Source organism: Camelus dromedarius, chromosome 9, assembly GCF_036321535.1.
Source record: "Camelus dromedarius isolate mCamDro1 chromosome 9, mCamDro1.pat, whole genome shotgun sequence".
Taxonomy (NCBI): domain Eukaryota; kingdom Metazoa; phylum Chordata; class Mammalia; order Artiodactyla; family Camelidae; genus Camelus; species Camelus dromedarius.
The window spans coordinates 43,776,483-43,916,711 of NC_087444.1; the positions used below are offsets into that span (position 1 = coordinate 43,776,483).

Below are 140,229 nucleotides of genomic sequence, written 5' to 3' on the forward strand. Positions count from 1 at the left end.
AGAGGAGTGGCTTGTTAGTGATAAGAGAACAGACCAAAAAGCAAAGAGGGAGAAGGAAGGAGAGACGATGCAGCTTCTATAGGTTGCCAAAGACAAGGCCCTCACATTAACCCCTTCTCCTCGAGGGTGGGCAGGGGGGCCCCTGCAGTTTCTGCTCCACAGTTAGGAATGGGTACTAATAAGAGGGCCTCAGTGGGGCCCCAGGGACCAGCATGGAAGTGTGGAGTCTGGAACACAAGAAGCCTGGGGCTGCAGCTCGCCAGCCAGACCTGAAGGTCAAAAGCAAAATTCGAGCTTTTTTGCTCTCCTGCTCAGCTGCCAGGTACGGGCAAGGAAGATATGCAGGAGACTGTTCAGAGAAGATGGGTGTGCCCATGTTTTAGTGGCAGTGGGACCACACCTGTGAACTCTTTAAGCCTGAGTCACCTCCATGGGGTGAAGGCAAGCCAGCTAAGGACCCAGAGGTGTGTCTGGGGAGGAGGAAGAAGGGAAAGTGTGGAGAGACCAAAGCTTCTCCGGGTGAAAACCAAAGGCACTTAAGTGGGCTAGGAGGTGCTGTGGCCAGAATGAGCAGGACAGAGATCTGAAGGGGAGACTGGACTCAGGTTGGGGAGGCCAGGAGCTACAGCTGGTACCTGTCAGGCAGGGCTACGCAGGCAGAATGGCTGGAGACTGGGAGCTGACAGCCAAGGGAGGGAGTGCGACAGGGCAGAGTAGCTCAGCGGTGGCTTCCCCAAGGAAGACAGCCTTCTCCAGGCTGGGGCCTGGCAGGTTGCAGGTGTCTGCTGGCTCCTAGCACATGCCAGACTCCCTGATTCCTTAGTCTGATGAAACCACTCTGGTTTCTGCCCTGTGAGGGGGAGAGAGGGAGAGGGTCTGGCCTTGGCTCAATTGCCAAGCTTCTCAGAAGGTCCCAGTCATGACCTGACCTGAGGTCTGAAGCTGTGGTCAAGGACCAAAGCCCTGCTCCAAGGGATGAGGGCTCTGGACACAGGGTGAAGCCAGGCCCAGGAGTATCTGAAGCTGGTCCTTAGATAGTGTAGATCTGGGAACAATTTTCCCACAGCCTTGGGGCAAATAGGCTGGCTGCTGAAGCCATTCAACTCTTTGGGCTCTAATCTGGCCAGACTTAATGCAACTCCAGGGAACAGCCTGCACCCCGAAGCCAACTCTAGGATCTGGGATAGCCCATCTGTCTCTAGCCCTCCATCTACGCTGGCTTCCAACATTCAAGGGTCTCCTGTACCTTCCAGAGTTTCTTCTAGCAACAGCCCAAATCAACTTTTCTCCCGAGGAGAGGGGCTGCAGGTCAGTCAGAATCTTTAGCCAGTGTCACCACAGGTGTAGGGCCATGACCTGTGGCCCCAATACAGGCCCTGGGCTATGGGTACTCACTCAGCTGGGAGAAGAGGTGGGTGATGGAGTAACAGAAGCAAAAGAAAGAGAGAATGAAGGCCCTCAGAGCACAGGTCCCAGTGCCCCAGCTCCTGGCCATCTAAGATGTGAATTCACAATGCCTGACCACCAAATTCCTGTTTGGTTCAGAATAGCTTTCTGTGCAGAGATGCCATTCCTAAATAGATTATAAACTCCTCAGGGGTGGGTCTGTGACTTGCAGTTCTTTGGTATTCACCTCCAGAGAGTGGCAGGTGGGCCCTGACAGCACTCTCTACCCAGTACCTGAATGGCAGGCTGAAGGACAATCCCCACCAGCAGGAGCCTCCTATAAGCCCCTGTCTTTGTGAATGGGGGAAGGGAGTGGAAGAGCTGGACTGGGCTGGAGCTGGGCTCCAACTCTGCCTCCTGCCAGGGCCTGGCTCCCTGTAGCTTTCCCTGGCCAGGCCAGAGAGGGAGGGCAGAGCAGGTGGGGAACTGGCTGGGAGGTGTAACTTGAGCTGGGAGGAATTCCCTGCCCTTCCTCCGTGCTTTTATTAAAGTAGGGCGGGGAAGGGCAGGCTTCCATCGGAAAAATCTCCCAGGCAGCCGGGGAGGTGGGGAAGCTGCCGGGGGCTGGGAGGGAGCACCCGCCTGGCTGCAAATAGAAACGGGACTCAAGCCTGCAGCAGTACAGGCGGCAGGAGGCCCCGGGCGGGCTCAAGGGCACCCAGGCCCGAGCCTACTGGAGCCCGCGCAGAGGCGGGTGTCTCCCCGCCACGAACCCAATTCTCTCTTCTCTGGGGCGGGGAACAGGGTCTTGGAAGTAGGAAAAGAACTCGCTTTTGCCCTGGGTCAGTGGAACTGGTGCCCTTACTGTTCCTGCTCGGGAGGACGGCGCTCGGCGACCCCAGCGAGCCAGGGGCGCTGGCTGGACCCAGTTCTGCGCCAGGAGGCCGCGCCTGATTACCCGCGGGACAGATCCAGAGATGGGCATCCGTAGGGGTGTCAGGCGGACTCCTGGAGAAAAGATAGATGTTCGGAGTCCGCCCTCTTGGACCCGGGCCTTGGTGTAGGGGTGCTAGTGGGAGAAAGCGCCGGGGGTGACAGGATCTCCGTCTTAGATCCCACCTGGCCGTGGCGCGGCTTGCGCGCAAGAGCCCAAGAAAGTCTCCAAAGCGCCCCCTCAATCCTGCTGCCTCGGAGGTTCGCACCCCTCCCCCTATCCCGGCCTGCATGCGCGGCTTTGTGCCACCCAAACTAGAGGCTACCTAGGTGGGAGCGCTGCCTGCTTTGTCCAAGCCCCCCCCCAACAGTCCCCTCCCCACTCGCAAAGAACGTCACTGCGCGTCCGCAGGGCTCTCGAGGAATCAGACGTCCGGGAGGGAGGGAAGGAGGGGAGCAATGGCTGGGCCGGCAAAAGCGGTTCCTGGGACGCGGGCTGGGAAGGATCAGCGCCTAGGGCAGGGCAGTAGGGGTAGAGAGTGGGCGCAAGCCCTACGCCCTCCAGGGTTTGGGAGAGGCGCACCGCCAAGGGCCAGCTGGGGAGGGGCAGCTTGCCCGGTCCCCTTTCTCCCCATCTCCGGGACAGGGTCTCACCTCCGCGCCCTTCCCCATCCCTCCACGCTTCAGGCTGCGGGCGTGGCTCTCTCCCAACCTCCAAGTCCCCCAACCCGCCTCAAAGGGGCTGGACGGGGGACCTTACCTCGGCATTGACTTCTGCGTCCTCCGCCGCTGCGCCGCGGCCCAAGCAGCCCAGAAGCACCAGCAGCAGAGGCAGCAATCGCGGCCGCGCCGCCGCTTCCCGGCCTCCAAGGAGACAGCCCGCCCAGCCCAGCCGTCTGGGCGCGCTCCGGTCGCTGCCCATGCTCTCGGAGCCCAGCCGGGCCCGGAGCGCTGCAAGCGGGGATCGCCCGCTCACCGGCGCCGGGTCCTCGCACTCGGGTCGGAAACTTGCGACGCTCCCTGGCTCCTCGCCCGGCGGGCGCGCGGCAGACCTCCCGGTCGCAGTCGTCGCCGGAGCCACTTAGGTCTCCTCGACAAATTCCCACGCCCGAGGAGAAGCGGGCCGGGCAGGTCCCGCCGCGCAGAGCCGGCCCACGGGGGAGAGGGAGGGCCGGAGCCGCCTGCCGCGGGGTCCAGCAGCCTCGGCTCCCGGGGCCGGGCTCCCGAGAGCAAGCGCAACTCCTGAGCCTTTGTCTGGCTCAGCGCTCCGGCCGCCCTGTCCCGCGGCGCCCCCTGCGCGCCCAGCTCCTTCTGTCCATGCCCGGGGCCGGGCGCTGCCCAGAGCGCGCGCCTCTCGCCCGTGGACTCTGCTCGCCCCGCGCCCGACCGGGCCCGGGTCGCCGCACAGTCCAGGGATGAGGCGCAGGGAGCCGGTCGGAGCGAGTGAGCTAGCCAGGGAGCCAGCGCCTGACGTTCACAGCGAATTCCGCGCAGCTCCAGGCGATCCCGGCCCTCCTCCCTGCTCTCCACCGCCGCCGCTCTTAAAGGGCCAGTGCTCTCTCAGCGCGCGGACCCGGGCGTGGACCGGGGGCGGTACCTCAGCCAGAGGCTTCTTGGTAGCAGGTGCCGGCGGTGGAGCTGGACAGGCGACCCTTTTACTCTTCCCAGACCTGGGGTCCTCCCCAGCCCGCCCCTGTCACTCCCATCCTTGATTTGGAGGAGCCGGGTAGAACCCCCCCAAAGCGGCCCGCCTCACAGAAGGAGGGGCAAGAAGAAATGAAGACTTCTGTTTATCCCGCCTAGTGGGTGGGTGGGGATACTGAGGCAGCAGTGGGCAGTAAGAAGGGCGGGGGAGGAGGGACCCAAGTGTCTGTTCTTAGGCTAAAAATAAATAAATAAATGAATAATAAAAAATCTAGAGATTAGTTGGCCTGAAACCTCTTTTCAAAAGCCTGAGGGTGTCTTTGGCACTTCAGGACTTGTCTCCGTTGCCGTCAGGCGTACGGTGCCTTGGATACGGAGTGCCGAGCGACAGAGGCGCGGTTGCAGTCCTGGGTTGTCACAGACCTGAGGCATGGAGATGGGCAAGTTACTTAACTTTTCCGAGCCTCCAAATTCTTATCTGGAACGCCGGGCAAAGGGCTGGGGTGAGGGGTTAGGTATGCTTCTAGTGGCTCACCTAGCACACATTAGGGGTCCAAGCAAAGAACACTATTTTGTGCAAATGAAATGTAACAATGCAGCACCACAGGTGCTGGGCGGGCGGGCAAAAAACCCTGCGGAGCGGAGCTTTAAGTGCTAATTATATTCCAAGAGGAGCTTTAAATCCGGTCGGTTTGGATGCTGAAGGCTTGAGGTGGGAAGCCTGGATCTAAGGTCCACAGAGACTGCATATCCAGACCTAGGGAAGTACGGGGCCCAACAGACTGGCGGCCGGTTCAGGAGGTGAAGGCGCCGCTGAGAGGGCAGGAAGGCGGAAAACTTCCCTCTTGGCCTCCACCTCCCAGCCTCGGAAATGAGAGCTTTCCTTACCTGAGGGCGGGTTTCTCTAGAGTAAGTCCTCAGATCACCCAGCAGGCCTCAAGTTTTAGGAATCTGCCAAGTCTGGCAGAGCTTCAGAAATGGCCAGTTTACCGACATGCCAGGTGAAAAAGAGCACTGTTAAGGGAACAGGCAGGAGTTAAGGTGGTGAAGATAGATTTTACTTTAAAAAATTACAATAGAGACTCTAATATAGAACTGGGCCTGATTCAAAATACAGCCAGAGCAAGTGGAGGGCGGGGCTGCATTGGTGGATGGAAAATTACTAAGAGGAGATGTCAAGTCTGGTGGGGATTCTGGCTGAAGGCAGGTAAGGGTGATCAGATATCCCCTGGGGGGCAGTGGGGATGCTGAGTTTGATCAGATATCATGGGTGGGGAATTCTGCTAAACTGACTTAGCAAGATTCTGGCTAAAACTGGATTCTAGAAGGAAGTACAGGGATGGGCCTTGTTGGGGAGAAGGTTCAAGGGAACTGACCAAAGTTTGGACAAGCAAAGAATCTTTGTCAGATCCCCTTTTTGTTCAAGGGAAGAAGAGGTATTCTTTTCTCTAATCAATATACGTCCATTTCTCTTTGGTTGTTTTCTATTCATTTAGAACCAGCTGAATCATCTGTTGAGACTTGATGATGGTTGACAATAGCTGTACTGTATGACACACCGACATTTGATGAGAGGGATACCTTGAAGATAAATGCGAAGATGAGGACTAGAGGCTGAACTGGTCCTTGTGCCTAACTTCGCAGACCTTCTACCAGAACTCCCAGAATCTGTTGTCCTTCTTCAGTGGGTAGTGTGAGTGCAATGGCAGTGATGCGCACACTTCTTTGTTCACCTCTTGAACCTTCCTGGTTATGGCGGCGATGTCAGGTAGGTTGCTGGGGACAAAGGTGCAACAGTTGCTTCCGACCATTGTGCATGAGCCCCTCTTTTGGGTCATATACAGGGTGATGCATTTATGGAGAACAGCACTCTGGGTTTCTCGTTGTTGGTGAGTCACCAATTTGAGGCCAGTGGATGTTATTCGAGGACAAAGTGAATTGCTTCGGCAATGAGTAGATGATTCTGTTGTTGAGTCTAACTTCTTGAGCCAGGCGATAAGATTCTTGTGGATGGTACCCAAAAGGTGGCAAACCTTTGCCAGAAAAGTACTGAGGTCATGCATGGAATGAAGGCCCAGTTCTGTAGCTGTTTTTTCTGAATTGTCTCCCCAGGAACCAAGATCATTCACAAGGGGATCTGTGATGTCCCGGATCCCTTTTGTTCCTATAATGAGTGTGAGATGAACCTGAGGGAGGGGGTGGTTGTTTTAGAGATTATTTAAGACAGGAAGAAGATTGTGGGGCCTAGAGTGAGATGAAGGGATTGGTAAATTGGCAAAGTGGCAAGATCTGGCCCAGTTGGCAGGTAACAGCCAATAAACTTGAGTTCCACAGACTAAAGAAGAATCACCTGAAGTTAGCCAGGGGGCATAGAGATAGGTATTTGATGATGGAGGGTAAACCAAAGGATGCTAAATTTGAGGGTGGAGACAAGATTTGTCTGAAGGAGGTCCCTGCGTGGTTAGGTTGGATCCCAGAAATTAGACTGAGAGGGGCAGTGGGATTATTTCCACTTATATGAGGGATATCCAGTGGCATGGGGGTTTTACGTTGGATTCAGTGACAGCTAGGTAAATATAATGATGAATGCTCATTCTCAGAAAGGGGCCCATGGTAAAATGACGTGGCAACAGACATGACCCATGTGACAACAGACTAGAATAGGTGCAGGGTTTTTCTCACAGTTGGGGATTGTACACTTTAAAATGGTGGAGGGAAAGAGAGGATGGGTTACAGCAAAACAGGTATTCTGATTGATCAAAGGGATCTGGGCAATACCATTTGTGCACACAGGAAAGGGAGGACCATACCAGCAGTCTGTGGCAATGAGTTCCTCCCAAGCTTAAAGGTTCTGTGGGCAAATAGTCTTGCTGAGAGGCAGGGGAAAACAGGGCGTGGGAGAGGAGCAGGAACTCATAACTTTAGGGATGGAGAGATAAAAATAAAGACTCATCTCAGGTGAGGACAAGTCATGGTGAACTCAGAGTTATTGTGGGAAGAGCAGGAAGGGTCTCCAGACAAATGGTAAGGACAAGAAGCAGAGGAGAAAGGGGGGGGAGCACCCAGGTGGGTCTTGTTCCGTGGTCTTGAGTGGCAGCTGACCACCTCCTGACATCGTCTACTTGTTCCAAGTATCATGGAGGATCTGCTTCTGGCCGTCATCTGCTTGGTGTGGGGGGTTGCAGGGAGCTCTCTATTGAGCCTCAGTTTGAGGTCCCTGCTTGAAATCCTTCTGCAACCTGAAAAGCTCTTGTATTTCTTTCGTTGTAAAACATGAGTCCAAGGTTGAATACCCTGTGATTTGACAGCAGTGTGAGCAATGAGTAAAACGGTATAAGGTCCCTTTGGGGCTCAAGATTGGTTTTCCGATGGTGGCATTTCTAGAATACTCCATCGCCTACTTGTGAGTCATTTGAGGGATGATCAGGAAGTTGTAAAGGGAAGTCAGTCAAGGGAAGGCTTGACTTGTTGATTATAGGATTGAGTGTATTCTGTTAATCCTTGACAAGTATCTCAGGGTTGTCACATGAAGTTAGAATCTTCCACTAGACAAGATGAATAAGGCATCCTTAATGGCCCTCCTGTGATCATTTCAAAAGGGGGTAGCTTGTGTGGCAATAGGGGTGAAGATCTGAGAGGCACAAGAGCAACGGGCAGTTTTTGTGGCCGTGGTAAGTCCAGTTCTTCAGACAGGTTAGCTGATTTGGTCTTGAGGATGCTGTTGGCTCTTTCTAGGGCACCAGATAGCTGAGCATGGTTAGGGCAGTGGAGTCTTTGACTACTGTGTTGCCTTTTCGATTTCCTGTATAATTTTACCAGTGAAACGTGGGTCACTAGAGACGGTGGAGGGGATAACCCAAGTGGGGAAGATTTGTTGCAGAAACACATTGGCACCTGATATTGCTGAGGTATTCCGGCAAGGGAGGGCCTCTAACCATTGAGAAAACAGGCAGGCGAGAGCAAGGACATGTTGGTTGCCTTGTGCGGTTGGTAACCGGATACAATCTATTTGCCAGCGAAGGACAATCTGAGGGCAGCTGCCTCCCTTCCTTGCCCCACCTTGACGGTTTTTCCAGGGTTACTTTCCTGGTAGGTGAGAAAAGTGAACTGCCTCATCCAAATAAAACCAAAGGGTCCAAACTACTGTTTGTCTACTACACCCAGCATTTTGTCCTTTCCATGTGAGTCATGTTGTGCAAACCATACACACCATACTCGGGAGAGACTTAAGAGCTAGCTACCAGGGAGCCATCTCGGTGATTCCAAAGTCCATCTGAGTGGCTCAGACACCCAGCTTTTCCCCATCCAGTGCTTGCTGAGTCTTTTGCTGTTATTTGGGCCATGCGGACCTCTTTTATATTTCCTTAGGCGTTATCTTAAATTAGTGCTCTCTCTCAAGGGAAGGGGACTAATCCCACTGGGGTCTAGGGCCTCAAAGCAGGATGCAGGGGACATAGTCCCAAGGCTTGGAAACTGCTTGGATTCTTGGGTGGTTGGGGAAGAGTCTGCTAATTCATCATACTTGTTGGGCCTCATCTGATTTTTTTTTTTGCGCTGTTTCCCTCAGTTTTAACCATCTGCTGGGGTAATAAAAATGCCTCTAGAAGTTCTGCTATTTGGGGCCCATTTTTTATGTGTCTTGTGTCCTCTCTGTTTCTATCACGTACCAAAATCATGCACTAATCCACAGGTATGGTGGCTCGTAGCATAACCTTCATTCCTTCTGCTGTTACGCAAGCCCAAGTGAGAGCAATTAACTCAGCTACGTGGGCTGATCTGACATTTGGCAAGACTCGATGTTCTAGAGGTTTATGTTGATCAGTGATGGCATATTGAGCCTGGAAGGCCCCATCTTCCTTCCAGAGGTAGGAGCCACTGACACGAAGAGTGAGGTCAACTTGGAGGAGGGGGTTTTCTGATAAAGCTCACCTAGGATAGAATAATGATCTAGTGTTAATGACACAGTTGTGAGACGTTCCATCAGTGGATAAAGGAAGCAAGGTGGCAGGATTAAATTTTTTTTTAATTGAAGTATAGTTGTTTTACAGTGTTGTGTTAGTCTCTGGGGTACAGCAAAGTGATTCAGTTATACACACATATATATATTGTTTATCAGGTTCTTTTCCATTATAGGTTATTACAAGGTATTGGATATAATTCCCTGTGCTATACAGTAGGAGCTGTTGTTTATCTATTTTATATATAGTAGTTAGTATCTGTTAATACCAAGCTCCTAATTTATCCCTCCCCCTGGCAGCGTTAAAGTCTTGACAGCTCTGTATGGTGACATGAGAAGGAGAGAGTAGCAGGATTTCGTAACAGGTGAGTCGAGAGGCAGAAGAGTACTGTGTGTTTTCTTGAAGCACTACGGCCGGTGCAGCACGAGGGACATGTATATCAAACAGACGATCTCATACTAAATCAGAGGGAGGGTGGACAAGCTTGGATGCGGTAGCCTTGGCTCACGAGCAAGGGGGCTATGCCTTAGCTGCGGGGTTGAAGGCCCAACTATAATATCCCAGAGGTCCATCATGCTTCTCGGATGACACTCTGAGGGTGTGAGCCTCTCATTCACGCACAAACAAGGAAAAAGGCAGAGAGTAATTGGAAAATTTCAGGATGGGAGGTAAAAGTATAGAGCCCTTAAGTTCTCACAAACATCTTTGGATGAGGGGGTCCTGGACCACTGGGTCTGGGGGTGCCTCCCTAGTCATGGCATAGAGGGATGATGCAGTCATAGTAAAATCTGGTATCCATGTCCTGCAATATCCTACAAGACGTCTCCCCGCCCCCAAAACCTGTCAGTTGTCATTCTCTTTTAAGAAGAGGAAAGTGTTGAATAGCAGAGCCTCCGGTCTGTGGAGATAGTTTTATCTGGAGCTGAAATATCATGACCCAGATATCAGACACGCAGAGCATAGTTGAATTCTGTCTCTAGCTACCTTGTGGCCATTTTTTTTTTTTTTTTTGCTAATACCGTAAGAAGGTATTCAGTGTCCAAAAGGAAGAAGCTATCATAACTGCCAGAACGTAGAAGGAGGTCATCTTCATATTGGATTAAAACGGAGTCTCCTGGGAATTTTAATTCCCTTGAATTGGCGTTTGGGGTGTGTGAGAGTAAGTAGGAGCCTCAGGAAATCCTTGGGGCACAACAGTCCACGTATGTTATTGATCATCCCAGGTGAAGGCAAACAAGTATTGGAGTTCCTTGTAAAGGGGAATCCTAAACAAGGTGGAACACAAATTGAGGGCTGTGAACTATGGGGTGCTGAGAGGAATAGCAGACAGGATGGTGCTAGGATCAGGCACTGTGGTGAATCTGGGTTTGATGATTTTGAGAAATCTCAGATCTTGGACTAACTGATATTCTTGCCCATTTGATTTTTTGATGGTCCAGATGGCAGAAGTGCAGGGGCCAGAGGTAGGAACTAGAAGGTTTTTGTCTAATAAATCTTTGATTAGCAGGCAGAGACCCTCAAGGCCTTGTGGTCTTAAATGACATCAGGAAATCTGGGGATGGGCATGGAAGGATCAATTTCCACCTTAAGGGGTTCTACAGCCAGATGCATCCAACATCAGTGGAGGTTTTTGTCCAGAAGTAAGAGGGAATTCTAATAGCTGATTTAAATCTTCAGGAAAATAAATGTTAATTAAAGAGGGCAAAGGACCTCAGAGAAGTTGGACCAAGAAAAAAAAAAAAGCCTATTAGGAGACAGATGTGAAGGGGACGAGTCAGGGACCCACAGAAATCCTTCAGAGGCACAATGAATGTTTATACCCCAGTTCATGAGAAGGTGCCTTCCTAAAAGGCTTACTGGGCAGGTAGAACCAAGGAGGAAGCCGTTTGGAGCTTTCAGAGGTCCTGTAGAAACAGTAGGGGTTGAGATGGAGGCAGATCATGAGGTAAGTTATCATAACTGGCTGCAGGTAAGGTTCTTGACTCCAGGGAAGGGTGTCAAGAGACAAGTGGTGTTGAGGTGGAATGTGTTACCATGATGTCGATGAGAACTGTGGTGGGGACCTTTTAACCCATAAGGTTATCTCCCCTTGTGAGTTTGGTGGCAGTTGAGGGCCCTGGACGTTTATTTTCCTGGAGTAAAGTCTCTCGCTTTCTGGTGAGGAGTGGGCTCAGGCTTTTGCCCTCCTCTCGAGGTCTGACCACTCCTGGCAGAGCCAGGGTCTTTTCTTCTTACAATTTCAGCAAGAGTCTTCACTAATAGGAGAACAGGATTTTGGAAATTTCCATAGATGAAAATGTTGAGGTCCTTCTAGCTGTTTTAATTGCAAGGCCATAAGCATGTATTGTATATTTTCCAGTTTGCTGGAAATAGCATCTTCATAATGCTGGGCTAACGTCTGGAGCTCAGACATGTTTGCATTTTGCTGGTTAATACGTTTCTCCATAATGAGTCACGGAGCTCTGGTTTGAGACCATTTACAAAACTTGTGGCCAGAGCAGAGGCTGCTAGGGAAGTCAGGTGCAGCCCTGCTGTTTCCATGTTGTCTCTAATTGATGCCAATGGTAAGCCACATTTCATTTCTTTGCTGCTTATAATTTTAATACACAGCCAATCAGTTTTGGTGAGAGAGACGGGAGGGGTGGCTCCTAGTAATTTTTCTATTCCTTCCCTTATCTTCTGCTGAGAATCAGGGTCATTGAGACTCTTGAGGGTCTTCAGGAACAATGTTCCATTTGGCCTTTTCAAACCAAAGTGGGGCATCCCCAGGGCCAACTGGTAGGTGGATTAGTTGACATAAATTGGGGAATCTGGAGAATATGCCCCCAGAACAGTCTCCAATTGTTCAGTAAATCTTTCCCTTTTCTTTTGGGAGATTCTTTTGGAAACTCCTTTATGATAGCATATAATTCCACAAAGACCAAAGTTTAAATGTTATCTCTTCTGTTGGCCTCCCTTGAGAACAGGTAGCAGCCACTCTGGGCTTCAGCTACAAGAGATGGGGACTGGAGAACCTTACAGTTATGGGGAGTTGAGAGGCTGGGGTGTCACTGGTGAAGGACATACTGGGGGAGGACAGGTATCAAGAAAAGCTGGGAGCTGAAGGTGGGGGAGGGAGCTGTGGAGGGGTGTAGGGGGTTTACTAGGTTAGAAAAATATTCTGAAGATGCTGTTTAAGAATTTCAATAGTTTGAATGAGATTTGAATTGTTAAGTTGCTTTCTGGCTTCTTCATACCAAGTGAAAAAAGCAGACCATTGTGCATCAGATATTTTTGTTCCATTTTGCCCTCGGGTTCCCCTCAGGTGGACTCATTTGGATCCCAAGAGCCCCAGAGAGGCTGTAGTGGCTCAAGAGTTTTTGGTAAAGTTTTGCCAATGAGAAAGAAAGCTCAGGCTGTAGAAGCATGTGGTCAGCCGGAGTATGAGATTTCCAGTCGATCAAGAAGCCCCCATGTTCTTGACTCATGGTACCTTTACACTTATGAACAGAGAAACATGGGTTTCCAACCCAGCCTCTGTTCCTACAGGGACTAGCCTCTTACAATCAGAAAGCCTAGGACTTTAACCAGCCTCTATTTACCCAGGACTCTAACCCAGCTTCTTACAAACAGCTGCTTGCTTAGGGCTCCAACCCAGCTGGTTACAGAGAAATCCAGGACTCTACCCTGGCCTTGGCTTGCCTGGGACTCTAACCCAGCTTCTAGAGTGTACTTGGAATCCTAAAAATCAAGATCTGTCCTCACTGTGCTTCATTCGACATTTATCCAGAGCACTGGATTTTAGCACTGGACTCAATCACCAGATACCCAAACCAGCAAGCAGACTGGAGACAAAAGGTTAGGTAGGTGTGCCCTGTGAGGCCTGGTGTTGCATTTGAGGCTTTGGTGGTAGTTCCAATCCAGATTTGATTCACAGCACCAAAAACTGTTAAAGAGAACTAGAGTTGGATAGAGGTTAAGGGAGTAAAGATAGATTTTATTAAAACAACAACAACAACAAAAGTATTGCAACAGGGGGAAAGAGACTCCAGTATAGCACTGGGCTCAATTCCAAATACAACCAGAACAAGTGGGGATTCATAGCCAAGAAGCACGGGGTAGGTAGGGGCCAACATTGGTGAATGGAAAAGTACTAAGTGGAGACATCAAGTCTCAGAGATTCTGGCTGAAGGCAGGTCAGGGTGATCAGATATCTGGAGGGTAGTGGGGATGATTTTGATCAGATATTAAGGGCAGGGAATTCTCAGTAAGCTGACTTAGTAGGGTCTTGCTGGAACTGGATTCTAGAAGGAAGTACACAGATGGACCTTGTTGGGAAGAGGGTTCGGGAGAGCCTGTCTAAAGTTTGGTCAAGCAAAGAATCTTTGTCAGCACCAACAGCGGACATTACCTCTTGTTCGGCAGAGCATCCTAAGGGAAAGGAAGTTGGGGTTTGGAGGAAAGGTGACAATTTCATCCATTTCTATTGATCAGCTTTTCTGTGGGGTCCCTCATTTGGGAAATGAATTTCTGAATTTTTTTTACTTTGAAATTTCCTTTTGGGAAATGTACAGTGGTTGTCAGGAATGGTCAACAGGGTTGTCTCAGTTTAACTGAATGCACTGCAATCTTCCACAATATTTATTCACAATCACCGAATTAGAAAAAAAGGTTAGAGGTACCGAGTAAAGACAGGAGCCCAGAAACCGTGAGCAATGCTCTTAGGTGCCTGCGGTCAGACAAGGTCGGTCATTGTTTTCTCTCTATTGGAGGTTCCTGTCTTGGGGTAAATCCTACTTCAGGGAGATGGCATCCCTGGTGGACCAGACCTTGAAGCTCCCAGTGACTGGCTCTGGCCCCTACAGGTGCTCTTCGGGGCTCCAAGGTGGGTTTGTACCTGCATCCATCACAGGGGTCTGTGGTTCTGTCAGGTCTGAGGGGAGCTGTAGGACTGAGCTGTGTGAACTCCAGCTCTTCAGTCAACCAGCTTTAAGTATTACCCACATCTTGCCTCTATCTTTTCTTCTAGCTCCTAACCTCCCCCAACTCTTTTTCTCTTGGAATCTTTTGAATTAAAGCCCAGGCGTGTCATTTCACAGCACAGTTTCATTCTGAGACCCTGCTGTGGTGTGAGAGGTTATACAAACAGCCTGGATCAGAAGCCAGGGCCGGGGGTGCTGCCTGGCTCTAATTTACTGGGCAGTCTTGACCAAGTTACCTCCCCTCTTTGGGTTTGTCTCATTTGTAAAAGGAAGGTTCTGGCTCAGGTAGAGGCCGAGGTCCCTAGTCTAGTAAAGGAAAGGTGCTGTGAGTTAGAACCTGGCCCAGGGCTGCCACTCCCACCCATGGCTGCCCACTGCGGGCCCCTCGGGCGCCTGGTACCAAGACAGGGAATAAACAAACAAGCCAAAGTAATTTCCCTCTTCCTTGGAAACAAAGCTGGGGTGGTCTGGAGAGGCATGTGGAGAAGACTGGAGAGTGCCAGGTGGAAAAGAGCCAAACAGACCGAGAGATGATGATTTCCCTGCCCTGCAGGGAACATCTGAGGACACCGAGGCCAGATGTGTTGATTTTGCACCCTCCCCAGTGTGATAAAATCCCCCTGGAGAGCGAGTCTTTATTCCCCGCCAGCCTGCCGAGGGGTGGACCCCAGCCTGCTCGGGTCTTGCCTTCTGTCTCCGGAGCACATCTCCTCTTATGGAAGAGCCCCAGCTGCTTTTGCACGGTCAGCGCGGCGCTCGTGAATGCGCCCTCTCCAGCAGCGCACTCAGCGTCTGGGCGCCCGCCAAGCCCTGCCGACCCGCCACCCGCCGCCAGGCCCAGGCTGCCCACCCCTCCCCTGCGGTGAATCTCCTGCTTCCTTCCTCTATCACCACCTTCCATTCTCCGTTGAAGAGCCAGTTATTGATCTTGGCCCATTTCTCAAAGTTGCTGCACGCCGATTCCATCCAGGCCACATCCTCCCCCAAGGGACCTGCTGGTCAGCCAGTCCTCCTGGGTTTGTTAATGGTGGTGCTACATGACCCCCCCCCCCAGGGACGGGGGTGCCCTCCCAGGAAAAAGGAGTGGATGACCCCTACAGGTACTCCTCAGGGATTACGCAGCCCAGGATGGAGGCTGGGTATCCCTGAGGAGGAAGATCAGGTGGTCTGTGTCTGCAGAACCTGCTTTGTTGGAGGCTGGCATCCATCCTGAAGCTGGAACCTGCAGGAAATTGTATGGCTTTGCTTGTACCTCCCAGTCTGGGAAGTGCAAAGTCAGGGGTGGGGATTCTTCTCTGCACCCTGTCCATCCCCTAAATTGTGAGAGTCCAGAGGGCTGGATGAATCTGATTCACTCAACTGCCTAGGGCAGGGTCTGGCCAGGAGCAGGTGTCAGTAAGTGCTGGCTGCACAATGGATTTGCCAGGAAGGATGCCTGGCTTCTCCCCCTCCAGCGTGACCTCAAAAGCCAGAGGAACTGACTGGCCAGTGGTCACTGAACCAGCAGCTCAACGCAGAGGGGTAGGGGAAAGAGGCAGAGAATGTGGTTTTCTGGGTCTTTCAGCGTGGACATTGGGAGCCTGGCTCGGGAAGCGCAGAGGAGCAAGAGGGAGTGTGGGAGCCAGAGTGACAGGGCCCCTTTTCCCTTGCCTTTCCCTGGGGGTGAGTTGCATGGGTGGGGAAGGTGGATGGGGGAGAGCAGGCCTGACCAGGAGCAGGCAGCAAAGGGCAGCCTTGATTTCTTGATTTCTCATGTGACTCCAGGCAAGTCATTGAACCTGCTCTTCTGGAAAAATGGAATAGTCATTCCTATTCAGTTTGCTTTTCAGGGGGTTCTTGGGAGGAACAGATGAGAGGGTCCTAGAAAGGGCTCTGAAAGTGTTACAGGAGAATCAAGTCTAAATGTCTGTGCTCATACTGACGCCCTGCCGCGTGCCAAGCCACGGTCCAGGTGTGTGTGTGACCCTCTGGTGAGTGGGCCTGGCAGGCCGGGTGACCCCACTGTGTACGGAGGCATCACTAAGGCCTCTCATAGCCACCACAGAAGTTGCAACAGAGACTCCAAAGAGTTCCCCCAAACTGTGAAGCACGCTGGAGAAGCTGGGGGCAGAGGAAAGTCATCTGTTCACCTAGTTGAATAGAAGCAGTCCAAAACAAAATCCAAAATAAAAACTGCAATTTGTATTTGTTAAACATAATTTAAAACTAAAACATAAAAAAAAATTTCTTCCTTCATTGCTGTAAGTCCAGATGGCAACTGGAGAGGACTGGGCCTTTGCTCTGGTGAGGGCTTGAAGAAGAACAAAACTCCCATGCGACCCTGGTCCTTCCTCTGTCCCTCTGGAACGCCCGCAGGTCACAGCCGGCCGCTGAGGCAGCAGAAAGAGAACTCAGCCTCGGGAAGGCGCCTCTCTGCCTCTTTGGGAAGCTGATGAGACGCCAGAGGTCACAGAGCGTCGGAGGCCTGGCTTAAAGCCACCAGCCAGGCCAAGATGAAACATCTGCTCAAGTCTCCCCAGGCACCTGGCTGGGGGCGGGGTGGGAGGAAGGAATGGGGAAGACTGATGCTCAACCACAAATTAGCACCCTGGGCCTTGGCCCTGAAATGGCCTCTGCTGGTAGAGGAGGGGGTGAGACTAACAAGAAATAAATGACACACTTCAAGGGGGGAGGGTGGCAGGCCCGAGGATGCATCCTGTGTTGGACTTGAGCAGGGATGAGCCAGGGCAGGATGGCTTAAAAAACTCTTCGTCTGTGGCCAATGGTATCAAAATGCTAACGGCCAAAGGGACTGTGGGGGAGGGCCATTTGTTGGAGGGACTCCAATGGGGGTTCTGGCTGAGTATGGGTGGGCTCACCGGGTGACCCTAGTTTTTTTGTGTAACCAGCACAGACCTGGAACTGGGATACCCAGGCTGCCCTCTACTGGTGATTTCTGGGAATGACCACAATGCAGCAGCACCTGACTTCCAGCTCCAAAGACAGAGGAGAGAACCAGCTCCCAGGAGGACCAGGAGTGGCTGCATCTCTGGCCAGGCCTCCCAGTGGGGTGGCCGGCAGCCTCCCCATCGATCTGAGTAGGTTCCTCCATCTCTGCCTGGCTGCAGATGGGCACAGGACAGTGAGGGCCTCCGGTGCTCACTTCAAAGGCATCGAGAAAAATTTGTTCCCCGACTTGCAGCGGATCTGCTCGGCACACACGCGCAGGAACATCTCAGAGTCTTCAAACTCATCCACAATTTCCTTAAACCAGGAGCCAGAGGAAGACAGTCACATTAAGGGGAGTCAGGGACCCAGAGGGCCCTGCAAACAAAGCCAACCTACCGACACCCTTCAGAGGTTAGACACTGCTCAGGGGAGGCCAGGGGCCACGCAGGCTCCAGGCTCTGCACTTGGGTATCTTGCCTAATTAACTCTGCAGTCTTGTGGGATCAGGCCTATCATCCCAGCTTTGCAGATAAGGAAATGGATGCTCAGAGCCCTGGGTCACAGAATCCAATAAAACCGAGACCAGAGCTCTTTGCCGCCTCCAGCACGATCAGGCCAAGAGCAGAGGTGGCTACTTGATGATGGCCCATGGCTTTGTCCCACCTGCACATGTTTTGTTTGGCTTGTGAAATGTTTTCTTAAAAAATACATGTTAGTTACCAACATTTGAAAACATGAAAATCTAGATTTCTGGCTTCTCTTGAAAAACAGAAGTGCTTGCAGTAATAGGTCCACATTCCTGCGAGGCAACTCCCCACTGTCTCCTCCTCCAGGGGTGAGGACCAGCTCCTCCGAGGGCACTGACAGGAAAGTGAAATATATCCCCAACTTATCACAGGAGGAGAAAGCCTGCGAGGGAGGACGTCCCTTATGCCTGGCACGTTTCATTTCCAACACCTGCCAGCCCCCTGGGGGCACCCAAGCCATTGACCTCTGGGCAAGGGGCTAGGACTTCAGGGGAGGCCTGCAGCATCCTTTCAGATCAGTGTTCTAGGGCAGGACTTCTCAAATTTTAATGTGCACTCAAATCCCTAGAGAGCTTGTTAAAGCCTGATTTCTTAGGTCTGGGCTGGGGCTAAGGAGCACATACTGCTAATAAGCTCCAGGTGATGTCGCTGCGGCTGCTCTGGGGCTGCACTCCAAGGAGTAAGGTAAGGAGTTGGGGTCACTGGCCACGTCAGTTATTTCCCAGGGATGTAGGTTTGCAGGCCTAAACCTCAGGGCCCTTCGGCTCCCCTCCCACCCCCCAACTTCTGTGGCCTCACTCCTGGGCTTCCAACACTGGGAATTCACCTGTAGTTCCTGCAGGCACTGCCCTTCCAGCTGGAGACGCGCATCACCCACACACCAGGCCAGACTGATGTGGAATGAGGGGTCCTGCAGAGGAACAGCAGGGAGGCAGGTGGTCACCTGGATGCCATGGCAGGTCCAGATCTCACAGCAGGCCTGTGACAGAGTTGTCAGGGTATCCATGCTGGACCCCTGGCCTGATCCACAGGAGACCCGATCCTCAGTGTTGATCCCAGGCATCCGCCACAGATAGATCCAGTAACTCAGGGTTGGTCCTTGGCTATGGACTGAACTGTGTCCCCCCTAAGTTCACAGGCTGATGCCTTAATGTGATGGTATTTGGAAGTGGGGCCTTTGGGAGAGAATTGGGTTTAGATGAGGTCATGAGGGTAGGGCCCTTGTGATGGGAGTAGCGCCCACACTAGAGTCAGGGGAGCTTGCTTCTCTCTTTCCATCATGTGAGGACACAGTGAGAAGATGGCTGGCTACAAGCCAGGAAGAGAGGCCTCACCAGAAACTGACCGCAATGGCACCTTGGCCTTGGACGTCTAGGCTCCAGAACTGTGAGAAAATAAATTTCTATTGTTTCAGTCATCCAGCCTCTGGTATTTGGTTATGGCTGCCTGAGCTAAGACAGTCCTGTTCTCAGAGGCTCTCCTTCACATAGCTTAGAGAGTCATTAAATCTGGGCTGTGGAGGAGAACCCAGCCTTCAACTCTATCTTCTAATCTAAAACATTTCAATAGATGGCATACTTTTAAAGATGAAATGACCAAAAACCGAACTGTCTATGATAAAACCATAAATTATCTCCATTCAAATTCATATATATATATATATCTCAGCATGATTTTAAAAGAATATATCAAACAAAACCAACAATCTTTTAAAGCCTTGACATTCAAGTTGGAGTTCAAGTTCCCCTGGAGGGCATAGGGCAAGCAAGGCATGGGAAGGTATGCAAAGCTACAGCTCTACCTGGAGTGTCAATTTTACTAAAAAAAAGTATTGGGGGAAATTACTTAAAAAGTATCAGAATAAACTTGGATACACGATAGAGCAGAAGGCATAAATCTCATGGCATGCTGAAGATGTAACAGAAGATTTCTAAGGAATGTTGGACTTCAGGTGGGCTGCATCTGACTACAGCTCAGACCTCAACTCAACAGGGGTGTGTGTCCTCTGAGGACTGGCATTTGGGACACCTCCCGTGGGAATGTTCTGGAGGGCTCTTTGGTTTGCCTCTAACAAGGATATCTTGAAGGTTGGTTTTGTTCCCATAGAGATGGGTCAGTGGAGAAGACAAGACGGTGTTGATTACCTGGTAGAAAGTGGTGAGGTCAAACTCCTTCAAGACCCTGTCTACCTCTGAAACCAGGTCCAGGAACTGGGCGTGCCCAGAGGTGACCTCGAGCCCGACAAAGGTCCTGGGGAGGCAGAGGTGGAGACAACACGGGCATGAGACACAGCCACTGAGAACACAGACCATCCACACTGGGGAGGATGGGACAGACAGACAGCTGGGAGTTCAGCTCGCTTTCATGCTCTAGGAGCCAGCTCTTTCTTTTGGCTAGCCACACATCTCCCCTCCTTCCCCATGGCTGAAGAACCCTCATCTTCACCTGCCACATGCCACGGCTGAGGCTACAGAGCCCCAAGCTTCTGTGCCCAGGCTCCCAGCCATTGCTCTGCAGTCTGGACACTTTCCCCAGGGCCGGCCCTCTGGCACCGGCTCCCTCCTGTCAGCACTCTCATCTTTACATCCTCACCCTTGAACCCACATCCTCAGCCAGCCCCTACACCCCATTCTCGGTGAAGCTTCTGTTCCAATGATTTGTCTACCTCAACTGTCTCTAAGTGCTCCCGTCAAAGCTGCCAACCATCTCTGAACTTTCTCTGTTCTCTAAACTGTCAAGGGCCGCACAGCCCGGTCCCCCTCATCCGCTCCGTCTGCACGCCCCAGCAGGCGGGTCTCACTCAGCCCTGCTTCCAACATCACACAATCCGACGGCTCCCAAATTTCTATCTCCGCCTGGCACCCCTCCTGTATATCCAATTGTGTGTGTGACATTTCCACCTGGGGGTCTCATAGGCAGATTTTACCAGCTACAAAGCAGAACTTCTGATTTTCCTCCCATTGGTGTTTCCCATCATGGAAAATAGGGCTATTATTTACCCAGTGGTTCAAACTCCAACCCAGGAATCTACTTTGATTCTTCTCCTTACTTTGCACAGATCCAGCCTGTTGGTAATTCCAGTTGGTTCTACCTCCAGTGCATTGGGAATGTGTCTGCTTCTTGGCTCTTCCACTGCCATCTCCCTAAGCTAGGCCACCGCTGGTGCCTCACCTGGATGGTGACATCTGTCTCCTCTGCTCTCCCTGCACCCAACCTCACTCCTTTACATCTCTTCTCTACCCTGTAGCCACAGACATCATCGAGCCAAACTGACATTAACAAACAAATTAGATCACATCTCGCCTCTGCTCAAATCCCTCCAATGGTTTCCACGACACTGAAAATCCAAACTCCTTACCCTGACCTTGAAGGCCCTGCATGGGCTAACCCCACCTGACTCATCTCTTGCTCTCCCCCGCGCTCCCCAGGTTCTGCTTCACTGGCCTCCTTAAACATGCCAACCTCCTTCCTCCCCAGAGTCACCTCGGTGGCTGTGTCCTCTGCTGGGAGGCTCCTGCAGCAGCTCTTCCCAAGGCTGATCCCTTCTCATCCTCAGGTCGCTGGCAAGTGCACCTCCCTAGTGCCCACCTTGGCCATCCACTCCAGAGTAGCTATCGTGTCACACAGCAGTTTTTAACAATCTCATTCACTTGTTCATTGCCTGTCTCCCCTGCAGAATGTAAGACTCCAAAGAGCAAGGATTGTGCCGACCCTTTCACTGCTGATCTGTCGTGTATAGCAAGTGCCTGGCACGAGGAGGTGCTTAACAAGTTCGTGCAGCATAGAATGAATGAATGAATGAATGAATGAATGAATGAATGAATGAGCCCTCCTCTCAGAGGTGCTGAGAGCAGAAGGCAGCTCGGGGAGTGGATCCGACAGGAAGGCTTGCTTTGAAGCCTTGATCGTAACAATTTCGTCTCACGTTCATCTCATATTTTAATGCTTTGACAAAATTTGTTTGGTTCATCTGAGCCTCACAAGTGCCCGATGATGGCGGCGTCAGGGCAGGCACGTGACCACTTGGAAATGGAAGGTCACAGAGGTCGAAGGTATGAGCTCAGCATTAAATTGGAGACAGAGCTGGGCAGGGACCCAGGTTTTCTTTCATTCTCAGGCTTTTTCCACTAAACAAAGATGTTCTCTACCTCTGCTCCTCCTCCCGCGCTCCCTGCGTTATTTTTCTTAATGAAAGGTTCAGAGTTGGAAACAGCTGCCTTTGTAGTCATAGAGCTGGTTAAGACACAAACAAGAGAAAAACTGGGACAGACAAGGCCCCCTCGAGTCTTTATTCTAAAGAATCCTCTTCCAGAAACAACTGGGGGCAGAGCGGGGAGACCCACCTGGTTTTCTCTTGATTGGTGTAAATCTTTATCCGGTCAGCAGTAAAGCAGAATCTGAAATTCAGAAGAAGAAAGACCACATTTCAGAAAGAAGAATAAGAAAAAAAAATTAGAGAAAATCGTTTGTATTAAAAAAGAGCACTTTGAAAGAAAAAAAAGAGTACTTTGAAAACATAGTTAACTCATTTCACAGTATTGTCACCCTATTTTTACAGGTGGTAAATTGAACTCTAAAATATTAGACCTGGACAAGACCTTAAATAATCACCCAGTCCAGGTCACACAGAGCTTCACTCAGATGCTAGAAAAATTTTTACTTTATTAAGAGCAGTTTATTCCAATAAGCAATTTGAGACTATCTCAGCTTTACTGATAAGAAATGAGAAAGTCTTGTTCATCAGGTGGGTGATAATAGGTCATTTAAGGGCCAATTTGTTCTTTGCAGGTTAAGACAATTCCGACCCAGTCTAAGCAACAAGAACCTTTCTGTGTGCCTGGGCTGCGCTGAGGGCCTGCACATGTCAGCTGGGGACCCTCCTACGACCCTGAAGCAGGCACCATAATGACCCCCATGTTACTGACGTGGAAACAAGCTTGGTGAGTCACAATCTGAACTTCAATCTGCCTGATTCCAGAGCCCTTGCTCTCACCTATGATGCTTTGGTGAAAGGGCCTTTGTTGGTGTGAAACTGGGGCAACCACCCACCCACTCTCCCCTCAGATCAGCCACACAGGGCTGTCAGGCTCAGCCAGGTGAGTGCTCTGACTCTGGCTGGTCCCGCTTGTGTTCTCTCCGACACCAGGAGATCTCAGAGGGACAGGCTGGCTTCCTGCCCTTCCCGGACCAGCTTGCAAATCCCATTACAGGAAATGCTCACTTTACAGGCTCCAGGCCAAGGTCTCACCCCAACCTGAGGGAATGCCTGCCCACCCTCCCCCAACCCTGCACTTGCCGGGTAGAATTTCACAACCTATCCAAGGGCGCAAAGTCAGTCAACTTTTGGCTTCCCTATTGGCCTTCAGTCTCTTAGTGCATCCCTCCGGAAAACGTAAGGGGTGACAGGACCAGCAGAAGCGTAAGCACAGAGTGCCTGACAAACGTCCTGGAGTGGACATGGGGTGTCTGTGCCCAACTGTGACGGTATTTCTTTGTGTGACTTGACTGGAGTAAGGGATGCCCGGACAGCTGGTAAAACATTGTTTCTGGGGTGTCTGTGAGGGTGTTTTGGGAAAGATTAGCAATTAAATTGGTGAGCTGAGTAGAGCAAATGGCCCTCCCGAACGTGGGTGCGTGTCATCCAACATGCTCCAGAACAGAAATGCAGAGGAAGGACAAACGCAGGCTCTCCCTGCTTGAGCCAAGATGCCCGCCTTCTCCTGCCCTTGGACACCGGCATTCCTGATTCTTAGGCTTTCAGGCTCCTTTGGGTCTTACACCCTCAGCTCCTCCCCACCCCCTCCCTGGTTCTCAGGCCCTTGGACTCACGCTGATTTACACCCCTGGCTTTCCTGGTTCCCCAGCTTGCTGAGGAAGCTCACTGTGGGACCCGATCTTCCGAACTGCGCGAGCCATTCCTACAATAAATTTCCTCCTATCTCTGTATCTCTCTATCCTATTGGTTCAAAGTCTCTGGAGAACCCTCATATAGATTTTGGTACTTAGACTGGTTTTAGAGGTTCAGAATTTTAAGGATGAGTTTTCTGAATTAGTTCTGGCATTTCTGGAATTCACTCTCTAATCTGATTAGATTCAAAGACACTAACGACTCTCTATCTCCAGTAGAAAAGAGAGCACTGATAGTCCAGGCATGAACTGTTTATAGAGATGTGAAAATACACTCATGGGATATTCCTCATCAACCACTGATTAGAAGCAGGGAGCTAAGTGACCCTAAATGGTACTTTCACGCATTTTTGGAAAACTAAGGAATATAATAACATTGATTGATTGCTCCTAATGTTACTGGACAAAGTAGTGAAATAAAAAGACAGGCTCAGGAAACTGAATTCCCAACTCCAGCATAAAGGACCTAAGGGCCTCCATGTGTGCCCTAAAGGAGGCCCTTCTCTCTTGTCGCTACAGGGCTGAAATCGCTGAAAATCAAACTCAGGACCTTATTCTCCCATTGGCTGAATTACAGCACAAGTTGAACCCCTTGGCCATGCAGGATGTCCCAGTTAAACTGGGGGCACTGACTGGGAAAGAGTGGGATCCTGTGAGCTGGGAAACCCCGATGAAGTGGGGGGCATAGTGCTCTTAAATTCCGATGAGTCTTCTCTGCCAATGGAAGGGTCCTCCTCACCTAGAGTGTCAGGGATCTTCCCTTCCACCTGAGGGGGTTAACCCTGCCTTGCCCAACGAAGCGGTAACGGTCTCCCCTGAGGGCAGATGCCAAGAAAATGTTGTCTCCTCAGGACCCACCCCATCACCCACTCCATCTCGCTTCTAGATCTGTAATGAGACTCAAGTCACAGCAAACCCCTAAATTAGGTGAGGTACTGTGTGTGACCCACCAGTGTGCTACACTCCAGAACTACTTGAGTTTTCTAATTTATACAGCAGAAATCCAGGCACCATGTGTGGGAGTGGATTTTAAAGGTGTGGGGTGATGGTAGAAGGATCATTAAGTTGGACCAGGCTGAACTGATATGCGCTCACTAAGCAGAGATTCAGCATGTAATGGTGCAGCTTGGGGAGTTAGAAAGGGATCTGTTTTTTGGGTTTGACAGCTGAAGCGTGGACCAAAAGGTGGCCCACAGTGAGTGAACTGGAAATACCTGGCCCGCAAGGGGGGCGTAGTTACCAAAATGGACAGCAGAGGCAAAGCAGCAATCAGAATAGTCTGACTCGTGCAGACCTACGGCATTGGCTAGCTGATCATGGTGTTCCCACAAGTGAAATGGATAAGGAGCTTACTAAATTCTTCCTTCATCTGAATAAGCAGAGGAGTTTTAGGCAAAGTGCACCAAAGTCTAACTTGAATTATAAAGACAGAGTCCTGGACCCTCAATTCCTAGGCTTGAGCCAATTCCCAGACCCAGAGCCCCTTAAATGAAGGGGAGGCTGGTTCCCCTTGAGGAAGGACCCTGGTCCACTACTACAAATTTATATTGTTAATCTTCCTCCCAGCCTTCCCCAAAGGGACCTACGGCATTTTACCAGGGTAACTGTGCATTGGGGAAAAGGAAATAACCAGCCCTCCCAGAACTACTGGACACTGGCTCTGAACTGACACTAATTCCAGGAGACCCAAAATGTCACTGTGGTCCCTCACTCAGAGTAGTGGAGGTCAGGTAATCAATGGAGTTGTAGCTCAGGTCATCTCACAGTGGTTCCCCAAGCCCATCCTGTGGTTATGACTGTAGTTCCAGAATGTATAATTGGAACAGACATACTCAGCCACTGGCAGAATCCCCAGACTGATTCTCTCTCCTGTGGAGTGAGGGCTATTACGGTGGGAAAGGCCAAGTGAAGCTGTTAGGGCTGCCTCTACCCAGGAAAATGGTCAATCAAAAGCAATATCACATCCCTGGAGAGACTGCAGAGCTCAGGGCCACCATCGAGGACCTGAAAGGTGCAGGGCTGGTAATTCCCACGTCTCCATTCAACTCTCATTCTGTCTGCACAGAAGATAGATGGATCTTGGAGAATGGTAGTGGATGGTCATAAGCTTAACCAGGTAGTGACTTCAACTGCAGCTGCTGTTCCAGATGTGGTTTCATTGCTTAAGCAAACTAACACCTCCCTGGTTCCTAGTATGCAGCTACTGACCTGGCAAATACATTTTCCTCCATCGCTGTCCATAAGGCCCAGAAGCCATTTATGCTCAGGCCAGCGATGCACCTTCGCTGTCCTACCTCTGGGCTCTGTCATCTCTCCAGCCCTATGTCCTAATTTTTTTGGAGAGTCTGATCACCTTCCCCCTCCATGAGATATCACACTGGTTCATTATTGGTGACATTATGCTGACTGGACCTAATGAGCAGAGAGAGGCAACTACTCTAGACTTATTGCTAAGACATTTGTGTGTCAGAGGGTGGGAGATACATCCAACTAAAGGGGCCTTCTACCTCAGTGAAATGTCCAGGGGTTCAATGGTGTGGGGCGTGCTGAGATATCCCCTTTAAGATGAAGGATGAAGTATTTTTAAAATAAGGTATGTATATTATTTTTAAAAAATATAATGCTATTGCATGGGTAATAGACTACAGTAGGGTAAACATAACTTTTACATGCATCAGGAAACCCCAAAATTCGTATGACTCATTTAATTTTATTCTGGAACAGAACCCACAATATCTGTATATGCTCTGAATCAGCACCCACTTATGGTGCTGTATCTCCTGTAGCCAGGATTCATGGGTCCAGGAATCAAGGGGTAGAGATGGCACTGGTACCACTCACAATTACCTTACTGATCCATTAGCAAAACTTTTGCTTCCTGTTCCCACATCTTCATGCTCTGATAGCCCAGAGGTGTTAGTTCCAGAGGGAGGAACGCTTCCACCAGGAGACAGAGTGGTTCTGTTGAACTGGAAATTAAGACTTGCCACCTTGCCACTTTAAGCAGCTTGTATCTTTGAATCAGTAGGCAAAAGAGCTGCAGTGTTGGCCGGGGTCCCTGGTCCTGACTACCAAGAGGAAACTGGACTACTACTCCACAATGGAGATAAAGAAGAGGAGGGATGTCTGGACAATAGGAGATCCGTTATGGCATCTCTTAGCATTACCACGCCTGGTGACTTAAGGTCAGTGGAAAACTACAACAACCCTACCCAGGCAGGATTGGTAATGGCCCAGACCCTTCAGGAATGAAGGTTTGGGTCACTCCCCCAGGTAAAGAACCACAACCATCTAAAGTGCTTGCTGAAGGCACAGGGAATACAGAGCTAAGTAGCAGAAGGTAGTTGTAAATACCAGCCACGACCATGTGACCGATTACAGAAATGAGGACTAGAATCGTCTTGAGTATTCCCTCCTTATTTTGTTCTGAGTACATCCCTGAGTAAATATACAGGCATACCTCAGGAGTACTGCAGGTTTGGATCCAGAACATCACAATAAAGTGAACACTGCAATAAAGTGAGTCACATGGAATTTTTACTTCCAAGTGCATATAAAAGATATGTTGGCACTACACCGTAGTCTCATAAGTGTGCAATGCCATTATGTTTTAAAAAACAATGTGCATACCTTACTTTAAAAATATTTTATTGCTAAAAAAGGCTAACCATCATTTGAGCCTTCAGTGAGTTGTAATCTCTTTGCTGGTGGAGGGTCTAGCCTCGCTGCTTATGGCCGCTGACTGATCAGGGTGGTGCTTGCTGACGGTTGGGGTGGTGGTGGTAATCTCTTAAAATACGACAACAATAAGGCAAAGGATGAAGTCTGAAGAATTGATTGACTCTTCCTTTCATGAACAATTTCTCTGCAGCATGTAATGCAATGCTGCTTGATAGCATTTTACACACAGAACTTCTTTCAAAATTGGAGTCAATCCTCTCAAACCCTGCCGCTGCTTTATCAACTGAGTTTACGTTATACTCTAAATGAATGCTGTCATTTCAACAATCTTCATGGCATCTTCACCAGAAGTACATTCCATCTCAAGAAACTACTTTCTTTGCTCATCCATGAGAAGCAACTCCTCATGCATTAAAGTTTGATCATGAGATTGCAGCAAGTCAGTCGCATCTTCAGGTTCCACTTCTAATTCTCGCTCTCTTGCTATTTCAGCCACATCTGCCCACTGAAGTCTTGAGCCCTTCAAAGTCATCCATGAGTATTGGAATCAACTTCTTCCAAATTCCTGTGAATGTTGATATTTTGACTTCTTCCCATGAATCACAAATGTTCTTAATGGCATCTAGAATGGTGAATCCTTTCCAGAAGGTTTTCAGTTTACTTTGCCCAGATCCATCAGAGGAATCACTATCTATGGCAGCTATAGCCTTATGAAATGTATTTCTTAAATAATAAGACTTGAAAGTCGAAATTACTTCTTGGTCCATGGGCTGCAGAGTGGACGCTGTGTCAGCAAGCATGAAAACAACACTGATCTTATTGTCCATCTCCATCATAGCTCTTGGGTGACCAGTTGCATTGTCAGTGAGCACTATTATTCTGAAAGGAATCTTTTCTGAGCAGTAGGTCTCAACAGTGGGCTTACAATAGTCAGCAAACCATGCTGTCAACAGATGTGCTGTCATTTAGGCTTTGTTGTTCCATTTATAGAGCACAGGCAGAGTAGATTTAGCATAATTCTTAAGAGCCCTAGGGTTTTTGAAATGGAAAATGAACATTGGCTTCAACTTAAAGTCACCAACTGTATTGTATTAGCCCCTAATGAGTCAGCCTGCCCTTTGAAGCCAGGCATTGACTTCTCCTCTCTAGCTATGAAAGGCCCAGATGGCATCTTCCTCCAACAGAAGGCTGGTTCATCTACGTTGAAAATCTGTTGTTTAGTGTAGCCACCTTTCTTAATGATCTCAGCTAGATCTTCTGGATGGTTTGCTGCAGCTTCTACATCAGCACTTGCAACTGCACCTTGCAACTTTTGTTATAGAAATGACTTCTTTCCTTAAACCTCATGAACCAACCTCTACCAGCTTCAAACTTTTCTTCTGTAGCTTCCTCATCTTTCTCAGCCTTCACAGAATTGAAGAGTTATGGCCTTGCTCTGAATTAGGCTTTAAGGGAATGCTGCGGTTGGTTTGATCTTCTATCCAGACCACTAAAACTTTCTCCCTATCAGAAGTAGGCTGTTTTGCTTTCTTATCAGTCCTGTGTTCACTGGAGTAGCACTTAATTTCCTTCAAGAACTTTTCCTTTGCATTCACAACATAGCTAACTGGCACAGGAGGCTTAGCTTTCAGCCTGCCTTGGCTTTCAACATGCCTTCCTCACTAAGCTTAATCATTTTGGCTTTTGATTTAAAGACTTTTCTTTCACTTGAACCCTTGGAGGCCATGTAGGGTTATTAACTGCAATACTGCTGTATCTCGGGGGAAAAGGGTGGCCCAAGGGGAGGGAAAGAGATGGGGGGAATGGTCGGTCAGTGAGGCCATCAGAACATACACATTTATCAATTAAGCTTGTGGTCTTACATGGGTGTGATTCCTGGCACCCCAAAATAATTACAATAGTAACACAAAGAACTGATCACAGATCACTACAACAAATAAGATAATGAAAAAGTTTGAAATATTGCAAGAATTACCAAAATGTGACACAGACATGAAGTGAGCAATGGTGCTGATAGACTTGCTTGACACAGGGATGCCACAAACCTTCAATTTGTAAAAAAGGCAGCATCTGTGAAGTGCAATAAAACAAGGTCTCCTGTACATATATTTAGCAAATACCTTGTTTGCTTCTCTTATTCCCTTATCAGGTAACATATGATGTACAGACTCCACATTAGTATTTAAGTCTTATTAATTTTACATCATAGTATTCAAGTTATGGGCTATCAGAAGAGTAACAGCATCACTCAAGAACTTTACCTCCTCTTCTGGGGAAGGGATTAGTGTATCTGCAGATGTGCACTGAATATTATATCATGTTAGGCAGAATTATGACCTTGTTGTGTCTTAATTAGAGATTCAGCATGTTTAAGGAGATGCATACAAGTGTCAAGTTGACAAGAGATGGACTTGTGATGGTTACTTTTATGTGTCAACTTGACTGGGCTAAGCGATGCCCAGACAGTGGGTAAAACATTATCTTTGGGTTTGTCTGTGAGGGTGTTTCTGGAAAGACTGGCGTTTGGATTGGCAAACTGAGAAAGGCAAACGGCCCTCCCCAATGTGGGTGGGTGGGTGTCATGCCATCTGTCGAGAGCCGGAATAGATCAAAATGGCAGGGGAAGGACAAACTCCCCTTCTCTGCTTGAGCTGAGACATCTGTCTCTGCCTTCCAACACTGGCACTCCTGGTTCTCAGGCTCTTGGGCTCATATCAGGACTTAGGCTGTCAGCCCCTGATTTTCAGGGCTTTGGAATCGAACTGAATTAGACCACGGGCTTTCCTGGTTCTCTCCTTGCAGATGGCAGATAGTGGTCTTCTTCACCTCCATAACCATGTAAGCCAATTCTTACATCTCTCGTGTGTAACTATATACATCCTATTGGTTCTGTTTTTCTGGAGAACTCTGACTAATACACCAACCACCACCCCTTCTCCTGGTGATCCTGTGTTGGAGAACTGCTCTCCCATTTTGTGCTGGTAGAGTGGTCAACCCCATCTCCCCGAGGAAGGGGTGTGTACCTGACCCAGGCCTGGCCGATCAGAGCATTCCTGCAGTCATGGCAATCGAATCAGAGGTGCGCTACCCACTCTTGGTCATCTTAGGCTCAACCAGTCAAGCTCAAAGAGGCCACCAGGCCCAGCTTCCTTCAGGACACGGGCTAGGAAACACTGCACCAGCAGGGCAGCACCAGGGAGGGCCATCCCAGTGGTCCAGGTGCTGTTCCCTGGTCCCTAAGTGAGCAGAAGAACAAGCTACATCTATGCATCCCAGGGACCAATGTGATGGCCCTTTGGCAAAGTTTCCAGACGTCTCAGCGAGGGACTTGCCCAGGGAAAGAACCACCGCACGTAGGGAAGCCCACCAGGGACTTGGTTCACTCACAGCCTTCCTAGCCCAGACACGGTGTGCACTAATAAGCCATTTTTACCGTAAGTGACCTGGCCCATGAACATAGCTGGTATTCCACCTTTATCTAGGGAACAGAGCTAGAGGCAGGGTAACTGAAGCATTCACAGGTAGAAGGGGGGAAAGGGTTTGTTAACTCTGCTTATGAAGGGAGAGCTCTGTGCCATATGATGACATATGAAGCCAGGGACACCTCTGAACTTTTTAGTTACATCGACCTATAAATCCCCCCGCCCCCACCATTTAACCCAATTTTGGTTGGATTTCTGGTTGGATTTCAGCCTGGATGAAAAGAGTCCTGACTAATATACATATGACTCAATAAAAAGGGGGGTGGGGGCTGGATTAGGTGGAGAGATGAGTTTTAGTCCTGATTCTCTGACTAAATGAATTGGAGCCAATCTTTTTGTCTCTAGCCCTGAGAAGGGGTTAAAGGAGGGAGCCAGTTCTCCAGTTGGGCAGAGCATTTGTATGAAATTCCTGGGCCCAAGGCCTCCTGCAGTGTGAGGGTGGGGCTTTGGCTAGAAGACTTCTATCTTTGTCTCTCTTACACATCTACAAAACACATCAGGGATTTGTGTAATGCCTTATTTCAAGAAAGGATTCTGCAGATAAAATCAGGGTGAGAAAACCACCGCCTGGATGGCTTCTTAGGCTCCTTCTGGAACCAGCATTCAGGGAATCCAGAGGATGATATCTGGGTTCCCTCTCCTGCTCAGTCCTTCAACAAACATCTATTTGATGCCTACAGTGAGCTGGAAGAATGATGTAGGGTGATTCAGAGAGAAGCTGCACTCCTGGGCCAGCAGGAACTTGGGCTCCAGAGAGGGAGATGGGACACGGGGATGACTGGATGTGAGGGTGAGTGGAAAGAGCACTGGGGTGTAAACAGCCATGGGATGGCAGGATCCCCGGGACTGAGGAATTCTGGGGGAGAGCCTCAGTACAAGAGCAGGGCTCTGATCTGGCCAAGTCTAGGAGGAAAGGTATTGCTGGAAGGAAGAAGATGTATGAAATAGTTAAGGGGAAAAAAGCTGAGGCTGGCAGACAAAACCAGTAGCAGTGTTGAGTTCTGATCCTTCGCCAGGTGCCACATTGAGGGCACACGTGACCGCAATCATTCTCGCAAGTCCACTCTGAGGCAGCCACCACCTTCCCCTGACCTGCACACAGACAAGACTCAGAGGCATGCCCAAGGATGCACAGGATGAAGTGCACGACAGGCAGCCCCAGGAGATGCTGGTGTGCTCATGTTTAGGCTCAGCCTGCTTGAAGGGGTAATGCCCCCCACAGGCCCACCCCCACAGGCACTCAGAATAGGAAGGGGAGCCTTGGAGGGCAGGGAAGGGAGAGGCAGAGGCACGCACCAGGCACTCACCTCTGGAAGGAGGCCACACGGTCTTTCAGAGCCTGCATGAAGGGGAGGATCCAGTGATGGCGCAGAACCACGCTCTGGGACAGACTGAGGTGGAACGCCTCCATCCTTACCAACCGGGGGACGTAGGTCCGGGCGCGTGGCAGCAACACATCAAGCAGGTCCAAGAACTCCTCCCCAGCTTCATCTGGAGGGGAAAAGTGGGGAGGGTGGCCCATTCTCTTAGCCAGGGTGGCACGGCTGGATGAGAAAGGCCTTTGTTACTCTGAGTTTTAGGAGGAAGTTACTTTGACAGCAGTCTATGTCAATGGATTCTAATAATATTTTAATATGTATTATGGTTATAGAAGTCACATGCGCTACACTGCAAAATTATGTGTTATAAAACGTACACTCTTAAGAACAAATTTAAAAAGATAAGATAAAAAGAAATATACTAAAAAGTTTTAATATTTTTCTTTCCAATGGATCATCTTGATCTCCCCTATAGTGCACATACAGCCCACTTTCAAGACCACTGCCCTAAGGATAAAGATTGTCAGACTTGATACCTAGTTCCCCAGCCTTTTCTCAGTGCAAGCACTGATGTATATATTTTATTTGTTAAAAAAGATGAGAACATACCATTCAAACTGTTCTTCCACTGGCTTTCTTCATATAACACTATGTGTTGGACCTCCTTCCTCTCATTACATAAGTTCAGCTCATGATTACAACTCCACAGTAATCCATAATCAGAAACAGTGCATTTCTTTCATCAGACATTTATGAGACATCTAGAATCTCCTGATAAGACACTTAGAATGCTCCTAATTATTCATAAAGACAAAGAACTCAACAAGGACCACTGTAGTATGTTTGCAGATTTTTAATTTTTTAGCAAACATGACTGGAGCTGCATGGCTAATAGTCTGCTCACACCTAATGAGTTACTCAATTTGTCCAAATGCCCCATGGAGTAGGTAGTATAGAGAATCATTCCCATTTTGTGGATAGGGAAGTGGAGGTTTCAAGAGCTTAGCTGATATAACACAAAGTGATAAGAGCTACCACATCCTCTGTGGTGCTAAGAACTTGACACAGATACTTCGATTTAATCATCACAAAAGTCCTAGAGGATAGGTATTACTACTCTCCCCATTTTAGAGATGAGGAAACTGAGGGTCTGAGAAGTCCAGTAACTTAGAAAAGGTCACTCAGAGTAGTGGGTAGTGGAGTGAGGTCTGACTCTGAAGCCTGGGCATTTTCTGCCTGCCACTCACTCATTAGGAATGGAGTGGGACTTGAACTCAGCACAGCTACAGCCCTTTTAGAAATAAAGTACCAGCTACAGCCCTAGATCTTCCCCTGGTTACCTCCTCATAAGCAGGAAGAATAGCATACACAGGGTTAGTAAAAAATATTTCAGCAATGAATTCAAAACTGAAACCAAGTTAACAGAAAAATTCTTCAATTCTTTTTTTAAATTAAAAAACATTTTGTGGGGGAGGCAATCAGGTTTATTTAATTAATTTATTTGTTTTATTTTAATGGAGGTACTGGGGATTGAACCCAGGACCTTGTGCATGCTAAGCATGTGCTCTACCACTGAGCTATACCATCCCTCCCTTTTTTTTAATTAAAAAAATTTTTTTTTCTTCAATTCTTGAAACCTGTTCTCTCCCTGTTTAGTTAATCTCTTTCCCACTATCAATGTCACAGGTTTCTTGGCTTCTTCCTCCTGGTTGGGGCCAGCTTCCTCCCATCAAGGGGTACATATCAGTCTCAGCCACACACCTCTCATGCATTACTCACACTGTAGGTAGACGTGGGTGGCCCAGTTGCCCCGCTCATGGGGAAACGTGCGCACCCGGCCCCCATGTTTTGCACTGTCATCCGCCGGCCCCTCCTCGGTGCCCGGGAACATGAGCAGCACACTGTCGGGTACTGGCAGCCTCTGGCTGGGAACAGGGCTCTGGCCACTGCAAGAAAAAAGGAAAAATAAGCACATTTAGCCCCCTGGCATTCTCTACCTCTACACACAATGCAAGTTGTAACTGCTTGTACAGGGTGACTCTGTGTACAGGGTTTCTCTCCAGGTGCTATAAGCAGCTTATAGGTAACCAAAAAGCTCTTTCCCATCACTGTTTCATCAGGGTCTCCCAACAACTCCAGAAGGCAGATCTTGGTGCAGAACATGGTCCCCATGGGAAACAACTGGGCAGGTAGCAACATGTGGTTCAGAGGTCACATATCCTAACTGGACAAGCCTGAGCTGGAGACAAGGCTAGTTCTGTGGTTTTGGGCAAGTCATGTGCCCTCTGTGGGCCTCAGTTTCCTCATCTGTAAAGTGTATTTCTGATAGGGCTATTGTGAGATGAACCGAGTCACAGCTTGCACTCAGCAAGCACCAGGTCTGGCAATTAGAAACTGAAGCTCCACAAAGTGGGAGATTTCAATGGTTTTGCTCAGTGCTGAGTCCCCAGTCCCGAGTCTGGAGCAGAGACTGCTCAATGAATATCTACTGCATGAATGAAAACACTCTCTAAAGGAGGAAACAGATCTAGGGTGGTCCAGCAGTGCTCGCCAGAAGACAGAGTGAGCCAGTGGAGGAAGCTGGACCCGAAGCCACGTTTCCTGCTTCCTAACCTTGGAAGAGCCAGGTCGGGGCACTCTGGGACTTTTGTCCAGGGCTGTCCTCTGGATCCTCCTTTCCACCGGTGCCCCTTTTCCTTACCTCGCGAGCAGCCCCGCACCCTCCCCAACCCATCCCGAAGGTTGGGTCCAGTCCAGGTCTCAAGCGTCCCCAGAAAGACTTCCTAGCTCCTCACCCATTGCTGCCTTCAGCCCCTTGCCGGGCCAGGATCCCGGCCTCAGCCTCATCCTCGGAGCCGCTGCTGCTGTAGCCCACCAGGGGCGCCGCGCTCATGGGGCCCCCTCCACTACAACACGGACGGTCAGCCAGCAATCAGCACCTCACCCGGAATTCCGCTGCGCCGGAAGTGCACTCCCGGGGGCGGGGCCCGGGTTAGCACCGCCTCGGGGCGGAGTCGGGGGCGGGGCCGGCAGGACGGTAGCAAAGACTCTCCCCAACCAGACCACGCTGTTTGCACCCTCGCTGCGCTTTGACCGCTACCTGGAGCCTCCCGGAACACCCATCCTCCGTGTGCCCATTTCACAGATCGCTTTGGGCCCTGACCTCTCTGTCTGCTGCCCTGTCTGCAGCAACTCAGGACCTCCCAGCAACAGATGGTCACTGGGTCAGCGGTCAGTGCTCTAGACCCAGCCGAGATCCTTGCCATCGCGGTACGGACGGGGTCAGAGGTCCCAGGACCCCTTCCTCAAGGCAGCCCTAAGTCCGAGCTCCAGGGACCCCTTCCCCTAAGAGCGAGCTGAGAAGTCAGAAGAGGTTCAGTTCCAGAAGATCAGGGGGTCTAGGAGGCCCCTCCTCTCAGGCTCAGGGGTCAGACCAGGGGCCGGGCCCTGAGAGCCCCCTCCCTTAAGACCGAGCAGGGTGGTCGGAAGCGGAGCGCCCTTCCTGGGTCAGCTGAGGCGTGTCCGCTGGGCGACTGGAGAGCTGCCCCGCGCTCCCGGCTGTCCGACCCGGCCCGGCCGCGGGGTCCCCAGCAGGGGGCGGCCTCGCTCCGCGCGGCCCGCTCCTCCCGCAGCCGCCGCCGCCCCGGCTGCCGCTCCTCCCCCGGCCCCGCCTCCCTGGCCCCCGCGCCGCCCGCCTGTCCGCCGGTCTCTGCAAGGCCATCGGTCCGTCCGCCCGCCCTCCCATCGCTCCTCCGCCCCGGCCCCGCTATCCCGGCCGCGCACCTCGCTTCCTCGGTTCCGGCCGCCTCTAGCCTGTCCCCCGCCCCCGGGCCGGCCGCCGCCGCTACGCAAGGCCGGGGATTGGCAGCGCGCGTAGGCCGCGCTGCCGCGGATGGAGTCGGAATAAAGGGGCGGCTGAGAGAGCAGCCGGTCGCCACTCGCCCCGCGCCTGACCCCGCGGGCGGCCTGGAGCAGGTGAGCGGCGGAGCGCCCGGGGCCGCGTCTGGGGGCCACTCCCGCTCCCGCCGCACCCTTTCCTCAGCCAGTCCAGCCCCCCCCCCCCCCCACTCCCTCCAGCCCGACCCGGCGGCCTCCTGAGCTCCTGGGCGGCCCACGCCGACCTCGACGCGCAGCCGCTTCCCGGGCCCGGCCTGCAGCCCTGGGGCCTTCCTCTAGACCAATCGCCCGTGGGACCGGCGCTCGGGCCGCAGTAGCCTGGCCATTCCCGGGAGGGCTGACAGGAGACAGCCCAGCTGGGTCTGCGGGCAGTGCTGGCCGGGAGGTGATCAGCTTTCATTCTGTTTCTCAAGGAGGAGGAAGGGCTGGGGTGGGGCGCAGGTGGGGGCCTCCCCTTGCCTCCCTTATTACCCTAGTTTCTCATCCTCTTTGCTGAGTGATCAGAGAGGCCTCCTGGCTGCACCTTCCTGGACAGGAGCCGGGGTGGGCGGCAGAGCTGGGGGCCCAGGGCTGGGGATCCTGGGTCTGGCTGCCATTCATGCTGGAAAAAACAGTTGGATTGACACAGCCTGACCTGGACCTCACTCAGAGTAGCCTTGCTTCTCTCTTTCCTGGAGAAGCTTTGGTACCTGCTCACTCATGCAACCTGCTGCCTCCACCCGGAGGAGTGGCCCTTTCCTTCTTCCCTTCCCGGAAAGATGCTGAGCATGACAGCTTTTAGCTTGACTCATGTCTCTTTGCAGAACAGTTAGAGGCCAGGCTGGCCTGTGAAGGCATCCCCTTCCTTCTCTTTTCATCGGGAGAAAACAGAAACTTTTCAAAGTTAGAGGCAGAGGAGTTGGGAACCTGACAGTGGGTTGCATCTGATTCTAAAAGTTTCTCCCTCTCGCTGTCATTACCTTATGCTGCCACAAAGTGGTGAGTTAGAGATTTGCCTGGGCTGGGTGGTCTTTACCTTCCACTGATTTCCCAGAATGTTACAGACTTGGAGTAATGGGACAAGATTGTCTCCAGGAAGGTGATGGGGAGGAATGCTCTGTGATTAGCATGCTGCTTCCACATTGCAGAGGCAAATTAGAAATTGCTTATATTTTCCTGCAGGCCTTAACACCATCAGATTCAGGGGATTCAGGATTTTTTTTTTTTTTTTTTTTTTGGTGCTTGGGAAGACGACTAGACTGGGGAAGTTCTCGATGTATACATCAAGGCTGCATAAGTCTGTGGACCTATCATCCAACCCCTATCAGGCATTAGCTCAGGTCCCTGCAAAGCCTTCCCACCTGTTGTGTGAAGAGAGACCAGACACATGGTCAGGGTGGAGGGCCTGTGGAAGAGTTGAGAGGGATGTGGGCCAGCCCCTCACAGGAGAAGTTTTCTGAGGTGGTCCTCAGTTCCATGTAGTTGTTTTAAATATTGACTGACTGAAGCTATTTGCTGTGGGGCCCTCAGATCTGAGAGGTCTGGCCTCTTAGACCCAGCAGTCTGTTCTTATGAGTAGTTGTGTCCTGCATTGAGATTCAGGGCAGCAACAGGTGAGGAGCTGGCAGGCCTCAGGGAGGCCTCAACCAGAGCCTCTCTACTTTTAGATAAAACCAATATCTTGTGTATTGGGCTTCCAAGCAAGATGTTTTCTGCAAAAAAAGTTATGTTACTAAAATTCTTGTTTTGGACACTAGGGCCTTCCCTGATCAGTCTTCCCCTTATTTCCTTGGAGCATGAGCAGAACTCGTGACTTCTTTGTTTTGTGGGCAGATAACCCCAGACTATCACCTGTGAGACAGCCAATTGAAGAGGGTTGGCAGTGAGCTGGGAGGCTGGGATGATAGCCCAGGGATGGGGAACTGAAGGTGAGTGGGCATGGAGACAGCCATCATCCTCTTTGCTGAGGGAGCTGAGCTGCCAGCAGACTTCTTTGGTAGTGCGTGATGGGAGCAGATCTCCCAGCCCAGAGCCTCTTGCTTCCCTGATGTGGTTTATGTCAATGTGGTGAGTGCAGGCAGATCAGGGAGAGGGCCCCGAGAACAGCTGTGTGCCCCCACTTCAAGCTCACAATTTCTCTCTTCTCTACAGAACCAATCCTCAGGGAAGGCAGAGCCTCCCTGTCATTGCTGGCACCCTGCCTCGAAGACTCCAGTCCTGTAGGCAGAGCCTTGTAGTCTGTCTTGGTTAATGACTTGGGCCGCCTGACCAGTCCCTCTGTGCCTTGTCTGAGGTCCTCTTCTGTACCTGATCCCGGGCAACTTCTCTCTCTGTTGTGGGTCACCTTAAGCGGGAAACTGAAGCCATTACTCTCCAAACCCTGTTTCATCTTTCCAAGCATGTCGGAAAGCTGGCAGCAGCCGCCACAGACACAGCCGCAGCAGCCGCAGCCACCGCAGCCGCAGCACCACGCAGAACCACCGCCGGCCCTGGCTGAGCACACACTGCCCCCAGGCACGGCTGAGAACCCCCTGGGCTGTGCGGTCTATGGCATCCTCCTGCAGCCCGACCCAGGCCTGCAGCCCCCGCAGCACGCGCCGTTGCAGGCAGCAGGAGAGCCGGGCCCCAAGTGTGGCGTGTGCGGTCACGACCTGGCGCACCTGTCCAGTCCGCACGAGCACCAGTGCCTGGCGGGCCACGACCGCTCGTTCCAGTGCACGCAGTGTCTCAAAATCTTCCACCAGGCCACCGACCTGCTGGAGCACCAGTGTGTGCAGGCAGAACAGAAGCCTTTTGTCTGTGGCGTCTGCAAGATGGGCTTCTCGCTGCTCACGTCGCTGGCGCAGCACCACAGCGCACACAGTGGCACTGGCGGCCTCGTGAAATGTTCCATCTGCGAGAAGACCTACAAGCCCGCCGAGGCGGCAGAGGCCGCGGCCACTGCCGCCCCGTCACTGCCCCCAGCACCCCCTCCGCCTGCCGTCGCCCCTGCTGAACAGGCCGACAAGCCCTACAGCTGCCCCATCTGCCAGAAGCCCTTCAAGCACCTGTCGGAGCTCTCGCGGCACGAGCGGATCCACACAGGCGAGAAGCCCTACAAGTGCACGCTGTGTGACAAGAGCTTCAGCCAGTCGTCCCACTTGGTGCATCACAAGCGCACGCACAGCTCAGAGCGGCCGTACAAGTGCGCGGTCTGCGAGAAGACCTTCAAGCACCGCTCTCACCTGGTGCGCCACATGTACGCGCACTCGGGCGAGCACCACCTGTTCCGCTGCAATGTGTGCGAGCTGCACTTCAAGGAGTCTTCTGAGCTGCTGCAGCACCCGTGCACGCCGAGCGGGGAGCGGCCCTTCCGCTGCGGCGAGTGCCAGAAGGCCTTCAAGCGGCCGTCGGACCTGCGGCAGCACGAGCGCACGCACAGCGCCGAGCGGCCCTTCAAGTGCGACCTGTGCCCTATGGGCTTCAAGCAGCAGTACGCGCTGATGCGGCACCGGCGCACGCACAAGACGGAGGAGCCCTTCAAGTGCGGCCTGTGCGAGAAGGGCTTCGGGCAGCCCAGCCACCTGCTCTACCACCAGCACGTGCACACCCTCGAGACCCTCTTCAAGTGCCCAGTGTGCCAGAAGGGCTTTGACCAGTCGGCCGAGCTGCTGCGGCACAAGTGCCTGCCGGGCACGGCCGAACGGCCCTTCAAGTGCCCGGTGTGCAACAAGGCCTACAAGCGGGCATCGGCCCTGCAGAAGCACCAGCTGGCCCACTGCTCGGCCGCAGAGAAGCCTCTGCGCTGCACCCTGTGTGAGCGCCGCTTCTTCTCATCCTCCGAGTTCGTGCAGCACCGATGCGACCCGGCCCGCGAAAAGCCGCTTAAGTGCCCGGACTGTGAGAAGCGCTTCAAGTACGCCTCTGACCTGCAGCGGCACCGGCGGGTGCACACGGGCGAGAAGCCCTATAAGTGCCCCAACTGCGACAAGGCCTTCAAGCAGCGCGAGCATCTCAACAAACACCAGGGCGTGCACGCCCGCGAGCAGCAGTTCAAGTGTGTGTGGTGTGGTGAGCGCTTTCTGGACGTGGCCCTGCTGCAGGAGCACAGCGCGCAGCACAGCGCCGCCGCCGCCGCGGCCGAGGGCGCCTACCAGGTAGCCGCCTGCCTGCCCTGAGTCCACGCCGCGGCCCACACCAGGCCCAGCCCGGCCTCCCTGCACCCAGCTCGGTGTTCTGAGGCCCTGGGAGTGAGGACAAAAGGGCACTGGGCAGGTGGAGGGTGTGGGTGCCTGGCACTCCAGGTCCAGGCCTGGAGGGCGGCTAGCAGAGTGCTGTGGCTGGTCCTGACCCCACAAACCTCTTTCCCAATACAGGATTCACTTTCTTCAGAGCTGTCAGCCTCCCTTGTCTCTGAGGGTTTGGAACCCGGCTGGAAGTCACGTGGCCTCTCTCCACCCCAAGAAGGAGGTGGTGCTAGCCCAACCTTCCCACACCTTTCAGCCTAATTAGAAACCAGATAGGCTAGGAAAGAGGAGGGCCATGGTAGGGAGGGCATGGGAGAGGGCTGGGCTCCAGAGGTGGGCTGGGTATAGGGCTCCCCCTTCAAGTTTGAGGGAGATGGCCAGCTTTGTGATATCATCCTGGGACCAGAAGGGCAGACCGAGAGCCACAGGTCACTCTGTCAGCTTCAGCCAGGTTCTGTAGGTTTCTGACAAGCGAGACGTACAGCAGGGCTGCACATCTGTAGTTGGGTCTGTTTGGAGAGCAGCTGGCCCAGCCAGAAGGGAGGAGGTAGAGAAGTTCTCCCATGAGACACTCAGCCAGGGACAGTGTCATCCCTGGGGAAAGGAGGAAAGGCAGCTTTTACACTGAGGGCGAAACCCACCGTTTTGGAAGCACGGCTCCAAGTTCCGGTGGGGAATGCGCCCTCTGCCAGTCAGAACTGCTGCTGTGAGAGAAGGGGATTGTTAGACCACCTGGTGCCTGGAAGGAAGCGGGGCCAAGCCCATGGTCTTCCCATGTGAACAAGTGTCATTCCTCCTTGAATTGTGAACAAAAGCCTCAAGGCATGGCCATAATCAGCTCACCCTAGCCCGGCTTCAGGGCCAAGACCATGCCTGGGTACCTGGGTACCTGGGTTGGGGGAGGTGAAAGGGCTGTAGGAATGGCCTCTGACCCTGCAGTGCCCTCTCAGCTCATCAGTCTGGCTGCTGGCCTGGACTCCAGGGGTTTTGCACTGCCAAGATGCTCTAGACAACATTCAGCTACTTCCGAGGCCAGAGTGTTCCCTCCTGGGTCCTCCTAGGGACCCCCTTGGTCTCTGGCTGCCCAGAGGGCTCATGGAGACAAGGGTGTCCAGGGCATAGGGCATGGGCAGGGGAAGATGGTTGTAAGGAAGCCAGTAGGTAGATGGCTTGCTGGCCAGGGCTCTCCTCAGGAACACCAGAGGACCTTCACTATCAGAATGATTATTTTGAACCCAGCTCTGCCCCTGCCCTCTTCCAGCCCCTTTTCCTGGTTGTGGGTCTTGAAAGGAGATTTTAATCAGTGCACATACCAAGAGCCCAGAGGAGCAGGGAGACCTGCATTGCCCACTCTCACCTTAGGAAGTCTGAAAAGCCCACATTCACCTCCTCTGTCTGACCCGGTCACTCCATGTGTCCGCAGAAAGGGCCGGTCCTTCCCCTCGGTGCTGGCTTTAGTCACAATGCCTCAAAAGACATGGAACCCAGGCTGACAACAGTCCCAAATGTTAACTTTTTCCTTTCATTTTGCTTTCTAAAAGCAGTTGTTATACTGTTTATAACATTGTATAGTTTAATTTCATGCCATTTTGGACTTATGTAAAAATGTGGGAATTTGGATTTTTAAAAAGAATGACTCCATTTTAGATAGCTCCTTTTGATGTTAATATATAGTGAGTCCAATGTATGCTTTAGAAGTAAAGACATTGACCTTCACAGACCAAAACACTGCTTGTTCCAGTCATCCTTATACAGGGGAATGTTGGGACGTGGAAAGGGAGAGAGGTGTGCAGGCCAGGGTGTCAGGCTTAGGACTGGGACATAAGGCTGAGTCTGAATCCAGAGTTTTGAACATCCTGGTTGTGAGACTTTGGGCAAATCACTTAGTCTCTTTGGGACTCAGTTGCCTCATCTATAAATGGGGAGATTAAACCTTTGCCTTGCTTTGTTCTTGTGAGAGTTAAGTGGAGTCACATGTGGAGGCCCTGGTGGGGAGGGTGACAATGCTGCCAGTACCAACTGCCAGACACTTAGGGCCCTCGAGCTGCAACCTCTTGACCTCCTTGGGATTTAACCACAGCCCCTGTAAAGGGAGCTGGGCCATGAGGGACCAGCAGCTCATGGGTGGTCAGAAGCCGGGGCCTGGGCCTGGGAAGCATGAACACTTGCTCGGCCCCGGTGGGAAGCCAGGGCCTGCCTGGGCAGCCTACAAGTGCTGCCCCCGAGGACTGCCCGCTCTCACCTCGTTCCACTTGCCCTGTCACAGGGTGATCCATCTACATGTCCGACCCAGCCGCCGTCATCTCTGCCTTCCTGCACCCCTCCTCTGTCTCCCGACCCCTGCCCGGCTGTGTGCCAACTGCAATTCAGGCTCCTGTTTCTCAAAGGCAACACTGGAGGTGGGGAGAGGAAGGGAGAAACAACCCCCGCTCCAGGCCTGGACATCTGAGAGCCAGTGGAGGGTGGGCAACAGGGATGCTCTGCCCTGAAGGTGGGGATGGAGGTGAGGGTGGAAGGAGGACAAGGAGCTTCCCATGCCAGAAGGGGCTCAAAACTGGCTGCCGAAGGCTTAGTGGAAAGGCCAGGGGGACCCCAGATGTGACCTGGACGTCACGTTCCTTTCCTCCTCTGTGTGTGGCCATGGGAGGACCCTTCCTTTGGGAAGCTGTGTGCTTCCTTCCTGCAGGCATCTACCTCTCAGCCAGAGGATGCCCGGGCCCCTTGTGTCTGTGTCAGACTTGAATCGAGGCTTCCTTCCTAGCTGAGTGACCTTAGGCAAAACCCACCCCCCTCGCAGAGATGCCTGGAAAACACTAGCAGATGTTTGGTGTTTTATAGCTTCAGGGTGCCCTCCTGAATGGATGATGGTCTGTGTGAGCCCAGGGCAGGAGGAACCCTGGCTGGGCACAGACCAGCTCACATGGAGTCTGCAGTGACTTTTTCTTCCTTTGTCCCCACCCCTGCCTCCCTTCACAAAGCAATGGGGCTCTTATGGCTCCCACTTGGGCCCCAGCCGTGGCCCAAATCAGGGCAATGAATGGAGCCCTGGCCTGGGAGCCTGGGTGTTCAGGCTCAAGCCTTAGACCTTTGATAACATGTGGTCCCAGGCAGGCTCTTCTCCTCTCAGGGCCTCAATTCTGTCTGAAGCAGAGGTCTTGATCTCTGAGAGTCCTTAGAGATCTGTCGCTCTGATTCTGGGAAGGTGACAGGATCAACCTGAGCTTCCATTTCCCCTTCCTGCCTCTCCTGGCCTGCAGTCTGCTCCCCACCTGTCTCAGTCTGGTCTCTCTTGATTGTAAGTGACAGAAACAGCATAAACTGGCTTTAGCAGCTGCCCACTGCACCTGGCCACACACACAGGTAGCTCTCCCACACACCTGTCCAGGAACCCCACAGCTCCCTGTGTCCTGTATCTGATGCGAGTCTCCTCTCTCAGAGTGTGGAGTTCTCATGGGGGAACTTCAGGCATTATGACCAGGGGTACAAACTAGTGCTGTCTTCTCTAGCCTCTGGGGAATCATTCCCTATGTCCCAACCACTAACAGGATGGGAGGAGTGTGGTAATTTGGGTGAGGGGTTACATCTGGATGAGAACCAGAGAAGTGAGAGGGAGAAGCTGGCATAAACTTCACATTTTGGAGGCAGTAATTCGCCTTTTCTGGGGAAAGAGGCACTGCACTGGGGTGGGGGGTGGGGGGTGAAGAGCATTTTCCCAGGTCGTAGAAGTCATCGTCAGGGCAGGCTGGGCCACCAAAGACAACTTTCCCAGGGAGCCCATCATCCTGTTGGCTTTGTCAAACCCCCTCTGTGTGGCTTGCTCTGTGCTCGGTCCCTGCAGCAGGACAGTGGGAGGGGACCCTGCTCTCTGGGAGTGGAGCCTGCACTCGTGAACCATGGTGGCAGTGGCGTGCTGTTGTGGTTAAGAGCACCGCTGGGCCTGGCCAGAGTCCTACCCCCTCCACTCATCAGCAGCAAAGCTTTGGGAGGGTTACTGGATCTCCCTCATTTTCCTCCTCTGTGAAGGGGGCACTGTAATGTTCTTTACTGGGCTTTTGGGTGAGGGCCCAGTGAAATGACCTGTGTGGACTCTTTGGCACGTAGTGGCCACTCAGGAAAGCAGAGCACTGGGAGGTCAGAGGCAGGAGGGAGCCAGCCTAGCTCTCTGGTCTGAATGTCAGTGTCTCCCCACCCCTGCTACAGAAGACCTTTCCCATTCACCAGCTGGTTTGAGCCTCATACCGTCTTGATAAGATGGGCAGGGCAGACCTGAGGATCTGCTTTGTGCTGACCTTTGAGAAGTCCAGGGGCTTCCCAAAGACATACAGTTGGTGATGAGAGTGGCCTGGAATTGGAGGATGGGCTGACCAGGTGGGGGATAGGCAGTGGGGTGGGACTGCCCAGCCCTCTGAAACTCACAGGCCTCCAGCTCCAGCCACTGGAGCCTGGGACTCTGGCTCCAACGTGCTTTTTGCTGGCCAGGAAGCCAGGAACAATGGCCGGGACTGGTGCTGGCACCAGGACTGGCCAGGGGAGCAGGAAAGGTCTTCACCAGCAGGCAGAGGGGGCAGCCAGCTCTCTGGGCAGCTCTCAAGTCCTTGAGGGATTGGAGCCGCCGTGCTCTGTCTTTCCATCTGTGCAGAGGCAGCTTTGTAGAGAGCCTCAGCCTCCCTAGGCAAGGCTGTCTCCAGTCCCCCAACCTCAGTCTCTCCTCCAGAGCAGAGCAGGCCCCAGACAGGACCAAGGGCTGCTCAGGCCTTGGAAATTTGCCCAGGGCCTCCCTGTCTGGGCCAGGCTCGCCTGTGATAAGCTCCCATCCTCAAGCGGATACTTTCTTTGTTCCTTGAAGGTCATGCCTCCAGGAAAAGCTTTGGCCGCTATTGATTTTCATAGATCTACAAAGATTCCAGCAGGAATGCCCAGTCCTCCTCAGGGCCCTGAAAAGGAGGTCAAGAGGAGGGGTGGGAGGGTGGGAAGGGGTCTGTGGGGTCTCTCTCTTCACTGTGTCTGTGTGTCCATCCCCACCTTGGGTCTGCGTCCCTGCTTTTGTTCATCCACCAGTGTTCCTGAGCACCTGCTGTTTGCCAGACACTGAGCTGGTGCGGCAGGGCTTGAAGCTAAAGCTAGAACTTCAGATGAGAGACTTTTGAGGTTTTCATGTATTAAAAGGTAGGGTCCCAAAGGTCAAGGCTGCTGATATTTAGTACAGAATAATACTTGCAAGAGTCCTCCCTGACCCTCACGCACCCTCCTTCAGCCGGGACCCTTACTCTGTCCCTGATCCTCCCCATTGTCAGTTCCCGGCCCAGGGCGAGGGTACGTGTTTCCTGTGTTACTTTGTAATAATTGCAACTATCACTTGTAGTAGTTGTTTCATTTAGTCCAGGTCTGTGCCTTGGTTCTGGGAATCCACAGGCCCCATTCCTGAGTCCTAGGTCCACTTAGAGAGGCAAGAGGGACTGACAGGTGCAGTTTTTTTCCAAGAGTCTTCTGTGGGCCACAGGCTATGAGTTAGTCCCCCGAAGCAGCCACAGTTCCTGTCCTCATAGTCTTGGGGAAGAACTGGGGAGAAGGGAGGACTTGAGAGAGGCTAGCCTAGAAGAAAGAGTGAGATTTGGGTAGGAAGAGATGGAGAAAGAATTTCAGGTGGCAAGAAGCCTTTGAACAAAGTTAGGAGGCAGACAAGAGCCTGGGGTGTTTGCAACAGCAAGGAGACTGGTGATAGGGTTCAGGTCAGTGCCCAATAGTGGATTAGAGTCAGGTTAGAAAAGCCTGGAGGTGAGGCCATGGAGGCTGGGCTGTCCCCAAGGCAGTGGCCACAGGGAGGATTTCTAATATGATCTCTCTATGAGAGCAAAGAGCCCCGTGAGGCTGAGGGAACTTGGAGGCCAGGAAACTGTGGCCCAGGCTGGGGTGGAGGCGGGGCTTCTTTCCTTCTCTTGGGATTTTCAATCTGCAGAGTCTGCTGCTGCCAGCAACTCCACGAGAGCTTTCTGGTGGAAAATCTTCTCTCTCTAAGCCCCGGTTGAATGTCCCCACTGGTTTCCTCCCCACTCTTGGCTTGCGTCTCTCATAGCAGGAAGGTGGTAGTGGGGTGGCCACAGGCTCAGGGGTTAGGCAGGCTGGCTTCAATTTCTAGCACTGCCAGTCCCCAGCTGTGTGACCATGGGCCAGTCACTTAACCTCTCGGAGTTCATTTCATCATCTGTTAAGTGAGTTAAAATTACCCTCCTCAGGGGGACTAGAATATTTAATACATTGCCTTGCACTTAAAACCTAGAAAGTGTATACTAAATCAGACTAAATCAGGCGTGTTCACACATCTTCTCTGCATTTCCTTTATTCTTGGGCACACATTTTTATATCTATGAAATCAGGATTCAATGTGCAACTGGTGGTTAAGGACCTAATCAAATTCCTGGGCTTGAGGAACGTGGTCTAGGTGTGCCCATGTTCTCACTTTCTGCTTTCAGGTTTGAGCCAGCTGGGTCAGCCTCTCTCCCCCTGGACTAGAAGCTCCTCTATCCTCCTCAGGTACGGCATCTGCTCTGTGTCCCTCCTGCACCCACACGGGGCCTGTTGAGGCCTCAGATGTCTGCTGGGTCAAATTCCCAGAGGGACTTGCCCAGTCATTCAGTGTCAAGGAAGCAGGGCTAGGAGAAAACTCAGGCACCTGATGCCCTCTGGCATCTTAGCACACTCTCTGGAGCCCTCTGACTGCCCCCGGTCTCACACAGGCCGGGACTCCAGCATCCCTGCTATCAGCCTTAAGCAAATCCATCTCTATCTGAGCTGTCAGGTTGGAAGGGACACTCAGGGTTGAAGAATGTGGCTCTGAAACCCCAGGGGGCTCTACCAATGGCTTCCCAAGGTTCAATCCAGGGGGACTGCCTCTCAGCTTGGAAGAAAGTACTCCTTCCTGCATGAAATGGTGGGAGGCTGGGTACCTCCTCAACAGGGTCCCAAGGAGGAGGGGGCTCTGACCTGCTTACCACTTCCCATCCACTCCCCCTCATGCTATTTTCTGCCCTGCTGTCAGCAGAGCCCATACCTGAGGACGGAGAGATGGACACCATGGTCCCTCACCTCCGTATACGGGTAATGATTCACCACTACCCCTAAAAGAAATTAAAGTCAGCCTCGAGTATATAAGGCAGGCTCCGTCTGCATAACACACAACAACACAACTCATCTCCTTGTTTATTAGCCAAGATTGAACAAAAGACCCTCATTCTGGGAAATAACTTATTCTACAAATATTGAACACAAACCATATGTAAACACTGTGCCAAGTGCTGGGACTTGCTTTGAGTTCTGGGTTCTGGGTTTGGCTAGAGGCTTTCCCTGACCTGGGCCTTAATTTTCCCACCTGTGAAATAGGGTAGCTTTGGTTCTGCTCACTCTCCAGGGTGCTTATGGAGCATGAGGCCTGGAGGAGAAAAACGGGTCACATGATAAAGTATAGCACAAGGTCCAGAAGTGAGGGTCCGGTATTATTCTTTAAACTCCTTCCACCTGAGACCAGGCTTACATGCACTAGGTGCTCAGTAAATATTGGTGAATGGGGACAGGGAGGATGTAAGTCAGGTTTTCTTAACTTTTGTGGGCACTGACTGTTCTGAGCATCAATGAAAACTAGGAGCCTTTCCATGGAAAATGCACGCGTGGGCAGACCCATTGTTTTGCACATGATTTCAGGAGATTCATGGACCCCTGAAGCCCCAGATCCTGGAATCAGAAGTCTTGCTCCACCAGTTCTGGAGCTAGGGGGCCATTCACCCTGATCTGGGTCTGTCCTTGCAGACTGCCACAGCTGAGTGGGGCGGGGTATCTGATGGCCCTGGAGCTAAGGGCTGATGCTGGCTGCTCCAACCCCCAACCACGCTGAGACACTCTGCTTTAGCCCAAAGCTTTGGGCAAGGTTATTCTGGACCTGGCCCAGGTGCACCCATGGCTGTCTGCAGGACATCATGCCTCCTTTCTGTAGGTTGGTTGGCAGATAAGTTCTAGTCCTAAAGCTCTGTGGACAGAGCAGATAACTATTTGCTTACAAGGTATGTTCGTTGGCTTTGGGGAACAGGAAAGTTTCTTCTCTGAGTGGTCTCAGGCACCTCATCTTACTTCTCGGCTTTGCAGGGAATGGAGTCCATAGGTCTGGCCAGCATTCCAGGACCTTTCTCTACATCTGCAGGGGCACCCCAGGCCCACGGTGTACACTGGTATGGCAAGGCCTTCTGAGATAGGTGTCTAAAAATCCTTCTCGATCCCCTCTTTTCTCTTTAAGGCTCAAGTTCAGAGTCTGAGGTGGAAGGGGCCTGGTTATAGGGGCACAAAGAAAACCTAATTCCCAGGCCTGCCTCTGCCCCTTACCCCTGGCTGGGGCTTGGGGCTTCGATGTTGACTACCTGGGGTCACCAGACATCTTTTCCAGCCTCCCACCAGTCCTCCAGGAGTTGGCAGGAGGCAGGTAAGAGTGAGATATCATCATCCCGAGGTCCTGACCCTCCCCCAGCCCCTGTAAGACACACACACACACACACACACACACACACACACACACACACACACACACACACACATGGGTGTGTTGCCTCCCTGTGGAGCATAAGGTTTATTTCCAGTCAGGCTGAACTCTTAGGAAGATGGGTGCTGCCACCATACACCCTCTGTCTTGCTGGGGAACCTGAGGTAGCCTGATCCGGCAGCCTGGGGGTCAGCCTCCTTTTCACAGATTAATGCCAGGGGGTCAGGTAGTTGACACGACTGTGGAGAGAAACAGGGGTGAGGTGGGGCCTCCAAGGTGTCCTGGGGAAAAATCAGGCTGTCCTTCTCTAGGCCTTCCCCTTGAAACCCACCTTCCTGCTCTGAAAATGCAGTCTCTCTATGGCTCAAGAGCCTTTGATGGCTCCCTATTTCCTTTAATATATTTTTGGTTGCTCTATTTGACTTTCAAGCCCCACTTCCAGTTGCCTCTTCTTTATCTCCTGTGAGCTTTACTCATTTTTCAATCATTTAGTGAACCTATTCCGCCAATCATTATATAGTAGTAGAAAAACAGTAAGTGTTCCCCTGTGAGTATACATGGTGGGTGAGGGAAGGCAAACTTCCTATCAATAATTAAAAAGCAATAGTCTGGGTGCTCTAAGATTGGGAGATATGCACATGTGGGGACCAACTGGAGTGAGGTTTGAGCTGAAGGGGAGAGGCAGAGGATCAGGGAAGACTTCAAGGAGGATGGGACATTGGCGCTGGGCTTTAAAGAGTAAGGAGAAATTTGCCAGGCAGAGAAAGAAGGCTCTGAAACAGCACAAGCAAAGATGTGAAGTTCTTGGTTGCACTCTTGGTTTGGGTCATTCCAGGAGTCTGGTACTGCTGAAGTGTAGGAAATGGAGCTGGAGAGGTGGGAGATGGCCAGAGTATGAAGGTGCTTGAATATCTTGGACACTCCTGCTAGGAATATGAGCCCCATCCCTTACCACCTAACCTGCATCCTGGAAGGCAAGTTTTTGGCTCTTCCATCCTATTTCTTATATATATATTTACAATTCCAGCCCCTGCACTTCTTCCAGGTACCACCACCACCACCACTATCCTGGACCCTCTTTGTCTTTTGGCCTCATTGGGGCGAATTGAGTGGGAGATGCACTTTGCTCCCTCCATCTTCTAGTGGGCTACACCTTTGCCAGGCAAGGATCTCTTCAGAGGGAAGCCCTTTGGCATCCCCGACCCCTACATCGCCAAGTAGGATACTACTCCCCTGGCGCCTCCCTAAAGAGGCCCCAAGAGTGGAGAGGGGTCTGAGAATTGCCTGAGTCCTTAGGCTGCCCCTCAGGGCCAGGTGTGATGCGGGGATGGAGTCATTCCCTGCCCACCTCCCTTCTAGTTCCAGCGCTACCTGTAGTTGGAGCCGAAGCGTCGGAAGGCATTCCTGGAAAAGAGAGAGGAGGGTGAGGCCAGGGTGCAGAAGGGTGATCCTCTCTGCGAACACTACTTTCACGTTGGGAGGCGCTGTGCCTTCAGGATTACACTTGCACTTTCGTCCCATCTTAAGACCTCCACTCTAAAGGGTGAAGTTGCTAGGGACTGGATGACAGGATGCTCCATTTGGTAGGAATTAAACTTTTACTCATTTTGAAATTGCAACTTTCTTGTGGTGTATTGGAGCCAATTATTCCTAGGTCTCACATATTCAAGGGCCACTAGGTGTGCGCTGGTGAAAGCAGCCAAGATCCCACCCTCCCTCCTCCAGGTATGGGGTCCCGGGGCCTTGTGGGGTCACTTACAGGGAGTCGAAAGGCAGGGGCTTCTGTCCGTAGCGGTCCAGGCTAGGGTTCTGGTTAAGACAGAACTGGGACGGGCCAGAGGGATGGGGGCCCATTGATCGGGGGGACACGGACCCCCTGCCCACGCCCCACACAGCGCTATCTGCCGGAGATCTTTGCCCTCGGCACTGGGAGACCCTACTTTCGGTCTCCTCTCCCCTTCCTTGACCTCAGTGTTAGCCGATCCTCCCTAGCCCCCGGTCCCCCAGATATGAGTTAGCACGCAGCCCTTCCTACCCGCCAATTCTGGGTCACCTCCGGCTTCAGGTACCGAACCGCGTAGCCGCTGAAACTCTCAACTGCGGAGAGAGGGCGGGTCTCCGGCCCCCAGTCCGCCCAGAGCAAGCCCCACCCCTCCTTTACCTGAGCCCCGCCCCTAGATCAAGCCACGCCCCACGCCTGGTGCTAGAACTGGTCCCGCCTCCGGACAGTGCAGCTCCAGTCCCAGAACCAACCCTGCCCTCCGCCTCCGCCCCACCGGCTCCCCCGGCTCAGACCTGGTGCCGCCCCCTCCCCAAGACAAGCCCCGCCTCTGTGAGCTTCAGTCCGTCTCAGTCTCCCTCCCCTGAGTGCCCCAGCTGCTCTTAGCTTCCCCTCCCTGTCTTTGACGCAGCCCACCCCGCGAAGCCTCCGGTCCGAGGTCCGGGCTCGAGGGACCCAGCACCTCCGTTATCTCTCCCGCCCTAGGGCATCCTCCGCGCCCGTAGACCGACCCCTCTTGCTCGGGCAGGGCAGCTTGAACTCGCCGGCAGAGGACACGAAGCGGGACCAGTCCTCGATGGCGTGCGTGAAGCAGGGCCAGTCAACCCGATTGATGCCCGGAGCGATAGGCGCCAGCTTTCCCTCGCGGCACCTGTTTCGGAGCCTCTGGCCGGTCGCCGTGATGTCCTGCCAGGAAGCAGGGAGTCAGGACGCGGCAGGCCAACTGACACCACCCCTTAGGCGGGAGCTGCCACTTGGCCCATCTGACCGAAGGACCTCCCGAAGCCCCTGAAGGAGATGGGAAAGGGGACAGGAGTCCCAAGCAGGCAGTGGAGAAAAAGAGCAGAGTGGAGCCCAGGACCCAAGGTGCTTGGGGCTGGATGCGCGGGACATTCACGTCCTCTTCCCAGAGTAAACTCAGGGCCAGGGTCAAAGGATACTCACCAAACACTGCAGGGGTTTGTTGGGGACACCAAGGAGTGTGAAGTGGGCATTGTCAAAGTCATCTGAAGAAGGAAGAGAAAGGGAGAAGAGATGTCTCCTCCACCAGTGGTCTCAGGCCCACACAGGAGAGGTCTGGTCCACGCTGCTTTAGCAGGTTTTTGAAATACTTGACAACTTTAAAATCAAGTAGATTTCACTTAACATACCCCTTATAACAGAATAAACTCCAACTAGATCAGATTTCAAGGTGAAAAATTAAACCATTGAAGTGCTAGAAAAAACATGGGTAAATTTCTTTTAATCTTGGGGTGGGAAGGCCTAGCCAACTCTAATTTAAAATCAGGTAGCCTTTACTTCAAATAAGTAAGTAAGTAAGTAAGTAGTAAAATACACCATAAAAAAAATAAAATCAGGTAGCCTTAAGAAAAGATCGATAACTTGGACTACATAAAAATAAGCTTTTGCATTACAACATAAGAAAACATAAAGAAAGTCAAAAGACAAGTAGGAAAAAATATTTCCACATATTTTCCCTTATATTAAAAGAGCTCCTGGAAATCAAGACTAAATACAATAGAAGAGAGAAAAAATAAAAATGGCTAAACAGGTATACAAGACATCTTTGGGGATAATTTGGGACATTTTAAGACGGGCTGAATATTAGATGTTAGGGAACTATTTTTAACTTTCTCAGATGTGATAATGGTATTGTGTCATGTAGGAGGATGTTCTTATCTTTGGGAGCTGCTTGCTGAAGTGTGTGTGTGTGTGTGAGAGAGAGAGAGAGAGAGAGAGAGTGGAAACAAGTATGACAAAACATTAATTGAAGCCGGTGGAAGGTAATGGATGTTCATAGTATTATTAGTCTTTCAATTTTCCTCTATGTTTGAATATGTTCATAATAAAAAAAAGTTGGGGAGCAAAGAATATGTTTGTATTTGCAGTGGTAAACAGTGGAAGGGTATCTCAGGAACTAAGAGTGGTTACCTGTGAGTGGGGGTTGGGAGAAGGGGGAGGAATGAGAATTGTTTAAAAAAGTACATTGCTATAGCATTTTGAATTTTTTTTTAGCATTTTGAATTTTGAAAGTTTGACCATTACTTCTATTAAAAATGTACTTGCAATAAAAAGCATATCTAAATCAAGAGCTCTCCCTAAAAATCTCGATTCCTGGCTTCTCTTGGAAGCCAGGGAATTGAGAGAACTGTGCTGACCCTTCCCACACAGCAGTCAGTGGGAGCCCCCTTTAGAGGGGAGGGTGTGAAGGCTCCCCTTCACCTCTCCCCTCTCCCCTTTTGCCTCCCCACCCACTTTTGGCATTTGTGTTTCTCATCTTGGCCCCAGGGGTCTGTGAGATCTCTGGAGATCTCCATGCCACCACTGACATCCTCTGAAACCTGGGTATCACCCTGGACTCACCCCTCTTGCCCCTCTACCCACACTGATACCAAATCCTATTACTTTGTCTCCTAAATACTTTCTAAAACCCTCCCCAGAGGCCAAGATACTATCAATCCTTCCTGAAGACTGTAGTCCCTCCCAGGATCCTAACACCCCCCTTTCCAATTATCCACCTCTAGTCTCTCTGGGCCTCCACCACCCTTCCCCCACCCCTGCCCCAACGCTCAGACCTCTTTTCCACTTAAAAGTCTTCAGAGGTTCTTATCTACCTCCAGAGAAAGTCCAGACCCCTGAGCTTAGCAACAGGGCCCCCCTGAGCTGTGTCCTCCTCCCCAGCCACAGCTCCTGCTGTTCCTGCACACTTTATCCTCCGGCCCAACCAAAGCCCTCAAGTTCATCAACACCTCGCATAGCTTTTCCCCTCCAGGCCTCTGCACATGCTGTTCCTCTAGCTGGAACACCTTTGCTTCCCTGCAGACCCAGAACAGTGTCAGGCACAAAGTAGGCGCTTAATAAATGTGCTGAAATGAACAAGTGTGGATGTCCATGGGGCACCAGGCCTGCACACCCTAGCTTCTCAATGGATGAAGGGCTCTTCCTTGGCCTCGTGTGGCCCTTTTACCCTGGAGGCTCCTAGGTCCACCTCTCTTTCATGGGAGGTGTCTTCCTCTTCCTTTTTCAAAGGGAGAGATGATTGGGTAGAAGTTGTCATTTTTGCCATTATTATTCCTCTTCCTCCTGCAACTGCTGACCTCTGCACAGTTCTCTCTCCATTAACAATAATAACAGCAACAATGTTATCTCTGAGCACATATTATGTGCCAGGCACTCCTCTAAGTGCTTTTCAAGCTGTGTCTCATTTTAATCTCACAGTGGCCCTGAGAGGCTGACCCTCTTATCATCCCCATTTTACTGATAAGGAAACAGAGGCTCAGACTGGGAGATTTCCTAGGCAGGGAGGAGCAGAGCTGGGGCTAGTGCCTTTAACCCTTTCATCTGTCACTCTTGGCTTTTCCCTCTGAGATTTCTCTCCTCCAAACCATCCATGCCTTCCCGGAAGGCCCAGCTGGGCTGGCGCAGGTGGCAACAAGGTGGCCTGACCTTTGTGGCAGTACGTGGTGGACTGGCAGTGCTTGTCGGAAAGGCAGGCCCTGACGGAGTCCATGTCCATGCGTCGCAGGCTGGGCAGGGCCGGGTGGTAGAGCTGCTGCTTCACACCGGCCAGCTGGTTGCGCTGCCGCCCCATGGGCAGCAGGATGGCTGGGGATGCGTACATGTGGGTGGAGCCATCCTCCCAGGGCACCAGGTCGATGATGCGGGCCATGGCTAGGGGCAGACACAACCTTGTGGGAACACAGGCTTGGCCAGTGCTGATTTGTCTACTTGTCCAACAGTTATTGAGCACCTACTGTGTGCCAGGAGCTATGGTGAGGGGTCCATTCAAATACACACACAGAGAGGATGTGCTAAGGTCTCTGGCAGAGGTCAGAACAGAGTGTGTGTGTCTGGGGCAGCTGGGGTTGGGGCATTCAGGGAATGGCCTAAAAGAGGTGGCATTTGTGTCTATTCTTCAATAATGAGCAGGAAGCATCAGCAGCAAGTGGATTCAGAATTTAGCTCAATATGCCTCTGGGTAACTAATTATGGACTTTTGGTCTTAGCTGAGGTTTCTGGTATTTACTCAAAATTCTACAGGGAGATATAGAAGAGTCTTAAGTAAGGGGATAGACATGATAGATATGAACCAGAAAAAATATGGCTGGTTCCCCAGGGCTTCCTTTGAAAAAGCAGGTAGTCCCAGAGCCTTATTTCCTTTAGCCTTTAAACTTTAGCGAGAATCTGTTGAGTCAGGTTGCTTTCTTCCTGACCCCAGTTAGAGGTGAGAGATGGAGGTGGGCAGGAGGAGAGAGGACCTTGGGCCATGAAGAAATGGGGATGGGGCATGGTGACGAGTGAGGAAACTGCCACCAGGGAAGGGCCTGCGTGGGGAGGGATGGGGAAGTGGGGCAGTGGGAGGAGGGGAAAGGGAGGGCTCCCTGCTCCTGACCCACCAACAGTGGTACCTCATCTGCAGGCCATGGGCTCCACGTGTACAGACTTCAAGAATTTTCTGCTCTTCTGACTGCTCAGTGGGAAAAAGAGGCAGGGAGATGGGCCGAGCGCCAGTGCCTTATGAGACAGTAGAAGAATAAAGGAACATTCTGCAGAGACAATGCCCATGGCAGCCTGATTGTGAGGGCACTCGCTCCTCGGCTACCCTGGCAACCGCAGGCTCCTAGGGGAAGAGCCTGCTGCTGGAGGGTCCTTGCACTGGCCTCCTCTTTCAGCCTTCCTGAAGGTTGCTGTCTCCCAGGCCTCAGCACATGCTGGGCATGCTGGGAAATATCAGACAGGGGGATGGGGTCCCAGGGGGTGGCTATACCCGGACTCGCCAGGGCAGGCTCTGTGACCTTAGACTAGTTATTGTCTCTCACTGGGCCTCAAAGCTCCCATTTGTGTTAGGCAAGGGCCCTGGGCCCCCATGAGGGGTGTCTATGAGCTGAAAGGGCACTCCCCTCCTTACAAACCTCAGGAAAGAGGGCACTGCCCTACCAACTAGTCCTTGGGTCTCTAGGGGTGGAGATTAGTGGCTGGCAGGATCTGGGGTCAGCATAAGGGGATCAGGGAGAGTGGTGGCCTCAGCAGGACAGGGATTAGCAGGTGATACTCCACCCCCAGCCCTCTGCAGGCCTGCAGCCTCCCTTCTGCCTTCCCAAAAAAGCAAGATCACGAGGGCCTAAGCACTGCACCCCTAAACCCTGGGCCTGCCAACCACCCTGGCCACAACCATGGAGATGGACCCTCCAGGTGAGGAAACCTTGGGGAGACTCTAACTCATTTGCATATATTGGCATATGCTTTGCATACACCTGCCCAGGTGCTGAGCCTGATGGGCCCGGGGACCCCTACTATGAGGTTCCTGTAGGATTTGGCTCCCTAGTTGCTCATCTTCCAGTGCTGCTTCCAGGCAGGCTTTGCTCTTCCTCCAGTGCTCCATACAGCCCCAGAGCAGCATCTCCAAGTCCCATCCCTTACCAAAAACTTTTCTAGGGTTGACCTCATTTGCCATCCTACCCCAATGTATTTTTAACTTTATGAGTTTAAAAAATAAAACCTTTAAACTCCTTTAAAGTTAAAAATATAAAATATAGAAAATGCATAAATGTATAATGTAACTCATAATTTATAAAGTAAGACCCCCATATATCTACCAGTCAGACCAAGACATAAGTACTACTTTGCAAAACAGTGTAGCAGTTTCTTAAAATGTGAAACATAAATTTACTATATGACCCAGCAATTCTATCCCAAGGAATCATCCCAAGAGAAATGAAAATGTATGTCCACACAAAGACTTGCATGCAGATGTTCATAGCAGGATTTTATAATAGCCCCAAAGTGGAAACAACGTTAGCATCCATTGACTAGTGTAGAGATAAACAGACTGTGGTGTATCTGTACCATGAAATACTCTTGGGAATCAAAAAAAAGAAAAGAAGTGCAGATACATGCTACAATGTGGATGATCATCAAAAACATTATGCTAAATGAAAGAAACCAGACACAAAAATGCTCCACACTATGCCTACCCCTGCTCCCCTGCACCTCACACAGGTCTCTGCCCTCTGTGTTTGTTTCACAGTGCCCAGCATATTTGCAATATTTCTTTATTTATTGTTAATCTTTTTAATTTCTGAATCCTACATTGTAATGTAAGCTCCGTGAGGACAGGTCCTATGTCTGTCTTTCTCAGTGTGCCAAAGCTGGCACGCTGCCCGGCACATAGGAAATGTAGATGATCAAGTCAAGTCCCTGCCCCTCTGCTGATCAACACTGCCTGGCCCCCACCCAGGTACTGTCACCTCACCGAGCCCCTTTAAATGCTGGGCCTCTGTCCCTCTCCCTGTCTCCCTGAGAGCTCTGTCTACACCCCTCCAGGGTCAGACCTCAGTTCAGGGGGCCAGCTCCAATGTCAGTCCTTGGATCCTCCCTAAAGGCCTGGCCCTGGGACCACAGTCACTCTGGCAGATCCACAGGAAGGAGCTGCTGAGGCCTTGCCCAAACTGCAGAGAATTCTGGGACAGAGGGACTCGGCTTGAGTCCCTGCACTGGGGCTGGAGAGCTGGGTGTGCCTCCTGCCACTGCTGACTGAGAGTTGACAAGCCCCTGCCACCCTGAGAGTCTCCCAGAACCAGGTGGGGACTCCGGGCTGTTATTCTCCACCAGTAAACCCTGTGGGTTGGCCAAGGCATGTGGGGAACCAGGTCCCCTAGGAGCTCATGGTGTACCAGACCAGGGCCATGTGGGGCTCCTTCCCTGGGGCCCAGATCCCTCCTGCCCCCTGGGGGTTTGCTGCCTGCTCTCTTTGCATCAATCTCCTCTTTTCCACCACCACCTCCCCACCCTGTTCAGCACGTCCTAATCCTTTGCACACAGCCCTGCTGCCACCAATTAATCCCTGCTGTGTCTGGGAGGCCAGCTGAGAGTAGCAGGAAGAAGGCAGTTGCTGGCTGGTGGACGGCATCTGAGCAGGTAACTCAGGATGGGGGAGGTGGAGGCTCGGTGGGACCCTTGATGGGACCCCCTCCATGCTTTCCTCCTGGCAAGGCATTTAGACTTGGAGAACTGGGCAAGGCTGGAATCCTGAGGCTTCCCTCTCCCCTTGTTGGGGCTCAAACCTTAGTGAACGTCCAAGGCAGCTCGTGAAGTGTGGATTCCAGGTCCTGCAGAAGGTTTAGAGGGGCCTAGGAATCTGCATTTCCCCAGCTCCCCAGAAGATTCTGAAAGGCTGGTGGTCCCAGCACCAGAGTTGCCCTGAGCTACCACTCTCAGGTCCCCCTTCCGCCTGAGCCTCCCTCACCAACATGGAGTCAGCAGGGACATGGCAAAAAGATGGGAGGGACCTACAAGTGTCTCTATCCAGGAGAAAATGGCTGGGTCTGGGAGAAGAAGGGAAGTTGGGAAAGGGGAATGCTTTCCTAGTCATTTCCAGAAGGTTCAGAAACACATGCAGAATTGCTGCCCACTGGGAAAGGGCTTGCAGGACTGGCCTGCAGAAGCAGCCAATCCTGGGCAAATGTCAGTGCTCCTGGGGTGGATGTGGGATGCTTGGATTTGGGCAGACCTGAGCGTAAACTCAGCTTAACCACTTACTGGCTGTGTCACTTTGGGCAAGTCAGCTGACCTCTCTGTGCCTCCATTTCCTTAACTGTGAAGCTGTGATGAAAATGCTTATTTTACTGAGGCTGAGTGAGAGGTGGTGAGAATGAGGGTGAGGTGAACACGACATGTGGGGCTGCCTGTGGCTGGCGGGGGCCGGTGGAATCTGCCATTCTAAACATGCAATCTTGGACTCTACCAGCCTTGGAAATCAGTGTCTATACCCCACACCCAGTGAGGAAATGGAAGACGGGAAGTGTCATGTCTGGCTCAAGTTCACCTTTTTGGGTCTGAGTCAGAGACCTGACCCCTTACTCAAAGCTGAAGCTGGGCTGCCAAGGGCAGAGCGGGGACAGAAGTCGGGGCTGTGAGTAGAAGGGCCAGCAGCATGGCCAGGGGCTGCAGGGAGCTGGGCACTGGGGTGGGGAATCCTGGCCCCATGCCTGCCCTTTTCAGCCTGGGGCCAGGGTCTCTGGCAGAGGAGGGGCAGGGTAGCAGTCTACGAATGCCTTGGCTGCTCATGGCTGAGTGGGGAGCATGCACTGTGCCGGGCGGGGCCTCTGAAGGGCCCTTCGAGGCTGGGAGATTGCAGATGTTGATCTATGTGATGCCCTCTGGGTCAGGCCATCCTGCAGGAATATAGTCATAAGGGCAGGGCTGCCCATTCCCTGAAGATAAATAGTGCCAGAAACTGAACCTGTAGACGGTAGGGCTGGACTATCACAGTAAGCCATGGAAGGGGGGCTTAACTATCATTTTATCTTAAAACTGTTTAAATTATGAAAATAGGTTAATTTTATCTTATATTAAACAAAAAATATTTCCATTCATATGCTACTCAAAATGTGTTTTAAAACAGTTTAAATGGGATTATGCTGAACATGATAGTCTATAATTAGCATTTTTTGCTTGACATCCAACATTTATTAAGCTTTCAGGGTGTGCCAGTCACTGTTCTCATCAGTTTACTTTATCCTCACAATAATCTCTGCCAGGTAAGTCCTGTTAACATCCCCATTTTATAGACAAGCAAACAGAGGCATGGAGAGTTTAACTGATCTGCTCACAACTGGAGTTTGGAGTGTGTAGATTTTTCCACATGAGTTCAAATAGATCTGCCTTAAAAAATGGCTCCATAGTATTCCAATATTGGATGTATTATAATTTATTTAATATGTGCCCCTCTTACAGATGAACAATTAGATACTACCCAATAACCAGTCTCCTACTGCTGGATTATTTAGAGGTTTTTCATCTTTTGCTCTCACACTGGTTGTGACCAACCTCTTTGTACACATATGTCTGTGGGCTTGAGCATTTCTAGAAGGTGAACACCTGGAGGTAGAATTGCAAAAATGTTTTTAAAGAAAGAAAAAGGAAATATGTGACCCACAAAAGCAGTCCACGAATGATGGGAGGAACTGGGAGGACTCTGGGGAGGCCTAAGGACTCTGTCTCCACAGGTGTCAGAATGTTGAGCTGGGCCCAGAAGGTGCTGCCTCAGCCCCCGGAGGCCCGTCGGAAGACCAAGACAGAGGAGGAGGAGGGGGCAGAACCAGAGCGGGAGCCAGAGACCGAAACAGCCCTTGAAGAGACTGTCCTAGAGGAGGAGTCCCTGGTAAGAGCTGGAGGGTGATGGAGGGCACACTGGCCTTGCTGCTCAGAGAACTCCCAGCTTGGGTCAGCTGCCCCCACGGACTGTCCACAACAGGGAAAGCTGGAGCCAGAAGGAAAAGGAGGTCACCTCATTCCGTAAACGGCCAGATAGTAAATATTTTGGGCTTTGTAAGTCATGCCATCTCTGTTAATTACTCAACTCTGCCACAGTAGTGTGAAAACAGCCAGAGACAATATATAAATGAATCAGCCTAGATGGCTGTGTTCCAGTAAAACTTTGTTTACAAAAACAAGCAATAGGCTGGATTTGGCCCACTGGCCATTGTTTGCCAATCTCCAGAGTCTAGAACAGAGCTACTCGAAGTAGCCAGTCTATGAACTGTTTGCTGCTAGTCCCTGATGAGATCAGAAGCCCACCAGATATAAGTCTACTATGTAACTAAGCACACTGCTTTAGTTGTTGACATACAACCTACTGTAAACTGCTTAATAATTGTGGACCAGTGACAGTTTGCAGACTGACACTGGTTCATGGACCGCATTTTGCGCAGCCCTGTTCTACAAATTTCTTCCTTGCCAGTTCTGCATCCCATTCATTTAGTAGCTTGATGACACTAATTCAGAAACTCAGACAGATTTGATTTAGCTTCTAATCAATGCCAGGCCTGTGTGCAGTGCTGGGAGCACAGTGATGAGTAAGGCATTGCCCCCTGGGGGTCAGCAGACAATACTTAGCCAGGTCATTCTGCCAGGAGACAAGTGATGAAGGAATGTGATGAGCTCCAAGAACATCCTCAGCTCTACCCTTCTGGGAGGACCATATAGGTGTATAGACTGAGAACTATGAGAGCTCAGAGGAGAGAGCCATCTTCACTCTGGAGACTGAAAGCTGGTGGAGGAGTGCTTCCTAGCCTCAGTGCACGGGGCCAAATTGTAACTGGAGGAGACGAAGACATGGGGCCTTCCTGGTGGAGGAAAGGCTATTACTGGGTAGTGCAGGGTGTGTTTAGGAAGCAGTGTGCTATCCAGATGCAGGGTTGCTGTGCATATGTGTTTGCATGTGCACAACATGTGTATATGCAGGTACACGTGCCTCGTATTCTTAGTGGTATGTTTGTACATACGTGTGCATTAGCAAATTGCACTGGAACATGTGTTGATTCACAAGTGTGTATACACACGTACACACATACATGTTTATGTGTGTGTACACACGATTCATGTGCCTGTAGTTCCATGTGCATGTGGGGCATGCTAGTGTATATAAGTGTGTGTACTCGCCTGTTTCTGAGTCTGTGAATGTATTTGTGTGTGCGCATGTATGCTCATGTCTGCATATCTGTGCGTGTGCATACATATGGACATAGTGTCTGCATGTTTGTATATGTACACATTTTGTTCATCTGTGCATGTATGCTCATCTATGTGTGTATTTGTGTGTTGGTGCACATGTGAAATGATGTGTTCACAAGTACATTCGTGTGTCAGTGCAAGTGTGCATGAGGATGTGTGTACATGCCTATGTTTATGTGACTGAGCACTTATTTTTGGGTCAGCCCATGTATGCACGTGTGTACACACACCTGTCTCACATATCTGTGCACTGTACACACATGTGCTTGTGTGTGTCTGTGAGTGTGTGTAGATGTATGTGACAGTGAGTGTATATCAGTGCACACACGTTAGTGTGTCCTTGTGCTCGTGCATGCTTGTCTGTGCATGCACACGTGTGCACACAGCAGGAAGTGCACTTGTAGACGCAGCTGAGAGGCAGAGGGCAGAGGCTGAATGCCACGCAGCTGCTAGAAGGGGATGGAACATTCGGTGCAGGACATGGAGGGCTCCGGCAGGCAGCTGGGTGTGGGGTGGGCTCCTCTCAGCAGCTCTTCCCCTCAGTTGCCCCGAGGCCTCATAGCTCTAAATTTTTTCCCTCTTTTCAGGCCATTTGAGTGAGACAGCTTCCTGGGGGATGTGATAGGCCTGGGGGCACCTTAGGGGGATGTGAGGGCCCGGCTCTGGATGAGGGACCCCTGGAGGAAGGGTGTGTCCCAGGTGGAAGGTGAGACCACCAGGATTTACAGAGAGGACTGTGACAAGAGCATTGTTTGGTCTTGTGGGGTGAGGGGTGGGGTCAGTCGTGGGAGGGTCGGAGGCTACCCCTACCTGAACCAGGCTGGTCTCACTGAGGCTTATGGGGTCCTATTTGAACCCTCCAGCCACCTGAGGAGCCCTGTGTCGGGGAGGAAGTGGCTGCTCCAGGCCCTCAGGGTGAGTGCTGGAAGCCCAGGAGGGCAGGGCGGGTGGTGTGGAAGGGCTGTGTTCTCCACTCAGAGCCTAGCTGCAGGCCATGAGGCTGGCAGGCCCATTTCACAGATGAAGAAACTGAGGCTCAGAGAAGCTAAAGGTGGGCTCCTGGGGATTTTTTAGTTGAGCTGAGCTGGGACCCCAGGCTTCTGACTCCCTCAGGGTTCTTCCCTCTCCTCTGCCTCCGACTTGACCTCCCCAGCAGGGTAGAAATGGGTCTCTCTGAGGTTCCAGTTCTAAAGTATGAGGAACTCATTTCCAGAAACCCAGGAGGCTGCCCCTTCTCCACCTACATCCCTCCAGGCCCAAGTCGCTGTGGTTCCTGAAGTGAACAGGTACTGCCCCACTGTCCCTTCTCCTCAGGGCCAGCCCCCTACCCAAGCTAGGGAAACATTAAAGGGGTGGGGATGGGCCCTGCAGTCAGATCTGAGTCACTTCCAAGTAAAGGCCCAGAACATCTTGGGAACTGACTGAAGGGAGCCTCAGACAGATGTGGGGGTCTTCTGGGCCAAATGAACCATATAACCAAGAGAAATGGAGCGTGGGGACCAGAGGTTTCTCAGTGCTTGGGTGAAACACAGGTCCGGTGTGGCCAGAGCTTCTCATTTTCCTAATGAAGACAGAAATCCAGACTTTTACATGAAAACTCCCAGATAGCTCAAACATTTTAGACCACTGGTGCTTGTCCAAGTAAGCATGTCTGCAGCAGGGCTGGCCTCAGACAGCGAGTCTGGGACCCTCATGTTTAGGCTGACCAGCCTCTGTCACAAGGAAACACCTTATAGGAAACCGTCAACCCTCCCAGAGCACAAGACATGTGCCAAACGCAGGAGGCGCCCCCACCCCGGGAGCCAGGCTAAGGGGGCAGCAGAATGATAGAATTCAGCTGTTTTTACCAAGCATCTGGTGAAGGTGGGCTTGGAATGGCATGGGCACGCCTGGCCTCACTAAGGGTTGGTGTCCTCTATTTTCCAGAGAGGGATACAAGGCTCCAGGAGGGAGGGGACATGTCTGGAGTGTCCCAGTGGGGAAATAGAGGTTTGGGGTTCAAACCAAGTTCTTTAGGATGCTGTGAACTGCCACACTGACCAGGGAGGGGCTGGGGATGTTGAAGGCAGGCCGGTATCTCTGTCTCTCAGTGGTCCCAGCGGCTGGGTGCCGACCTGGCTCAGGAAGGGCCTGGAGAAGGTTGTCCCACAGCCCATCCACAGTGACAGGACCGCCCAGAGCACTGCTGCTGGCTTGGAGGGTGCAGCTCAGGTACTGCTGGGCGGGAGCTGAGATGGGTTGGGTGGGGAAGGGATTGGGAGGGAGTCCGGCGCACCTGACCTCTCTGCCCATGTCTGTCTGTCCTGGCAGGCAGGAGCACAGATCCTTGGGCATTGCAGCACTGGGGGCTCAGGTAAGGCCAGGAGGCAGGATGGCTTTACAGGGGTGGGCTCAGGGGCTGCTGGGTTGGGTCCTGCTCCCTGGGGAGTCTGCAGGGCCAGAGTGTCTCACCTGACTGGGCCCGGGTTTGAACCTGGATTTGAGCTGGGCTGACTGGGGAGCTCCAGGCTGGCCCCTTGCTGCTGACCATCCTTCTTTCTTCCCCAGGTGGACCCAATGAGGCCCCCAGGGCCCAGGACACCGGGTGAGTCCCTGTCTTGAGCGCTGGTTTGGGAGCCCCTGAGCCCCATCTGCAGTGTGTGTGGTGGGCTCAGTGTGCCCAGAGCCCAGGGTCCACCACCAGCTCGGTGTGTGACCTTGGACATGCCTCTCATCTCTTCTGGACTTCATTTTTCTCAAGCACAAAATGGGGATGATGGGTCCAGTGCTACCCAGGGTTTTTTTGTGCTAATTACTGGGAGATTCCCTTCTGGGGATGGAGAGGAGGTGTGGACAAACTCCTCAGAGATGGGCTTCATGCAGGTGGGCACCATGTGGAGCCCAGAGGCAGGGCCTGGGTCACGGTGGGAACATTGGGGTGCCAGGTTTGGCTTCAAAGTCGGCAACAGCTTCGGACTTCTCAGAGCTGACTGAAGGGGTGGCAGACTGGTTGGGGGGACTGTGGCAAACAGGGGAGCCCATGTCCCTCTCTAGGAAGGGGCCCGCTGATCTCTTGCCTCTGCCCTGCAGGAGAACAGGCTGGGATGGGTTTTCAAAAATACTGTGAGGCCCCCAAATAAACCTGAAGCCTCCAGTTTGCTGTCTGCTGGAAGTCCAGAGTCACACCTTCATCTCCATTCACCCCATTCTTTCATTCCTTCCCTCATCCAGTCCTTAGACTGTCAGGTCCTTGAGCTCCAGGATTTTTGTCTCAGTCACTGCTGAACCCCTGCTACCCAGCACAGGGCCTGCCATGGGGAGGGGGCTCAGCACAGAAGGGATGAATGAATGAATGAATGAATGAACATATACAGTCACACACCATTCATTCATTGCTCCAGCTTGCTCTCTATTTCTTTTGTCCTCTGGAGGCTGCCCAGATCATGGGTCCCCAGGGCCACTCTGCTGACCTGTGGGACCAGTAAAGTTGATTTAGGATGAAGACACCCAGAGGACTTAACAGCTTTCTTTTGGGCCATATCAGAGGGGATGGGCTCCCCTGGGAACATGGGGCTTCCCTGAAGAGGGAGGGGCTTCCTGGAGGCCAGGTGGATCTGGGGGCCCAACGTTTGCCCCAGGGCCAGCTGCATAATTCATAGGGCTCAGTGCAAAATGAAAATGCAGGACTCCTTTACCAAAATTACTGAGTTTAAAACAGTGACTCCTGAGCATTAACCAAAAATGGGCCCTGCCCTGTGTGACTGCACTGCTCACATACCCATGAAGCCAGAACTATCTGTCCCAGTCACAGGGAGGCCCCCATGCTGCATTCAGGTCCCCAGGCAGTACCCCTTCTCATCTGCTGTCCAGGAGGCCAAGACTAGGTGATCCAGCCCTGGATCAGAATCTGAGGTTGGTAGAAGTTCCCCTCACCAACGGAGGCCCCCCCTTTTTTTCCTTTTTTGGGGACAGTAGTTAGGTTTATTTATTTATTTTTTAATGGCGGTACTGGGGATTGAACCCAGGACCTTGTGCATGCTAAGCAGGCACTCTGCCACTGAGCTATACAGTCCCCCCACTGGAGGCCCTTTAAGGGTATCCAGTACAAGGTCCCCACTGTGCAGAATGGGAGCCAAAGGCGAGGAAGGGCTGGTTGAGACCGAGGATCCAGTGGGCGGTCAGGACAGAGTGGCTGGCCACTCTCTGAGGCTGCTCTGCTGACCACCGGCCCCTCTGCAGGTCCGGGTCCTGGCTGCTCAGGTGGCTTGAGCAGAATGTGGAAAAAGTGCTGCCTCAGCCCCCGAAAATATCTGAGGTAAGTCGAGGAAAATGGGGAGCAGACAGCTGACCATGTAGGAGGGTTTCTGGGGCCCCAAGAAGGGCCTGCCTATTCCAGAGGCTGTCCCCATCCCTAGGACCCATGGAGGGGATGCTCTTTTCTCGAGAGGGTCCTTGATGGGGAGGTGTGACTGCCAGAGAAGCAGGGGGATTCAGGGGAGGATGGGCCAGGGCGTGGCTTTCTTCCTCCGTGACCTCACTTCCTGTTTACGACCCAGGGCTGGAGAGACGAGCCTGTGGATGCTGCCTTGGGTCCAGGTACAGGGAAAGGATCTGGGAAGGGGCTGTCTGGGATGCTCATAGACTGGGCTGGGGGTACAACTGGGGCCTGAGGAATGCTGGGGGAGGACCTTAGCCCTCACCCAGGCTCCGGAGGGGTTCAGGGCTTGCAGGAAGCAGACTGTTGTGGGGCCCTGGAATCCCCGTCCCAGTCCAAGCTGGGAAAAGCCAGTAGCCTGAGACAGCCCTGAGAGGTCTTAGATAAGTCCCTTCCCCTCCCGGGACCTCAGCTCCATGTCTGTCTTATGATTGGGGTAGTCGGGATGGGCCCAAGGGGCTCCCCACTCAGTAGCGTTGGTGCCTTGAATCTGGTCCCCCATGCCCTTGAGGGGTTGCATGGAGCCCTGCGATGCCATCCTTCGTCTCCTTCCCTCCCTGCTGCTCAGAGCCCCCAGGACCCTCCTTGGGAACCAAGCCCGATCCCGTGCTTCAGGCCCAGGAGAGCCCCTCCCTGCCTGCTCCCGACCCCCCAGAGCCCAAGGAGGAGCCGACTCCAGACCCCCTGCCCAGCATCCAGACCTCCTCCCTGCCACCCGCCCGGGACTCTGCCAGGTGAGCCCCCCAAAAGCCACGCCTCCCACGGGCAGCAGGCTCAGTGCCTGGCCCCAGCCCAACACCCAGCCTTCACCAATTGAGTCTTTTTAAATTATAAAAGTAGCACATACACCTGGGAGAAAATTCAGAGGTTTCCAGCATCCCTTCCCAGGGCAATCACATCAGCAGTTTCTCCTGCTTTCAAGCGTTTCCTACACACAGACAAGTTCTGAGCACATTTCTCCTTTAAACACACATACCAGGCAGCAGCAAACTATATATACTGTCCCTCATCTCATTTTTTTCACTAAAAAAAATTTGTCTTAGAGGCGGTTTTATGCGTAGAGGTCTGCTGCATTCTTTCACCGACTGCACAGTACTTCATTAAACGGGTGCACCAACTTTTATTTAACCATTTGGCAGACATTGAGGTTTGTTTCCACTCTTTTGCTGCAATCAGTAGCCTTGTACAGGCATCACTGTGTTCATAAGCAAGTAAATCAGAGCAAATGGAGTTACTGGGCCAACAGATACATGCATTTAAAATTGGAATATATACTGCTGAATGCTGCTGCCCTGGCAGTGTGTGAGGGGCCTGAAATGCACCTCAGGGGGTGATGTAGAGGGTAGGGGGCCTGAGTTACCACTGGGGTCTGACCAGTAGCCCGAGGCTCGGCCTAGGGAGGCCAGGGAGCAGCGCGACTGTTTTCAGGGCTGGAGGCCAGGGTTCTGGTCTGCCTTCTGGCTGGCTTGCTGCCTGCCCTGGGAGGGATCTGACACTGGCCTCAGTTTCCCCACGAGCCCTCCCACCTGGCCCACTCTCTCCCACTTGCAGGTTGGTGGCATGGCTCCTGCACAGGCTGGAGATGGCCCTGCCGCAGCCAGTGCTCCATGGGAAGGCTGGGGAGCAGGTGGGTGCTGGACTGGGGAGTGGGGGCCCTGTGTGGTGGTGGGAGGGGTCTTGGGCGCTCAGGCAAGGTGGGATGGTCCCTGGGTGGGGAGGAGGGCACAGAGGAAGAAGGGAGCCTGCAGTGGAGCTCAGCCAACTATCCTGCCTGTCTAACTCACACACCCTGGTCACCGTGGCCACAGGGCTGAGAAGTGCTGGTCCAGCCCTACCAGTCACAGTCAGTGGGGGAGGGGCTTCTATGTGGAAAGCAGAGAGGATGCGGGGTGCAGAGGGAGAGCCTCCCAGGAGCACTAAGGAAGGCTTCCTGGTGGAGGTGGCCTGCAAGCTGAAACCTGAAGGAGGAGGAAGAAGCAGGTAGTGTAGGAAGGGCCCTTCAGGCAGAGAATTAGCATGTGCAAAGGCCCAGAGACAAGAGAGGCCTGGAATATTCTGGGAAGAAAAGTGAGGCTCACAGAAAGCCAGCGGGGCCCTGTGTGCCTTCCTGACAACCTAGGGCTCCCACGTGGGCAGGCGGGGGTAGCAGGGCCTCCCTCTCCAAGAACCTGACACCTGGCTCCTCTCTCTCTTGGGGACAATTGGACATCTTCACAGAAGTGCTCATTGAGAGGAGGGTCCCTGGGGATGGCGGTGGCAGGGGAAGGTGTGCTGGCCGAGAGAGGCCTTCATGCAGATAAAGCTTTGAGACAACCCTCCAGGAAAGGATGGGAGAGGTTTTTCATATGTAGAGAACCAGAGGGAGGCATTCGAGGCTGGGCACCCAGCCTGGCAGAGAAGCTGAGGTGGGACCCAGCGAGCAGAGACCCTGGTAGGGGAGTGACCAGAGCAGTGGGGGAGCTGTGAGGCGGGAGGGGAGAAGCAGGATGGGATCTTCTGCAGGTGTCCTGGGAGCCGTGAGGAGACCCTCTTGCTCCTGCGTGTGCTGGGAGGGCTGATTGAAGCAGGGAGGCCAGTGAGGAGGCCACAGCTGGTTTTTCCCCTTCTTCCCTTCCCATGCAGGAGCCTGACACCCCTGTGACGTGTGACGTGCAGACCAGTAAGTGGCAGTGGCCCCTGCTGTGTGTCTCTGCAGGGCCTGTTTGGTCTGCGCACATGGGCGGTGGGCTGTCCCCCGTCAGGCCTGGACGTGCTCGGTGGGGGTAGGGGGCGGGGGAAGCCAGAGTCTCCGGACCTGGAGCTGGGAGACTCCATGATCCACAGGCCCCACCTTAGGTCAGCCTGTCTAGGTAGCCAGAGCCCAGCCTAGAGCCAGTGATGGCTGGAGGCCCCTCCTGGGGGCCGGGGGTGGGGGATGGGCACACCGGCGGGAACCTGGCCTGCCTTCCTGCTTCTTTCCAGGAAAAATGATTCTGAGATCAAGTTGGTTGGCTCCTCTTCCTGCTAGGAACCCCTGGAGAGAGCTCCCCACTGCCCCCTGGCCCAGTGGGTTTGGCTAAGCAGAGTTCCTGGTTGCAGGATGAAAGGAGAGGGATGGGGTCTCCCTGTGGAAACTGAACCCCATAGACTCCAGCTCCCTTAGGCTGGGAGGGCATCCCCTTACCTGTGGCTGGGCTGAGGAGGTGTGTGCTGTCTTACCCCAGCCCTTCACCAGGAGTGGGGCCAGATGGAGGCCTAGAGTGAAAGGCTAGGATCCAAAATCTGCTCTTCCTTCATTTCATGGCCTCAGGAAAGGCATGTGGTATATGGGGCATTCACTTGTTCATTTGTCCTTCATTTGTTCACAAATGGTCATGGAGAGCTGCTATGTGCCAGGCCTGTGGTGAACACTGGAGGTGAGCAGAGCAGAGTTCAGGGCCGGTGGGCAGTAACCCTGTTCCACCCTGGACACAGGCCCTGGCCCATGGGCCTCAGGGTGTCCCCAGGGCGGCCAGCCCCAGTCCCCACTAGGCCGATGGTGGTCTTTACAAGAAGTCTGGCACAGGGGGTGGCTGCCCGAGGCTGGCCAGCTGTGGAGCATGGGTTTGATGGAGTGGCCATGGGAGGGGATGGCATTTGTATAGTTGTGACAATGTTGTGAGGGGGAGGCCTCAGAGCAGGGTGTGCTCAGTCTCGTGAAACTCATGGCCACCCTGGAGGGCACAGAGCAGGGATGCCCATGACTGTTGGGGAAGGCAGAGAGACAGAGATGTGCCCAAGGTCACAGAGCAAGTCGTCATGAAGCAGAGACTGGAAACCCTTTGGCCTGAGAGCAGTTGGAAAGGTTAGAGGAAAGGAAAACCTTCCAGGCACAGAGACCCCTCCCAGGGGGCGCCGAGAGCTCTGAGGATGGAGCCCCTGGCCCCCTCTCACCCTCCTCCCTGCTCCTCTGGAAGGAGGCAGGTCTTAGCCCGCTGTAGGCAGGGCCTCCCTGCATGCCCCGAGCACGTGGGACTCGGGAGGGCACTGGGGCCGCCTGGGGGCCGACTCAGCCTGGGGCCAACAACCGGGGGTCAGTTTCCTAAGGCTGCCATAGCCAAGGACCATAAACAGGCACCTTCAAACAGCAGAAATGCATCCTCTCATAGTTCAGGAGGGCAAGAGTCCAAAATTGAAGTGTTGGCAGGGTTTGTTCCTTCTGGGGCTGCGAGGGAGAAAATGTTCCAGGCCTCTTTCCTGACTTCTGGTGGCTGCTGGCCATCCTCGGTGTCCCTTGCCATCCAGCTGCCCTCCAATCTCTGCTTTTTCCTCTGTGTCTGCCAAACCTCCCTCTCCTGTCTTTTATAAGGACACCAGTCATTGGATTTAGGGCCTACCCTAAATCCAGGATGATCTCATCTTGAGATCTTTAGTGACATCTGCAAAGACCCTATTTCCAAATAAGGTCACATTCACAGGTGACAGAGGTTAGAACTTGGAAAGAGAGATATATATAAAATATATTTTATATATATATATATATATATATATATATTTTTTTTTTTTTTTTTTTTTGCGGAGGGAACGCTATTCAGCCCACTACGAGGGTGACCCTGAGGGGCTTAGGGATGAGTGTCCCTCCCCTACTCCCTGCTCCGTCCCCCAGATGCCCCATCCTTTTCATTCACTCCCTTCAGCTTGTCCACCCCGCCACCCACCCTTCTGTCTTCTCCTTTGTTTCAGGGGTGGCAGCAGCTGGAGGCCTCTGAAACAAAAGGGAAGGGAGCCTGGGAGAGCACAGATGGACAAACGGACAGATGGATGGAAGGAAAGAAGGGTGCCCTGAAGAGAAGAACTTCAGGGGAGGGAGAAGAGGGGGTCATCATCCCCCACCTCCTTAAACCCCCTGCTCTACCCCCCACCCCGATCCCAGGCAGGGCCACGAGGAGCCAGTCCCAGAGGCCAAGGTTGGCGCCCTTCCTCCAGAGCAAGAGGAAGGCCAGCCAAGGGCAGCTGTGGGATTTAAGCTAGGCAGCAGGAGGACTTCCCACTGGAAGGCTGTGGGAAAGCCCGTGGAGGACCCTCTTTGAGAGGACGCCTGTGAAGCCTTCAGCATGGTGCCTGGCACAGTCAGCACCCCCACGGGACACAGTTTTTTTTCCAGAAGAGGGTCTCCTTAGGCCTGGTCATGTTTGCCCCCTCAAAGAGTTGGGCACCACTAGTGGACAGCAACAAATGCTTTAATTGACATTAAAAAAAAAAGTACGTTAGCACATCAAACTTGTGAATGCATGATATTATTGCTTTGGAGAAGGCTAAAGGGCGTATCGAGGTTTGAGAAGTGGGTGGATTATTATGGCCATGTTATTGGGGTTGCTGGAAGGAGGAATTAGCCAGGGGTTCTGAGTTGTCTTTCCTGGGTCCCAGCTAGTCTACAGATGTCTTCGTTTGGGGGTGATTTTAAAAATTAGAATTAGATGTCAACATTTAAACATCAGGTAGCTGTCCATAGAAAAATCTGGCTTCTCTTAAAAACTGGGGCGATAAGGCTATAATGGTCCCGTGATGGTAATCTAAGCAGCAGCTGCCACTGGAGGGCAGGTGACGCCCTCCATTTCACACGTTTACACCATTTCCCTGGCTACACAGGCCTTAGAGTTTGAGACCCCTGAGGTCTCAAACTGGGAGCAGTGGGGAGGGCAACACAGTAGATGGAATAAAGTAAGCATACGCCTGGAGAGAATGTGCAGAGAGGGTGGTGGGCACTTCAGCAAATATGGAGCCCAGTGTCCTTGATGCAGAAGGTAAAACTAGAGAAATTGGAGCCTGATGTTAGAGGACTAGGCTGTAGGCAATGGGGAGCCATTGAAGGTGGTTGAGCAAGGGAGTGACTTAAAGATTACTCTGAGGCTAAGCAAGAATTGGAGGCAGAGAAAGCAATTGAAGCAAGGATTCTCAAACTTTAGGCCACATCCAGGGGCAGCTATGATGAATGTCCCACCCCCTAGACCTTCCAATTTGAAGAGTGTGGGAGCCTGGTAATCTGCATTTTCAAGAAGCACCCACCTCCCCAGATGATTCTGAAAATGGGGCAGTGGCAGGGACCACACTTTGAGAAATACTCAACTAATGAGAAGTTAATTTAGTGCTTCAGGGGCCAGGTGGGAGAAGATGTGGGTCTGGACCAAGGCAAGGCAGGGGGAGCAGGTATCATGACCCAGGCCTGCCAGGGAGGATGAGGGCTCTCAGCCAAGGTCTAGGCTTTGCCAGCAATGCAGGGTCTGAGTGGGGACCTTGGCCTGGAATCCATGCCCTTGGGGCTCCCTGTCTGCTGGTGTTAGAAATAGCAGCCCCCTTCCCATATGGGGCCGTTGACCAGCTGCTGGAGTCAGAACCCCATTCAGCTGCCCTGAGGGCCATCCTAGGCCTCACAGGATGCTTCACAGGAGGGGATGTGCCTGTGAGGGACTCCAAGGGTCAAGTTTAAGCTCCAGATGGAGCAGCAGTTTCCATGTGAGTTTGAGCACCCATAGTGCTTCGTGTCCCCATCTGTGACATGGGCACCTGGGTAAACCCTGGGAAAGCCTGGAGAGCTGTGAATCAGATGCTTGTGGAGAGGGGTTTGGAGCTCCATGGGCAGGACCTGCCCTAGGATCAGTACCCCATGCCTGCCCTTCCTGGCTAGTGACCCCTGGCATCATCCTCTTCTTTGGCTGTAAAATGGGGACAGGCCTGGCACTAAGATGGGAGAAGGAGGTGCTTATAAAGTGCTGACTCACTAATTAGTACCTAAAAAGGAGCAGCTGCCAGTGCTGGGGAAACACTCACTCCTGGGGCATGTTTGTTACCTGGATATCACCAGGGAAAAGAGTCAGGGGACCTGGCACTTCCTCCGGCATCCTGTGTGGCCTTGGGTAAGTCACTCAGCCTCTCTGGTCTATAAAATGGGAGCGTACTGTTCTTACCCTGCAGGGTTTTTATGAAAACTAATAAGCTTACAGGCCAGGGGATATTCTCTCCCCTGGATGTCAGGCAGGGGCTTGCATCCCTAGGGTCTGCTTGGGGTGGGGATGCCGCACTGTTGCTGGGTGGCAACAGAGAATGACACATACATATGATATACAAGTCCCACTGTCAGATTCAAGGCCATAGTTGGAGGATTCTACCTGATCAAACCCCAAGGCTGCTTGTAGGGCTGGGGAGCCTAGACCACAGTTCAGAATGCGGGTGGGAGGCTTTCCCGGAGGGCACACAGATGTCTCCTCTGAGGGGCAGGATCACTTCGCTACCCGGACACCAGGAGGCAGGAGTGGGGAGCGAGGTGACTCTTGGAAGGCAGATAGCCCTGTACCTGGCACTGGGGAGCACCCTGTAAAAGATGGTGTTAATCTGTGTCTCATTTTGCTCACCTGTAAAATGGGGAATAAAATATATAAGGGGGAAAATTAAAAGGAGGTAACAGTTATTTCCACTTCAAAAGTTTGATGTGAGGACTAACTGGGTTAATCCACATAAATCACTTAGCACAGGGCCTGGCACACAGTAAGTGCTCAATAAATGTAGCTGGTGCTGCTGCTGCTGTTATTATTATTATTCTACACTATGAACAATAACTTCCAAAGTCAAAAGATAGGACTCGAGGCCAGTTTCCAATTAAAGTCGCTGTTAGTAATTCATGCCTGCCTTGAGGGCCACCGAGATCCCTGGAGCTTTTGGGGGAACTCCTGCCCTCCAAACAATCTCCACCTTTCTCCCCTTTCTCCTGCCTAGGGGTAGGCTAGGCTCCCAATGAGACCCCCCTGCACTCACTTCTGCCAAGCTTATAGCCCCACGGTGTTTTCACTGCCGGGGACCAGGGTACATGGAGAACTGTTGAAGGTGAGACTACCTCTATGGGAAAGTCGAGTTCCCTTGGAGGCTGGAGCACCTAGTCCAGGAGGAAGTCTTTCTAGACTCCCAGAAGCAGGTTCTGAGACTCTGGGCATGTAGTATGCCAACACCTGGGGGTAGCATCTAGAGAACAGGCAGCATCTAGAGAACAAGCGCTCTCTGCACCCCTCGGGGCATTCCAGGCCACTGCACTGGGATGTAACAGGGTGGACCTCAAGCCTGGGCCTCTTGGCATCACCTGCAATGCTGTGGTTGGAAGCATTGTTCCTGCTTCTGCACAAACCTCAAAGAAAGAGGCCCTGGAGGGAAACAAAGACTAACTAATGGAAGCTCTGTCTCAAGAGGGAAAAGAGTGGAGCACTAATGGAAGGAGACAGGGTGAATGATCGTGGTTAGCCCTGGTCTGGTTGTTAATGGTCCTACTAATAATGGTGCCATTTCTGCTGCTTAGCTGAGAGCAGGCACATGGCTGGTGATGCCCATGCCTGCTGTGTGGTCCCTGGGTCTCAGAGGCCCAGGCCCACTTTCCCCAACACCTGTGACTGTCCCCCACAGTCAGCATCCTCCCTGAAGGGCAGGAGGAGCCCGATCTCATCCTAGAGGAGGTTGACCCTCACTGGGAGGAGGACACGCATCAGGAGGGCAGCACCAGCCTGCAGAGCTCAGAGGCAGCTCCAGCTGCTGAAGAAGAGAACGAGGTGGTGGAGCAGATGCCCAGGTGGGAACCAGAGAAGGCCCTCAAAAAAGTGATTGTTTGGGAAGATTACAGGCACATGGTACAGAATCCCAAAGGTATCAGAGGGCATAGAGTGGGAACCACATCTGCCTCCTCCTCCCTCTCCCTCCCACCAGACATCCATCCCTCTCCCCATGGATGCAACAGCTTCCAGATTTTTCTGTACCTTTCCAGGGCCCATCTGAGCACATACAAGCATGGATTCCCTTCAGTTTTGCACAAAAGACAGCATATCACATGCACTTCCCTGTCTGCACCTCGCTATGTTCGTTCAACAATATACCTTGAGATTTTTCCACATTTAGTACATGGAAAGCATCCTCATTTTTTTTTACAGCTGCATAGTATTCCATTGTATGGGTGGGGTGTGCCAGAATTCATTTAGCTTGTATGCTATTAATGGCCATTTAGGCTGATTCCAAAATTTTATTATTATAAATAATTCTGCCACAAGCATGCTTGTCCACAAGTCCTTGTAAGTGCACATGTGCACATCTGAAGGGAATTGTAAGGTCATTGGGCACAGGAACATGTAATCATGGTACTGATGGCTGAGTCACCCTTCACAGGGACTGAACCCGCTTCGTTCACTGGTGATCTTGGTGATAGCTGCTCAAGCAGGAGGTCTCAGATCCTTAGGTCCATGACCTACATTGCAAAGATTGGGAAACTGAGGCCCAGGGAGGATCAGGGGCTGACCGAGAGATGGCATCAGAATACTTGGGGACCAGGACCAGCCCCTCATGCAGTGAGGGAGCTTTGTTACTAGAGAGAGGCTGGGGCTGCTCAGGTGGGGCTCCCCAGGTGGGATCTTGGTTGGGAAGTTCAGGTCTGGTTTCGGGGATCACAGGATATCCTACTGAAAGTGGGGACAGGAGGTGGACCCGGGGTGCTTCTGCAGGTGACCTCACCTCCTGCCTCTGACTCAACTCAGGATGTTGCCTCGGATTCAAGAGGAGAAAGAAGAAGAGGAGGAGGAGGAGGTTCGAGAGGAGAAGGAGGAGGTTCAAGAAGAGGAGGTTCGAGAGGAGGAGGAGGTTCGAGAGGAGAAGGAGGAGGTTCGAGAAGAAGAGGTTCGAGAGGAGGAGGAGGTTCGAGAGGAGAAGGAGGAGGTTCGAGAAGAGGAGGTTCGAGAGGAGGAGGAGGTTCGAGAGGAGAAGGAGGAGGTTCGAGAGGAGAAGGAGGAGGTTCGAGAGCAAAAGGAGGAGGTTCGAGAGGAGAAGGAGGAGGTTCGAGAGCAAAAGGAGGAGGTTCGAGAGGAGAAGGAGGAGGTTCGAGAGGAAGAGGAGGTTCGAGAGGTGGAGGAGGAGGACGAGGAAGAGGAGGAGCAGGAGTCTGAGTAAGAGACTTGCGCCCTGGCTGAGGGGTGGCCCAGGGAGGGGCTACGGTGGGGCTGCTGGGGCTGCCAGGGTTCCTGGGGTGGGGGTGCTTTCTGCTGCTTACAACTCCTCCCTTTGTTCTGTGCTGTGTGCTGTGTGCCGCTGGGCACTGACCAGAGAGGCTGGGGCAGGGGCGCTGGGGGTCCCCCACTGTGCTCATAATGACCTTGGGACTCATGGTACCCAACACATAACAACCACCCCCACACCTCCCACCCCTAAATATACAAACAAATGGAGAATGCAGCCTCCACAAGGTGAGCATTTTTGTCTATTGTCTTCACTGCCATGGCTCCAGAACCTAGAACAGTGCCCGGTACAGTAGGCACCAAATAAACATTGGTTGAATGCTTGAATGGATGTGTGGACCCATGTAGGGGGCTCCCAGTTCTCCCTGTAATTAACAAAGCCAAGGCAGAGAGCTGTCTCTGTCCCTCACACCCTCCCCAATCCTTGGTCCCTAGTGGTTGCCTTTAATGACTTGTAAGGCTGCCCTGGATTCTGCTCTGCCACCCATTAGTGGTTAATTCTCCACCCATTTCCATAACGATTTCAATGTTAAAAAACACAGAAGAATTCAGCTACAATAAAGTTTAAAATGGGGATCAGAAATCACTGAAGATTATAATCATCAAACTTGCTCAGTGACTAGATCTTAATTACTCCCACCATTAAAAAGAAATGATAATTATGTGACATGAGAAAGGGGTTCATTATCCCTCCAACAGCAACCATATTCAAATATATGAATGTATCAGTCAGCATGTTGTACACCTTAAACTTACACAATGTTATATGTCAAATATATTTCAATAGTAAGAGAAGAAACCACAAAGAGGGCGAGGATTTTGAGCTTTGTAGGGTGGACAGAAGGGCAGATGGAGAGGTGGATACACAGGAGGGGAAGAGAGACAGTTGAGTGCCTGGGTGGAGTTAGGGAGTGAGAGGTGGTACCCGAGATAAAAAGGTGGGAGTCTGGTCTGGAGGGAACTGAAAGCCAAGGGAATGGAGGAGATGCCTGGGGAGTGAGTGTGGATGGAGGAGAGCCCAAAGGCTAGATCAGAAGTCAGGGAGATAAGGGAGAACTAGAAAGGACTGAGGACGAGGTGCCCGGGAGGGGAGAGGGAGGTGAGAGGAGGATGGGGCCTGGAGGCCCAGCTGGAAAGTGTGTCACGGAGGAGGAAGATCAGCTGCCTCAAGAACAGCCCTTGTGTCCCAGGAACAGTGACCATGTAGCTCATGGAAGTGGGGGGAGATGATCCTTCAGAGGCGGTGGGGCCATATCATAAAAGCCTTGAAATTGATTTCCCAGGAGCGCTAGGGAGCCATTGAAGGTTTGTGAGTTGAGGAGTGACACAAGCTGGCAGCTGCATTGTGGAGAGACTGAGGCAGGAGGAGCAGCCAGGTGGCTGTTGTACTAGAGACCAGGCCAGACGATTTAATCTGTCCCCTTGCTCCATCCTCCTTGCATTATTCCCTGTCCCTGTCACTCTGCCCTCCGGGGTACCCCCTGCTCCACACTGTTCTTCCCTGGCCATGGCTTGTGGCAAGGTAGTACTGTGAGTGTTAGTAACACAAGCTTTACTTCTCTTAGCAGAGTGCCCTGAGCAAGAGGCTGACCCACCAGCACAGAGCCTCTGCCACTGCATCTCTAAGATGGGAGGATAATAGCCCCTGCTGAGTGGTCAGAGGGCCAGCTGTGAGAACGGGTGCGGTAGGACCTGATGTGGAGCAAAAGCCACTGATGTCCTCATCCTGACTGAGGGTCACTTTAGTCCCAGTCAGGAAAGAGTTAAACCATAAGCCCAACACAGGATTTCTGGGCTGGAAGCCTGCTTAGTGTCATCTGTTTTAGTCCACACTTGCCCAGTTCACATATAATCTTTCCATACTTGCTTGCCTCTAATGACGGGGAGCTCACAATCTCTTGAAGGCTGTCCATTCCATCCATAGGCACCTCTGACTTAGGAAATTGTTTCTTCCACCAAAATTAAGAGTGCTTCTTTCTGGCTTCTGTCCCCTACTCCTAATTCTGCTCTCTGGGCTCCTCCAGAGCCAAGATGCTCTCAGTAACAAGCAACTGCCCTTCCCCTAGGTGAAGACCTTATTTGCTCCCTGGCTTTGTTAGTACAGCCCTCCTTGTCCTCTGCTTTCCACCTGCCTCTGTGTAGAGTGCACAGCTCTGAGCTGTTCTGCCACCAAACCTGTATGCTCAACACACAGGCCTGCCAGCCCCTTCATATGCCACTGCTCTTGAGCTAAAGCACTGCTTGAAGGCCAGTGAGCCTATGTACCCACACACAGGCACACACACTAACCACCCACGGGTTCCTAGTGCATAGCACACAGGAGCACATACACATGTGCCAGGTTACACACACACTTATCTGCAGGCAGGGCACTTATACCCACACACAGCCTGCATACATGCACAAGCAACACACACACAGGCACACATGTCCACACTTGCACATGTCCACACTATCCACAAGTGCATGCATACAGTTACCGACAAACGCTGTAGGCACACACTTGCTCATACAAATGTTCACCTACAGCTTCAAACTCAGGGAACTTTTGGCCCTGGAGCCCCAGGTGGGATGAGGGCCCTGTGATGACTGAGTGATCGCAGGGCCCGAGCCAGAGGGACAGGCGGGCTGGGCTGTCAGTGGCTGGGGAAGGATGCCAGCTTTGCGGAGGCACAGGGGTTACTGATGACGCGTGGGCCCTAGTAACGGGCAGATGGTCGCCTAGCGACCTGGTCTCTGCTGGCAACAGCTCGGCTTTTCCTAGCAACCGCAGCCTTTTGGTCCCCACCTGGCCTCCCTGGGGGCGTTCCTGCAGAGTTCCCTGCACATCCCCTCAATCTGATTAGAAGCAGGAAGGACTGGTGGCTCATCTGCCACCCGAGCCACGCTGGCTCCGGAGCCGGCCTGGCAGGCTTGGGGGTGGGCCAGGGCTCCCCAGATTCTCCACTGGCATGCACCAACCGGGGCTTGGGATGAATGTCATCGCCCCCAGCTGAACTTCTGCACCATGGGCGTCCTTGTCGGCAAAGACAGCGAGACCCAAGTAGGTGGCTGCTTCTCCCTGAGTGCTCCCCCACTTTCTTCTTCTGGGGTTAGGGTGCAGGAGGAAGAGTTGGTTGAAAGCAATAGTGAGGACCTTAATTTGGGGGCACAACCTGCTCTGTGACTTAGGGGAGGAGCAGTGGGCTTATAAATTCTTGCCAGCCAGCCGCCACTGCTACTCTCTGCACCTTTAACTTGGAGAGCTGGGGCCTCTGGGATGCCCACTGCAGCCAGTCTGGCTGATCCTCTGCTTGGAAACCCCTGAGCCTTGGGAGCTTTCCAGAAGTTGATGGTCTGCTTCTGGGCATGACTAGGGGCAGCATGACTTTTGGGTACATGGGCCCCAAAGCAGCCCCTGGTGGTGCTGACAGGGCCACTGTAGGGCTTCTTGTGTGTCTTGATAGCTGGAGATGTTTGTGCAAAATGTTCCCCAATCTACACGGGTGATTCAAAGACCTACTTGAACTAATAATAATAATGACAAGAATAATCATAACAGCTGTTGTTGGATTAGCATTTATTTTCCATGCCAGACGCTGTGCTCAGGCTCCTGCTGCTAATCCCGTTTCACAGAGGAGAGAACTGAAGCTCAGAGACAGCAGCCCACATGCCCAGGGGTGCCCTGCCAGCGAGCTTGGAGCTGGGACTCTGTCCACGGCCAGGCTGGCTCCTAAGCGGACCCCTAGTACTACAGACAAGAAAGCTGCTTACCAGTGTTTAGAAGCTGAGAGTCCAGATGACACCTGACATGGGAGGCTTTTTGACTTTTCCATAAACTTCTCACTGACCCTTCTGACCTCCCTCAAGTAAGCCAGGCTGCACAGTACAGGCTGGATAAGTCCTACCCACTTGACAGATAAGCAAACAGAGGCTTCCTCGGGACTTGCCCAAGGCCATACGATGAATTTCAGGCCTGATTCTAGAATAAACAAGACCCCAGGAAGCCTCTGACTTGGACTGTCAGAGGAAGAGGAAATGGACTGAAGTTCATTTCCTGGGCCTTCGTGCTCTGAGGACCAAGGAGGCCTCTGCCTCTGTTTCGGGGAAAGAGATTTCTGTCAGCCCCTCACAGCAGAAGCCCACCCAACCCTTCCGTGCGGTCTGACTTCTCCATCAGGCAAGGAAGACACAGCTCCCATAATACTTTTAGAGGCCCACAGAATGTTTTAATTTATTTTAAAATCAGACTCTAAAGTGAACTTTTAGATGGAAGAGAATGTTTTAATATATAATATTAGCATATTAATCTTCCTATAAATGTAGCCACAAAATGGAATTTTAAAATTCATTTATGGAGGAAGGGGCCCATGAAGAGGAAAGTGCCCAGGCCCTATGAAAGTCATGATATGCTGTTTTCTTTAAGAAAATTTTCTTCCTGGGCAGGGTGGAGAGTATGACCCTGATACCTAAGGCCTCTCACAATGGAAATGCATATACAAAGAAGAGAGATCAAGTGAGTTGGGTGTTTGAATCCTCTAGACACTTGCCTCACTCCTCTGTGTCACCAGGGCTGTGTAGACACTAAGGGGCAGGCATGGAGTATTGAGTACTTAGCACTGGGGTCAACACCCATCTTTTATCCAGGTTCACCTTGTACAGGCTGTGTGACCATGGGCAGGCCATCTGACCTCTCTGAGTCTCTGATTTCTAAGCTCAACTGAGATCAGTCCCAGCTGGGCTCTCAGAGTTATTTGGGTGAGGATCTGGTGGGACACTGTGCGTGCAAAGTACTTGGCCCGGTGCCTGGCACACAGCCCTTGGGCGCTGCAGTGACAATATGATTGCCAACTGATTCCTGCTCCCAGGCTGCTGGATCCCAACTGACTGGACCCCAATTCTGTCCCCATCTCTTCACCCACCTCAGGAGGGCTGAGGTGTGGCCCTCTGGGTAGAGGACGGGGAATCCAGGTTTTCTGGGCAGCAGACGCCAAAGAGCATTCTCTGTGAGCCCCTTGGTGACAGGGGTTTGTGGGGTGGGGTGAGGCCATTAGGAAGCAGGATCTAATTCTAACCACAAAAATCACATTAGCCCTTGGTCCCAAGTCATCATTTTAACCCAGAGATGACACAGCATCTAAGGGCCTAATTTAGCCTGGAGACAGGCTCTTTTGGATATTGACATATTAATATAGATATTCATATAGATTAATTTAGATTAATTATCAGCATCTAAAGATGAGGAGATTCCACCTTTAAAATGTGTAGTTCAGGGTCCCCTTGAAAATCAGAAGATCTGGCCACTGGTCTCCCATTCCAAGTGAGGTGGGGTTGCTGATTCAGAAGGGCACAGGTTCTCTTAGTTGCCATAGTCTTCTCTGCTTCCTATAGTCTCACCCCTGGCCCCCATTACTCATGAATGCCTCTGCCTGGGCCAGGGACCCCTGAAAGCATCAGCAGTTGCAGCGTGGCTCTGATCTCATGGCATAGAAAGAACCAGGGCCTGTGTTTGAGGTTTGTGTGATGTGGGACTTTCTTTTTTTTTTGGTGTGTGATTTTGGCCAGGTCAGTTGACTTCTCTGGGCCTCACTTTTCTCACTTCCCACTCTGCCTACATCACCAAGGTGGCCTGGAGACTCTCAGAGGGGAAATATTGGGAATATATTGAACACTATACAGTGCCCTTTGGTCACTTCCCAGAGGACAGTTCCTCAAAACCATCCCCAATGATTTTCTTTGCAAAGAGAAAGAAAATTTGTTTCCCTTTCCTGGGCACCCGTCCCCACCTATTTCCAGATCACAGGCCACCTCCTCTGGGAATCCCTCCTTCCTGGGCAGAATTGTGGCTATGCCCTTCACAGCCACTTGTTCCAGCACGTGGCCCTGACTGGGAGATCATTAGGGATCTGCCGCCTGCCCGGTCTTGGGAGCTTCATGAGAGCGAGGATCTATTCTTAGGCATCAATTGGCACTCAGCACAGTTCGGGAAACATTTAACACCTATAACCCTGCTCCTTTCCTCTGCCCCCTCGCAGTCACAGTGTCCTGCTGGATAGCTGTCTGTTCTCACAGGAAGGCGAGGACCAGAGTGGGGTAGACGAAACCCAGCACCAGAGGGCCTCATACCAGGTATGAAACAGCACCAGGCCAGGCCCCCTGGTTACCTCGGAGGCCTGGACTGGTGTTGGCGAAAGGGGCGGGGGCCTTGTCCGCTTTGTTGGCAAGGAGGTTTTGACTAGTGAGATGCCCACTGGATAGAGGGAAGCAGAACAGTGGATGCTGTGAGGCCCTGCTTGTACCAGGGGTCAGATAGTGTCAGAAAGGGCCTTGGGCGGGGAGCAGGTGAACCTGGACTTGTCCTCACGTGGCTGTGTGACCCTGGGCAAGTAACCTCCCCACTCTGGGCCTCAGCGGCCCCCTTTGTAAAATGGGGCTAAGAACCCCTCCCCAGAGTGTTGTACACAGCTGTACACTGTAAAATGTGGTGCCTGGGTGGAGAACACCATCGTGGCCGCTTCAGTTACTTGGTCCCCACACGCAGAAGGTTGCTAGAGAATTTCCCCTCATTATATGTGACAAGTCTGGGTGTTGGACCTGGGGCTCCTGTGGGCACTGGTTGTCCCAGAAGGTGGCCTGGAGGATGTGACCAGCCAGGCAGGGCAAGGAACAGACTTAGGGCCCATGAAGACTCCTGAAGGCAGATCTCCCAGCAAAGGCTGGACTGGACTAGGGCTAGGAGGGGACTCGATGTTCACACCTTCAGTTTTCTCTTTTCTCTTTTGCAGGAGCTGCAGGAGCTACAGGAGGAGGCGGTGGGGGCCAGCTCAGGAGGTAAGTGTGTAGTGGGGGTGGGGTTGCATAAGAATGTCCAGGATGCTTTCAGGCTCGGGGCAGCCTGGGCACAGGGGCAAACCGTCCCCTCACCTCCTCATTTCCCCACTCTCCACTGCCCACCCCCAGCCACTCACCCTACCCTGAGGCAAAACCCATTCTCTGTGTCTTGGGGCCACATTATCAGAGCCTGATGTATTTCAGAGACCCCGGGGAACTGTGCTGAGGTTCCCAGGAACCCAGCAGGCCTGGGGAAACTATTCCCAGCCAACCCCTCCTGCCACCACCTTACTGGGGACACAGCTCTCTGGGCTACCACCCAGTGAGGGTTTAGCGCAAACATAACATTGTCTATATGAAAACTGGGGCCAAAGCTTGCTAACTATGTGTCCTAGATGCTGTGTCTTTTGATAACCTTTTTTTTTCCTGCTAAGATCTCCAGCACAAGCACTTTATCACCCCCCTTACCCCTAATCCTGAGAACTCCAGGGATAGTGGGAACAGAGTCTAGGGGAATCGAGGATGGCTGGACACCGAGCCCTGGCCTTAGAAACCTCAACAATCTTCAAGGCACTGGTGCTCCAGCTGCCCTGTGGGGCAGACAGTCCGTTTTATAGATGAGAAAACTGAGGCTCAGTGTGGGCAGCATTTGGTCCAGCAGTCAAGGGTACAGACCTGCATTTCACTCCTAGCTTCTCTTTCTTCCTTGCTATGTGACCTGGAGACAGTTCTGTCACCTCTCTTAACTGAGGCTCCCAAATCAAGAAAGAGGGGACAATAACAGTACCTACCTCATGGGGTTGTTGGGCAGAGTAGGGGTGACAGTACATCAAAGTCACCCAGCACTGTGGCTGGCACTGCAGAAGACCATAGTAGGGATCATGATGCTTGTGTCTCTGCCAGCCATTGATGGAGATGGGCCTGGACCCAGGTGCCTTTTTTTTTTAAAACATCTTTATTGTGGTATGATTCCTGTACTGTACACTACACATACTTCAGATGTGCAATTTGGTGAATTTTGTTAGATGTACACACCAGTGAAACCACCACCACAATCAAGACAGCCAACATTTCCATCACTCCCCAAGAGGTGCACATTTCAAATCCCCACTATATCCCTTCCCGCTCCCTTTACCCCCTGGTAACCATAAGTTTGATCTCTATGTCTGTGAGTCTGTTTCTGTTTTGTAGATAAGTTCATTTGTGTCCTTTTTTTTAGATTCCACAATAAGCGATATCATATGTGGACCCAGGTGTCTTAACTCCAGGTGTCCTGAGCCTGCTCCCCACCTGGTCTTTGAAAAGCATCCTCTGTTAACTGTAACCCAAATCTGCCAGAAACCTACAAAGTCTGCACCCTCCATAGATGAGCAAGACCAGGATCACCTGGGTGCAGACCTGGGCTCCGGGGCACTGGTTCCACCCCCTTCCTCAGGTCATTTGGAAGCAAGTGGCCTGGGAACCACACTTTGAGAACACTGCGGCACAGCCATCTATCTGCTGCTACTCAAAAGTGTGGATCTCTAACCAGCAGCTTTGGTGTCACCTGGGAGCTGGTTAGACATTCAGAATCCCAGGCCCCACCCCAGACCTGTTGAACCAGAATCTGCATTGAAACGAAATCCCTGGTGATTTCTCTGCACATTTGTGTTTGAGAGGTAATGGCCTTGAGCCCTTGTTCTTAATCATGACTGCACATTGAAATCATCTGGGAAGATTTTTAAAATCCTGGTGCCAGTCCTCACCCCAGACCATTAAATCAGAATCTCTGGGGGTGTGTCTGGGCATCAGACATTTCCAGCCTCCCCAGGTGATTCCAGTTTGCAGTCCATTTGGGGAACAAGGGGCCTAGAAAATGTATTGCTTCTGGTTGGAAGTGAAATTAATTGAGCTCCAGGATTTCTTTGGGGTGGAAAATCCTACTGGACTAAGAATGTTCAAGTCTTGAGTCTGTGATCCTAAAAGCCTGAGGAGTTCTGGGTTCTTTGATTCTAACTTTTTTGAGTCTGGGGTAGAAAATGCTACGGTGGTTGATTAGCAGAGAGAGCACAAGACTGGGGGGCTTGGGGCTGTCTCTCAGAGCTGTTAGGCGGACCAGCCACATGACTGGTGATGCTCTGGGCACTGAACTTCAGGGACAAGAGTGATGCTGCAGACTTTGGGTGCACCTGCTCCAAGCGCAGGTGGGCACTGAGTTGGTCTGTGTTGGTGCTGGCGGGGAAGAGCGCCACCTACCCTGCCTCTCCCATCTCTGTGTTCCTCATTGCAGTCCCCAGGGTCCTGCCTCTGCCTGAGACCCCCTGGCCCCAGCACCATGGCTAAACCAGGCCGGGATATGGAGCTAAATCGCCTGGTCCAGGAACAGCAGCCTGGCCATGTGGCCCCCAAGCTCGCCCCCACAAACCTGGTGGAGCACCTCCCCAATGTGCCCAGCTACCGCCCTCCAATCACCCGCATCCCTGTCCTCATCTCCCGGAGGACAGCCTTGTCCAACTCCAGCTTCGCCAAGGAGACCAGGAGCTCCATTCGTCTCCTAGGTAGCGTGAAATCGCCCACCCAGCATGCTTGTGCCTGTGACATGTGCTTCTGCATGGCTTGGGCTGTTTCTTGTGTAGATGCCATGGTCTTGGTGTGGACCACTAGTTGGGCTTGTCGACTGAAATAAATGCGCAGCCTAAAAGTTGAGAGTTATGTTTTATTTGGTGGGAGGACTCGAGCCGGGATGACCGCCTCTCAGATCGCTCTGAGGGACTGCTCCAAAGAGGCAGGGGAGGAGCTAGGATATACAGGAGCTTTACAACAAAGACCAGGTAGTTGGAACAATAAAAGATTACTTGTTGTCTAAAGAAAACCAGGCATTTCAAGTGAAAGAATTTAGTGCTTTTCTATGTATGGGAGGAAGGAAACATTTGGGCTCATGAATTCATTCCTTTGAGAAGCACCTAAGCTATCTAGGGCCAGTGTCCTGTCCTTTCTTATTTTGAATCCCCTCAGAGTACACCGTTGTGAGTGGCTGCAGAGGCTGGGCTGCAGACTTGTCTTCACTGGGGGATGGCGGCAGCCACTGATGACTTGATGGTTTCAGCATGCTTTGTTTACTGATATGGTTTGCAGTATTTTTCGTTCACAGGCTCATGGAAAACCCCCTTTTCCTCTGCTGATCAATGCCTTCATTTTGCTTTGTGGAGATTTGAGGGATATTAATTCCCTTCTCTCTGTGCCTAAAATTCCACAATAGCAATTCATTTCTTTGGGTTAAACATGGCTTTCTGCCGATCATCATTTTTATACAGATAGTCACTCACACCCTAGTTTAAACAAGTCACTCTGATCTCCAGGGCAAGAGGCTTGAGGCAGGGAGCTGGGTTGGGGAACAGAGTAATTAGAGGGGAATGGACCAGAAGAGGAATGTGAGTGTCCATTGGAGACAGAATCTACTGGCCTTGAGAGTTTGCTGGGAGTTGGACATTCTGAGGACTTGTTATCTGCCCAGCAAATTCCATCTCAGAAAAGGAGAGGCCCCCAGGTGCCGACAGGCAACCCCAGAGGAGAGGCATCCTCAGGGGCCAGTGTAGCAAGAGAGCCCGTCTGGATCTATTTAATTGTGACAAGGTCCCAACAGTGGCTTTCAGGCTCCTGCTGCTTGCTGCCTGATGACAAAGTGCTCAGGGACTTGCTAGTTCCTCTGGGTTAACTCCTGTCACTTTCTTCCTTGACTCAAACCTGACCTGCCCACTTTCCCTTTAATTTGTTTGTTTGTTTGTTTGTTTTTGGATGATACTGAGCAAGGTTGCCTCTGAGATCAGCAGACAGGTCAAGCTGAACACTTCATGGGACGGGGTCCACCCTTGCTCGGCTCGGGATGGGCACAGAGTGGGAGTAAGATGGAATGTGATCATCCCCAAGACAAGGGATGATGCTCCGGCTCAGTCTTCAGGCAAGCCCTAAATCTACTCACCCTGAAGAGTCCCCCACATCCCCCTAACCCCCGCCACGTATCACTCCGTGATTTTTGTATATTTTGTACCAATTCTATGTTCATTTGATTACTATTTTTCTTTCAATGGATTCACTTTTTCATTTAATTAAGTGTATTTGAACAGGAAGCTTTACATTATAATTTCAGTGGAAAACCAGCCTGGCCTGCCATAAATAGAGGATGTAAATAGAATTAACTTCAAAGACCTAGAGAACAAGGTCATGGTGATATTTTCTAGTGAGGGACGTGGCCTGCTAAGGGGGGGTAAGGTGGTAGCAGCGCTAGCCTGAGACTCCCTCTCTGCACACTCAAGATCTAGAGAGAACGGGAAAGGGGGGGGTGGTCTCATTCTATGTCAGCCTTTGCCTTGGCTGTGCCATCTAAAATCCTCATGCGCCCTTCCTGGTCCCTGGGAGCCCCCACACTTTGAGAAATAGCCCCAGCAACACACTGGGGACAGTGGGCTGAACCGGCTGCAGTATGACACACGATGACTTTAGATACTGCAGACAAGGCAATGTCAGTGTGTAGTGAGGACGTTATTCCCACTCCACTGGCGTTGCTAGTCACCAACCTCAGGATGGAGTAAGAGTTTAAGCTCTGGAGTCAGGCTGCCTGGGTCCAAATTCTGGCTCTGCAGCAAGTTTCTTAACCTCTCTGTGCTTCAGTTTCCTTCTCCACAAAATGGGTACAGTGATAACAGCGACCTCTTGGAGTGGCCGGGAATGATGAAAGGGTTTACATATAAAAACACTTAGGGTTCAGTAAAACAAATTCCTGGACAGCACATAGGAAATGCTTAACAGTAAATACTATTATGCTCAGAACCAATTTAAGCATATATTATTCTTTATATTCTTAATCATAGTATTCTTATTCTATAAATCAGTATAATATAAACCAATAGAATTTCTATTTTGAGTTCCTTCTCTGCCAAGCTGACAGGAAATGAAACACCAGGCTTGGGAGGTGGGAGCGATCCAGTTTGGAGGGTCTGATGCAGGCGAGGCAGGTGGTGGGGGGACCATCTATTCCCTCCCAGGCTCCCTGGGATGGCCTCATGGATGCTGAGGCCAAGGTGCTTTCTGCTGTGTGGAGGCCATGCTGGGGCACCCAGGGGCCCTGAGCCCCTGAGCATTTTTGAGGCTCTACCCTCATGCTGACTGCCTCTGCGCCCCCGCCCCACCTCCAGCTCACCTCTGCAGAGGTCTACCAGGAAACAGGGGGCAGTCCCCTCTATCCCATGGCTCTCGTCTGCTTTTTGCAGCCTGGGGCATCTCTGGTTAGCCTGGCAAAACTTCTCCCTTAAAATTTTAAAGCTCCTCATTTCCTGCTCATCCTCTTCCCCTGAGGGCTTCGGGCTTATTACAACAAGTGCCCCAAACTCTTGAGTTCTGCTTACATTTCGTCCACCAAACATTATAAAGTGCTAGCTTTTCCCACGGTGGCCATTAAAAATGGCCACATATCCAAGTGTTTCCATATCCATTTTGGGGGGTGTGCTGGGGCCTAGCTGGTGCCCAGGCTGTGCCTGGCTGCTATTGGGTGGCTCAGACCAGGCATGGTAGGGATTGGGGGCACCATCCCAGCTCCCTGACATCCTCTGAGCTCTGCCTCGGGCAGGGCAGACCTGTCCCCAGAGTCCCTGGGTGGGTAATGAAGCCTAAGGTAGGACTGCATCCAGGCTCCCAGGGAAGACCTGATTTTCAGGATGTGGGACATGGTGCAAGGCTTCTCGGAGATCAAGAGAGGGACTGGTTGATGAATTTGGGGGGCTCTTGGCATGTACAAAAATAAGGGAATACCAAACAGGTACCCAAATGGGGGTAACACAAAGTACAAAGACAATTTGTTGTCCTTGATTGGAAGAATCTTCTGAATGTCTGCATTTGAGATACCTCAAGGATGTGAGGACATGTGCCCTCCTGCCTAATGCCCCCTACAGGCCTGGGAAAGCATCGTTGCCCCTATCTTGGGCTGGGAAAACTGAAGCCCAGAGAGGAGAAGCAGCTGCTCCAGGCCAGGCCCTAGGACTCGGCCCCCAACCCTAAGCACCTCATGTCCTTTCTGAGTGCTGCCACCCCCACCCCTAGCCCAGGGCCTCAGTGCTTCTCCAGACTCAGGGAAACCAGGCTGGGCTTTGGAGAGCTGGGCTCCAGCCTGTGTCCGGAAGCTCCGGTGGCTTCTGTGGTGTCATGGCTTCTTTTGTGGTTCCTAGGGTATTGGCTGGAGTGGGCGTGGCCCTCAGAGGGCCCGGGACTCTGCCTGGTTGCACCGCCTGCATGGAGCTCCTCCGTGGGCCCTGCTGGAAAGTGAGGCTGCCAGAGGCCCCTCCACGCCTGCTTTCCGTGGCCCCCCTGAAGAACACAGCAAGGCCTGGAGACCTAGCTTTTCTTTCTCTGACTCTGTGCCCTTCTTCCCGTCCCCAAGTGCCCGCCACGGAGGAGCACCCAGAAGTGCAGGTGGAGGATGCTGATGCTGACAGCCGCCCCCTCATCGCCGAGGAGAGCCCACCCTCACCCGTGCTGCCGCCCCCTTCTCCTGCTATATCCGACACCCTCATGGTACCAGGATCGGCCACAGGGAGCCTCAGGTCACCTTTTATGCTTCTCTTGGGCTTTTCACAGCACAGTGCCACTTGTGCATTTAGCAGATGAGGACACTGAGGCCAGAGTGGGGGAGAAGCTGACCCGAGGTCACTCAGGGAGTCACTGTCAGCACTGGGACTATGGCCCCATCCTTCTTGGTTCTAATTCCTGGCTTCAGGCTCTAGAAAGAGCTCTCCAAGGAAGTCCTGGCCTGAATACCCTCAGTTGTACGTTAGAAGTAGGTAATAAATGTCACAGGGCTAAATTCCACCCCCTTATTTTATTGTTAAGCAATAAATGGAAATACCAAAGAGCAGCAGAATAATACTCATCCCTAATCCCGCCACTCTGGGTGGTGGTTTTATTCTTCTGCCTTCTCTTCTGTACCTTGTTTGTGGGCCCAGACTTTGGTGCTGTTTTAATTGGAGTGACTGAATCACATCTCATTTTTGAGACCACATCTTATTCAGTGAGCCCTTTTCCATATTGCTAGGCTGTCTCCTTAATGCTCATTGTGATGGCTGTGTGATGTCCCCCAGCTCCATGTGCCAGGATGGACATAACAGACCTCCTCTTGTTGAACATTGTCCGTAATGGTGCTGTGAACACCTCTTTGGTCTTCTGCTCTCTGTCCTCGGGCTCCTTTCTCAATTGTGGGATTCCTAGTCAGGGTTGCATGTATTTTTGTGCCTCTTGAGATAAGTTTGTTGCTGCGTGGTTCGAGCTGCTGTTGGACAATCTGAGCCAGGTAACTGAGAGAGGTCCTGCATAGAGCTAAAGGCAGACTGGGAAGTGCGGTGCAGTGTTTTGTGAATGACTATTTCAGCTAAAGGAGATCTGCCAGTGCTTCTCCTGTGCTGGCTAGATTGAGAGAAGGTTCTGCTTTCTTGATTAATTTTTGCTCTCATCCATGAGCCCTTGAGTAATTTCTCAGCTGAGGACAAGAGCCTGTCAGAACAGAGATGACTGGATGTAGTAAACAGAAGGCTCCCTGATTTTAATGTGGAGAAAAGAGTCATAATCTCACCCAGCCTTGGAACACAGCTCCCAAACCCATCAGTCCTCATGTTTACTTCATTGAATCACACATAGAGTACAGACAGCAGAAGAAATGGCACCATAATGGTTGCAGACATCTGGTCTCCCTCCCTCTGGTCCCTTTATAAAGGTGGGGAAACTGTGCAGGCAGGGTTAGAGGTGGATATTTGCAAGCAGCAAGGGAACTAAGGTCATTTGGGACTAGAATCCAGGCCTCCTGCCTTTTGCTTATGAGCTGGGCCTGTGAGGCTCCTCTGATTATCATTCATTCATTCATTTATTCATTTGCAAACATTTATTGAACATCTTTTGTGCCAGGCTCTGCTCTAGGCGCTGTGGGTGCATCAAGGAGAAACCTGACAGGGGCCTGCCCTCATGGAGCTGACACTCTAGTGGGGCTGAGGTGGACAATGAACAAGTGGTCCAACAAGACTATTCCAGAGCATGCAAAGTAGAATGTGACTGTGAGAAACTGGGGAAGCCTCTGCCTGAGCTTGGCCCCAGGAAGGAATCCTGAAGCCTGACATGAGAGGCCGGTGGGGCTGCCTGTGGTCAGGAATGAGCACTGGGGGCAACTGATGGGAACAGAAAAGCCACCGCAGGCCCTGACAAAGGGGCCATGCGGGCAAACCTCTTCTCAAGGCATAAGGCTGTGGCTTGGAGTGAATCCCAACTCACCACTAACCAGATGTGAGGCTTAAGGCAAGTTATTTAATCTTCCTAGGCCTCCATTTTCCCACTGTAAGATGAGGATAAAACACCACCATCCTGTCTACTAGGATTGTGAAAATTCAACAAGCGACTGAATGTGAGGCGCTTAGCACAGGGCCAGGTACCGGGCAGTGCTGGGGGGCACAGCTGCTGATTTAGTTCCACACTCGGGGCTCTCTGGGGGCGGCATGTGCTCTCCAGGCCCAGAGGGGGCACTGGGCTGGCTGCAGGAGGGCTGCATTGAAGTCCCAGCTGTGAGACTTTTGCCCCAGTCTTCTCGTGTGTGGCCGACCTTTTAATTAGAGTGTGAAAGAGGCGACCCCATGAGTTTTGCCATCCTAGGCGATTTGGCAGAGTTAATAGAATAGTTTCAGAGCCTTCTGGAATAAAGTAAATGCTGTGCATCTCTGACTGGATCCTTCTAGAAGCCCTAACGGTGGAATCTTGAGTCATGGTGGTTGAGGATGGGAAGAGTATCTGGCAGGTTCAAACCTACATGCCATCAGCCAAAACACCACCGAGTGGTTCCAAATGCCATACTCTGTGGCAGGCTTGGACTGAATGACAGGGACCCCAGGGATAATTTAGCCTTCGTTCTCAGATAGGAAAGTGGGAACTCCAGGGGGAGATGGGGCTTGCCCCAGCTCACACCAGGAGGTGGAGACCAGACTCCAAGGCCCATGGGTGTAAACTTTTCCAGGCAGGGGCACATTTGTGAAGGGAGGGAAGCTGAGCTTCCAGGAGAGTTAGCAAGATGGGATGTGAGCCCTCAGCCCTTCCTTGGTGGCTGGAAGGGTGGTGTGATAGGGAAGGACGTGGGATGGACTTGGAGGAAGGGAGACGGATGTTTAAATTGAGACCCAATTGAGTAAGTACCTCATTGAGTTGGGTGGATTTAGTCCCATTTTACAGATGGGGAGACTGAAGTGGCTCAGAGAGTTTAAGTAACTTGCCAAGGTCACACATTGGGAAGAGGCAGGGCTGGGGTGCAAACTCAGGTTTCCCTGATACCTAGTCAGTGACGTCACTTTTATGCTAGGCCATGGAACAATGCAGAGACTGAGGTCCAGAGGGTGGGTGTGTCCCCTCTTCTCCCTTGTTGGTTCCCTGCAGGCAAGTGAGGACCCTTTGGCAGCACCATCCTTTGCCCCCACCTCCCACCCAGGATTCCCTCTGGGTAATCTGCAGGACTCAGAGCTGGTTCACCCCCTACCTCCCTGAAGGCCCCCTCCAAGCCTGTGTCCTTGCAGGGAGAGGCTGCCCTCCCAAGATGATGAGGCTGAAGGGCTCAGGGTGCTGTCACCAGCTGTATCGCCTGTGGTCGCCTGGTCGGACCCTACCAGCCCACAGGGCACTGAGTAAGTGAGCGCTCCCTCTGGGGTCTCAGGGAGTCAGAAGCCTGGGTGGGGATGGGTGAGCAAAGGGAGGTGAGTTGGGGGAGCACACATGTTTTGAGAGCCCTCCACCCCAAGGCAGACTGTGCCAGTGGCTTCCGAGCAGTAAGACAGGGCTGGGTCTCCTGCCCAGGTTGCTTCTGGCTGGCTCAGGAGTTCTGCAAAATCAATCTGAAGGATGGGCTCAGACTCTGGGTCCAGCCATGTCCAGAACCACAAAGAGTGGGCCCTGGAAAATCCTCATCTTTATAAGCTTGCCAGGTGATTCTGATGCAGCTGGTCTGTGGAACAATGTTTAGAGGCCACTGCGAGGGCATTGGGATCTGAGTCTCTGGCGTCTAACTGTCCCAAGGGCTGGGCCAGTGGGAGATGTTTTCCTGAAGGGTATACATAGCCCTGTCTCCTCTCTGATCTGTCCTGTGTCTCATGTGAACCCCAGACTGGGGCTAACAGCCCTTAAATGAGTTCCAAGAGTTTCCCCCCAAATCACAAGCAGAAACCAAGTTTTTTTTAGAACTGCTCATCTGAATCAGAGCCTGCATGGTATGTTTTCTGAAAGTTGGGCACCTGAGCATTATTCCAGACTGTGCTTCCTCCAAGCAGATATTAAAGTAGATTTGATGTTTATGATGTCAGAAGAAAACTGGGGCAGGATTTACCCCCTCAGGCCAGATGGGATACAGAGCCAGTTCTTGCCCGGGGGCACAGGGGTCCCTTCCCACGCAGCCTGCTCAGCCCTGGGTGGTGTGTCTGCAGTGACCAGGACCGCGCAGCCTCCACGGCCAGCCAGAACAGCGCCATCATCAACGACCGGCTCCAGGAGCTGGTGAAGCTTTTCAAGGAGCGAACGGAGAAGGTGAAGGAGAAGCTCATCGACCCTGACGTCACCTCCGACGAGGAGAGCCCCAAGCCCTGTGAGCCCAGAGCTGGGGGTGGCCCACCTGCCAGGGGTGGAGCTGGGCTCCTTGAGCCCCTATCAACTCGTGGGGAGGGTGGTCCCAAGGAAACGACTGGGATGCTTGAGAGAAGCCCAAATCCCCACTCTTTGGAGTTTTGTGTCCCCTGTGTGTAGGCTTAGCTTGTGTCCAGGGGAAGGAAGAAGGTCAAAGTTCTGACCAATGAGCCACTCCCTCCCCCAGGGCAAGTTCCCTTGTTGACCTTCTGCCCCTTTCCCCCTGACAAGCCGGTGCTCGCTCCACCCTGGGATGTACCTCAGGGTCTTACACTCGGATGGTGTCCATAACCCACTCTAGAACGATACAGCCTTATTTTCCAGAGGCCTCAGTTGCAATATTCTTATGGGCCTACTGAAAGCTTCCTGCTTTCAAGGTGCCAAGAGGAAATAAATACCATATTCTCTTGCCAGGGAGGACTCCTGGGTCTTCCCAAAGGAGGTTTGTGCTTTAGAACTTACAGTGCGAGCAATGGACCTACCAGAGCCTGACTTCACAATCCTAAAGCTAGAAGCGTAGCCATGTTGAACCTGTAAGAACCAATCGCTAGGTTAATAGCAACATCACCTAGATGCACAGGAAGGCTGGGATCCCATTTGGTGTCTTATTTTAGAGATGAAGGAGCTGAGATTCCTGCTCTGAAAAACCTAGAGCAGTGTCTCCCTAATTCCTGGCCCTGGGTGGTGGAAGTGGAAGTCCTGGGTATGAGATGCCCCTAGACCTCTAGAGGGAACCGAGCGAGCCCAGGCACAGACACACAAGCAGATACTCAACTTGCCCAGAAACACCTCGCTTCAGGCAGCTCCTGAGAGTTGGTCCCAGACAGATAGCTGGGGAAGGTGTTTGGGGCAGGTGCCCAGTTCACTATTAAAGAGGACCTGTGGGTTTTGCAGCAAGGAGAGCACACAGAGTTTGCAGGAGGTTGTGGGATGGCACCAGGGTCCCCTCAGCTCCAGTTCCAGAGTCTGCAGTTGGAGGCCTTCTCTTTGCACCTTCTACCTGAGCCTCAGGGTTGGGTCTGATGGTCACTGGTGTCATCCCATAGCCCCAGCTAAAAAAGCCCCAGAGCCAGCTCCGGACGTGAAGCCCGCTGAAGCAGGGCAGGTGGAGGAGGAGCACTATTGCGACATGCTCTGCTGCAAGTTCAAACGCCGCCCCTGGAAGAAGTACCGGTTTCCCCAGAGCATCGACCCGCTGACCAGTGAGTCCTGCGTGGGCAGTGGGCGTTGCCACCACATAACGTGAGAGGGCAGGAGGTGGGGGGTGGGCGCAGCACAAGGGTGGGGCCAGAAACAACCGAAAAGTCCCCTGACTAGGAGCATAAGATCACACCCATCTTACAGACAAGAAAACTAAGGCACAGAGAAGTTAACTGGCCTAACGACACAACTAGTTGGTGGCAGACCCAGGACTCCTGACCCTTATTCAAGACTTTTTTTTCCACTCTGCTCTTGCTGGTTCCTTCCCAGAGCTGCTGCTCTGAGCAGAAAAGGGGAAAATTTCTTCCAACAACTGAAGGGAATTCCTTCTCACTTGCCTTTTAGCCCATTGTATATTTTTTCAGAAATAACAACCCTTCATGTGTGCACAGCACTTTACAGTTTACAAAGGATCTCCCTGCCTTTTTTTACCTGACCTCTCCTTGTGACTTCTCTGAGGACAGAACAGGCGCCAGAGAGGGACTTTCCAAGGTTACACAAGAAGTCATTTAGGGGGCAGGACTCCAACCCTGGTGTCCACTAGTCCTTTAAAAAAATGCCCAGGTGACCTCCACTCTCCATCTATCCATGCCCCTGTATGCATCTGTCCATCTTTCTATGCATTATCTACTATTACAACTTTACAAAAGCAGGAAACACATCTTTGGAAAATTTCAACAAGAATAAGAGCAAAAGGGTTTTCTAGTTAGCTGTTTATTAACTAATAATGACCCCATATGCCTTCCTCAGGGTACTTGGTTTATTAGGGCCCAGCCAGGATTTATTTCTATATCAAAGATAGTTTTGCATACCCTCTCTCCCAAGTTACAGAAGGGCCACATACACTGCCTGTAGGAAAGCGCAGACAGACAAGTGGAAAGAAGAAAGCCCCACCCAAATCCCTCAGGCTGACTTTCTAGCACATTCTTGCCCCCTGCCTGCCCCCAGACCTGATGTACATCCTGTGGCTGTTCTTCGTGGTGCTGGCCTGGAACTGGAACTGTTGGCTGATTCCTGTGCGCTGGGCCTTCCCCTACCAGACGCCGGACAACATCCACCTCTGGCTGCTGATGGATTACCTGTGCGACCTCATCTACCTCCTGGACATCACCGTGTTCCAGCTGCGCCTGCAGTTTGTCCGAGGCGGGGACGTCATTGTGAGTCACAGGCAGGTGAAGGGGGGGCTGGGGGCTGACCCTGCAGCCAGCGCCTTTGTGGGGCTAACCCTTGATGCTGTGATGGAGAGGAAGAGAAATGAGCAAGGAAATCTCAGGGATGCCGGCCCATGGTTATTCAACAGCATGGTGGCTTATTTTACACATCTTTGATACATTCAAACTACACACATCAAATATTGCTTGTGGGCGAAATGGTTCCTGGACCACCTGATGAAATTTGAGATGAAGAAGTGGTCCAGAGAATGCCCTTTAGAGCAAACAGAACTGGTTCAAATCTGGGCCCTACCAGAATTAGCTGTATCTCCTCTCAGAGCCTCAGTTTCCTCATCTGTAAAATGGGGATAATAATCACTCCCACCTCATACCATTGCTGTGAGGATCAATGGAAGTGACATATGCAGAGCACTCAGCACAGGTAACTTCTGGCAATTGACATTTCCTGACGGTCCTGCAAAAAGCATGCTACTTGGCCCAGTTTGGGACCCTGTACTCTGATGCAGGCCCTGCTTACCAGGGAGGAAACTGAAGTCCTGACTGACTTAACAGGGTCCCCATCTCCCTACACAGGCCACTTTTCAAAATTCCACGCTGGCAGAACCTGCTCCACTGTATGCAGACAAGTTGAGGTTATGCCTCTAAAAAAATTCAGAGAAAAGAGAATTCCCTGGGTAGCCTCTTTCCTGGTCTGATCAGAGCAGTAGCTAGCTCCTCAGTGGATAAGGTTGAAAATGGTCCAGGTGAGACCAGTGTGCTGAGAGAATAGCTCTGTATCCTCGCTTTCCATCCAACAAGTCAGAATTGAGCTGGGTGGCCTTGGACGACTCCCTGCAGCCCCGAGCTCAACCTCCCCACCAGCAGGCCCACCTGCAGGCCCACCTGCGGACTGGGAGGCTTTCACAAAAGTTCCGCTAGTCCATTAGGCTCCGTGGCCATGGGGCTGTTGCTTTGATAGGAAGGTGGAGATTCTGTGGAGATTACCCTTGCTGCTCCAGTGGGGTCAGGGGTTAAGCTCTTAGGCCACTTCACTGTCATTATTCCATTTTATTACAGACGGACAAAAAGGAGATGCGCAACAATTACCTGAAATCTCAGCGCTTTAAGGTGTGTGCCAGAGACCTTGGAAGGTGGTGTCTCTGGGGGCTTTGCATACTTTGGGGCCAGTGTGACCCGGTTCCCCCAGGACCGGCATGGGCCGGGTAGCCAAACAGAGGCTTGTTGGTGGCATGCCCTAGTTTCAGCCCCTCCAGGGGCATTCTGACCTCACCTTTCCATTGAAGGTGGAGACCCCCACCACTCACCCCATCCCACAACCCCGGTGTTACCTGTTTTACACACCGTAGTGTCTCTCTGACATTTCAGATGGACATGCTCTGCCTCCTGCCCTTGGACTTTCTCTACTTGAAATTCGGTGTGAATCCCCTCCTGCGCTTGCCCCGCTGTTTGAAGGTAGGACGAGTGGGCTTCTCCATCCAAGGCCTTTGGCTCCTCCATGCTCTGCGCCAGTACTGGCATCTTCACATCTGCCCTGAGCAGCACCAGGGAGGCATGGCCCGAGGGAAGATGGGAAATTCCTTACAATTGTTAGTGCTTCTTAATGGTGCTCTGTGTTAGATATTCTTCTGGAGGCTTCACTAGTGCTTATTCCTCAACCCTATGAAGTGAATATTGTCAGTACCAGCATTTCTTCTTTGTGATGGTCTCCATCTAAAAGATGGGGAAACGGAGGCTTAGAAAGCTTGGGTGGCTTGCCCAAGGTCATAGGAGCCAGGAAGTACCCAGGATGGATTTGAATGTGCAGCCCGACGTGTTTCATCGTTGGTTGTTGTCCTTACAGTGTCACTACAGCCATTCCTCCTGCCACTGGGGCAGAGCCAGTGTCCCAACAAGGATGACAAAATGCAGAGTGGTGACCTGGCAACTGTCCTTTAATGCAATCAGAGTGGACAGCTAGTCAGAGCACTCAGGATCCCCCTAAATGGATTTTTCTGGCAAACCAATTAAATTCATCTTTCTCCTTATGTGATGCCTGATGCCTCCTCCTCAAAGGGGTAATGAGCGAACTTACAAAAGAGGCAAAAGCAGTAACTTTAATAACCCAGAGAAACAGGGCAGAGACAAACTGCAAGAATGCAAGTACCCTGATGAGAAGAAAGCACATCTTGCTGAAACTGAACACAGAAGCTGCTTCCGAGCTTCCTGGCTTCCCAGAGGAAGAGGGAAACTGGAAGCAGCACCAGCCTTGTCCGACACATGCCAGCCTCCTGGGGCTGTCTGGTTGCTTTAGAGCCAAACATTAGAGTGAGGAAGGTTGGGTCCATAGCCCATGTTTTTATCCCAAATGCAAGAGTGGGATCCAGATCTTGGTTCACGTAGTGGTAGCGAGGGTGAGTAACTCACACACCTAACGGTTAGCAGGACTCAGAGGACACAACTCTTCGGGTCCAAAGTGGGGATCCAAGTCTGTGATCCTTCTTCATCCCGTGTAAACTCAGGGTGGAAATTAGAATGAACACCTGGGCGACAGCTAGTGTGGCCCACAGGGGATCTTCATCAGTGTCATCTTCAAAGGTCAAACAGTCCATGTGCAGAGATCAAGAGGCAAGTGTAGCATGATGGAAGGAGCTTGCAGTTTTGAGGTGGATCTGGGTTTGAACTCTGGCTCTGTTACTTACCAGCTGTGTGTTTTGGGCAAGTTCCTGAACTTCCCTGAGTGCCAGCTTCCTCTCTGTAAAAGGAGAATGGTAATACACACGTCATATGTGAGTAGGTACTAAGATAACATGTATCAAGTACAGTCACACAAGTGCTCAGTAAAGAGCAGTCATTCTTATACTTTTTATTCTTCTTTTTATTATTACAGTAAATAAGCCTTTGGAGGAGATCATTGAGGAGTGTTAGGGATGCTGTTTCTTTATATAATTGTTATCCTTATAACTAAACATGGAAAACAGGTCCTTAACCTGGGATGCATGTACACGAAAAGTTTCATGGTGGGATTCAGAAGGTCTAGGAGTCCCTGAATCTCTATGCAAACTGTAAGAACATGGTTATATGTAATTTCCAAGGAAGAGGGGCCAGGGTTTCCATCACATTCATAAATGGAGTTTCTGACTCTCACTCCTTAAAGGGCTAAGGACCTCTGATTTTCAGTGTTCATTCTCCAACCCTCTCCTGCCAGGGGGCTGCAGAAAGAGCCCTCAGTCCTGGCACCCGTGGGGAATGGGCCACCCGTGAGAAGGGAGGGCAGCACCCCAGGCGGTTCCTGATACCTTTTTCTTCCTCCCAGTACATGGCCTTCTTCGAGTTTAACAACCGCCTGGAATCCGTCCTCAGCAAAGCCTACATTTACAGGTGAGACCCCTAAGGCCGCACACAAGCACACACACATGCATGCACTCACAGGACCCAGGACATTTGCAGCGAGAATGGAGCAGGCACTCTACCCTCACTGCCTTCCCTGTGGGCTCTCCTGGCCCTGCGGGGCCCCTCGCCACTGCCTCCCACCGGAAGCTGGGCCTCTTCCTGGCCCCTCTGTGAAGGGATGTTTGTTTTTTAGAGAACAAGGAATGTCCTGTTTCCCCCAATTGTGAGGTGGGTACACACAGGTTGACCAGGGCTCCTCTGCATTTCCAGGGAGTTGGGCCTCTATTTGGCCTCAGCTCAAGGAACTCACCCTCAACCACTCAAACACAGAGAGGTGGCTGTAAGGACACAGTGGGCTGCCTTTCAGATGTCACTGTCTTGCGGATGTCCAAGCTTGGGACACAAGACCGGCCTGGCCACGCTCAGGGACAGGGCTCCTTTCCACATCTCTCATGGAGTAGTGCTTCCCTGCATTCTTTTGTCCCTTCTTTGCCCCTCTGCATGGATGCATACCCCCTCTCCCCACCCCAGCTCATCTACTTCCCCAGAACTGTCTACACATGGAGCTCTGTGCCAATTCCAGACCCCAGTCTAGACAACTTTTTGTTTAACCATCACCATTTCTAACTGGTGCAGGCTCAAAAGAGCTGCTGGTTGGCCCAGTCCAGCCGTTGGTTCCCATCGGCCAGGTGTCCATCCCACCCCGCATGGCAGGGCCATGCGGCTCCAGCGGCGGGATCTCTGAGGTGGGCACTGAGGGAGGAGAAGACTGGCTTGTCCCTGCAGTCCCGACACCTGGGGGCGATGCCACCATCACTCTTTCTGCTGCTGTGTTCATACCTTTCTTTCCTTCTTCAGGGTTATCAGGACCACAGCCTATTTGCTCTACAGTTTACATTTGAACTCATGTCTGTATTACTGGGCATCGGCCTATGAGGGTCTCGGCTCCACTCACTGGGTTTATGATGGTGTGGGAAACAGGTGAGCCATAGTCTTCCTCTTAATAATAATTCATGGCCCAAAGACTCCCTGAAAGGAGCCCCACTGCTGCCACATTGCCGAGGCCACCTTGCTCCCAAGGAATCACTGACATAATAAGGCTCAAGGTTCACATCTCCATGACCTCACTAATCTAGTATTTCCTGAGCACCTGTCATGTGCCAAGCAGAGGGGGATCACAAACATGAACAAGACCTGCTAAAAAGATCCTTTCAGCACCCCAAGGTCTAGTAGAGTTGGCCAGGTGACCACATGTGTGTGTCCTCTATCCCATGGGCATGGTTGAGTCAGGGGGAGGCCAGAGAATTCTGCTCAACAACACAGCTCCCTGGGCATCGCTAGCCGTGGAGGAGCTGGCAAGCTAGGTGAAATCTATTTGCCAGTCCAGAGGGCTGCCGTACATTGTGGGCTGTGTTGGTGGTGGTGATAACGATGATGATCGTGCTGATAATAATAACAACAACAGCAAGCATTGGAGACGGCTTGTACGGACTAGCCCTGTTCTAAGCACTTCACATAGTAACTCACTTAATCTTCCCAACAACCACGCAAGACAGGTACCATCATCATCCCCGTTTTGCAAATGAGGTGATAGATGTGAAGTGAGTTCCCCAGGTCACAGAGTTCATAAGTTTGAGAGAGCTGGGATTTGAACCCAGACAGCGTGGCGACAGAGTCTTAATTGTCTTCCTGCCCGGTGCTGTAGAGGGTTTGGGGAGGGGGCTTGGGACTGTCAGTTCTGAAAGGTAAAGTTTGATCTTGGCCTTGGTGGGTGGAGAGAAGGGGCAGAGAACCTCTCGGGGAGCAAACGGCATGAAGAATAGTGTGGAGTTACAGAACAGTGGAGTCAAGGAGCTGGGAACAGTCCTGTGTGGCTGGAGGGGGTGGGATGTGTGGAAGTAACTGGAGAGGGAGGCTGGTCCAGGTTGCCAAACAGCCTCCCACGGTGGAGTCAGCCTCACCTTCTAGAGCTGGGCTGTCTGATACCATCCACTGGCCACACCCGGCTACTGTACTTGACCTGCAAGGGCCACTGAGATGCATACGCTGCAGGTGCAGAGAACACACAGGACTTGGAAGACAGGAAAAAACATGTAAACTTTCTTATTGATAACTTTCAAGGTATTGGTTACATGTTGATATGGTATTAATTTTGATTTGGGGGTTAACTAAAATACATTTTAAAATTAATTTCACCTGTTCCTTTTGCTTTTTGAAAGTGTGGTTACTTGAAAATTTTAAATTATGTGTGTGGACCACATCACATTTTTATTGGATAGCGCTACTCTAGGCAATGGGGAACCAGCCAAAGTTTTTTTCACTTTTCTTTGATATATAAATTTATATATATAGTGATTATAACAGAAAGATAGGAATATGCTCTGCTTTACTATATTTCTTTGATTCTAAGATGCAGTTAATTAATTTTATGACACAGGATTTAGTCAATACAGTTTTTTGGGGAAAAAAGAAATATTATACTAAATGTACACATGGATTATAAAATTATCCCAATTTTAGAAATGTAAAAGTGTGGGGAAAATGCTACTAAAAGGTAATAGAATAATATAATATTGCGCATATTTTCCCATCAGTAAAATTTTGAAAACCATGATATCACTGCCCCCCCCATACGGAGATCCCACCATTTATTTACCCATTTCCTTATCAGTGGCCACTTAAGGTATCTCCAGTTTTTCAGGATGACACGATATTGCAGGAACATCTGTGTATAGGAATCTGTGTCCTCTGGTCTGTTTTCTCATAATAAATTCATAAAGAGGGAAGGCAGGGCCAAGGGTATGAACATTTTATGAAGATTTTTTTAATGATTATTATTTTAGTTAATAGACTATTTTTTTTAGGATAGTTTTAGGCTTACAAAAAAGTAGATTGGAAAGTACAGAGAGTTCCCATATATACCTCCTTATTTTTAAGGCTTGGATGCTTATTGAAAGCTACCCACTTAAACTCTCACCTCTTGCCTTTCAAAGCCCAGGGGAATCTCAGAAAGATGACTCTCCTGAAGATGGCTGATTGAAGGATGGACAGGAGGACAGGCAGGAAGCAGACGGACAAACCCATTAGGGGGATGCTGATCTGTCTGTTGGGACAACAAAAAGGCCAAGTCAGGGTTTGCGTGATGACGGGGATGGAGGACAGTAAGGGAAGACAGAAGCACATGGGGTCAAGGTCGTCGATGAGCCTGGAGATTCAGAGCACAGGCTTTAGAAACAGGAGTCCAGGGGGTGATTCCCGGCACTGCCACCTGTTATCAGTGGGTGAGTCACTTCTCCTCTCTGAGCCTCAGTTTCCTGATCTGCCAGATGGTGCTGATCATGGGACCCACATCTTGAAGAAGTAACTGAGGATTACGTGCATCTGAGTCCTGGTCCAGGGCCAGGCCATAGCGGGTACTCGGTCAGCTCTGGTGACAAAAAGGCAGAGGAAGAGTCCAGGGGTCAGCGAGTCACCTTGGGTAGGACCTGCCTCACCCTGGGCTGTGCCCACTAGTGATGCAAAATGCTCTCAATCCAGCTGTCAACACTTTGACACCTTCCACACAACAGGTCACTAATGTTCCAGTGGCTTCTTTGTAGAGTTATTGTTGGTTCCAAACATCCCCTACTCCTTACAGATGCCCCAACCTTGGCCACAGTGCCATCAGCTGTCACCTTCTGTGATGGGCCTGTGGCCTGAGGGGGAGCCACACCTAAATAGAGAGTCCCAGGGTCCGGGGCAGTCCAGGCAGGCAGGAGGGGAGTCCTGTCATCAGTCGTGGGGTGGAGTGTGTCGGAATGGGGTCAGGGCCCAGCACTCCTTCATCAGCACCGGCCCTGCTCCCTATTCCCTCGGCTGCACCCATCCACAGCCTTGCTCCTGGCCAGACCATTCCTTCATTCACTCATTTACTTATTCATTCACTCATTCATTCATCCCCTCACAAGGGGATGGAGAGAGGACCTGAAGGCCCCTTCTATGCAAAAAGAACAGAAGCTATTCAATAATAAGATTTTTTTAATGATTATTATTTTAGTTAATAGACTATTTTTTTAGGATAGTTTTAAGCTTACAAAAAAGTAGATTGGAAAGTACAGAGAGTTCCCATATATATCTCCTTATTTTTAAGGCTTGGATGCTTATTGAAAGCTACCCACTAAACTAGTTACCCTTGCTCTGTGACCTTGGGTAAGGCCCTCACCCTTTCTGAGACAGTCTTCCCATCTACAAGATGGAGATAGGATTACATGCAGATTTCTCATCAATAATAAGCCCGTGCCTGGACAGGAGTCAGTGACCCAACTTCCTAGCTCTGGCCATTCTTACGGGGAAGCCTGCACACCAGGAAAAGGGTTCCTAACATGGGATCTAGAGATTTAAGGGGGTCACAATCCTCCATTGAAGTTGGCTACATTTTGGGAGCAGGCTGGCTTTTCCAAGGAGAAGCTTCCTAGCTTTCCTTAGATTGTCAAAGGGGTTAATGTCCCAACAGGCTAAGAACCTACGTCCTGGGCTGCGCCTGGCACCCATCACAGGCAGGCCTGGGAGGACTAGCAAGCAGGGCAGGGGAGGATGGCGCTGGCTGGCTGGGACTTCCCTCTGCAGAGACTTGGGGAGCTCTCGCTGCTCTGCAGTGGAGGGGCACACTTCCCTGGCAGTGTTACTCTTTTCCAAATGAGATTCTCTGGGGAACCCCAAGATCGGCAAAGCATAAGCAGTGAAGGAGGATTCCTCCAGAAGTCCAATGTCATGGCTAATAATAACTTCCAAAATAGTGACCACTTCTTGAGTGCCTGCTATAGGCCAGGGGCTTGAGGCCCTGAGTTCCTGGTATATCAGGACACTGGAGCCAGGACAGGCTCCGGACAGCTCCTGTGCGCTGGGAGGAGGACAGGAAGTACAGGAAAGCCGTCTGAGAGTGCCCTGGGTTTAGGCCCTGCCGATCTCACCCCTGGGAGGGCAGTCTGAAGGTGTGGACAGGTGTGTGAGGGACTCTTGCTGCTGTGTGATAATTAGACAAGCTCGGGGCATTTCCTATGCCTTTTACCACATGGTAGGACCCCATCACCCACACCTCTGTCTCCAACCAAGCCAGACAGCACCTGTGAACATGCTCTACAAGCTGCAGAGGGCTCTGTGGGCGGCGGGAGAGGTGGGGTTTTGCATTTAGGAGCTGTGACATGTTTTCTCTTTTGCACATCGTGCATCTTTCCGAGCCAGGCTGCCCAGGCTGTGTAGGTTGGGGCCTGTGACGACTGAGGTCCCCTTCCTCTTCTCTCCCTAGTTACATTCGCTGTTACTACTGGGCTGTGAAGACCCTCATCACCATTGGCGGCCTGCCCGACCCCAGGACACTCTTTGAAATTGTCTTCCAGGGTCTGAACTATTTCACGGGCGTCTTTGCTTTCTCCGTGATGATTGGACAGGTAGCTGGGTCACTAGTCTGCCTGCAGGTCCCCTCTCCCTCCCTTGGCTGCCAGAAAAGTCACCATCTGTGCCTGTTCCTATTAGACTAAGCCCAGGAAAGAACACTGGACTGAGAGTCAGGAGCCTGGAGCTCTGGGAGCTGCTGGGTGAAGGGGTGGTGATGGGGGGGCAGGTCCCATTTCCTCTCTGAGGTTGCTTCCCATTTGAAATGTCAGTCCCTTCAGGACATCTGGAGAGCTGAGATGAATGGCTTTCTGCAGAGGCTGAGGATTTGGACTGTTTCCTTGGAGAAAAGCCCCTGGTAGATTCTAATCTGTGTGTGTTATGGGCAGAGGGGTGTAGCTCATATTGTAGTCAGTGCATGAGGCGGCCATCAGGGGTCCTCAGAGTTACCTTTGAGGGGCTCTGACTGAGGAGCAGTACACCTGGTTCGACACCGAGGGGCCACATTGTACCAGATTCAGCCTAGTCGGGTTCCCACCTTGTGTGGCCCCAGGGACCTGAGGCCACCTGAGGGGCCAGTAGCCTCTCTCATCCATGTCCACACTGGAGGCAGAACTTCCCCTGTTGGCCACACCTTTGGTGTGGACCTGGGATTCCCCCTCTCTCCTGCTTTCCACCACCCCCACCCACCGCTGCAAGCATGCACCCTGGTCCATGTTAAGAAACTGTGCCCATGACACATGTCCCCAAAGCCCGTTTCAGGGCCCCACTCTGACCCAGTGGCTTCCTTGACCACCCCTCCTTGCCGCCAGATGAGAGACGTGGTGGGGGCCGCCACCGCGGGACAGACCTACTACCGCAGCTGTATGGACAGCACAGTCAAGTACATGAACTTCTACAAGATCCCCAGGTCCGTGCAGAACCGTGTCAAGACCTGGTACGAGTACACCTGGCACTCCCAAGGCATACTGGGTAAGACTGGCCCTCCGCTTCCCTGGCCTCCTGCTCCCATCAGCTGCCCCCACCCAGCGCCCTGCCTTCCTGGGCCCTGCCCTCGTCCTGTGTCCCTGAGGCTGTGAGCACTGGGGCCTCTCTTGGCTGCGGCACCAACATTTAAGTGAGAAGGGCCTAGGGAGGACTTCAGAGTGCCCCATGCTGGGCCATCAGGAGACTCCTGAAGACCTGAGGGGCTTGTCTCCTGAATGCCCTGCCCCACCTTGAAATGCATCTCCATTCGAAGATGGAAGTACAATTGAAGTCAGGAGGAAAGGAAGACTTCCTGTCTCTGTCTCCCTTTTTCTTCATATGCATCCATACATATCATATATATTTTGTAGATTTTTGATGTTATACTTTGCTTCCAAAATTGGCTAAAACAATGCATTTTCATTCAGTGTGGTTTCTGCTTTCATGTCAATGATGAGGTATGCTCAGTAATTCTTGCAAAGTGTAAGAATCTTACCTGTAAATTGTTTCCAAATGTAGTGATATTTAATGGACTCTAAATGGATTCCTTAGTGAAATTTGAATATGCTAATTATATGTTAATTGACTTTTTTTTTTTTAATGTTTCCTTTTTTTATCTTTAGGAGCTAGTAATTTTGCTTTCAGAGCCTCGACATCCTTTTGGAGGCCTCTGAAAAGCTTGTAGGCCTCTGGCAGTGTGACCTAGAGTCCCCCAAGGCCCTCAGCAAAATGAAAGCCCCTCCCCCCCCCTTTTGTGGGATTCATTCTTGTCTCAAAGAAGCCACACTTCAGGCCCAAGTTCTCCTGAGCTGGGGATGTTGGCAAGTCTGTGGACAATGCACATGACAATAGTTTCCAAGGCATGTTCACTTCCACTGTCTTATTTCATTCCAGAGACAGCCTTGTAACATCATTATCATTGCCCCCTTTCACAAGGCCACATATTAAGGATCGGAGAGGGCTCTGACCTGCCCAGGGTTGCACAGACCCAGCACTTGAGCCCTAAGCTAATGGTGGTACAGTGGGTGGGGAACAGCATTAGGGCCTGGAGGGGCATCTCCTGTCTCTAGTTACCAGCTCTCTGTTGCGCACTGTAGACCCCATGGTGGGCAGACATACTGCTCTCCCAGGATAGGCTCTGGACCACATGACCTGGCTGGGGTCCTGATTCCATCCCTTGGGTTGTGTGGCCATGGGCAAGTCACTGCCCTCCCAAGCCTCCCTTCCCCTGTCTGTAAAGTAGGTTATAGTAGTGGGGCGCCTCTTGGGCTGCTGGGAGGATTTAATAAAATCACCTTGGTGAAACATTCTGTAAAACAGTGCCTGGTACAGTAAATGCTCCACATACTTTAGTTCTTGCTAGTGTTCTTCTTATAACGTGAGTGGAGAAGACAAACCATTGGCAAACAATTGCAGTAAAAGGCATTATAAGTGCTATGGCACAAGGACTGATAACATAATAGCTGGGTAGAAGGATGTCAAGGGAAGCCTTCCTGGAGGAGGTGACATGAGTGCTGGGTTCTGAAAAATGAATGAACGGGGTTGTTCCCAGCAGAGAGAATGGCATTGGCAAAGGCCTGGAGGTAAAGAGGGTACCCTCCCAACCTAGAATGGTTCTGAATGGTAGAGAAATGGTGTGCCACGGGCCCAGCCAGAGCAGTGTGGGCTCAGCCCTTTGGGTGTGAGGGAGGGGCCTGGCCATGTCTCTGACCCTCGCCAGGCTCTTGTTTGCAGATGAGTCAGAGCTGATGGTGCAGCTTCCAGACAAGATGCGGCTGGACCTCGCCATTGACGTGAACTATGACATCGTCAGCAAAGTGGCGCTCTTCCAGGTACGACCGATCCAGGGGCCCCACGCTCGGGACTCTGGGAGGCCCCGAACCCACGCCTTCCTCTAAACAGCTCCTTTCCCCTCCTCTCGGGGCCAGGGCTGCGACCGGCAGATGATCTTCGACATGCTGAAGAGGCTCCGCTCGGTCGTCTACCTGCCCAACGACTACGTGTGTAAGAAGGTGAGAGACCCGGGGCAGTCGCAGCATGGTCAGGGATTCACAGCCCCCTGCCTGCTGGGAGCCAGGCTGGAGGGGGTGCCTTTGCAGGCCAGTGAGGCTTGCAAGCCTGGGGGGAGCAGGATTGCCAGTGGGAGGAGCACGGCGAGCTGACCCCGGGGCTCTCAGATTGTTTGGCCCAAGGAGGCTTTGTCCAGCTCCAGGCACTGAACTCAGATGTGCCTCTGGCCTGGCTCCCTCTTCATGGGAACATGGGGGCTAGGGTGAGGAACGCCACTTTACAGAAAAAGAAAGTGAGGAACCTAAAGAGGGGCAGGGTCTTGACCGTGTAGATGGAATTTCTTCCAGGGTCTTGGTCTTCCTACCAGGAAAATGGGGCTGAAGAAGGGGTGGGATAGGTCAGAGGTTGCAAAGTGATGGCTCTTACGTAGGATCAGTCCACAGATGTTTTATGAGTGTTTTTTTTTTATCTACTCCAAAAAAAAATGTTGAATTAGTCTCCAACCTTTAAAACTTGGAAGGTGTCACATAAAAATCCAGATTTCTAGCTGAAAACAGAAAATCTGCTAGCACTGAGTCCCACTTTCCCAAATAGCAAGAGTAAGCTGGAGTGGTGAAGGGGCTGGCTGAAGGTCTCTCCTGATGCCACAGACCCCACCACCCTCCACTGCCCCATAGGCTCCCTTCTCTCCTTTACATCACCCACCTGATTATGGGAAACATTTCGGTTTGAATCCCAGGGCCAGACAGTGTTTAAGGCCCTTTCTGCTCCCATTCTTTGGGATTCAAGGTGAGACCAAGGTCACTCGGTGAGTGAGTGATCGGGGTCGGGGAGCAGGAACCAGATTTCAGAGCTGTTAGTAAGGCGAGGTGTGTGTGCAGGGGTGAAAATATTGCTCAAGAACCTCTTGTAAGACTTAGGTACCTTCAACCCAAGGAGGCCCCCATCTCCAAGTTGTATGCTGTGCAGCGGTGAAGTTTCTGGAAGCCAAAAGCTGTGGGGAGGAGGACGAGGATGGTGCCGGTGGCTGAGAACTTAAAGCTTCAGCCTTAGAGGCCAAGAGAGGTTTGGGAGCCAGAGAGTGACTTGTCTGACATTGGAGCTACTTCTTAGCTGTGCAGCCTTGGGGAAGTGGCTTGCCATCTCTGAGTCTGGCTCTTCTCATGGGTAAAGTAGGGATATTGATGGTACTTCCCTCATGGGGTGGTTGTGAGAATTGAAAAAGGTGTGCCTGCGAAGTCTGGTCCTGTGGCTGGCACAGAGCTGGTGCCATTGCCGTTGCTGTCATCCTCAAGGGTAATGTAGACTTTAATTTCCAGGAGGAAAAGTGAATCAGATTGTTGGGGAGTTTGCCGTGGGAGCTGCAGGGAGCACTTGGTGAACATGTGTGAATGGCGCCCTCTGCTGTCAGGTTTTGCTCTGTGACAGTCTTGCTGACACAACCCCCCAAGGCCAGCCCTGAACTACCCTGGGCTGGTTAATGAGATGAGGGTGAGCTCTTTCCACCCCTCACACTTTGGCCCTGTGTCAAACCGGACACTGAAACAGAGAAACAAAATTTCCTTCCTTTTTGTTAAGAAGACCCTGCATGTGTGAAATGTCCAGGAAACATTGGTCAAATGAATCAGAAGTGTAAGCCACTTACCTGTCCTTGGTCTCTCTCCCTTTAAATGGGCCAAGTGTGAGGTAGCGGGCCAGGGCACAGCCCGTGAGGGCACGAGGATTGGACGGTGCATGGCAGACCCAGTATTTCTGATTGTAGTCGGAAGCAAGCTATTCCTTCACGCATTCATTCATTTGGTTTAATTTGGGATTAAGACCCTTGTATCAGTCTGCTAGAGCAGCCATGACAAAGTACCAAGAATGGAATGGCTTAAACAACAGAAGCGTATTGTCTGACAGTTCTGGAGGCCGAAAGTCCAAGATCAAGGTGTCGGAGGGGGAGGTTCCTTTTGAGACAGCGAGAGAAGGATCTGCTCCAGGCTTCTCTCCTTGGCTTGTAGATAACTGTCTTCTCCCTGTGTCTTCACACTGTCTTCCCTCTATGACTGTCTCTGTCCCCAAATGTCCCTTTTATAAGGACACCAGTCATACTGGATTAGGGGCGTGTCACTCAACTCCAGTATGACCTCATCTTCACTTAGCTAATTACATCTGCAATGACCCTATCTCCAAATACAGTCACACTCTGAGGAGCTGGGGGTTAGGAGTCCAACACATGAATTTGGGGGAGTGGGGCACAGTTCAACTCGTAACAACCATGAACTCTGGAACTAGAACCCCTGGATTTAAATCCCAGCTCTGCCTTGGCCTAGCTTTGTAAATTTGGGCAAAGAATCCCTACCTCAGAGGGCTGTTAAGGATTAAGCAGGCTCAGTCGCGCAGAGCACTTAGAACAGTGCCGGGCAGATATGGGGGAGGCATAGGTGTCAGCTTATTGTATGAACCACTGTGAACCTTTCATGCCTCTGGCTCTCCATCCCAGCACATAATTGAGAATTTGCCAAATAGCATCACACCTGCACTTCCTTGTCTAGTGCTTTCCTCTCCATCACACCACTCACTCCCCACTGTAATGCTGTCAGGCAGGCAGGCCATCTTCCCAGTCCACAGATGGAGAGACTGAGGCCCCAGAGGGGAAATGACTGTCCCCACACTATACACCAAAGTTGGTGTCAGGGCTGAACCCCAGCCTGGGTTCCTCCGTGCTGTACCACCAGCCTCCGGCCCCAGCCCCACTGCTTTGGGTCGCCTTTGTGTGATGACAGAGGGACTCCCCCCTTCTCTGTTTCAGGGGGAGATAGGCCGGGAGATGTACATCATCCAGGCGGGACAGGTGCAGGTCTTGGGTGGCCCAGATGGGAAGGCTGTGCTGGTGACGCTGAAAGCTGGATCTGTGTTTGGAGAAATAAGGTCAGAGAGGGGTGACATGAGGGGACTTGGTCAACGGCTGGGGGAAGGGGGTGGCCAGTGGGTAGGACCACGTCCTCTAGGGCCCTTTGGTAGAAACTGCTGTGGATATGGCCCCGTACCTGCTGACACGTGCAGGTGGGCCCAGCTCTCACCTGCGTGAGGCCATCATTGTGCTCCAGGCCGGGGGTTGGAAATGAAGATATTAGTGTGATCCAGACTGCAGCCTCTGAAGGGTCTGACCTCCCTCCCTCTCTGCCCCAGCTTGCTGGCTGTTGGGGGCGGGAACCGGCGCACAGCTAACGTGGTGGCCCACGGGTTTACCAACCTCTTCATTCTGGATAAGAAGGACTTGAATGAAATTTTGGTGCATTACCCCGAGTCTCAGAAGTTGCTCCGGAAGAAGGCCAGGTATTTTTTTTTTTAATTAAAAAAAAATCTATGTATACTTTAGTGTGCATTTCTTAAGGACTAAGACTTTTTCTTACACAACTGTAGTAGCTTGCTTCAAATCAGGAAGTTCAATATTGAAACAATGCTGTTATCTCAGCCCTAATCCATAGTCAAATTTTGTTAATTGTCCCAACAGTGTCTTTTACAGTTTTCTTTTCTTCTTCCTGGATCCCATGTTGTAAGACATTGCCCAATGACTTTGGTCTCTCTCCATCAGGGATTGAAGTGCCTCTCCTTTCCCCTCTGTTTAATGATTTTGACGTCTCTGAATAGGTTCTGCGTTTTGGGCAGGAATTGCTCATAAGTGATGTGTCCTTCTCAGTGCCGTGATGCTGCTTTCTCCCAGTACTGATGATGTTGGTTAAAGTTTCTGTACCCTAAAGTTATGATTTTTCTTTGAAATTAATGAGTACTGAGTGGGGAGTCACTTTGAGATGACGTAGACTTCCTGTTCCTCGTCTAACTTTAACTCACTACTTTCAGCATCCACTGAAGGTTCCTTGCAATGATTGCCACAATGGTTGCAAATGGTCGTTTTCTAACTCCATCATGGCTTCTACATTTATTAGCTAGCATTCTACTGTAACAAGAGCTTTCTTTTCTTTCTCACTTGTCCATTCATTTATCTATTTGTAACAGTATGAATTTGCTTTATTCCATGGATATCCTGTTACAGTCATTATTTTGATGCCTAAATTGTTCCAGATTGGCCACTGGGTGCCTCCTCAGGCTGGCTGTAGTGAATCTTTGTTACATCCCCCATCATATTTTAGCACCTGCTTGTTTATAGGCACACTAAGGAGTCCTGGACTCACCTAGTCCTTTCCCTGCCACATTCCCGGAAATGGCCATTTCTCCAAGCGGGCTTGATTCCTTTTAGAGGGGAATGGTTTTTAGAAACCAGGATCTGAGTACTAAGTGGTTTCATTGCTAGTGGGGTGCTATTAGGCCTCCACAGTGGACAGAGCTGGGAAATATACCCACATATACACCTGTCTGTAGAAATGCAAATATATATACATGTGTGTGTATATATATATATATATATATTGCACATACAGGTACAGATATCTCAGCATGTACTTCTTGGTCTGTGTCTATCTGCATCTCTATACATCTCTATCTCTATTTCCACCTAGCTAGCAATTTCAATCCAGCATCACAGAGTTCATTCTAATCTTTTTTTCCATATTTGTATATTCTCTAACACTGAAAAATTTGACTCCCTTTATCCTTATTACATTTATTCACTTATTCAGTCCTACAAGATAGAGAAAGCAGGACCAGAATGCCTGTCCCTTACTGCTGGGAAGAAGGACTCCTTCCAAGTAGAAAGCAGTTCTTTGTGCCTTTGGCCTGAGTGCCTCTGATGGAGGTGTTGTGCTCAAAGTTATGTGGATTAGTTCTGTTTTCCTCCCTTTAGTGTGGTGGTTCTGTTCATTTGATACACAGTGAGGTTCACACGTTTTGGTTTGCATCCATTTTAGGGTTTCCCCCACCCTGATCCTTGTTGATTTTTTGTGTTTTGAATGTGTAGAACATTAACATGGCAGAATGTTACAAAACAGCGCGCTCAGAGAAGCGGCCAGACTCTCCCCCAACCTCCGTTGCCACCCACCCTCTGTAGGAATCCAAACTCAGTAGTTCCACTTTTTTCTTCTTGTGTTTCCTTTTGCAAAAATAGGCAGCTCCATGAACATTTTCTTATTTCCCTTTCTGTCTGACACGAAGGGTAGCATACTGTAGATTCTCTTTTGCACTTGGCTTTTTTTCACACAACAATAAATCCTGAAGAACATTCTCTGTCTGTACACAGACAGCTTCCTCATTCCTTTTGACAAACTGCAGAGCATTCCTATGAGTGGGCACTTAGGCTATTTTCAGTATTTTTCAATGATAAATAGTACTGCAGTGAATAACCTTGTGTGTCTTTATGTTGTGTTGTTGGGGAGTGGAAAAGCAGGTTTTTGCTTTCAGACCCTTAGACCAGGTTTCAAATTGAGTGATGAAGGCAGTACGTTGTGGTAGGAAACGCATAATAGGCTTGGAAGGCTGATAGGGCTCAAATCTGGTCCATGCTAGGTACTGGCTGTGTGACCTTGGGTAAGTTACTTACCTTTTCTGGTCTCAGTTTCTCCACTGTAAAATAAGGATTGTGGAGATGATTAAGTAAAATACTGTTGTGTCTCCAGCAGAGGGCCCGGCACATGGAGCGCTCAATAACTATAAATAATAATTGTTCCTTTTTATCCATTAAGTTCTCTCTATAATTTTTCCATGGATAAAAGGATGAAGCCTTTTTAATTCACCTATCTGCTGGATAGCCCTTGCCTTTATCACAAATTCTTATTTTCTATTTCAGTCACCATAAATAAACTGACAGAGAATGGTCATGATAAAGGGAACAAACTCACCAACATTCATTCACAATAATTTATTGAGCATATAGTTCAAGGCCCTGGGGACACAGCAGGGAATAAAGCAGCTTACCTCCTAGTTGGGGAGACCAACAGTGGAGAACTGAATGTGTCAGCTGGGGATAAAGGCCATAAGGAAACGTAAAGTCACAGAAGGGAGATTTGTGAGCTCAGTTGGTCAGGAAAAGTCATCCTGGGGAAGTGGCATTTCAGAGAACTGCACAGAGTGAAGAAGTGAGCTGGGGAACTGCCTGCAGGGAAAAGCATTCCAGCATGTGCAAAGGCCCCTTGGAGGCACGGACTCAGTATACCCTCAGACCAGCAATCAAACGAGCATAGCTTGAATGGGATGGGAGATGTGGAAGGGATAAGATTGGGTAGGACTTTGTAGGTGAGCCTTGCAATGGCTTTGACTTTTACCCTGAGGGAGATGGGAGCTATGCAGGATTTATACTGAGGAGTGACTTACTGTGACTTAGGTTTTTACTGGATCCTTTTGGCAGCCCCTAGGTGAGTGGATGTAGCCCCAATGTTAGAGTATAGCACACACAAGGCGCTGTTTTAGTCGTAACCCCAAAAATCAGTACTCAAGGGCTTACGTGGACATTTGCAGATGTGCACAGATCAGCGAAAATTTTGAGTCCCCCGAAGTGCACATTCCCTGCTAAAGTTGAAAAAGGTGACCCGCTGCCTTCTTGTTTCGGCTCATATTATAAACAAGTACTTTTTTTTTGTGGTCCACTCTGGACCACATGATTCACATTTTTGTGATTTTTATTGGTGATTTTGCTATTAAAATGGCCCTGGGGGTAGTGCTAAAGTGCTGTCTGTGTTCCTACGTTCAGGCCTGGGTTAGAGAGCCAGAAGTTAGTTCTAAATGAATCAATGGTTTATATTAAATAAGATGTCTTTAAACAGAAACACACACAAGACCAGACTATGGAGCGATCAGGTGATGAAAATGTGTTGAGAGGCTCACAGGAACGGAATCCTGTATTCCCCTCAGAAGCGATGGGTCAGTAGTCACTAACTCAGTGTTTGCAGGGACTTTATAGAATTTAACTACCATGGATAATGAGAACTGATGGTTTATGGCTGAGAATGGGCACCAGGTTCCCCTCACCTTCCTTCCTCCCCCCTGCAAGGGGAGATCTGCTCAGAAAAGCCATGCTTATCGCTGTCATCCCGTTCCTGTGGCTGGGTTAGGTGTGGGTTTGGCAAATCAACTAGGATCCCTCAGAGGCTCGCTCCTGACCATGCCTACAGTGTCCTGGCGTGAGGCAGCCAGGGGAAGGAGGGGGCCGATGGGCCTTGAAGTCCAGAGGGGACCGTGGCACGATTCATCAGAGGCTAGTTCTCTGGACAGGCAAGCTTGCGGAGAGAGGCAGGGGATCATGGACGAGCTCAGCCCATCCAAGGAGAGATGGGTGTGAGACCCACAGGGCCTGGTGCTGTCTGAGTTGCTGGGAGCCACATGTGGGATTCTGTCCAAGCTCCCCACTTTACAGACGGGGGAGTGGGCTGAGGCCCCAAAGAAGTAAGATGCTTGGCTCTGACTTTGCCGTTCCAAGAAATGAGGCAGAGAGGTCTCAGGCATGCCACTCTCTCCAGGGGTGAATTATACAGTCATTATAGTGAAGTGCGTGTCATCTGAAAATGAGGATAAATGTTCTTAATCTGGAAATGTCCCAGAGCTGGCTCGATGTTTCAAAACAGAGACAGCCATTAGCAATCAGCAAAGGTCCCGTAGATAGTTCTTTCGTGTCATTTGAGTACCACGCCGAGCCTTCCCGCAGACTAGAGTGCTGTGAATTATGGACTCAAATAACACAGGTGACAGAGCCGGTCCTGTAAAAGGCTTCTGATGAATTATCATGTTTATGGTCTCCTGGGGGAGCCTCAGTTAGAAAACGCAAGTCTTGGGCAATTAATATCAATATGCACAATTTAAATCCGTTGCCTCTGATTAGATAAGCAGCCAGTAATGGCCTCATTTTTAAACAAACAAATTTTGCTGGAACCCTGATGTATGAATTTGCCAATTAGTTGTCTAGGCCCACTAGACTGCAGGCAAAACTCATTTGTTCTTGAGCCAGACCACTCATCACATATTTGTAACATGAACAATCCCTTATAAAAGGCTGAGGCTCTCTTTGATGGAAAATTCTCCCCTTATTTAGAGAATCAGGGTGGTATATTGCAGTTAGATCTGGGTTGTAACTCTGTCTCTGCCACTTCCTAGCAAATTTGGCTGCCACTCTTCCCATTCTGAGCCTCAGTTTCCCCAACTGTCAGTAGAATAATCCCAGCCCTTTCCATGTCACAGAGTATTGTCAGCGTCCAAGAAAATAATGACTACAATGCTGTTTAGTAATCAATAAGACCTGGGGCGTTGGAGTCAAAAGCATGGGTTTGAATTCCAGCTCTGCCACTTCCTAGCTGTGTGGCCTTAAGAAAGTTACTCACTTCCATAACCTCATTTGAAACAAGGGAGAATAATAGGACTACCTGTGAGGATGATGTGAGACTACAGGACAAGTGTACATCACTTACCTACTGCTGCATAACAATGTTACCACAAGTTGAGTCACTTAAAACCACAATATTTATTATCTCCGTTTCTGTGGGTCAGAAGTCAGGGGGATGGCTTGGGTGAGTCCACTACAAGGCAGTAATCAAGGTGTTGGCCAGTGCTGGGTCTCATCTCAAGCCTTGACTGGGGAAGGATCTGCTTCCAAGGTCCCATGGTTGTAGAACTGGGGGCCTCAGTTCCTTGCTAGTTGTTGGCTGGTGGCTCCCCTCAGGTTCTTGCCATGTGGGCCTCTGCCAAAGTGGCTGATCGCTTCATCTCCCAGCAAGGGAGAGAGTCTCCTTGTAAGACAGACCACAATCCTATGTGACACATTCACAAAAGTGACATTCACTCACCCTTGCTGTACTACATTGGTTGAAAGCAAGTCATGTGTCCCACCACCCTCAAGGGGAGGGAGACACACAGAGGTGTGAACACCAGGAAAAGGATCACAGGGGGTCACCAAAGAATGACTGCCTGTAAAGGACTGAGCACAGGGTCTGATGAATCCAGACACTCAGTAAGTGTTAACAGTAGTGATGGTGATGATGGTAAAATGACACGCAAAAGAAGGAGAAGCAAAAAGCTTGGGCTCTCTTTCACCTGGGCATCCTATTTCTGATTCCATATATTAAAGTCTCCTTCATTTCCTGTGTGACCTCAGAAAAGTTACTCAGCCCCTCTGAGCCTCATTTATAAGGTGCCGACAGTAAGACCCACATAACTTCCATTGTTCTGATTATTCAGTGAGATGTGACACCTCAAGCAGTGCCATGCTGGGCTCAGAAAAGCTCAAAAACCGTTAGCTAAAACAACCGTCATCACACAATTCAGCGAAAGGGCTCTGCCAGAACCGGAGCTTGCCAGTGATGTTAGCGGACGCTGCTTTCTTTCAGGCGAATGCTGAGAAATAACAACAAGCCCAAGGAGAAGAGCGTGCTCATCCTTCCTCCGAGGGCGGGCACCCCCAAGCTCTTCAGTGCTGCCCTGGCTGCAGCAGGAAGGATGGGTGCCAAGGGGGCCAAAGGCGGCAAGCTTGCCCACCTCAGGGCTCGACTCAAGGAGCTGGCTGTGCTGGAGGCAGCTGCACGACAGCAGCGGTTGCTGGAACAGGTAATGTCGTTGGAGACCTAGCCACCTGGTCTGTCTCAGCCACGTGCCAGAAAGAAGGCTGAGGGGCCCACACACTGAATTTTAGGGAATATTTTTTCTTCTTTGAATCAGTCAGGACTCATTTGGTTGTGAGTGACAGAAATACAAGCGACAGTGCACATTTAAATTAACTTGAGAAAATAGGGAATTTATTGGGGTAAGTCACTGAAAAGTTCAGGCAAGGCTGGATCTAAAAGTCCAAATGATGCCAACTGGATGAGTTCTGCCATTCTGTCATCTCTGCTTCCCTCAGGATGGCCCCAATCCCAGGCAGGCTTTAAGATGACATCCCCCAAGATTACATCCTCCTGGTTGAGCAGCTCCCACAGAAAGTACCTCTTTCCCAGTAGTTCCAGCAAAAAGTCCCAGGGCTCATAGTCATTGGACAGAATTGGGTCATGTGTCAATTCCTGAGCCATTCAGTGTGGTGCTCTGGGCAGACTGGCGCATATGCCCATCCCTGGACTGAGAGTTGGGTGTGGGGCAGAGAGGGCGTTCCCCCAAATGGAAGTCCGGGTGCTGTTGTGGAGGTAGGAGCAGTGGGAGTTGGGCAGGGATGTCTGTTACCAGACGACAGTGATGTTCTCATATTTAATGTTGTGTCTGTGACAATTTAACAGATTTGAAAGGAGAAGCCAAGGCAACAGGCATGGTGCTGGCTGTTCCCGCCCCCATAAATCTAAAGGGAATTTTAAAATTAGTTCTGGGGCTTTTTTCTGTGACTAATGCCAAGAATGCCAATTAGAATGATTGTGCTAATTATGGTTGTTCACGACTGCCCTTTAGGGAGGCTGCTGGGAAAGGGAGGATGGGGTTAGGCAGGAGCTCAGTGGCAGGGAGGGACAGCAGTGTCTGCATGACAGAATCCAATCCAGCCTGGTATCACAGCCCAGGGGACCCGTCCATTGGCCATTTGACAGCAGGTGTCTGGGGAGTGACACCAAAGTCACTTGGGGTTCTAAGACATTCTCCAGACTAGCCACAGACATGATTGGCTCACAAACTGTCAAGGGCAGGGTTCAGCTGGCAAGTTGGGGTCTTTAGTGCTGACTAGGGTCTGGGGCTCAGTGGACATGAGCTCCAAGAGTGTTCTCAGGACAGTGAAAGGTTTTATCTGAAATGGGGTTTGTTGCTTGTAAGTGTTAGCTCTTCACCCAGGCAGCTTGGAGATGTGAATTAAATTTGCATGCATGTTCTCATAAAAGGCAATTTTAGAACAGCCAGGGCAGAATGACAGAGTGCAAGGAGCTCTTAAGTAGCAGTCTAAGTACACAGGTCCAATCCTGGCTCTGTCACTGCCAGCCCTGTGACCTGGGAGAAGCTCCTCTAGGACCCTCTGGGACCCAGATTACTCATGGCTGCCACATTGGGTGCAGAATATCTTGAATACCTTTTATAAAAGCATTTTAAACCTGGTGAAGCACTTGACCAACCTCCTGTTGATCCTTCTGGTTCCACTCATAGCGAGATGCTTCGGGATGATCCCATAATGGGTACCATCTGGTCATCCTGCCCTGGAAGTGTGTTGTCAGAGTCTAGGGTGGAACATGCACACCAAAACATGCAGAAACACCAAGACAGAGGGGACGGCAGGTCCCCAGAGCTGCCTTGGGTTCTAGGGGGGTCTTGGCTCCCCGACTCCCACCCAGTTCCCTTCCTTCAACCCCCTATGACTTGAGCAAACATCAGGGGGGTCTCTATTCCTGATAAACATGCTGACTGCTCTCAGTTTAAACTCGACCACCACCTCAAGTGCATCTTGGTAGCTGTGGACCATCAGGCCTCCTCCTCTGGGGGCTGCTCCCTCCTGCTTCCTCCCATGCAGAGATGGGGTCGGACAGAGCAGGAAGGGCCATGGGAATCCACAAAGGCTTGGGTTTTCACCCAGTTCCCTAACTGTACCCACAGAAACCCCATCCACGGGAACCCTGCAAGCTGGAGGCTAGAGGTAACCACCAAGTCCCCAAATACAGGGGCTCAGCTCAGCCCAATGCCAGTGGCACCCAGACTGTTCCTCCCCTGGGGGGTCTCAACCTTTGAGACTTTCTGGAAAAGCGGCCAGGCCACAGCTGCGTTTGCACTCATCAGTCTTTACCTTATTTGCTTAGAGTTTTTCTCCTTCACCTGGGAGCACCCATTTCTGGTAACTGGGGCAGGCAAGGCAGACCGGCTGGGCTTTGCAGAGGCCTTGGTGGCTGTCCCTCCTGGTCACAGTCTCTCTTCCCTCAACAGCTCAGTGACCAATGCCAGGGCTCTGCCTTTAAACAGGCAACTTCATTCGACTTCCAGCCCTGCAACTCAGCAGAGACCTAAAAAATCCCAAAGACTTTTCACCAAATCCAACCAGGACTTTTAATCCTTAAACTTCCCCATAATATATTGTTTCTACTAAATAACCCTGATGCAGCTCTGCCCAACCCAGCCATTCCATTTCACCCACTGCACTCTACTATCTTCCTCCTCGGGGGTCTGAAAAGGGGGGGACTGGGTGTCCTAGACCCCTCCAAGACCCCTGTGCCTCACTAGTCACTCTTTCTGGATTCCAGGCCAAGAGCTCTGAAGACCCCACGGGAGAAGGGGGCTCGGTCGCTCCAGAACAGCCTGCACCCTTGGACCCTCCAGCCCTGCGCTCTCCACCACCTGCCCCCCAGAGGAGGCCTGACAGAGATGAGGAGGGGGCAGCCCAGCCCGAGGAGCACTCAGTGCGGATCTGCATGAGCCAGGGTCTGGACCCCAGCGAGCAGGTCCTGTCAGTGGAGATCCCAGAGGAGGAGAAGGAGGAGAAGAAGGAGAAGGAGGAGGAGAAAGAGGAGGAGGAGAAGGAGGAAAAGAAGGAGGAGGAGGAGAATAAGGAGGAGGAGGAGGAGGAGAAGGAGGAGGAGAAGGAGGAGGAGGAGAAGGAGGAGGAGAAGGAGGAGGAGGTGAAGGAGGAATGAGCTGGCCAACAGCGCCCAGGCACAGGCAGGTGCATGCGCCCTGCACACCCCCTCGCGACCTCGTAACCCCTGCCCCTCATGCTCCCCCGCCCCCAGGCCTAGCTCTGATCTGCAGCAGTGACCTCAGTCACTCTCAGTTAACCGCTCGCTCAGCCAGGGTTCCTGCCTTGACATCAGCTTCTCCCCGGGGCTGGTCTTGAAATCAGCAGACTTCCCAGTGTTTGTGCCCCAAAGTTCCCACTGTGAGTAGAGAACCCTACCTCCCCCCGCCTGTTATTATTTTTCAGAACAAAATATTTTACTATGGGGCTTCAACACATGGGAAGCCTCGTGGGAGAAGTAAGCAGTCGTTGAATTTGGGGTTTTCCCTTGGCTTTGTCTCCCCATTCCTGGCAGAAAGAAAGGCAGTTATGCTGTTTCTTTGACTAAGTGGGAATTACAGCACGTCTGACCCCTGGCCCCATGCTGTTTTTCTTTGCTGGGCTGTCACGTTAAGGCTGTGATGCTCCTTAGGACAGTTAGCACTTATCTTCCTCAGAGTGTATTCAGTTCCCAGTGATGCTGTTATCCCAGGATAGATAAAATGGAAATGGCTTACTGGCAAGGGGCTGTGAGCGTTTCTGAGCATCCCCTCTGCCAGTCACCCAATCCTCCTCAGCAGGGATTAATCTATCACTTGCTCTGGACACCCTTGCTGTAGAGATGATGCTAGCAACTTCGATTAAGCCTGAAAGGTGAAATCTCATGGCTGACACCACTGAAGTTCCTGAGGTTTCTCCAGATCAAGTTGTGTTGCTTTTATGATTTTCAAAAAAAAAAAAAGGAAAAAGAGTCATTCAGTCAAATGAATATTCACGGAGATTATATTTGCATACTGAATAGCTCTTGGGGGAATGAGTGACTGAAAACAAAAACTAGTATTGGGCTATTTGTTTCCATCAGCAACGGTTCACACCAAAGACCCAGCATTCTAATGGGTTCTGCTCATTTCAAATAAAATCACAGGAACCTTGTGAACTACTGAAGGAGCCTTTGAAGGCTGGCAAAAGTGTGTTTTTATCCAGCAAACTAAAAGCAGAACCTTCATTTCCCCTGTGAAAAGAAGTAAACAATATGCGAATTCTCAGGCTGGTCTAAGCATTTCCAAATACCAGGGTAACAAATTCATCTAGTCAATGACATATCATGTGATCTGAGTAATCATTATATTGAATATAGTGATGGGCAATTTATGTTACCCTTTTTAAAAGCTTTTATTAATTCACTTTTAAAAGTAATAACATATTTACATGTGTACAGAAGGTTAGCCAGTAAAAATTCTCCCTCCTACCCCAGATGCCCAACCTCCCTGCTCCCCTTCCTGGAAGCAACCACTATTATCAGTTTCTTGTTTATTCTTTCATAGATTTTTTTAAGCTTATACAAGGAAATAGGTAAATTCATTCTTGTTTCCTCCCCCCCCCCCCCCATAATTGGTAACCTTCTAGAACCGCCGTTATTTTCCACTTGATTTATTTTGGAGATTGATCCCTATCAGCACATAAAGGGTCTGCTTATTTTTTCATGACTGCAGTCTAGTCCTTTGTATGGATGTACTGTAACGTTTAACCACCCTCCCATTGATGAGCATTTTCAGTCTTACGCTGTGAAAAATAATACTGCAATTAAAAAATCTTATACAGAGGTCATTTCACTGGTAAACACTGTTTTTAAATAAGGGAAGTCTGGAGGTTTTGGCTAATTTTTTCTTTACCACCCCGATTCCTCATTTTCATATTTGCGCTATATGTTCCTCAACCCAAGGACAGAGCATGGAAAGCATAGAAATCGATGCTTTCATCTTTAGCGAGTATTTCAGATGTATCAATAAAGCAAACGTATTATTACCTTTCAGTAGATGGTGAAATGTTTCAAGGACACCTTCACTGTGAGCTCCTAGTTAATAAGGAATCTTTTTTATATAAATGTACTTATTCTTTGAGATCTCAACCCTTGAATGTATACTGTTTATTATATAAAGTGAGAGAATCTTGAGATTTCCCAGAACTGTCCTGGAAAGAAAATTGATTTTGAAATGAGATCAGTGGTGTCTTCCTTTCACTGAGAAATCTCATAAAACTTGACATGTTCACAGACTTTGGACATGAGATAAATTGAATTTGAGGCTGACGTTGTTCTTCAGATAGAACAGTCCTGGTTGATTGCCAAGATCTGGATGGTACAGCTCAGGATTACCGTCATTCTGTAGCTGAAACAGGACTCTACCTTATGTGTGTTGAATCTCTCCTAATTTAAAATGTCGCAACATTTCCTGCATTTTGGTAGAAGATGAGTAGTAAGCTATTTTTTTAACTGCATAAATATTGTAAATAATATTAAAAACCAAGAAGCTGTTTAAAATTTCATTATCAAAATTCAGCTACCTGGAATATTTTCATCTGTTTTCTTAGCAAACGTGAATACCGTATTTATGCTCTGGCTTTCACCCTATTGCCATGCATTTTAATTAAAAGTATTTAGACAAATGTTCCTGGCTTGTGGATTCATTTCAGAAACTGACCAAGGAGGACAGACACTTTTGTGAGAAAAAGTAAGTTGACTTTCTGGCTCAGGCTCCCTAGCTGGTTTCCTATTGACATCCTTGGGGCTGTCATCCAGCCTGCATTCCTGTTGCTGGAGCGATATCCCTGTGGCATTTCTTATCAAACCACCCCTAGGAGCCCAAGTCCCTCAACAAAGGCCTATTTATGTCTGGCTTGACCAAGCCAACTGCTTACAGTTTCCCCAACCTTGTTAGACTTGTTCTAACGCTGCCCTTTCAGAGTGCTGACCTACATGGGCTCTGGGTTCAGACTGCCTTGCATCCAGTCCCAGCTTGACTGTGTACTTGACCGTGTACCATGGATGACCATGACCTCTCTGAGCCCCAGTGACCTCATGGAGATAACACACTGCAGCATACAGGGCCACTGAGATGATCAAATAGTAGCCTGGCATTGCCAAGTATGAGTAGGGATGAGGAATGAAGCCGGTGAGCCATGTTGTTGAAAGTGGTAGGATTTCCTTATTTTTTATGGTTAATATTTCATTGTGTGTGTGTGTGTGTGTGTGTGTGTGTGTGTACCACAATTTCTTTATCCATTCATCCATTGATGGATGCTTAGATTGTTCAGATTCTTGTTACTACCCACATTCTTGTCTTTCCTGGCCTGGCTTTCAGCTTTTCTCTAAATACACAACCTATTTTTATGTATTTTGAGTACTGTGTATATTTTGTGTATTTTGAGTAAATTCGCCTTTGGCTTAAGTCCGTCAGAGTTCCATCACTCACAGTGTAAGAAACCTCACCAATGCAGACAAAGTACTTCTGGGACTTTTCCGGTTATCTAAAATTCAGGATCTAGGTCACACATTCTGGGTGATTTTTTTTCTTCTTTTTTTGGCCTAGTAGAGGCACTTGTTTCTTAATTCAAACATCAGGAAGAGACCCTTGGAGAAGGCAATAGAGGGGAGTGGGGGCTGTTTTGACCAAGATCAAATTCAAATATTTCTCTGTGGATGGGACACTGACTAGGAGAGAGCAACGCATCCCACAAGAAGAACTTGAGCATCAGAGCTTATTTCCCACAGGCTTTTCCCACCTTCTTATAAGGTCACTAATCCTGTTGGATCAGGGCCCCACCCTTATGACCTCATTTAACCTTATTTCCTTAGGGGCCTCATCTCCAAAGACAGCCCCTTTGGAGGTTAGGGCTTCAACAGATGAATTTGGGAGGACCCATTCAGTCCATAACACATAAATTATGGAAGTCAGCAGTTCCTGGATTCAACATCTGAGCACAAGCTGCTCCAACATTCCTTCAGAAATGAAGAGAAAGATCTGAGTATCCTTTTTATTTTATTCTTTCAATGGGCATAAGGTGTTAGTACTTCCAAGGGGCCTTCAATGGTCACCACAATGGAGTGTCAGACCTAGCAAATAAAAATACAGGGGGCCCAGTTAAAATTGAATTTCAGATAAATAATTAATGGAGGAGTAAAAAAAAAAAAAAAAGTATGGCCATTGTAATATTTGGGACATACTGATGCTAAAAACTATTTGTTATTTATTCAAAGTTCACATTTAACTGGGTGTCCTTAATTTTCTGTGGAAAATCCACTCAGCAGGGACCAATAGCTCTTGCGCTGTACAACCAGGGCCACAGCCTCCTTTGCTGACCTTGGCCCTGATGTGTCTGGCACCTCCCAGCCTGGAGAGGCAGAGCTGGGGTTTGATTGATGCCTCACTGCCTCCCTTCTCCAGAGCTGGTCATGGCTGGTGGAGGAGGAGGGAAAGGACCTGTCCCAGTCTGGTAACCATTTGTCAGTGCTTGTGTGGTTTTTAATGTTCATTGTCATTAGTTTTATTCCAAATGCACACATGAGGTGTTCTGGATCAGAGATAATTTTCTTATTAATTCCTTAAAGTAAACACTAAGACATCTCCCCCACCTACTCCAGGCCTACACTTCTGGCCAGGGCTCAATTGTCCTATGCAAGTAGCTGGACACTCCACAGGTGAGGCACAAGAGGGAAAAAAAAGGAAGTTTTTTTTTTTTTCCTTTAAGAAAAGGAAGGAGGTAACTAACCCCCTCCCTTCCTGAAACTTGAATGAGCCTCAAATCTAACTCCAACCCTTTGATATGTAAACATTCTCTCCAGGAGCTAAACAGCCCTCAGTGTCTCTGTTTTTACTGTCTAATACAGTCTCCAAGTTCTGGAACTTCGCCTCTTTTGAAGTAAATATGGAGGGAGATGGTGCTGGAATCTTCTGGTACCTTGGGGCTTAACCTAGGGAACCAGGCCCAGCTGGAGCCCCTTGGCTCTCTCCCTGAGATAAGATGAACTTTATCATCCATTCAGAGGCGAGCAATTAACTAGACAAGTGGCTACAGATCTAATTATCGTGGTCTGTGAAGAGTCTCAGGAGGCCAGGGCTTTTCCTGGAGCCCCGAGACATTCTGGGGAGTTTTATTTCCCCACTGTCTCTATAAATACGTGCATATAGACTGCGCATGGTCAACCCCACCTTGCACATTTCCAGATTTCAAAACCCAAAGTGTTTTGCTCCTGAAGGAAATGGAAAAAAGCACCTGAAGTATTCCCAGACAGATCCTAATGAGTAATTCAGATAACACTGAAAACTTCCAGATTATAAGCCTAAAATAAATAAAAGGCTTTAAAATCTGATAGACCTCAATTTCATGGAGGATAATATATTGGATGGCTTTTGGCAAATTTATAACGGCACCCACTGAAAAGAAAGCTGCCAGGAAGGAGTATGAACCACAAAGGTTTGTACCAAAAAATGCTTTGCGTTCTATCAGAACCTAAATTCACTTAAAAGGATAGACCTGAGGATGTAGGTAAAGCCTTTAAAAAATTTAGCTCAGTGGTGGAGCAGATACTTAGCATGCATAAAGTCCAGGGTTCAATCCCCTGTACCTTCATTTAAAAATAAAAACTATCCCTTAGGAATGTTACTATGATGACTGTGGAGGAGAAATTTTTGAAGACTAGAAAAGGAGATGAAACTTCATATGACTCAGACTTGAATCATCCATTGCAATCTCGGGTAATTCTTCCAGATGTGAGTAATGGCCCTGAAAACAAGAAACTGAAACAAAGAGTAAGGCTTGTTGAATCACAGCATTTCTCAGACTCATTTAGAAGTAAATCGAAGGACACCCGCCCATCTTTAATGCAGGATCCTAAGAATATCTGCATGAGATTGCTAACACGAAAGAAAATAAAAATATTTCTCTTAATTTGTCCGCCAATGATATGACGTTGAATGGCACAACTAACAAATAGCACTCAAAGCTAGGTGTGTGTGGGGATTTGGAGCTGTTTTACTTAGCAATTTCTTTTTCATGTTTGTAACAGAAGAGGCAATTACTCTTTCAGGATGATATTACAAAATAAGGAAGTGGTCAGCTCTAGAAACTTTACAGGTTTCTTTAACGTGCTTCATCACAAACTTTGGTTTCTGCTGTAAAGCTTGCTTAAATCTCTTTTTATCCCATGTATTAGTAAGCTGAATATTTACAGTATCTTCAGTGAGCTTTCTTATATTGCATGCAGTGAGTGTTTTATTACTCATACTTAGCACAGAGCTGCTGTCCTCAGCGCCATTCGAATGCTTGTGAATGATATCCACAATGCCCCCTGTGTTGTCATCGGTTCTTTATTGGGTGCTTGACCTTTAGCCTTAATGTTGCTCACGTTTGATATTTATGTAACCTGGATACCCCTGTTTCAGCTTGGCTCTCTCGTCCTCTGATCCAGCCTCCACCAGCCCTGGGAACTCCACCCTCTGCTTGCTTTCCATTGGATGCTGTGTCCAGCTATCTCGATTCTAGGTTTACATCCCTTTCTTACTATTTTATAGCATTTTAGATTTTTATGGTTATGGAAATTATATATGCATGTACCCATACTCTGGTCATTGTTTCCTTTGAGGTCTGCGTTTTATGTACATCCACCCAGGCACTGAAAGAAGTGTTGTTTGCCTTCCTTCTTTAATTTGAGCCCCAGCATGGCATTTGGTACTTTTATTTATTCACATTGTAGAATACATTTTTTTGAGGTAGTCCATTGTTTTGTAACTTTGGGACTACTCACCTTCATAATCCCCTTAACATTTATTCTATCCCTCAAATTATGTAATATTTCAAGAGTATTGTCTATCTAGAAGCTTGGAATAGCCCATAATTCTGTTTGTTTATAACCTGAGAGTTCCAATTCTTCCACCAACATGGAACCCAACAACATAAAAGCATAAGGAAAATTGACTATCTAATCATACAGCCTTAACTTTTCACTGATTCTATGCCTTTGACCTACTAAAGCAAAATATTTTTATTTAAGGACTTCATTCTGGAACCCACCCTGCCCCTTCCCCTGCAAACAATTCTATTCTTGCAAGGCTTTATCTCCAGAGGAAATCTAGGGGGAAAAAATTAATGTTGTTTATATTGATCTATACATTGATTCAAATGGTTAGGTAGCCGTTCAGCTGACCGGAGTGAAAAAATAGGAAGGAAAGAACTCTCCATCACATGAAGCACATAATTTGAACAGAAGAAATTATTTTGATTGAATTAAATAATTCAATTATCTACTTGAATGTAACTTTCCTTATTATTAAGAAAGCCCAAAGTGAAATACTAGGTACATCGGGTATATGCACAAAGCTTGTAAACCAGACGTACTTGGCCAGCCAGGATAAGAAGTGACATTTTTCAGCTGAGCCTTTGTTGTATGATATCAGCTCATTGAGTTGACAGGTCCATTAATCAAGGGACACTTACATGCAGCGAGCTGAAAAGACAGGCTTGAATTGCTGAGTGTTCATTACCGGAAAAATAACTCTTATGAAAACCTCTATGCAGAGCACACTTATCAACAAAAAAAGAGGTAATGACTGTGACATCTATGGATATACAATTTCCAAATGGAATTTCAGGCTAGAAAAAAATGGGGGAGTTTGGGAAATAAAAACACATTTACATTTCAATGGATGCCAATTCAGAAGGTAATTGGTCACAATAACCTAATATATTTTAAATCACCGTGAAATTAATTGTAGGTGTTTTCCTTGTTTGGCTTTTACTGTGAAGCTGATGACTTTGCACTGGGCTAATGGTCCTAACTCCCCAAGGGCTTTGGTTACCTACTTAAGCATTATTAGATTTTAAAATTTTTACTCACGTAATGTTTGGTTTTCAACTCTGTATATTCGAAAATCTCTTTGAATTTGTCAGATAAAATTGAGCTGATCTAAATAAAACATATCATCCTGTATGTAACTATATGAGGCATTAAAGAGTAACATCTTGTAAGCTTACAGGTTAAGGCGTATTTATTTAGTGGCAGGTAACATAAAAATCAGGCACAGACCTGTCTCCTAAGTCCATCACCCCTAACTCGCTACATTCTTTTATGTTGTTAATACCAGAGCAGCCTGCTTCCAGCAGTCATCCCCTTCCTTCAAAGCTGTCTCGGAGACCTACCCATTGGATTCTGATTCCAGTCATAAAGAGACCAACTGGTTTTCCTTCTGTAGTTTCTGCCTTTTCTCAAACACTTCTAGATTATAAATGTCCCAAGAAAGAAATAATCTGCAGGTGACATGTACTGGCAGTCCCAGTTTCCACTCTGTGTCTATGGGCACATACATGCTTGTCAATATAAGTAGCCTTATTTTGGTTTGGAAAATACGGTCACCGCAGTACAATGGTCCAGTTTCAACGGCATACTATATGCCTTTCTGGGGTAGGTCATGCGATAATAATTCCTCCATATGTAATGTATTAGTCAATAGTTACCAAGATTCTATCAGAACCCAGTGAGGTAGGATATATAAGAACAGGTTTATAAAGTGATGTGCTCTGCAGATACAGATTATTACTCTTTGAAAATGTAATTACACACTGCAATGGGATCTCCCTGAATAGATGGTTTAAAGATAGAACTGACTTGTCTTATTCCCACTTAAGGCCTTACTATATTTAAATGTCTATAAAATACCTACCTTTTACATGTTTGCTTTGCCCAGAAAGTTATCTCAGGAGTGTGGCCCTGGGGACAGAATATAGCAAAGACTCATTGTCGTTCTCCTGGAGTATATGTTCAATTTTTAAAACAATTTTTTATGTATTTGCTCAGTTGGTTGGTTGATTCTTGTTTTTGGCAACTAGAAAGTAATTTAGAAATCAAACATCAGGTTAATAACATTTTTAGCTCAGTGCATTTTCATGGAACTTATACACAGGCATTATTTAGATGCTAGGGTTTTGCTTTTGTTTTGCTGTTTCTCTCAGAATTGCCCCTAATATTTTCTATAATGTTAATTGCCAGTATTTTGATTTTTAACATTTCTTATTGTACTCCGACAAAGGTTAAAAAAAAAATTGAAAAAAGTATGCTTTTAATTAAGTACTTAATGTGTGATTTTATTGAGTTAGTAGAGTTCTCTCGGCATAGTACTTCAAAAGTACACTTCCTCCCAAGGTAAAGATTTAATTAGCACAACAAGCAGTAAATTGATAAAAGAACAAGAGGACCATAGTCCACAGGAATTGTTTTGTTGCTGTCTTCATGTTTCAGACATCCTAATTGGCTGCTTCTTGCATGTTCTGAGGCTAATTAGTTATTCCATCACCAGGATAAAGGACTTAAAGTCACAAGTTAGGCTTCCGGGTTTAACTTCACATTTGACCTAATTTCTTGCTGCCTCCTAAAGTAATGAAGCTCACAGTTTCCTTCCCGTGTCTACCCTCCCCACTCCTCTCCCATTTTTTCCTCACTGCTGCTGAGCCTGTTTACCACTAGGTGGCGCTAAGACTTGGGTTATAGCTGCCAGAGATGAAAATAGTTGTTCCCGGAGTCAGGAGAGCTGGAACTTGAAAACTGGAAAATCTTTTCAAAGCTAATCTAGGCAGCACTTTTGTTTTACAAATCAGGAAACAGAAACTCAGTGAAAATAAGTAATTTGTCGGAGTCTCATAGACTTCCCTTCTCCTCCTTCTCCTTTTCCTGTTTGTTAATAGCTCCCAATGTAACCTCATCACCTGAGAAGGAACCTACAGAGAAATATAGCTCAGAGAGTGAAATGGTCAAATTTGCTTTGCAGAAAGGGCACTCTGGCAGCTTCAGGGTATCATTCATTCATTCATTCGTTCGTTCATCCAAGGAGATGCCCACTTTTTGCTTTGCTCAGTGCCAGGCCCTGGGAATAATTTAAGAGAGAGAGAGACAAGGATCCTAGGAACTCACATTCTCTTAAGAGATACAGAAATGAAAAAAAAAGTCACACCCTAAATCAAAGATGCGTTCATAGAGGTGATGACAGTACAGTCTGGCCACTTAGAGGAATTTGAACCAGCTGCGTGAGGAATTTAAAGGGAAGATTTCAGTGAGATAACAGTAGAGGCTGAAGGACACATAGGGTCTTGGAGGCTGAGAAATGGGGAGCCTTCCAGGAAGAGAAGAGCACAGGCCAAGGAGGAGAGGCTCGCTGGAGAGCAGCTGCTTGTGGCCGACGCCCAAAGGGCTCGGGCAAAGGGACAGCTGGCAATCCTGGAAGGAAGGGACCAGACCGTGAAATCCTCGTCTGCAGTACTGTACTTAGGAATCTGCTTTATCCAGTGGGGACAGCCCAGGAAAGAGTAGAGCTTAGAGAATGGTGTGGACAGGTTTGCTTTCCAGAAAGAGCCCCCTGGCAACTGCACGGAGGCCCAGAGGCAAGGAAGCCTGGCGGTTGGAGGGTCACAGGGCAGTGTGTGGTGGGGCGGCAGCCAGGATGGGAGGGAAGATGTGTGGAGAGAGAGCTCAGGACTGGAACTGATCGACTTCTTTTTGAAAAACAGTGACTGGGCCTGTAACCGGTATCCTTAGAGCGTAGTTACAACTCTGGTGCTTGAATTACTTATAAAGCATAGAAGAAATTATTTTAATTAAATGCATATATTACTTGCATAACATTTCTGAAATTATTTTTAAAATGCAATTTAATGGTGTTCCAAGTTGAAGTACAGAAAATCCTCCTGTAGTGTAACCCTCCCCCCTGACTTTAAGGGAGTGTAAACACACTTCCCACCCCCATCTCCCAGCACTGACTGATCAGAATTAGGAAGAAACAGACCACTACCCGCCACCGTTGCCATCCTCCTCCTCTCCTGGATCAGGCTGGATGTTTTCCTTTTATTTGTCCAAATTCTGTTTCCACCAGAGCACTTTTCTTGGGCTGCCACCACTGATGATGGCTGAGGACATTACTTCTCTCTCCTGACCCACAGTCACCAAGATCAGCCTGAAGTGGCCTGCTTGGGGGAGGGGTGTGCGGGTGGGGAGTTGTGATTTCTTTGCAGCTGAAATGGCAGAACTGGGGGTGCTGCTCTGGGCAAGCCCTGAGGTACCACTTTCCCCTGAAGGGCCTTGTCTTTTTAAGAATTTTCAAGTCCCGAACCATTCTGTTTTCCTTTGGTCGTACTCAAGCACCAATAAATGTATCATTACTCTTAAGTTCTCTTGGCACCCAAAATTAAAAGTGCTGTGAACCATGATCACATTTCAAATGTATCTGGGGGGCTGGGAATGGGAGAGAGGTGCAGCAAAGTCCTGGGTAAAATGAGGATCCTTTAAAAGTTTGAAGCATACGATCATTTCTTTGTTTTGTTTACACAGGTTTCTAAGTTTGGGGTTTTTTTTTAAGGGGTAATAAAAGCTCCCATTTATTCAGGGCTTACTATGTGCCAGGCATTTTTATATTTTGTCTCTAATCCTCTGGGATCCTCTCCTGCCAGAAAATCTCTGCTTGGTCTCCTTTTCCACTCCCACCGCACCCCCAGGCCTCACTCTGTGCCAGCACATCATGGGGCTCTGTGCAGATCTAAAGAGAGTGTTGACTCCCGATTACAAGTGAGGAAGGCTTGACTTCAGATTCTTGGGGAAGTGCCACTGTGCACCTACCGAGCACTTGACTGAAGTGCTTTAAAATAATTCCATCAGGAAGGACAAGATAAGTGCTTTCACCGATACACACAGCAGTTGATCTCAATTGATCTGCTGTGTGTGTGAGTTTCTGTTGTCATTATCTACAGGGTAATTCATCTCAATTAAACTGGTCTGTAGGGAATAAACTGATGCGTGAAAACTAGGTTTCATTGCTGTGCTTATTTACAACTTAACTTTTCTACTGAGATTACCAATTATCCAGAAACTGTGACGGTAAGTGCCTCCAGTTGGTTAATGGGGTTTTCCTTCCAACAGTGGGGCCCCATTTCCGACTAATGGTGCTCCAGGTATAAACCTCTAAAGCTTACCACTAACCTCTCTGCTAATCCCTCCTACCATCTGACCACTCAGTACTATTGTCTACTTGTTAAAGAGCACTTAGAAAGTGGGTTACTTACCATGGCATCTAAGGGGAGAATATTGTTAGGATTCTGTCTCATTGAGGGGAGCAAAAGAGAGTCGAAATTCAATCATCGTAGAAATTGTCTCGCAAAGCTTAATTTTATATAATTATTTTCCAAGTTGAAAATAAAACAAAGTTTAAGGTCACTGCCTCCAGGGAATCTAAATTCTTGAGATTTTTTTTTCTAACAGAAATACCCTGAAAAAGTATGTAAACCTCTGTCATTTTTCTTTAAGCCTGGTTGAAGGTATCACAAACAGAGAGTCTTAAAAATCGCAGTAAATCTTTTTGTTAAACAAGCTATGTCATCATTCCTTGGGCTTCTGTTTAGTGAGAGACGCTTTAGTGGTGGGTACATAGAACTGAAAATGAGATTCACAAAGCATCTCCACGCTGGTCCTGAATTTCAGCTCTCTGTGTGGTCCTCCTTCCGTCAGTTAAATCACTCCTTGCTCACATCCCGCTTCCTACTAAAGAAAGCAATGACTAAATCACAGTCATTCCAGGACACCTCTTACTTCCCAAGGGCATCATAATAACAAACGAACACCCATGTGGATAACATGAGCTTATAGCTTTAGTAGACGCCTCAAAATATATAGCAGTTTCAGGGTCTTCGATATAAAATAATGACTGAATAATAAAACTTTGGCCTCCAATTTATTTTAATTAACAACCAAGATGTTAATTAAATAATAATTTTTCAGAGTATTTAAAAAATGTTTCAAAAAGCACTCTTCTAGCATCAAGACTTAATCTAAAAGTATGTACTCTCGAACAATAAGATGATGGAAAAGAAATCTCAATCTTCTCTTATTCACCCATATCATCTGCAAATCACAGGACTCACCTCCTGTGATTATAACAGAAAATTGGGCAGCTCTGTGTATGTTTGACATACATGGACTCCATTAGCGATCACAAAGGAAGACAAACTTTTTTTTTTTCCGGTCATTTCTTTGTTTTGCTCATAGAGTTATTCTGGGTCAGAGTCGAGTTTGTGAAATTCATCTAAGTAGAAGTTTCTCTCAAAACCCAGTACCTGTGTGTTTGCCTGAGGAAGGAAATTGGGCCTGTCGGAAAGGAACGCACGTGGACCGGTGGTGCAGCTTTGAGCCAGCCATGGACATGACATTTCTAATCTGCTTTTCTCATTAACGCCCAGATGCAGAGGGAGAGAGAGGCGGGAGGATGGGCTGTCTGTGACCAGATTCATTAAAGATCTGGGGCCAGGATGGATTTGACCAGAGAATTTGCACTTGAGTGGAGTGACCAGTGCCCTCTTCTCTAGGCCTGGGTGGCGAGCTGTCCCAGCAGAATTTGGGACTCCAGCATCTGGAGCGAGGCTGCTTCTCTTGGGACCGCCCTCAACCCCTCGTTTTCTTCAGCGATCGATATTTCTATTCAGAAAGCTGAGTACCTGGAAGAGCCCACGTCCAGATTGGAGGCCACAGGTAGGGAAAGAGGTGTCCTACACCTCTGTTTCTTTCTGCCTGATTTTGGGTCACAGTGCATTCAGGGAAGCTGAGGACCCAGTGGGTGGGGGTCCTCTACCGCCCAGCCCCACCCAGGGACAGGGGTGGAGCGCTCCCACCTCTCAGCCACTGGCTCCTAGAGGTCAAGGACTCCCCTCTCTGTTGCGGTGGCAGGGGTTGGGGGGCTGGGGGGTGGGGCATGTGCTTACAAGTGACTGTAGTGGGTGACTACCTGGTTTCTCCAGCCCCTCCCGGAGAGGGTCTTCCCGTCCCATCTCCCTGAAGGGCAGGAAAGTCCAAAACATTTCTTCTGTTCTCCTTCTCGTCTTTGTTTGACAGGAATTCTGTGCCTCGCAGGGCCTCCCCTTATTTCACAAATCTTTCCTGAACCCCTTCCACATGCCAGGCTCGGTACAGCTGCCTGAGATACACTGGCAAAGAAAACAGACAAAAGATTTTCACCTTGTAGGACTTACTCCCTCTCACAGAGGAAAACAATCATGAGGCACAACCAAAAAGTGCACCGTTTAGCAGGCCATAGGCGTTAAGTGCTGTGGAGAGAAAAGAGCATCAGAGCAGGTGAGGGGTGTCAGGAGAGCTGGGGGCAGAGGTGGAAGAGGAGAGATGGGGTGTCGTCTTCAATAAGGTCAGGGTGAGCCTCCTTGAGGAAGAGACATCTGAGCAGGAGTGAAGGCAGAGAGGGAGGAAGCCATGCGGATAGTTTTCGTGGGGAGAGAGCATCCAGGTAGCGGAAACAGCCTGTGCACAGGCCCTGAGGGTGCCTGGCAGATTTCAGGAGCAGAATGGAGGAGCGAGAGTAGTGAGGGTTCAGAGCAGAGAGGCCTTGAGGGCCCCTTGGGAGACCCCACTTTTAGTTGGAGTGATATGGGAGCCACTGAAGGCTCTGAGCAGGGGGCTGACATGATTTGACTTCAGTTTTAACAGGATCGATCGCTCTGGTGTTGAATTGAGAAGTGAGGATAGTGAGTTAAGGGCTGGAGCTGGAAGAGGAGTCCAAGCCTGTGGCAGGAGCCCAGACTGAGATTGGGAGACGGCAGAGGAGGGGAGAAGTGGTCAGACTCTGGATAATATTTGAAGGCGGAAATGCCAGGAGTAGTCACTGAGAGGCTGCGGGGTGTGAAAGAGCTTCGGAGTCCAAGACACCCGCGGTTTCCAATTGAGGCACGGGAAGGCTGCGGTCGTTCCTAGCTGGGATGGGACGGCCTGGAGTTGAAGCAGGATTTTGCGGGTGGATGAGAAGTGAGGTTCAATTTTGGACATCCTGAGTTCCCACTTGAATGTTGGGAGTTAACTTATTTTACTTTTGTCCCCTCACTCTAGAATTCGAATTCAAGACCAAATGGACCGCACAGGAGACACGAGGGGTAAGAAACTTAACAGGTGATACAGTAAGACCCCTGCTGGCAGCCCGGGTCCTCCCCCGGAAGCGGAAGAAGCTCCGTTTAATTGCCGGACTGAAGACTGAATATCCGCCTAGTTCCACACTAGAGGCACTGCTGCTCCAGCTCGAAACTGGTGAACCAAGCAGAAGAGCCCAGGGCACAGGCTCGCGTCTGGAAGCCCCTGTGCCCACAGCCCGACACAGGGAGCTGAGCTGGGGCCGCCATGCTCGTGGTTCCGGCCCTGGTGAGGCTGAGCTCCGGCTGCTGGGCCCTGCGGGGGGGCCGGAGGCTGTGGTGGGAGCCGGACCCCGGCCCGGGCCAGAAGGAGGCCTCTGGCTGCCACGGCTGGCACTGGCCGGAGCCTGGCGCCTTCAGCGGAGCTGTTCTTGCCCAACTCCAAGCCTCCTCCCCAGGAGGCACGCTGGTCTCAGTGATAATGGGCCACGGCTTACAGGTAAGGAGGAGAGGTACCACACCTTGCCCAGGGGCTTAGGTTGCTTTCCGAGAAAGGAAAGAACCTTCTCCAAGATGGAATATATGGGTGTTTACCTTCAAGTCCTGCAAGCATTTCTGAAGGTGGCCAGATTTAGGCATGTCTAGGATCTTCTACAAGTCCTGCCAAAGAACAAGACCTAACCCACTGAGAGCTAGGTTTTTCCTGTCTGAGTTCAGTAGCCCAGCTCTGTCACTTCCTGGTCATGTGACCTTGAGCAAGTCACTTAATTGCTCCATGCCTCAGTTTCCTCACTTGTGAAGTGGAGTCATAGTACACAGTGATGAGGTGATGCATGCAAAGCACACAGCCCAGGGCCTGGTGGACAGTGAGTGGTGGCTAATAGTCACAGTCTGACCAGACTGTGGTTCCATCTCTCTTAATTGGTTCAGAATTAACCGAAAATCTCTTTCTCTGAAACATCTCAATCTGCCTGTGAGAGAATTTGTCTTTGAAATTCTCACAGTTCTTTGCACACAATAGGTGCTCCAGGATATTTATTTAGAGGAATTTGAACACAGCTGTATGGCCTGGTGTTAGGATCCTGGTTCTGTCTCATCCCAGCTGAATGACCTTGGGCAAGTCACAAAACATCCCCTAAACCTCAATTTTGGGTCCTTTAAAAATAGCAATCATGGGCTATCTCTCATTAGGTTGTCAGGAGGATAAAAAGAGTTAGTAAAAGTCAAGGGATTGAGTACGTGCTCAAGTTTTTAGCATTGTTGAACTGTTTTATCAAATTGAATTATGACATGAAATTGTTGAATTATTATTGAATCATGTTATTGTTTATTGCGATTGGTGTTGTTGCTCTTACTGTTGATAAAATGGGAGAGTCCAGGTGGGGTTGATTAGTTTCTGAGTGATTCTCGACTTGCTTCCCTGGATTGCGTTAATTATTTACAAGTTTGTTATCTAGCTCGACCTGACTGATTTCTTCACTTGATAAATATGTTTTGAATGTTTGCTCTGTACCAGGGCCTGTTCCAGGCTGTGAACAGGCCAACATGATTCTCCCCCTTGGAGCTGGTATTCCTGGTAGGGGAGGCGGACAGAAGACAAGATGATTTCAGATGGTGATAAGAACCATGATGAGAATAAAACACAGAAAGAAGGCAGGTGATGGGAGGCTGTGGGTGGTCAGGGAAGGTCTCTTTGAGGAGGTGACACCCTTGAGACCTGAGGATGGACAGGAATCAGCACTGAGAGGAGGAGAAAGGGGCATGGGCTGTGTGGGGAGGGGTGGATGGGGTATCCTAGACAAGGGGACACCCAGAGCAAACGACCCTGAGATGGGAAAGAGCCTGGCTGGCATGGTGGGAACTGAGATTTTATTTTAATGTAATAGGGAGCCACGGGAGGGTTGTAACTCTTCCCCCAGGTATCATAGGGATTGCTCCCCCACCTCCTTCAGGTCCCATGTGCCCCTTTCCGCGATGCTTTCCCTGACCACCCTACCTAAACTACAGCCCCCTGTTTAAAGGGCTGGAATGAATTCAGCCACTCTCCACACTCCATGTCCTTCCCCACTGTTATTTTTCTCCATAGCTCTTCTTAACCTCTAACATTTTTCTCTTTAATTTGTCGGTGGTCCTCTTCCTGACAAAAAGGCAATATCTAGCAAGGTCTAGAAAGTGCTAGAACAGTGCTGGCCCAAAGTAAGTGTGCCAATATTTGTTGAATGCAAGATGGAATAAAGTGACATGTTGTAGGTTCTGCTTTCACAAGGTCACTCTGGCTGCCTCGTGGAGGGAGCTTGGGGGACACAGGGAGGCTGGTGAGGCAGCTGCCTCAGTCCTCCAGGACGAGGGTGTGGGAGGTGGTCCAGTTTGACATTGTCTTGCATGTAGGGCCCACTGGACTTGCTAATGGCGGGGATGGGGGTTTGAAGAATGAAAGGACTCCCTGTAGGGTTTTGACTTGAGCAACTGAGGCCACTTACTGAGACTGGGATCTGCCACGGTGGAGGAGGTGGGCGGTGCCTGGGAGGGGACAACTTAGTCGAAGAGTCAACTTGAGGAGTCTGTTAGACAGCAGACTGGCATTGTCAATGGGAAAAAAAAAAGTTGGTGTTGAAAAAGAAAGTGCTTAAAATAGTGGAGAAATTGTCAAATTGACAAATACGCATGGCTCAAGTATCTTGGAATTTTAGATCTGGGGAAAAAACAAATCCAAAACCTAGATCTTAAGTTTGACACTTTGATTACTTTCAAGTACCTAGCATCAAATAATATTAGCCAACATCCCTACACTTTTAAGTCACAGAAGGTGCTTTAAAATAAATTTCAATAGAATTTAAAATAAAATGAAGGGAATTTAAAATCAAATGAAGGGAATGACCATAGGGAAGGTCTCCAATTTATAGGATTTTTTTTTTTTTTTAGCCTTTCAGTTACAGAGACAATTGCAAAAATAGTCTTTAATATTTGGGGGAACAATACCATCCAAAATAAGGGTTACTTCCCAGAATGTTGTTCTCACAATTTAGGATGGGGCCACTGAGTTTATCCTGTGCTGGGGCTATTCAGGCCTCCCCCACATTTCCCAGGGACCATTGTCAACCAAGTCACCATTCCCCCTAGAGTTTCATGCATCTGCATGCAGTGGTGCCTTTTCGTTGTCTGGTTTTCATGCACAGAGATGCAATGAATCTTTCTATGATGAGATTTGTGGTAACTAGAAGATGCAGGAGTGGATCAGGAAGCAAAGATGACAGTGCAAAACCTGGGAAGAAATGGATTAAGCAAAGCTGTGCTGCAGTCTCACCTCGATGGGATTCTTGAAAGCATTTTGCTTTGGGGAAAATGGAAGCTACAGCCCCGTAGCAATTTCAGCCCATTCTTTCCTCCCGGGGAAGTCATAAAAGCAATATTTTCCACTAAAAGATTTTCCTGTCCCCACGAAAATGATGTGCTGACAGTTCATATTTTCCCACGCGGAGCTGTGCTTTCCGAACACTGTCTTGTCTACGGGTGCTTGGTAGCAAATACGCATGAAGCCTCGCCTTCAAGAGAAATTGCTGCAGACAAGCTCTGGCAGGGCTGTGACCAGGTGGCTATGTGGGGAGCTGCGGAGTGTTTAGTATTCTGTATGCATCAAGACTCGAGGACCCAGCCAGAGCTGCCTCTCAGATTGCTGTGCAACTTGCAAGGCACATGAATTTTGAATCTCAAGGCTGCTTGGAGGTTTGTAGCTAAAACATAAGCTGCTCTTACAGGTAAATCCACGTTTAATTCCATCCTTGATCACCGAGCCTGGGGATGCTGCACACACCCCCGCCCCCACCATCCCTCTGTTCTTTGTCCTCTGAAGGAAGATTTGCTGACAGTACACAGTTTGGTGCAGAAAACTACTGCTGTTTGAGAGGAAGAAAAAATGACCCCACTCTTTGGATGGACTTAAACTGCACTATGCTGCCTCCTCACCTCATTTTTTTCCCAACCCTTCCTACTTGACCCTGGTTCAGCAAGCCAGTGTGGAACAGTCACCAGGAGTCAGTGGACCTGGGTCCAAGCTGGGCTCTGCCATGGCCGCTTTGCGTGACCCTCCACCTGAGCCTCATGGTCCCATCCATGTAGTGATGAAGTCCAGGAATATCATCACCTCCACCTGTGTTACACAGTAATGATGCTCTGCATGACGTGGATGCTCGGAGACATGGGGTCCTCTGTGCACTGACTATCCAAGACCCCAATTCCAAGGGCCTTACCTGGGGGCAGTACTACTCCCCAGTTGTGAACACTGACAGTGGCAAATGGGCACACCCTCATCCTCACACATCCCTGAGGACACATATCTGCCCACACCTGCCCAGAATAAATGCTGGGAAAATGAAAATGTCAATAAAATGGTTGCTATGGCAACCCAATCTCATGTTTGCTGCTACATTTGCAGTGTTGTGATTATTCTTCTCCCGTGGAGTTGATTGAATTCCTCAGTTGATGCCTCCCCTAGCTCTGTCACCCTTTCAACACACGCGCGCACACACACACACACACACACACGCTCTCGCTCTCACTCTCATTCACTCATTCACTCATTCACTCACATGTACTCACACACTATACACAATGGTTTGTAAAGACTAACAGAGCAGATGATGCATCTTTAAAGGGTGGAGATAAAAGCCACGAGAATGATTCTGGAGCAAGAGGGCACATTTTTGTATTCTTTTTGTGCCTTTTTGGGGTAGTTCTATGAGATAGAGTTTCAGCCCAACACCAGAAAAACTCTGCTATTAAAATTCCTGTTTTGACCTTGCATGAGCTCTTCAATGTCTTGAGCAGGAGATTTAGCTCTTTATCAAGAGAAAATAATGCTCTTAGCCCTACAGGAGGAGGGGAGAGGATCTAATAAGGACTGACAAGAAAATTCCTGCAACCTTTGTGTTCCTCCGAGGAGTGACCTGCATGCTGGTGGTGGCTGGGCTTCATTCTGGGGTCCAGCGCAGCCTAGGTGAGGAACAAGAGCCCGGAGACAGGTGCCTGGGTTGGAATCGAGTTTTATTAGCTACGAAACTTTGAGTTAGTCACTTAATCCCTCTGTTTGTCTATGAAACGGGGCTGACAAGAGTGCTACCTCATCAGGGTGTTCTGATGATTAAATGAAATGCCATAGAAAACGCTGGCATGTAGTAAGTACGCAACAGATGAAACTCTTATTCTATTCATGTTGGTCACTTCCGGAAATCCACAAAGGAAGAGTGTACCGTCCCATTGTCATCGCTGGAAGACACACGCCTTAACTTTCTGTATACGTGTCTTTGTTGCTTTTTGGGGTTTATTCCAGCTTCTTCGTTCAGAGCAGGAGAGGATGCAATAAACAGACATTCATTTTTTTCTCCCTGTTGATAAATGAGTTGACTTTGATTTTGTAATTTTAAAATTTTGTTTGGTTTAAAAAAAATTTATTTTTCCAATTGCCAAAATTTTCTGATGATGCAATCCCCTCTCACTGACTCAAATATCGGTGCTGAAATGCCTTGGGGGAAGTAACAGCACTTCTCCCGTGACCATATGCCTAGAACCAAAGAGGGAGTGAATCTTCCTCTGGTCTTACTCACAGGGTGGAGCAGCCCTGTGGGGATCCAGTCTTAGCAAAGACAGAAGCCAAAGAAGGAAGCTTTTCTGTTGATTTTTTTTTTTTTACCCTCCTGAACTTCACTATCAGAGGCAGGTATCTCCTACCATTTCCTAGATCTCCTTCCTTGGGGAGGAACATTGGGCAGCAGTGAGGGAAGTCTGGAGCATCGTTAATTAATCGCTGCTTCTGCCGGGCAGAGTGCATTAGAGACGCCAAAACATAACACCCATCCCAGACGGCATCCACAGGTGCTTTTATTTTACAGAAATTTCAGAATTTGCATACTTTAAAGGTTCAAGGTGAATTTTTTACTGAATAATGAATGAATTGTATAATGTGTATAACCTTTGCAGTAACTTTTTTTTAATGTTTAAAAAATGTAAGAGAGCACAGTTTGCTCAGGGACAAACTGATGTTTCCTGGGCCTAGAAGAGTGGAAATGAAGGACACTCCAATAAGAAACAGCACTAAGATTATTTTAGCAAATGGTAACCTTCAGCAGCTTTTTAAAAATAAAAAAATTTACTTGATCACATGTGCCTAAAC

The 140,229-nt window shown here is 50.3% G+C and overlaps 5 protein-coding genes across 7 annotated transcripts in view; 2 read left to right on the top strand and 3 right to left on the bottom strand.

The window, feature by feature from the left end:
* The window catches only part of MMP15 (matrix metallopeptidase 15), a 20,503-nt gene extending 16,660 nt beyond the window's left edge, over nucleotides 1-3,843 (bottom strand). Inside the window, exon 1 of the mRNA XM_031458355.2 lies at nucleotides 3,080-3,843. Coding sequence (XP_031314215.1) covers nucleotides 3,080-3,241 — 162 coding nt within the window. The 5' untranslated portion in view covers nucleotides 3,242-3,843. The remainder of the gene's footprint in view (nucleotides 1-3,079) is intronic.
* A 12,198-nt stretch (nucleotides 3,844-16,041) lies between these two features.
* USB1 (U6 snRNA biogenesis phosphodiesterase 1) lies at nucleotides 16,042-35,201 on the bottom strand. Of its 2 annotated transcripts, XM_010985711.3 has the most exons (8): nucleotides 34,522-35,201; nucleotides 33,506-33,672; nucleotides 31,715-31,898; nucleotides 21,681-21,734; nucleotides 19,482-19,587; nucleotides 18,164-18,247; nucleotides 17,025-17,125; nucleotides 16,042-16,251 (listed from the first exon to the last, which is right to left on the bottom strand). In XM_010985711.3, the coding sequence occupies exons 1-8, from the start codon at nucleotides 34,617-34,619 to the stop codon at nucleotides 16,239-16,241; spliced, it is 807 nt and encodes a 268-aa protein (XP_010984013.1). In that variant the 5' UTR covers nucleotides 34,620-35,201; the 3' UTR covers nucleotides 16,042-16,238. The 2 variants fall into 2 exon arrangements, with proteins under 2 accessions (XP_010984013.1, XP_010984014.1); XM_010985712.3 differs by having other exon boundaries at nucleotides 16,042-17,125; nucleotides 34,522-35,196.
* Nucleotides 35,202-35,400: 199 nt separating this feature from the next.
* On the top strand, nucleotides 35,401-41,810 carry ZNF319 (zinc finger protein 319). 2 transcript variants are annotated; one of them, XM_031458358.2, is made up of 2 exons: nucleotides 35,401-35,701; nucleotides 37,754-41,810. In XM_031458358.2, the coding sequence occupies exon 2, from the start codon at nucleotides 38,002-38,004 to the stop codon at nucleotides 39,757-39,759; it is 1,758 nt and encodes a 585-aa protein (XP_031314218.1). In that variant the 5' UTR covers nucleotides 35,401-35,701; nucleotides 37,754-38,001; the 3' UTR covers nucleotides 39,760-41,810. The 2 variants fall into 2 exon arrangements, with proteins under 2 accessions (XP_031314218.1, XP_064345183.1); XM_064489113.1 differs by lacking the exon at nucleotides 35,401-35,701 and adding an exon at nucleotides 35,804-36,008.
* Nucleotides 41,811-50,667: 8,857 nt separating this feature from the next.
* Nucleotides 50,668-54,025, bottom strand: SPMIP8 (sperm microtubule inner protein 8). Its single transcript, XM_031458360.2, has 3 exons — nucleotides 53,796-54,025; nucleotides 51,294-51,355; nucleotides 50,668-51,035 (listed from the first exon to the last, which is right to left on the bottom strand). The coding sequence occupies exons 1-3, from the start codon at nucleotides 54,016-54,018 to the stop codon at nucleotides 50,817-50,819; spliced, it is 504 nt and encodes a 167-aa protein (XP_031314220.2). The 5' UTR covers nucleotides 54,019-54,025; the 3' UTR covers nucleotides 50,668-50,816.
* Nucleotides 54,026-59,312: 5,287 nt separating this feature from the next.
* Nucleotides 59,313-120,719, top strand: CNGB1 (cyclic nucleotide gated channel subunit beta 1). Its single transcript, XM_031458357.2, has 31 exons — nucleotides 59,313-59,511; nucleotides 61,727-61,778; nucleotides 62,077-62,149; nucleotides 62,954-63,074; nucleotides 63,174-63,216; nucleotides 63,411-63,447; nucleotides 65,082-65,157; nucleotides 65,399-65,438; nucleotides 65,846-66,011; nucleotides 66,829-66,904; nucleotides 67,900-67,936; nucleotides 73,681-73,843; nucleotides 74,796-75,111; nucleotides 82,046-82,079; nucleotides 88,489-88,651; nucleotides 91,646-91,753; nucleotides 92,546-92,703; nucleotides 93,788-93,943; nucleotides 94,890-95,098; nucleotides 96,170-96,220; nucleotides 96,479-96,565; nucleotides 98,406-98,470; nucleotides 99,341-99,463; nucleotides 103,767-103,908; nucleotides 104,665-104,824; nucleotides 106,553-106,650; nucleotides 106,747-106,830; nucleotides 109,623-109,741; nucleotides 110,003-110,149; nucleotides 116,077-116,293; nucleotides 118,879-120,719. Exons 1-31 carry the CDS (start codon nucleotides 59,365-59,367, stop codon nucleotides 119,266-119,268), a joined length of 3,858 nt encoding a protein of 1,285 aa, XP_031314217.2. The 5' UTR covers nucleotides 59,313-59,364; the 3' UTR covers nucleotides 119,269-120,719.
* Nucleotides 120,720-140,229: the final 19,510 nt, after the last annotated feature.

Excerpts from the sequence above, each read along its gene's own strand:
- SPMIP8 (XM_031458360.2), bottom strand. The coding sequence starts at position 54,018 with ATGGCCCGCATCATCGACCTGGTGCCCTGGGAGGATGGCTCCACCCAC. Across the intron at positions 51,356-53,795 it reads CACCACGTACTGCCACAAAG|ATGACTTTGACAATGCCCAC; the intron begins GTCAGGCCACCT and ends TTCCTTCTTCAG. Across the intron at positions 51,036-51,293 it reads ACAAACCCCTGCAGTGTTTG|GACATCACGGCGACCGGCCA; the intron begins GTGAGTATCCTT and ends GCTTCCTGGCAG.
- USB1 (XM_010985711.3), bottom strand. The coding sequence starts at position 34,619 with ATGAGCGCGGCGCCCCTGGTGGGCTACAGCAGCAGCGGCTCCGAGGAT. Across the intron at positions 33,673-34,521 it reads GGGGCTGAAGGCAGCAATGG|TGGCCAGAGCCCTGTTCCCA; the intron begins GTGAGGAGCTAG and ends TTTTTCTTGCAG. Across the intron at positions 17,126-18,163 it reads AGTGCCTGCAGGAACTACAG|GAAATTGTGGATGAGTTTGA; the intron begins GTGAATTCCCAG and ends TCCTGGTTTAAG.
- ZNF319 (XM_031458358.2), top strand. The coding sequence starts at position 38,002 with ATGTCGGAAAGCTGGCAGCAGCCGCCACAGACACAGCCGCAGCAGCCG.
- CNGB1 (XM_031458357.2), top strand. The coding sequence starts at position 59,365 with ATGTTGAGCTGGGCCCAGAAGGTGCTGCCTCAGCCCCCGGAGGCCCGT. Across the intron at positions 62,150-62,953 it reads GTGGTTCCTGAAGTGAACAG|TGGTCCCAGCGGCTGGGTGC; the intron begins GTACTGCCCCAC and ends TCTGTCTCTCAG. Across the intron at positions 99,464-103,766 it reads TATGATGGTGTGGGAAACAG|TTACATTCGCTGTTACTACT; the intron begins GTGAGCCATAGT and ends TTCTCTCCCTAG.